Source organism: Megalobrama amblycephala, linkage group LG10 (genome assembly GCF_018812025.1).
Source record: "Megalobrama amblycephala isolate DHTTF-2021 linkage group LG10, ASM1881202v1, whole genome shotgun sequence".
In the NCBI taxonomy this organism is placed as follows: domain Eukaryota; kingdom Metazoa; phylum Chordata; class Actinopteri; order Cypriniformes; family Xenocyprididae; genus Megalobrama; species Megalobrama amblycephala.
Window position 1 is genome coordinate 429054 of NC_063053.1, and position 144179 is coordinate 573232.

Consider the following 144179-nt stretch of genomic DNA (forward strand, 5'->3'; position numbering starts at 1 on the left):
TTATATATATATTTGTTACTATATTCTGTTAAGAAATTTTACATTTGTTATGCACTTTTGTCATTTTTATTAGTTTTAGTTTTTAGTTTCAATTTTAGTATTTTAAATTAATTATTTCAATTAGTTTCATCTAAGTTTTTAAGCATGCATCTGATATTTATATTTTATTCCAACTTCATTTCAGTTACCAGAAATAATTTGTAGTAGTTTTAGTTAGCAATAACAACACTGACTCACATGATTAATATCGCAAATTTGTCTAGAAATTGTTCAGAATCTTAAACATTTCTCATTCACTTTATTATAGCTGTCTGAAATATTACAAAATCCCCAAAATGTATTCATTTCTAGGATTATTTTAAATCCCAGATGTGGTTTCAGAGATTTGAACCCTAGTGTTTGTCCTCCATTTGGTTCTTACTACAGATTTACTTCATTATAAAAGCCTTCATCACCACTGAATAGAGCAATGTGGATCATGCCATTTGAAAAGGGTTAAAGAGAAGACCAGATAAAGGCTCAAGAGTGTTCAAGTTTAAAAGACAAGTGTTCTGAATGGGTCTTTCCCCCTGCATTTCTTTCAGAGGGTTTTCTCTTGTCCCCGAACAGCCACAGATCTGTTCTCCAAACTGCTGGAGCCAGAGCAGGTCTGTGTGAAAGTTCACCTTTCTGGCCTCTCTTTCAGACGCTCGCTGTGGATTATTCCAGCTGTCATCGGGAAACTTTTGAAAAATTCCTGCTTCCTGTTTTGAGGAGGAGCACATATGGCCTTTCTGCAGCCGTGTGGTAAAAGAGTCCTCTGAAGTAGAAACGACTCCCGTCACACTTTGATAATGTTCACAGATGGCGTTCGGTTATTGTTGTTGTTCTTGGGGAACTGTGGAGATGGAAGCAGATGTCTAACGTTAGTGAGAGGACAGAACATGGTGGAGTAAATGAAAAATGAAAGAGGTGAAGGTATATGGCAACATGAATTAAACCTCATTACGTGATAATTATTCTGACCAGCGTCACATTTATTATTTTCGGTGAGTGCGATCTCGTAATGCAATAATGATCTCTTAAGCATTTGCCTGTTTAAATCCAAACAGCTGTTACCAAAATGCATTATGGTAAGTGCATATTTATAATCCTATGAAATATTTATGTACTGATGTTCACTGAGAAAATGATGCTTATACCATCTTCTTTTAGACATGAAGTGAAATGTTGATGAAGTTTGGTTGGAGTTACAATTCACCTGCCTAGTGTGGTCTGGACTCTCATAGGGTCGTGGTTATACCTTACTGCGCAGCAGGCCCCCCGATGGATGCTCAGGGGTACTGCATTCTGACGAGTTCTTGGCTTTGTCCTTGTTATTGTTCGGCTCGTTGTCTTTGATGATGTCGTACTGGCGGCAGAAGAGCGCGATCACACCTGAAAGAGACAAAAATGACATGCATGTATTCACCTTATTTTTAACGGATGAAGTTTGTAACCTGAATAGGACGTCCGGAGTCATCTGCTTCAGTTATTTTAGCCCTAAATACATGCTTGATATTGCAAACTGGTATTTGTTATTATATTATTTACAATGTTATTTATACATGCTGTTTACACTCTAACACTAATTTAATTAAAGTGTAAAGAGCAATAAAAAGTATTGGTAACACTTTCTATGAAGAGCATGCTTATAATGATAGCTACATTTAAACTTATTTATAAGTAAGTATTACTATTTTGTAAATATAAAGACTCATTAAGATTTATACTGCATTATAAGAACAAATGTATCTATACATTTATATTATTTTTATAACTACTTATAAGCCATGCATTTGCTTTTTCAGTGTGCATGCTCATAATCCATTATACACTGATTTATAAATGATCACAATATAGTTCCAGAGACACTTGTTTGCTGTATCAACTAGTTATCACGTCTTTAAAGTTTGCATTAGAGGTAATGAATGGTCATTTTGATTTGTTAAAATCTATATCTATGCATTGTATTGCTTATAGCAGTTTGGAATTACACTTTTAAAATATTGTTGCAGTGTTTTGCTAGTATGTAACATTAAAAAAGATACTTTTTTCAACTATTTGTATTAATGATTTCTTTTTTTTATTTCGTTACAGGAATTGTTGTTTATTAGTTACATTTACAAGTAAGCTTAAAATGTAAAATGAGCACATATTCGTGATTTCTTAACTTTTGATTTAGGAAAATTGCATCCTGTTTTTTCACTTTACTTAAAGCCAAAAATGATGCACTTATAGAGATTAGTAACTATTATTACTCACAATAAGTATTTATAAGAACACAACATGGCTATTAATAACAATATATTCACTAATTTGACAAATCTGAATAAAGTCATTTTAACTATAACATTATAGCAATGCAAGCTGCATCTTTATAAATACATTCATGGAACCATACAACGGGCTAATTAATGCTTATAAATCAGTGTATAATGAATTATGAACATGCATTGAAAAGGAAAATGCATGACTTATAATTAATTATAAAAATAATATAAATATAACTGTTCTTATAAAGTGGTCTTTATAAATATGTCTATAAAATAGTAATACTTGCTTATAAATAAGCATAAATGGAGCTATAATTCATTATAAGCATGGTCTGTTTTCTTTGTACTAAGTGTAAATAGGGTTACACTTTATTTTAATGTGTCCCTATTACAGTGTAATTATACATTTAAGTACTGAGTAATAATAATTAACTACATGTACTTACTATAGGGTTAGGGTAGGATTAGGGGTTGATTTATAGTCAGTTACATGTAATTATGCCTAATTTATAGTTAATAATACAGTAAATACATGTAACAAGGTGTAACAAGGACACATTAAAATAAAGTGTTACCGTAAATAGTTGTTAATTCAAATTGTAGCAGATGCTATTTACACCTCAGTATATTTGTCACGGCCACACAACCTGCACCTTCAGACACGGACACTTACGCCACGCCCACTCGTTCACAATCACCGGAATACTGAACACCTGCGCATCATCACCAGAGCCCCATATAAGCACACCAGTTCCACTCACTCATTGTCTGGTCTTGCACCGATCCCTACACGTTTCCTGATCTTCTCTTACCTGAACATTGTACCTGCTATTGTCTCCATCATCTTCATCCCCGGTCCTGAGTCCTCCGTCATCATCTGTGTCTCCGTCGTCATCTGCCAAGGAAAGTTATCATTGTGATTCCCATTGTCCGTTCTACGTGTCAAGATTCTCTACCTGTGTCATCACCTGTGTCTGAAACCTCTGTTAATAAACACTGTTGCACTTACCTCTTCTGTGTCCTCGTCTGTGTCTGACAATATTGTAGTACATTATAAAACAGTGTGCAATAATAATAATATATTCAGTGTATATAATTATATTTATTAAAAGTATAAATTGATGCTGCCTTATTGGGATGTTACCTCCCCTACATCTGCTCCTGTTAAACACTTTATTCCCACTATTACATACCGCAGGCACTTTATTTCCACTTTTCGAATATTTTCTTAATTTTTTATTTAAAATAAACGCCACTCAGAGCTGATATGCGATAGGAAAAGGGAGAAGAATGAGTTCAGTAAAAGGTGGATTCGAACGTGGGTCCGTTGCCCAAAAGCTAAAGCAACTCGCTTAATATTCCCTACGCCACAGATTTCAATCAGGTAATGGTGGGCGGAGTTCGTGTAAATAGCTTCTGCCATCAAGACTTGGTGTAAATAGACACTCTGTTTAATGATTATCATAATCATAAACACTGGTTTGTAGCGCAAATATTTTTCTGTTTACTGCGCTTTGTTATTCTTCTAGTTATTTACCTATAGGCACTAATGAAACAGAAGTCTTGCATATTCACAGAAATTACGTTTGTGTTGCAAAATAATGTGGATTCTCTGAATTCTGAGTCTGTGTCCATCACACACTACTCTAAATCCATCTGCACGAACTGCCCAATATCTGCCTCTGATTTTTGCCAATATCATTGACTGTAAACTGGGGAGAAAGTCATGCAGTGTATTCCAGCCTCTATGAAAGTGTATTGAAGCAGGGTTTGAGTGATGTAATGACGGTCCAGCGCTCACCTGCCCACATGATCAGAACCACCACAATGATGATGAGCTCTCCCGCCCTGAGCTGAGCGTTCGGACCGACTTCCTCCATGGTCACTTCGTCTGTCAACAATATAATGCTGTGTCAAACACCGATTATTAATAACATCTAATGCTTTAAGAAGAGCTGTGCTGTGCATTTATATGTATTTCAGACTGTAATGTGTGTTTGTGTGTGTTTGTGTCAGTACCTTTGCTCTTAGAGGCCTGTGTTTCTGCTTCTTTCGGGGTTTTGAAACGCAGCGGTTCACTGAGGGGACTCAGTCCGCTTATACTGATAGACTGAACATGCACGATGTAGTCCGTATCTGCCTCCAGATCCCACAATGCACAGCTCTGCGTGGTTGTGTTCACTTCTTGGATGAAGCGCAGCATGTGAACATCTTTTTTCTGTTATGGACAGATAACACTAGTATTTAACCAAATGCTTTCTCTTTTGTGAGATGCTTTCTACTAATGAGCATGCATATAAGCTGTGTCCCAATTCAGGGTCCGCGCACTTCGAAGTGCATGAAAGGGGTGGGGTTTTGGAGTGGAGGGTCGCCAGGTCTGCGCAACAAAACCATCCCAAAAGTAGTGTAATAACAGCACAAGTGTAAAAGTATCCCAATCCCAGACATGGCAACAATGAGCCGAGCGTCGTTACATGGCTCGCGACTGTGTGACAGACAGAGACAGTTGATGTTTATGTGTGCATTTTAAAGTTTTATGACTTTCTATTGGGTTTTGACATGCTTCACTGCCGGCGACGACGGGACACTGGACCAAAATATGTATGGTTAAAATAGATAATGTTAGTTTTATATCGTTAGCAAGTTAACCTTGTTTGTTTTTTTTATGTTAAATTATGTTACATTTATGTTAACTGTGAAAATATATACATTCATATTTATACATTTACTCTGTATTTAAGTCTGAATTTAAAGTACAGTACTTTAGGATTTTATAAGCACTTTCTCCATAGCTGTACTGCCTTCAACCAAAAGTATGGTCACCTGCGTTGCTGGATCCATCCACCATCAGCGTACTAGAAATCCATCTATTTGTTTCCTGCTAACAGGCTTTAAAGAGAAACCTCTAGTTAATGATCAGCTTTTCCCCTTTTGTTCACGGTTCCTCAGAGGTGGCAAGTTTTCCACACGCTGATTATTCTGTCACATGACCTCACAATTTCTGATGTATCAAATTAATTGCACCACCTCATATTTCTAAAGCACTCTAAAACTGATAGGAACAAGAAATTAAGTCATTTTAATCTCCGAATCTAACTCTTCTTTATCCTGTTATTTATGTTGGGCTACCTGAGGAGCCGTCCACAAGCTGGTCAGCAGGACACATTATTTGCCACAAGAGGAGGGAAAGCCCATGTCCAGGGCCTGGTTTACCTCCCATCTACACCATCTGTGCAATACTACAAGCTTCCCCAGAGCTTCCTTCATTCACTGTGCTATGTGCTGCTACAACTGCAGCTTCCTCCACTCCTGTCTCTACACTGAAGGTCATGGGGCGATGGTCTTCAGCTGCTATGAATGTTGCCTTCGGCCGTTGCTCAAGCCAGAAAAGCAATGAGTACTGCTCCCTGCTTGAAAATAAATATTATGGCTTCAGTAGCTGTTGGGCCCTTTTACATTTAAATACTGTAAATTTGTTATTTGAAATGCTGTGGGCTTTTATAAAATATGAAAGTCACTGATGGAAAACTGCTTTCGATTTTTAAATTCTCACGTGCGCTTTTGGGAAGAGCGTTCACGCATGGGACTAGTGCATAAATGAACTTGCTTCATAAAAATGCAATTGAAAAAAAAAAAAAAAAATGAGATCATTGGCTTTTGCTACATTCCTCATGCTAGCTTCACATAGATCGATTGGCTCTTAAATTCAGTAAGCTAAGCTTTTTGGTTCCTCTGCTGGCTTTTTGATTGGCAGAAAAAGCCAGGGAGGATAGCCTTGTATGGTCTGTTTGGGGGGAATTTGTGCTCTCCCTGATTATAAAATGGGAGGTAGTCCCTAGAAGCTGCTGCTGTTCCCTGTCTTAACTTATTATGGAGCTCATGTTAAGGACAGGGAATTTTAGAACAGAGCCATGCTTACTTGCATACTTATTTCTATCATTGCTCTAGCTACATTTATATTGGCTTCACGTATCTTGATTTGTTCTTTTATAAATATTGTTGCATTGGCTTCCTGAAATGCACATCTGAATCCTTGGCTGGCTCTTCGATTTAGCAGGAAGAGCCAGGGAGGATTGCCTGGTATGGTCTGTTTGGGGGGGATTTTCTGCTGCTCTCCCAGTTAAAAAATGGGATTTTGTCCCCAGAAGCTGCTGCTGTTCCTGGTCTTGGCTTTCATGGAGCTCATGAAAGGATGGGGAATTTAGAACAGAGCCATACCGCCAAATTGTAACTTTAGCAAAATATGCCAATAAAAAATTGACTAAATTTTGTCTCTTGTAATTTTTGACTTAAGTGGTCCTGACTGAACTTCTTTTATTTATATACACTCAGAGTAAAAACAAAATGTTGTGTTTTGTAAAATAAATAAAACTAACCTGAAGCATGATCTGTCGTCTCCCTCTGAACAAAGTCCAATCTGATAGTTCTCAGAAAATGAACTGTAACTTAGTGAATACTAATGACACAAAAATTAGACTTATGTCTAAAAAAATGTTGAAATGTCAGGTTTTGAATCGTGTAAGTCAAATCGAAAACAAATATTCTTTGTTTATGTAATCTGTATGAAAATAGAGCCAAGTCCGTTATTATCCGCTAATGCGGCCACGCCCACGGAGCCAGCGCTATTCAGACGCAAATTCTGAGGCAATACATGCATACATCGTCTCAATCGTGTATTTATTGTCTTGAAAAGTGTTTTGAATAGCCATAGTTAGCCATCTCTGGCCTCTGTTAGTTCAGTTCCTGGAGAGTCACATGACCTGTTCTTCTTTAGATAAATTTGTGGACTAAAGGTGTACAGAGTGCCCTCCGGCTGCAAGTATGAATTGAAAACACAGTATCCAGCGTTCACTGTTTTTTCTGTATGTTTGATATACACCATGATGAGCTGAGACATTATTACAGAGGGTTTTTTCACAGCCTACCTGACTGAAAGAGCTCATTATTATGCAGGTCATTACAGGTCATTATTATGTGATTCTTTTGTCTTCTCAGGTGTAAATCACCCATTATTCATGATGATTCATGCCTCCACGCATACTGTGTTTCTTGACAAAAAGTGTCTTACAAAAACTAAATCAATATATTGTTTTATATGAAGGAGTAGGCAGCATAATTTTTACATAATTCTGAAGCAAAAACTCTAGTCTACAACCTCCAATACCCAGAAGTCTTGTGAACACATATATAATATTGTTTTTTTGTCCTTATTTCAGTGACTTAAGTTTTTTGTTTTTTCAATAACCAAGCATAAACGTTATTCCTTCAAAAACACAAACATGTACATACATGTTCCTCACATATTATTGTAGCCTAGTTTGTGCTGAATACAGTGTAATGACACTTTTTCCATTAATATGTTTATGAACAACTGAAAAAAGCACAAATGTCAGGGCATGTCAAAACTTCTCCAGGGCCCCGAAAATCCTCAGACCCCAGAGGGTTAATTCAGGTCATAGCATAGGTTGCAGTTGACAGGAACACTGAATGTGGTGTACGAATGAATATTTTTTACATGTGGTCACTTATAATCGTTTTCAATTGAGGCTTCTCTGATATGAACTGATTGTGAGAAGCCTTTTTAATTTTAATTTTCAGTCTTTAATCAGTCCTTGGTGGGGGAAGATTGCAAAGTCACATTCTCCTTTTTTCTGTGTCTAGATTCCTAGTACTCCATTACATGCTTTTTTCAATGTTTGTCTATTATAATTTCTGCTATAGTTTATTTTCCAATCATCTGTTGTAAGGACAACAGATTTGATGTCATTGATGCCAAATGCCACTGGTTCTCACTTTGAATGTGAATGATATTTGATTTTCAGTAAATAGTGACGTAAAGTCAGTCAGTGTCTCAAAAGCTATCAAATTAGTTTAGAGAAATTGGAATAGAGCACAGAATCATTCAGATTACTTTAGGTAACTACATTTTAGATCTTATTCCATAGCAAAAAAACAAACCTGCAACGACATGAGAGTGATTAAATGATGAAACAAATTCATTTTTGGTGAACTATTACTTAGCATTATTATAAATGCACTGATGGAAATATTAAATTAAATGAACTAAGAGCTTAAGAAAGCAACAAACATGAAGCTGTAAAGATTTCCTAAAATGGAATTCATGGTGTTGAGGAGTGGCTTGATTAGTTTCTATGAACAGTTTCAGATTTTTAGTTTCTCATTCAGAGTCTTCCATTTGGACTCGTCCCTTCGGTGACTGGGTTCTGTGTAAGTTCACCTCTTTACTCTCTTCCTTTATTATATTTAGAGCACAGAGCTGCTTGCACTGAGGTAGTCTGAGTATAATCCATGAAAAGGCATTATGATGATACTATGATTTAGGCCCAGTTTCACAGACAGGGCTTAAATTAAGCCAGGATTAGTATTTAGTTCATTTAGGGCATTTTTATAAATGTGCCTTATATTTTTATATATGTGCCTTTTATAAATGTGCCTTATAAAAATAATATTATTGGTGTGCATCTTAATATATATTGTAAGATAGGTCAGTGCAAGCTGCTTTCAGTTAAAACAGCTCAAACATGCATTTTAGTCTTGGACTAGACTTAAGCCTTGTCTGTGAAACCAGGGGTTAGAGTATTTTAAAACCATGAGCTTGTAGAGATGCATGAAAAATAGGTTTTATTCAATTTGGCCTATTTTCATGACTGTCATGTCCACTAGCCAATGTTTTGGCTTGGTCCTAAATGCAATAGGAAAGTAGCATAGAGCTGGCACACACTATCCTTGCAAAAACTGGAAACACATTTGTTGCTTATTCCTATTGGCTTGGGATGAATATGAAACATTAGAAATGTTTTTGTTTGTATCCTGATGTGTATAAATGCGACTCTTGCCTGTTAAATAGCATTTGAAAATGTTTGGTTATTTAAAGAAAAGGTATCAAGACAAGGATTACAGACAGTATTTTGTCATAAAAATATTGGTGCTGGTTATGAAAGGCTATGCAGTATACTAAGTCTGCTTTTGTAAAATGTGATATTGAATTAAATAATTCTTATAATTCATAATTGCCAAAACAACTCTGAGGCTGTATCTCTCCAATGCTTTGGCACCAAACTTTGGATGTGTCATTATCACATTACTCTGACCACACCATATACAATTTGGTCACAGTGCCACCTATTGGTAGAAAAATAAACCATTAAATGATATTATTAGTAACTGTATCAACTGTAATCAATTAGACAACAATGGATGTGTTTTAGATAATCTTTGATATGTTTGTCTAAGAATTATGACATTGATATAAATCAATTAATAGATATGGAGTCTTGGCCTTCTAGGCTTCATTTGTTTTTACACTATTAATATATGTTGCTTTGCATCGTAATTTCTGCAAATGCTGCTGCATTGGTGTGCACTTGATAAAGTTTGATCTAACTTGTACTAGTGGTTTCGAGGTAGGTCTCTCAACATTGCGTCACTAGCTGCATAACTCCTTTCACGGAAAATACTGATTCCTGATTGAATTTTGCTATTGCAACTGCAATAGCCAATGGTGCTCGAGTGAAGGGTGGGGCCAAACGCTATGTAGCTCGGTGTCGAATGCTTTTGCCCTCAGAATCTTTCTCCTTCAATTCAAAGCCTACATCACCATGGCATAAAAATGCAGAAAAAGCGATCCCCTCCTGTAATCCGTTGAAGAAGAAAAGAAGTTGTTGCTGCAAGGAATGGGTGTCTGATTGCCATTTCTACAAAGATCTGCCAATCAAGACTCTCTGTGCGAGGCTTGCTGTTGTCCTCAACAGAGACCCTCCTGCAGTCGTCAAGCTGTGGCCGGGGAGGCTGCGATGTGTTCACTCTGGAGGCTCCCTCGATTAGATGATGCCGGCCCAGCGTCTGTGTCCTCATCATTCTCAGCAGTCCCCGATCTCCTATTCTTCTCCTGATGTAGAGGATGACACTGATCCAGGCACTTGGTCAGAAGCCCCATTGGACGAGGCGCACAGTCTCAGAAGCAGAAGTTGACAGTCCCTCTCAGGCATGATCCAGTTTGCCGTGAGTCATCCTACTGTTCCAAACATGGGGCACGTTTAGAACTATCTGTCAAAAATTCAGGGACAGGAAGCCCTGTTTCTCCACGAAGCAAGGTCTTCGTCCCTCTGGGCACTAAGTGAAGCCAAAGCCGAGATCCTGGCGGCCAGGGTCTGAAAAGGAGAGTGCTATACGTCGAGGACAAGGGGCCACCGTTAAAGAGAGTTCATCACTGATCGTCCAAACAATGTTTGTGTAGTGTGTTGTCTCTTGCAAAAGTTGTAAAGTTCGAGCCGCTTAATGTGAGTGAGTTAAGAGTACTCTCATTTAAGATGGCACTGCTGCTCACTTTAATGTGGGAAATGTTGTTGGTCTGCTTCGGAGGTACTAAGAAATACTGTCCGCTGTCAAAGCAGAGGCTTTTTCACTAGATAGTGGAAGTTATTCACCCTGTGCTTCCCAGGGAGCAGATTGCCCTATAGGTGTTCGTGCCCACTCCACTAGTGATTTGGCTGCGTCTAGGGCTTGGTCTAAGGGTATGTCTATTTAAGACATCTGTCTACCAGCGGGATGGTCTTCTTTGAACAAATATTTTCATTGCATAACCTGCAGATTTCTGCATTGGTATTTTCATGATGATCCAGCTGGTGGCTGCCTTCCTCGCTGAGTGTGTGACATTGTCATTCTTACCTGCGTTTCACTTATGTATTATGCGCGCTTTGTTCTGTGCTGTGTTCAGTAATCTGGTCGTCTGAGCTGATTGTGTGTTGAGTGCACCAATGTGTTATTGTTGTGTATTCTCATCTCATTGCATTGCACTGGTCTAATGCCATGGCTTTACTCTCGGTACTCTTCTGGCTGCTTATGATACATCTGCTACGGCATGTATTTATCTCTTTCCCGTTTCAACTCTTATTTTAGATTTGGGGATTGTCGGTTTTTTTTGTCGGTTTTATACATTCTCCAAAGTGTCAACTAGTGACGCAATGTTGAGAGACCTACCTCGAAAAGGAACATCTTGAACGTAACCATGGTTCCCGGAGAGTAGGGAACATTTGTGTAAATTTCCATGTATAACCTCCTTAGAGTCTTTTGCATGTACACTGGTTATGTTATCAATTAATTCATTTGATTCAATACGTGGTCTCTCAGCTTGTCGTTCACATAAACCGATAACATTTTTATAATACAAAAGAAGCGAGCTTGTTCAAAAATGAAAAGTCAGCAGCGGCTGGTGTGTATACAATAACGTAGTGAAAACGTGTGTATGGTTCAAACTACTTTATTTTTGTTGCCAGTAGTAGAGATGCACTGGTCTATCCACCATCAATCAGAACTGACCAGTTCCGTTTTTTGTACCAGACTTGCACACAAAATGCATTGCAATAAGTTCCCAAAATGTAATTTGTGTGGATGTGAACAGAGGCCAGAGATGGGACACGCTGAAGACGGTCCTCAGGGTTTCTTATATGTATGGAGGGGGGGCTTCATGGACAAAAGATGGGGAACCACTGGCTCACTCAAGTTAACTTAAAGTGTACCATTTGGGACAAGGCTGTTGTGTGGTAAGAACATAAGTATTAGTGGTTGTAGGTCCATTAACCATTAACACAGAAAAACACTTGATCTCAAATCTTGTCTTTACAAACAGAATGTTGAGTTAGTGAATGAGTTAGTTTCATTTAAAAAAAAAAAAGAAAGATAAGAGGGAAAGTGGGAAGATCTCAGTGACTTTCAAATTGACATTTGATATTAAACAGTGTTGTGATCTGCCTGCACTGACACCATTGTATGTGAACTGAACTGAGCTGGATGATGACATCACTGTTTACTCCAGTGCTGATATAGATAAATTAACTAAATTAATAACTATTGATTCTTACAACGGAATGAAATAATACTGAATTTACTTAAGATGGATACTGACACAATTTTCTTTAAGAGATGCTGTGCAGCCAAAATTATATACCAGTTATCACTGTAAAGCTGCTTTGACACAATCTGCATTGTAAAAAGCGCTATATAAATAAAGGTGACTTGACTTGACGACTTATATAATGACATCCCTAATAACCTAATTTATCTGTTCATTCTTTCTTAAAGCTAACATCATATTATACTTACATTTCTGTATGGTGATGCGAGTGGTACAGAAACTAAACCTCATTGATTGCTTTTTTCAGGGAACAAGGATCTCAAGCATGGAGAAGGAGTGGAGATTACTTGGATTCCTTATTCTGTCATTATGTTTTCTTGTCAGCAATGGCCAAAAACGTGGTAGGGGCAGGATTTACTAGATAATTATAGATGATTATATTCAGTTTTGTCTGATTGTTGCTCAAATGAAAAGTTTGTTTTCTTTCTCTCAGTCTGTACACAGGAGACTGTGGCTGACATTGTATTCCTGGTGGACGGCTCTGCCAGTATTGGGCTGGAAAACTTCCAACAAATCCGTGACTTCCTCTCTATTCTCGTACAGAACTTTGAAGTTGCTCGTGACAGGATCAGGATCGGTCTGGTTCAGTACAGTGACGCACCGCATACTGAGTTTTCACTCAACACTTATCAGAAAAAAGAGGAAATTCTCAACCACATCCAAAATTTGCATTATAAAACCGGCGGGACAAATACCGGCCTGGGTTTGGAGTTCATTCTGGAACAGCATTTTGTTGAAAAGGCCGGAAGTCGAGCACAACAGAATGTTCCTCAGATTGCCGTTGTTATCACAGATGGTGATTCTCAAGATGAGGTTGAGTCACATGCTCAGGAGCTGAGGGACAGGGGGATCAAAATATTCGCCATCGGGATCAAAGATGCAAACGAAGCGTTACTGAGACAGATCGCAAATGAGCCATATGATCAGCACGCCTACAGCGTATCAGACTTTGCAGCTCTGCAGGGAATCTCTCAGAGTGTAATTCAGGAGCTGTGTAACACTGTAGAGAAAAAACACAAAGAGGTCATCCTGATGTCAAAAGGTAACACATTACATTGAAAAACTTCCAATCAAAAACTCTTGAGTCACAGCTTTACTGGAAATCTCTGAGATAACAAACCCCTTCAGCTCTTTATTGATATTTATTCAAAGTATTTTTTTTAAACTTTGAATGCGAGCTTCACAAAGCCTTGATTGAGAGTTTAAAACAGTTTGAGGGTTAGCTTGTCCTGAGCCCTAAAGTTATATTGGGAGTTTTTAGTTTGAATGTCACTAGCCAAGTTTCCATCCAGTTTTTGCACTGTTTTGTTATCAACAAAGTAAATATGCATGAAATTTGCTGTCTCCAGGATGTTTCCATCCAGTTGGCCTTTTACCGATAAAATGGTGCACGTAATGACGTCATCCCTAAAAAAAAATGCATACATTCAGTTATATATTGAGCCATTTCCATACATAATTTTGCGTATATTGCAAATTTGTATTTTTTGCATCCCATTTGTAAAATGTACAGAGTATTGAGACAATTTAAATTTGCCAGTACTGCGTTTTTTCACATATAATGTTATTAAATAGGAAATATAAGAAGACGGCAGTGAAGTAGAACAGCTTGTCTGACAGGATTTAACTCCCTTTATTTGGCGATAAAGACACAGAGCAGCTCAATTGTCCGGAATGCAAACATTTTTTGGGTGCATGAAAAGACGAGTACAGTGAAATATTCAGTCTTTGCTTATTGCAACAGTCTTTAACGCCTTGACGTGGTTTGACGTTTGACGTGGCCGAGAATGCATTCAAAGCATCATCTAAAGCAAAAAAAAGTTATTTGTTCTGGTTTCATAGCTTAGAGCTTTTTTGAGTCAACTACTTTATTTTCCAAATTTATTTGAGATAAAATTCTACATTAATAAATTGCACTTATAAAATTATTTTTTAAATGTAATGTTTGTGATTTTCATTTGTCATGTAGCCTAGAACCGTTTCTGATCATTAAATCAAAACAGACTCAAGATTTTATGACATTACTTTTATTTATTCAGATGCAGAAGTTCTGTAGGCTATTTTATTTTACCTTTCTTTTTGTCAGCATTGAAAACTTCATCAGTCTTCTTTAATTTATCAGACACTAAAAACTATTGATCACTCATCTTACCCTCCATTTATAAAGTCCATCTGAGTCTGACCGGCAAATAGCACGTAGACATTTATGGCTCATGGCTGTTTTGCCATTTTTTTATGTGTATATCTTCTAAAAGATTGTCAGCTTTCATGTGTATTATAGTAAAAACCAAAGCCAGAGTGACTTTATCAGATGACTTCTCACATTATAATCATATATCTTTCCAGAATGCAAGACACCTGAACTGATTGATATAATCTTCCTTGTGGATGCCTCTGGTAATCCCAATAAAGTTGGTTTCCAGGAATTTATAAGCTTAATGGCATATGTGGTGAACAAATCTGTGGTTGGAGAAAGACGGGTACGATTTGGCGTCATCACCTACTCTGACAGCCCTCAATCTGAGTTTACCCTGAAACAGTTCAAAAGTCAGGCTGATGTTCTGAGGATTATCTCAAACCTCAAACCTTCAGGGGGAAGAAGAAACACGGCCCAGGCCCTTAACTATACACTCTCCTTCTTTGGCGAAACACATGGTGGACGACGGGCGAAGAATGTACCCCAAGTGCTGTTTCTGATTACAGATGGCAAGGTTAATGACCCGAGTGGACTGGAAACATGGCCTGAATCCCTGGCAAATTCAGAAGTCAACTTTTTTGCTCTTGGTACTGAAGATGCCGATGAGGTCCAGCTAAGGGAGATGGCGGGAGAGAAAGGAAGAGTGCACTATGCAAGCACCTACCAGGATCTGCGTGGACTACAAGAAACAATCACCCAAGAGCTCTGCAATCTTACCAAACCAAGTAAATTTTACTGCTATCATCTTCTATAAGTGCCTGAATAACTAGCTAAAATGGCAATGCTACAAATTTAAGTCCATTTATCAGTAGCTCAGCTGTTTTTAATATTCTGTAGATTTTTTAATAACAAGCTTCCCTGTTATATTGATGTTCATTTCTTTGTTTTCAACTCCAGTTACATGTAATTTGGATTTTGTTCTCTTTCTTATGTTGTATTAAGCCTAAATGTATTTGTATTTTATTTCTGCTTAATCACTTCATGCATCTGTACCATAACTTGTTTGTAAACATTTGTGACTGCAAAACAGATTTAAATTCGATCTAGTCTTCCCATGCTTAATGACAATATAATTCAGTTTAAAGCTCTGTCTTCGCTCCATATGCTTCTTGGTGTTAGTGTTTTATGGTTGCTTCATCTATGTGTCTCAGCCACAATTGCATGCTCACATGTGGATTGCTTATATATTCAAGTTGCGACTTGTTTACATTTCATACCATCTTCTGAGCTATCTGTAACTATCGGTACAAATGCAAGATCTGAAGTGACCAAGTGTTAATAGTGCCTAAATTATGAGTTAAAATGTTGCTTCACCTACACTGAGTTTTTGTCTCTATTAATGTTGTTTTTCTTTAATGTTTTTTGTTTCTCTTTCTAGTTTGTGAGAAGGAGGTATCAGACCTTGTTTTTTTAATTGATGGATCAGAGTCTATTGAGGAACGAAGTTGGAATATTCTCAAACAAACCATGATTAACATCGTGAAAGAACTGCATATTGCTGAAGACAAGTGGCGAGTGGGTGTCGCCCAGTTCAGTGATAAACTCTTGCATCAATTTTACCTGAACACATACACTAGTTTTGCAGAAGTGGAGCAAGCTATAAACAATATTGTGCAACAAAAGCAGGGCACAAATACTTGGGGCGCTCTGAAATTAATTAGATACTACTTCACAAAAGAGAATGGATCCAGAATAGATGAAGGAGTCGCTCAGAATCTCCTGCTGATCACAGATGGACAAGCTAATGATGAAAAAGACTTGAATGCATTAGCTTATCTCAGAAACAAGAGCATAACAATAACTGTTATTGGGGTTGGCAATGAAATACAAAAATCTGAGCTGCGTGAAATAGCTGGATTACCTGATTGGGTCCTCATTGAGACTTTCGAAACCCTTGAACTGAAGACAACCATAAGGAAAGTGTTACATTTCCTCTGTGGAGACCAAAGACGACCTCCTGAACATTGTAAGTAGTTAGTTTTTACAGTATAATTCATAATTATTAATATATTCTAAATACTCTACATATAAGCTCTGTTCCTAAACTTGATGAGCTGCTGCCTATTTCCAAATATAACTACTAAAATGCTGCCTTACACTGTGTCCTAACCAAACACGATGCGATAAGATTCTAGCAATAAGCAGAATCTTTTGTCCATACCAGACATGATGCAACAACAAGACGCGACAAAATCAATCAAAAACCACAGCCAATCAGAAGAGCGTCAGGGTGGGCTCTCTGCAGTCACAATGAAATTGATGAGTACATAATCAAATTCACAAATATTACACAATTTAAACATTATTCAAAGTACATCCTGAGTGACTGAAACAATCTGTCATAGAATACACTTGTTTGTTCTTAATGAATTGACAGTTTGAACGTCCTTCTGGCCATTTATTTATTTTCACGATCTGAGGTGAATTATCCATGGTTACTTTCAGTACGGCTACAAAGATGAGAACACAAAATGATAATCAAACTAGATAATTCTAACAATAAATAAAGCACATAAACAGTACTTATGATTATAATTGCTTTACTTTGTGTTGTTGTTCCAGCCGTGACATCGTAGAAAAATAGAAACCGTTTCTAAAATATAATTGTTGCGTGTCGTGGATGGTTAGGACAAAAACTCTGATTAACATGGAAAAGATACCTTTTATCACGTGTTGCGCCATTGCGTGTAGTTAGGACACTGTGTTATGAGGGATCTCAGTGGGTTTTGGAACAGAGCAAGTTGAGCAATAGTTAACAGAAAGATGGAAAGTAAATCACACACTCTTTAAAGGGGCTTGATCTTTTGAAAATGGAGTAAGTAACTTTCAGAACTCAAATGCCCAAGTCCAGTAAGACTTGTTCTAACCTCAGACAGTTGAATACATTGACCATGTGACCATGCACATCTACATGTCAACAATGCCATCTTAGCTTTGATTTCCACTAGGGATGTAGATGTTGACTGATTAACTGACCTTAATGATTTTTTTTAGGCTAATGCCATCAGTTGATTTACATGTTTTATTTACACATTTGTTTTATTTATTTTTATTTTTATTTTTAGAAAGACTACTAATTACTCTAATTACTGCGATATTAAAATTATATACATCCCTAATTTCCATGATTGTGGAATCCAGGAAATGCTTATTACTCTGTCCTTTAGAGACTTTACATTTAAGTACTGTAATATCCACAAGATGATTCTAAGACTTTTAGACTGTAGACAGTTGACTGTTTTGTGATTTTGGGAAACACTTACTTGTTAAAAAGTCCTCTAACATGGTAATATACTGCAGACTTACATATATAATACATACATTCATACATATATGCATAAGTATTAATGATAATGATGTACAAAAATTTGTCTGTTCCCTTTCTTGAATCTGTTTGAACAGATTGCGATTTTGACATTGCCTTTGGGTTTGACGTGTCCAGACAATCAACGCAACCTCTGTTGAGACCTCAGGTGGAACAGATAGTTACTGCAGCCATCCACAGTATCTCCATGATGGGTGATCTATGCTGTGTCAAAACGGACAACATTAAAACTAGATTTGGCTATAGGCTAGTGTCTGCACGAGATGGCAGAGTTCTGCATAATTTTAGCTTTGAGAAGTACAACGAGGATGTGGTCAGTGAAGTGATGTTACTGAGACCTACGGAGCCCCTGGCCTTCAACAAGTTTCTGTTAGATTCCTTCAAAGACATGTTTATCAACTCCAACGCCAAGGCAAAGGTGGGAATGTTTCTGAGATATACAATTGACCATCAAAAAGATTGTCAGCGATATGTTACATGCTTTATGTTAATGTGTGCTCAATTAAATGAGCACTTCTGCTGATGCTATTTGCTAATGATTATACATTTGTGATGTTTTACTGACATGCTGTACTCTCATTAAAAACAAAGTTGAACAATCATTTACACAACCAAAGAAACATTACATGCACTTGGTATTTGGTATGATATTTTTTCCAAAATGATGATTTAAATTGAAAAAGAATCTGTAACAGCCGGACTATTAGAAAAAAAAATTTTTTTAGAAATGCAATCATGATTGGGATATAAGATTCAGCATCTTTTTGTTTATTTAGATCCATAATGGGCACCTAGATTGCATTTAATTTTTATTGCTCTTTTTATTGCTACAATTAATTTTGCTGACATTTAATTGTATTTTTTTGTCTAGGTTTTAATACTCTTTACAGATGGTTTGGATGTTAGCATTCAGCGTTTAATGGCGAGTTCACAGAGACTTAAGCAAAGTGGTAAGTGGCTATGTCTTTGGCTATGTCCACATTATTGTGGGTATGTTTGAAAACAGTGCTTTTTTTCTAAGCAGTCTCTGTTCATGTTAGCTTTTTCAAGCATTTTCCAAAAGTTGTTTGCTCACTGAAACGTCTAAAAAAGCTTAAATCACCTTACTGGACATGCATTAAACAAAATAAAAGCTCACTGAGATGAGACCGAGTGACAAGACATAATAAAGTTCTCACACCATTCTTTTGGCACAATCATTTTATTAGCAAAGAGTCCCACAACTCACTAGTTCATCTAGGTCACATTTAAAATTGCCGTTGCATATACTCTAATGCGCAATTGTGGTGTTTTGCCACAGGAAATTTTCTGTCATATTTGCAGGAATATAATGTGATTTTACAAAGAAATATTTATCTTTTAATATTTAAAACTTCAAGCTTAGAGACTGTGACCTTGACATTGAAACAATTCAAAGCTATTTGTTTATTTCTGATGTGTAAACTAGGGGTTGATGCACTGCTGATTGTGTCTTTGGAGGGAATAATGGATGTTCACCAGCTGGAGTTTGGCAAAGGTTTCAGCTACATGCAGCCACTGACCATCAACATGCTTAATTTAGGCAATGCTCTTATGAAACAGATTGTAAGTATCAAAGCAATTCTTAATCCTCTGGAGTCTGAGGCTGATTTGGGGGCCTGGAGTAGTTTTGGCATGCCCTGAAATTTGTGCCTTTTTTCAGTTTTTTATAAACATATTAATGACAAAAGTCTCATTACACTGTATTCAGCACAAACTGGGCTACTATAATATGTGGGCAACAAGTATGTGCATGTTTGTATTTTTGAGAGTATTACGTATATGCGTTGTTTTTGAAAAAACAAAAAAAAAAGTCAATGAAATAAGGCCTCAAAATGCATACTAAATATTTTTTTCACAAGTCTTTTGGGAATTGTATATTTTAGTCGAGTTTTTGCTTCAAAATGATGTAGAAATTATCCTGCCTACTCAGACACAAAAAACAATGTATTGATTTTAAATTTCTAAGGCACTTTTTGTTTAAGGAGCCCGTATGCAAAGAGGCGTGAATCTTCATGAATAATGCTGTGATTCACTCCTGAGGAGATTAAGACCCTGCCCCTACTGAGCCGCATATTGAGCCATTAGGTCAGGAATGTGACTGAGTCAACTAAAAAAGAATGCAATGACAAAAGACATATCATTTTTTGTTTGAAGTTTATTTAAAATATAGTTATCTATATAAATGAGAGTCAAAGACACATTTTGAGTACACAGTTATACCTGGAAATAAATCCTGTTCAAAGATATAAGTAAACATCACATACCTGGCATTTGGTGTTTCTGCAATGGAGGCAAAAATAAGGAAAAAAAAAAGAAAAAAAAAACTTTCCTGCTTTCAGTCAGTGATCTCAGTTTCATATGCGCGCAGTCCAGTGTGGACCAATATCTGGTCACTGTGATTCTCAAATCTGTGAGATAAAAGAAAAAACCCCTCTGTGAGCATGCTGATAACAGGATCATATCAGCTATTGTATTAACATTAATATAATGTCCACTCTTAACAGAAAACATGATTTTTGTGATCTTATGATTGCACGTATTATTGCACATCATGTGAAGAAAATTTTGTATATGCCTATATTTTAAATTACAGTTCCAGTCAAAAGATTGGACACATTACTATTTTTAATGTTTTGAAAGAAGTCTCATGCTCACCAAGCCTGCATTTATTTGATCAAAAATAATGAAAAAAACAGCAATACTATGAAATATTATTACAATTTAAAATAATGGTTTTCTATTTTAATATACTTTAAAATATAATCTATTTCTGTGATGCAAAGCGTCTAAACATTCATATTACCTCTATGGCATTTTATATATTATATTTGTTGTATTATAGAGCCTAAATGTTAATGTGCAGTTTAATAAATTGCTAACACATTTTATTTCAGTATTTATTACGTATGTCAGTTGATTTCACTCATCTCAGTATAGCAGTATAGTTTGGCAATAGCCATGGCAATTTACTAATGTAAGTCGATCTGCCCCATTAATTCACACTGAGACACACAAAACTTGCAGGATTTATATTTAAACAGTCTTTTTGTGGCTTAATATTCACACACACTATATCGCAATTAGAATAAAGAACTAAAGAATAAAAAAATCTTACCATTCACTGTCATTGGCTTGAGTTGATCCTCGAAATGGCTCTTCCACTGAGGTAAATTCTTTTAGAATTATTCTTCACCGCATCTTAAAACGATGAAAAGTAGCATACATGAAACTGACCAAGCTTGATGCGTTTTTCCGAGCTGACATGGGCATTCACTCTGTTGAATGTATCGCCTCAGAATTTGCGTCTGAACAGGCGTGCGCTCAGTGGGTGTGGTCACATTAGCGGATAATGAGCTGACTCGCAAGCGTCTGACAACCTTCTCTTTCCAAACAGATTACGTAAACAGAGAATATTTGTTTTCGATTTGACTTGCAAGATTTAAAAATGAGACATATGTCTCATTGTTTTGTGATTGGTATTCACTAAGTTACAGTTCATTTTCTGAGGACTATCAGAATGGACTTCCTTCAGAGGGAGACGACAGATCACGCATCATGTTAGTTTTCTTTATTTTGCAAAAAGCACAACATTTTGTTTTTACTCTGAGTGTACACAAATAAAAGAAGACATTCTATAGTTTCAATTGATATATTACTTATGTCTCTATAACAAAAAATGCCAGAGTATTTTAAGTGGATTTTGCTGCTATGTGAAAAAAATCCAGCTAAACGCGCCTGCGTGTTTCCCGACTCAGAGGTTAAAGGGCACCTATTATGCAGAATTCACTTTTACATGGTGTTTGAACATTAATGTGTGTCGGCAGTGTGTGTACACAACCACCTAATGATAAAAATCCACCCAGTCTTTTTTAATCCCCATAAAACAAGAGCAGTGTCTCAAAACAAACCGTTTGAAAATTCTGGGCAAAGTGACGTCACTACTGATAGTGGATAAAAGAAAGATGACAACATGAGTTATAACCGCAATTAAAATAAACTATACCTGTTCTATCTCCATGCAGCATTCTCTGGCTCTGTAGGCATCATTGTCCCACTCCGGTTTAAACTGAACACCACTGCCAACAATTTCGGATAGTTTCAGTGCATGAGATTGTCCTGTTTGTTGCATGAGCTCTTGAAGCCCGCCCTTTTCTTGAAAGGGGACCAGGAGCAGCAGCTCATTTACAATTAAAGGGACACACACAAAAACGGTGTGTTTTTGCTCACACCCAAAAAGTGGGAAAAGTGGTTTGCCCTGGAACAAGTGTCCAGGCATGCTGTGGTCTCCACGGATGCCTCTGCCACCAGCTAGGGAGCCACGTACAACGGGCATACAGTTTCGGGTCTGTGGACGGGACCCCAACTGCAATGGCACATCAGCCGGCTCGAGTTGTTGTCAGTATGTCTTGCACTGGGCCATTTCATATTGCTGCTACTAGGCAAGCGCATACTGGTCCATACGGACAGCACTGTGACCGTTGCATACATCAACCATCAGGGTGGTCTACGCTCCCGTCGCATGTCACAACTCGCCCGCCATCTCCTCCTATGAAGTCAGAAGCATCTGAGGTCACTTTGTGCCATTCACATCCCAGGCGTGCTCAACCGTGCAGCTGACGACCTCTCACAGCAGTCTCCATCCCCAGGTGGTTCAGCTGATCAGGATATGCTTCAAGACTGCACAGTTGGACCAGTTTGCCGCCCCGGACAGTTGTTTTGCTCCCTGACGAGGGGACCCTCGGCATGGATGCGCTGGCACACAGCTGGCCCCAGGGGCCTACGCAAGTATGCGTTTCCCCCAGTGAGCCGGACGTTGTGGAAAGTCACGGAGGACGAGGAGCAGGTCTTGTTGGTTGTGCATTATTGTGTCGCCACTGTTGCTGCGCATTTGCATGCATTTGAAAGTAAGTCTTTGGGAAAGCAAGACCTGATAGTCAGGTTCCTGAGAGGGGCGAGGGGATTGAATCCTCCTTGTCTACACTCTTTACCTTCTTGGGACTTGTCCCTGGTGCTTACGGCACTTTGGAGACTGCCCTTTGAGCCCTTGCAGTCAGCTGAGTTAAAAACCCTGTCCCTTAAGACAGTTCTCTGGTCGCATTGGCTTCTATCAAGAGGGTAGGGGACCTGCACGCTTTTTTAGTCGAAATTGTGCCTATAATTCAGCCCAGGTGATTCTCATGTTATCTTGAGACCCTGGCCCGGATATGGGCACAAAGTTCCTACCACTCCCTTTTGGGATCAGGTGGTGAACCTGCAAGTACTGCCCTTAGAGGAGGCAGACCCAGCCCTGGCTCTGCTCTGTCCTGTTCATGCTTTGCACACTTAAGTGGACAGACACAGAGCTTCAGGACCCCAGATCAGCTCTTCGTCTGTTACGGAGGCCAGCAGAAGGGAAAGGCTGTCTCTAAGCAGAGGATGGCTCACTGGATAGTGGATACCATTGCACTGGCATCAGGGGTGTTGCTTCTTCCTGACTAGGGCATGTGGCGACTCGCTGACAGATATATGTAGAGCTGTGGACTGGGCGACATTTAACATGTTCGCTAAGTTCTATAGCCTTGGTGTAGAACCGGTAGCCTCCCGCATAGTAACCCCTAGTGGCCAGTAAACGCCAGAGCCCCCCTTCTAGTGTTGGCTTGCTGTGCCATTCCCCTCTCTTCGGACCGGATAAGTGTGCTCATTGCTCCAGTAAGTTCCCAATTTGGCGAACCCTGTAGAGTTCATCCATCACCCCTTGTGGCCTCAGACATTGTGGAGTGTCTGACGCTAGGCCTAGCACTCGTATGCACTGCTACATGTGTTATGCTTGGTGCCATATGTTGTGACCCCTATGGCAGTCCCATGTGTGTATTCTTCCACAGTAACTCCCCACGGTGAGCCAGTGTCCCTGCCAGCGTCCCTGCCAAGTGTTATCTTCCCCTTGTTGTCTGGAGCCACCCCAGGGACATTCCATATGTTGCACTGCCCTTGGTTGGCCAGTCCATATGTGTGTTCTCCACATGTCACCTCCCTTCGAGCAGGATGTGGATTCCACAGTGTTCCATAGAAGGGCATGCTTTTCCAGTGTTATCCAATAGTCTCACTGAGTGGGTCCCTCTTCCGCTCCGAGGTGTGGGGGGATTCTGAGGCTTACGAGGGGCACTAGAAGGGCAAGCAACTGTGGCATTTTATTAGGGATACCAATTCGTCGGTTCACCGAACGTGACCGACTGAAAGGGAACGTCTCAGTTACGTATGTAAATGAATTTGTGGTAAAATACCCTAAAATTTGACTGGATGCATGGCCTGTGACTTCAACAACAGTAAACGTTTTCACACATTGTGCACTTTTCTCTCCCCTCAGGAAACAGTAGCGCTGAGGAAATGCTGTGATGTGTTTTGTTCATGCACTGGTGTACCTGGACCACAAGGAAACTCTGGAAGACCGGGTCAAAAGGTCAGAGATCCTGGTTATGTGGATTTAATGGATTTTTCTCACTGTCGCATTATGTCATTATGCAAAGGATAAATGCATTGCTGCTTTAGATTTTGACGTAAATTAGTTATCCTTGAAAGCAGCATGATTTTAAACATCCTTTGCATAGGGAATATGCTTATAATGCCTTTAAGAATTCTACTTATGTAGGGAGCTCACTCGGTTTTGTGTGTCAGCATCTCTTTTTTTGTTTTTATTATTTAGGGCTCTACTGGTCAGAATGGTCATCCTGGATTTCCAGGAGATGATGGTAGTGTGGTAAGTGAAAGTGTAAAGGCCTATAAAGAATATAGTTAAACTATAAAGATATAGTTCTAAAAATCGTTCTAAATATAAAAGAATAGCAGTGTCCACACCACAGCTATAATGATAACAATTTAGAGAAACTATATCGTTGGGATCACTTTCAGATATTTTTTCAGCTGTTGAACGAAGTCAAGCCCCCTTTTCAAGGAATACTTCGTCCCCTTGAAATCATTGTTTTAAATCAGTGTTTCATTTCTGAATATGTGTTTTGAAGGAACCTATCTTTTAGGCTTAAAAGAACCCTAGATTCTATCCTTTTTCATGTAAAAAAAAGAGTTTTAGTATCTTCGGTCTTTTAGCCGCAGGAATATGAGATGGGTCTATTTTATGTTTTTAAAATAAGACCTTGTTCTCCTGTATAGTTTTCTGAGCATGTAGTTTATCAGGAGGCTGGCCCATTTTGTGCTGAGGCTCTGAGACAGGGCCAGAGGTCCAGTATGGCCGCTCAGGCACCTCCTCTTTTCAGAGCAGGTGCAGAGACGGCTGGACTCGAGGAGGAAGAAGCAGGTTTGATCACGTATAGCGTCTGTGATCTATTCCCTCTCATTGCGAGGGCAACATTGCATTTTCCCTCGCCCCTTCTTCCTACGCCTCCTGAGTTTGAGATCTTTCTACTTGCTCAGGCGCTTCTTTTACAGTTAGGCTGTCGGCTGGCCATTTGATAATATTTTTTCTAAAGGCCGCCATCTGGCTTGATAGTGAAAGTGCTTTTAGGCTTAAAAGAAATTTTGATTTCATCCTTCTTCATGCATTAAAATAAGGAGGGAAATCTTCATTCTACGAGCCACAGGAAGATAAGTTGGGTCTATATTTTTATGTTTATAAAAAGTATAGACCTTTTTTTTCCTGTTTTTTTTTCAAAACATGCAGGCCGCTTTATGGCCGCTATTTTGTAGCCTCCTATGTTAGAGTAGCTTCTCAGCTAATACTTTAGTTTGGTTTGAGTTAGCACTTGTTGCTTCAGTTATTTGTGTGCAGGATGGCTTTTCGGCCACCTGACACTGTTTGCTTGCAGTGCTTCAATTTCTCCTCATGTTTGAAGGTTTCAAAATGAAGCCCAAGCTTTGCTTGGCCCAGTAGGCCTTAGCTAGCGGCTAGGCTAGAGCTAGGTTTAGGTGTTTGTTTGTTACATCACCCTTATTACTACTATCCCTGTGAGGTTGTATAGTTCCTAGTTCTGGCCTCCTCCTGAGGGAGTTGCGGGCCGTATGCCCATTTCCCCTTCGATGTGAAAATGTAGGTGCTATGGCTGAGGTTAACAGATAAGGTTATAGGCTGTTATTAGCCTTCCTGGTGCTGTTTTTCCCAGGTGGTAGGCCCTTATCTTCGAGAAGATGAGTTATGCAGTGCTGCTAGGCCCCACTTTTTAGAACTTTTGTCATGCTTATTATGTCTTCACATGAGCCCCTTGAATTATATTCAAGTTTGAGATTACGATGCTAAATATTTTAGCTTTCGTTCTCTGGGGTTCATTACAGATCTTGGATCTGTTTTGTGAAACATTTATCCTGTTTGGATGGCATGTATTACAAAGCATTTGCGTTCGCTTTGGGGTTCTAAGCTTTAGCCCTACATGCATATGTAAGCTTACTCTAGTGCTGCCACAGGTTAACGCCTGTTTCTGTGATAGCAGGCTGTGATTAGCCTCTATCTATGAATGTGGTGTTTTATTGTACTCCCCGGTTAGGGTTTGTGTTTCACTGAGTGCATCACCTGTTGGATTGCACACTCAGGTTGAGTGTAGAGAGACTTATTTTGGTTTGAATATTATGATCTCTGTTAGCTCCCAGTCGATCATGACCACAGCAGCTGTTTTGCATTTGCTGTTAGATTGTTGGCTCTTTGTTGTAGCCTCTTTCTTATACAGCTTGTTTCTCGGGAGCTGTTGTTTTACGGTCACGAGTTGGCTCACGTATCTTAGCACTGCCTCAGGCTTATGCTCATGTTTGTTTGAGGTGGTAGGCCTTATGGGCCTCCCTTAGACCATGATAGCATGTTTATGTATACTATGTACATTGCCTGTTGGAATGTGTAGGCTTAGTTCAGGTTGTGTGGCTAGTTACCCACAGTTATCTTGTTGGGTCTAGAGCTGGTCCCCTTTGAGCTTGGGCCCTTTATATAACCACTGGCTGGAGCCACATGGTGCTGAAAGTAGTAGGCCCTACCAGGCCTCCTTTTCAGTTTTCTATGTTGGCCCAGCTGGGTCGGTGCTCACTTAGCCTAGCACTGCCTCAGGCTTATGCTCATGTTGTTTGAGGTAGCAGGCCTTGCAGGCCTTCCTTAAACCATGATAGCATATTATGTGTACTGGGTACATTGCCTGTTGGAATGTTTACACCTAAGGTCAGATTGTGTAAGCTATTTACCCTCAGTAAACTTTAGGGTTTAGTGCTGGCCCTTTTTTGAGCCCGGGTCTTGTATATGACCACTGGCTGGTGCCACATGGTGCTAAAGTAGTAGGCTTTGCCAGGCTTCCTTTGTAGCCTCCGTGTTGGCCCAGCTGGGTTGGTTATATCTAGACTCATGGGTCATGATTGCTAACTGACACCGCGTGTGTACGGGTTGTAGGCCTTCGCAGGCCTCCTAGGTGTCACGCTGGAATTTGGCTTTGTACTCCTCTCGCTTAGAGAGTAAAAGGTGCTTTTACTGAGTACATTTTCTGAGTGGCTTGCCTCTCAAGGTGAGTTTTTGTGTTAAAACCAACTGTTTGTCTGGTTTTACGCATTTGCTTCCTTGAGCTTGGTTTCCTTTAGCTCTAGTTGAGCTAAGTAGCTACCTTGTTTGTTACTCGGTTGTATTTTGCTCCTAGAACTTTAGTGGTCACACTGCCACGAGCTGATGTCATGTATCTGCTGAGGTTATAGGCCCATGGGGCTTTCTTTAGCACATGACTCCTCTTGATTAATGAGTAGAAAGGTGTTTTTACCGAGTACACTGCTCGTTGGAATGTGTTGGACGGGCTGTTTCGTGGGCACTCACAGCTACCTATTACTTGTTGGTCATGCTTTCAGCATGCTATGTTTCAGGTGCTTGACTTTACGGGCAACCCTGGAATATCGCCTCATGTGTTGAGTTTCTGTGTTATGCTTAGTTCATTATAAAAGAACTCTAGTTATGTTGTAGGCCCTTTTTCCGGCCTCCATGACTATGTGCCCACAGTACGGTCTGTCTGTTAGGTTGAGCTTCGTACTTCCCTCTGGGTTGACTGTGTAAGCATGCTTAGCTCCCTAAGCTGGTCATTGGTTGTAGACTTCAATGAAGTTTCTCACTGAAACCGGCTCTTAGGCTGGTTTGTGCTCCCTTTACCGGGGTTTTTCTAGCGCACAGCCTCCTCAGTGCTTTAATCAGACACTGAGTAGATCCTAGAATGAGTAGTTTATACTCCCCTCGATTCAAGGGTTTATAGCGCTCAGCTGAGTTCCACTCTCCAGGATGCCATCTCTTAGTGGCCGATAGCTGACGCCGCGTGTGACAGGCAGGCCTGCTGGGCCTCCTTTGGGAACATGCTGGCATGTACCTTTTGCGTTTCTTTGACATTCTTTACTGAAGACAGTAAAAGGGTTTTTTTATGTCGCTGGCTGACCAGGGCTCTGGCTGACTTATGACCTCCTTTTGTAGTTGGTTTGCTTAGCCTGGAGCTTGATAACACTGCCACGAGCTGATGCCACATGTCTGCTGAGGTTATAGGCCTATGGGGCCTTCTTTAGCGCGTGATGGCGTACGCTGTACTCCTCTTGCTTAACACTCTGAGGTCTGAGGTATCGCCGGAGATACCACCGCGTTTTTTTTTCTTACCAGTGTGAAAGAGACTCAAAACACTCCGTCAATGTTGCACATACAATTAAGAGTTATACACCATTTTAATCCGTGGAATATCTTCTTTTATTTGTGTACACTCAGAGTAAAAACAAAATGTTGTGCTTTTTGTAAAATAAAGAAAACTAACCTGAAGTGTGATCTCTTGTCTCCCTCTGAACGAAGTCCAATCTGATAGTTCTCAGAAAATGGACTCTAACTTTGTGAATACTAATCACAAAAAAATTAGACTTGTGTCTAAAAAACGTTGAAATGTCAGGTTTTAAATCGTGTAAGTCAAATCGAAAACAAATATTCTCTGTTTATGTAATCTGTATGAAAAGAGAGCCATGTCAGAAGTCCTTGATTCAGCTCATTATCCGTTAATGTGGCCACGCCGATGGAGCGAGCGCTATTCAGACGCAAATTCAGTCAATACATGCATACATCCTCTCAATCGTGTATTTATTGTCTTGAAAAGTGTTTTGAATAGCCATAGTTAGTGATCTCTGGCCTCTGTTAGTTCAGTTCCTGGATTGTCACATGACCTATTCTTCTTTAGATGAATTTGTGGACTAAAGGTGTACAGAGCGCCCTCCGGCTGCAAGAATGAATTGAAAACACAGTATCCAGTGCTCACAGTAATGACAATAAATATTGAATACATATTACTCCTCTGTATAGAAAATTGACAAACATTTGAGAATCCATCAATATTTCTCCAAATGTGCATGCTTTTAAGCTAAAAGCCTATATGAAATGCCATAGAGGTAACATAATTGTTCAGACACTTTGCATCACAGAAATACATTATATTTTAAAGAATATAATAGAATACCATTATTTTAAATTGTAATAATATTTCACAGTATTGCTATTTTTCTGTATTTTTGATATACACCATATGATGAGCTTGAGATATGATCAACAGAGGGTTTTTTTCACAGCCTACCTGACTGAAAGAGCTCATTATTATGCAAGTCATTTCAGGTCATTATTATGTGATTCTTTTGTCTTCTCAGGTGAGAATGACCCATTATTCATGATGATTCACGCCTCCACGCATACTGTGTTTCTTGACAAAAAGTGTATTACAAAATTTAAACCTCTCTATTGTTTTACATGAAGGAGTAGGCAGCATAATTTTTACATAATTTTGAAGCAAAAACTTTAGTTTACAATCTCCAATACCCAGAAGTCTTGTGAACACATATATAATATTATTTTTTTGGCCTTATTTCAGTGGCTTAAGTTTTTTGTTTTTTCAATAACCACGCATAAACGTTATTCCTTCAAAAATACAAACATGTACATACATGTTTCTCACATATTATTGTAGCCTAGTTTGTGCTGAATACAGTGTAATGACACTTTTCCCATTAATATGTTTATGAACAACTGAAAAAAGCACAAATGTCAGGGCATGTCAAAACTTCTCCAGGGCCCAAAAATCCTCAGACCTCTGAGGGTTAAAGAGTAGGAAGGTGCTTTTACCGAGTACACTGCTCATTGGATTGTGTTGGACGGGTTTCGTAGGCACTCACAGCTACCTAATTACTTGGTTGGTCATGCGCTCAGCATGCTTTGTTTTCAGTCAAATGGCCTTATGGGCCATCCTGAATACCACCATATGAATTGGGTTCTTGTTGTGATATTAGTTAATTTCTAAGAACTTTAGTTATGTTGTAGGCCCTTTCTGATCGGCCTCCATGACTATATGCCTACAGTATGGTCTGTCTGTTAGGCTGAGCTCTGTACTTCTCTTTGGGTTATCTCCGTAATTGTGCTTAGCTCCCTAAGCTGGTCATTGGTTGTAGACTTCTATGAAGTCTCCCATTCGGACTAGCCCTAGGCTGGTTTGTGCTCCCCTGTATCAGGGTTTTCTAGCGCACAGCCTACTCAGTGCTTGAATCAGACGCTGAGTAGATCCAAGGATGAGTGGATTATACTCCCCTCAATGCGAGGGTTTATAGCGCTCAGCTGAGTTCCTCTCTCCAGGATGCCCATCTCTGCGCGTGGGTTTGAGACGCTTACTGCTCTTTCGCAGTCGCTCTTATCTGCTCTCTTCTTTTAAGTATGCACTTTGGAGATTCTGTGTATCAGACAGGGCTGGCCCAGACTATGTTTAGCTTTCGCTAAATTAATATGGCCTCCTTGGTGGCGTTGGGGGTGACTTTGTTCCCCTCTAGTGACTGGCCGGGGTTCCGTTTGGTTTCCTGGCCACATTCCCTTTAAGGGACCACTTTCAACGCATTGCTGGTCCCAGTTGCATTGAGTAGCCTTGGAAGGCTTTCTTCGGAAGGCTTCTTTTAGGCTTAGCTTGGGCTGTTGGCCATAGGGAATGCTGTCACTGACAGCCTTGGGGAGAGTTGCTCCCGGCTTTTCTTTGGAACTGCCGGAAGTTTGTCCAGACATTTGGCATGCACTCTCCTCCAGCATGGCAGCGTGGGTATATCGTTCCCCATATGCGGTAAACGCAGAGTGGAGTTCCCTTTCAAAAGGGAACGTCTCAGGTTATGTATGTAACCATGGTTCCCTGAGAACAGGGAACGAGACTCTGCGTTACACTGCCATGCTTCGGGTTGCCTGCTGAACAGTCCCTCAAAGATGAGTAGGTGTTGACTGCTTCCTCAGGCGCTCCCTTTATACGTCACGGTTCGCACTGTAATGACGTCATAGGCTGTCGCTGGCCAAAAGGATTGGAGTGTTGTGATTCTTGGCATTTCGAACACCTGTCACGAGTTCTCTGGGAACCATGGTTACATACGTAACCGGAGACGTTCTCTCGCCAACGATTCTGAGAACCATCTATAAAATTATCTTTCATACAGTTTCATACAGGTAGGCCTATTTTCCTTACAAATGCTCTACAAATGCATCATTTATGTTGTTTGAAATGCTGTAGGCTTATATTTTATAAATACGAAACTCACTGACAGAAGGCTGCTTTCAATTTTACAACAAAGGCCCACGTGCTGTTTGTGAAGAGCACTTGTGCAAGTGGCTGTGTGCGATTCCGTGTAAGTGGTTAAATGTACTCAAAATGCTTTTATGACGCAAAATTAATGTAAACACAGTCAATTAGATGTCTTCAGGGAGTAAACAGACAGGACAAAAACGTCTTATATTTCAAAAGAGATCTGTGCATTAGTGTGAATGCAGCTTATTAGATCTTCCGCTGTCTATGATGACATCAGTAATAATCAAACAACCATAGGGCTGAGAAAGAGAAAAATCCATCACAGCTTTTGAATGGAAAATGTTCAGATACTCTTAAATACTGAAAGCTATTCTTTGTTTATTGCTTGTAATATTTCATTGTTCCTCCCTATTATTATTTATGAGGCTTCTTGCTTTTATGTTTTGAAGCTGTTTATAGCCTAGATTTAAAATTTTTAACATACAGTTGTATTTTTTAACTAGTAATTATTTAAAAAGTACTTATAATTACAGAGACTATGTATTAAATAAAAAAATAAGGTTACAAAACTAATTATAAAAAAAAGAAAAAAGAAAAGTGTATCAAGAATCATTTTGGAATCAGATTGTGACTCCCAGAATCAGAATCGGATCATATCGTGAGGTGCCTAAAGATTCCCACCCCTAGTCTTTATCAGTTTTAGGGATCAGAGTGTATTCTTTTTAATACACTTCTCTTTTAACAAACTATGTAGATGTTGTTTTAAGTTGTTGCATCATTAATACCTGAAAACTTATCATGAATACTCAAAAGAAAATTATCACATTTTTCTTGAGAAAACTGAACAGTATACAATTTTTTTGTAAAAGGAGTATACAAAGGTTGAGATCTGAGACCTGAATCTGTACATATAACATCATTAATATTTAAGTCAGAGAGAGAGATGTCTTTGTACGATGTCTATTCTCTAGAGCAAAAAAGTAATTAGTGTTTCTTTCACGCTTCTCAATCCATTTTGCTATAGAGTGTATAAAAGCTCCTTTTACAGTTTCTGTGTACGTATTTTCAATCTGCAATTGATGTGCTCAATTCTACCTCATCTTCTTTACTGGGATTTTCCTTCTCATTAACACACCTAATCTATGAATGAGTTCTGATTCTTGTTTTATTCTCTTTTAATTTGTTTAATTCCATTTACAGCAAGGTCTCTAACTTTAAATTTAAAGAACTCCAAACTAGATCCAAGGTCGCCTTCAGTATTACTAAACATAGAATTAGCCAGCTAAATTACACTATCATTAAAATTGGTGTCTTCCAAAAGTCAGTTGTTAAATTTCCAATAACTCTATTTAACTTTCCATATTGTGCAAGATCCAAAGAAATTAACATGTGGTCAGTAAACGGTCAAATTGACGATTAACAGCATGGACATCTTTCATAATGTTCTTAAAGGTGCCCTAGAATTAAAAATTGAATTTACCTTGGCATAGCTGAATAACAAGAGTTCCCTTTCGTGGGAACTATCGACGCTGCGTGAAACGCATTGGGAACCTTCTGTGTGATATCGTCATTGAAGCACTCCTGTATCCAACCAATCGTGTAACGAGACGTCAGAGGTGGGTGACGTCATGGACCAGGAAACTATAAAGCATGCCCGGATGCAGAGAACGCTAGCTTCTGTTATCTTCAGCAAGCGCTCTATGTTATCCCATGTGTCTTATTTATTGTTGTCTGTCCATATATATTTTTGGTCTCACTCTTCGTCTGAGGACAAGAGTTGCAGCAACAAGTGTGTGTGTGTCTAAGATCGCTGTTGTGCGTCTTATTGTTTGTCATTATCTCTCTCTTTGTCTGAGTCAAGTCAAGTCAAGTCAAATTTATTTATATAGCGCTTTTACAATTGGTAATTGTTTCAAAGCAGCTTTACATATTAGAAGCACAGAAAAAAGGGAAGTGGTTAAAAATAAGCTGTACAAACAAGCGTGGTAATATGTAACATATACAAGATGGTGCTACATTAAGCCAATGTCGGCTGACTCCCAGGGGTGGAAAAAACCCCCTAGGAGAAAACCCAGCGTGGGAAAAAAGTCCTAGGAGGGAAAAAACCCCTTGGAAGATATATATAATATATGTAAATGGATATGGAGATCAAAATCTGAATTATACATTTTTATTATAGAGATTAAAAATAGATTATATATATATATATATTTGTAAGCGGATACGGGGATTAAAAATCTATGCAGCCAGAACTGGATCTGTAGGCCCATTTTCTCCTGGGCTGCGTTGTAGTCAGGTCCAGACACAGGTTCTCCATCTGATCTGGATACGGCCTGGATCCAGCACCCGGCAAACCTCGGGATAAGCAGAGAGACAGATATTAGCGTAGATGCCATTCTTATTCTGATGTACAGGTATATCTAGTGTTATAGGAAATGTTCTCGGTTCCGGCCGACCTAATTATTGCAGCGTAACAATCCTTTAACGGATTTGAAAAATGTTAATGTATTGATAATGTGTTATGTGTATGCAAGAGCAAAGAGATGTGTTTTTAGTCTAGATTTAAACTGACAGAGTGTGTCTGCTTCCCGAACAATGCTAGGAAGATTGTTCCAGAGTTTAGGTGCTAAATAGGAAAAGGATCTGCCGCCTTCAGTTGATTTTGATATTCTGGGTATTATCAACTGGCCTGAATTCTGAGATCGCAATAAACGTGAAGGACTATAATGCATTAAGAGCTCACTTAGGTACTGGGGAGCTAAACCATTTAGAGCTTTATAAGTAAGTAGCAAGATTTTAAAATCTATACGATGTTTAATAGGGAGCCAATGTAATGTTGACAGAACTGGGCTAATATGGTCATACTTTCTGGTTCTAGTAAGAACTCTAGCTGCCGCATTTTGGACCAACTGTAGTCTGTTTAAAAGCCGAGCAGAACAACCACCCAGTAGAGCGTTACAGTAATCTAGTCTTGAGGTCATGAATGCATGAATCAACTGTTCCGCATTTGTCATTGAGAGCATATGTCGTAATTTAGATATATTTTTTAGATGGAAGAAGGCGGTTTTACAGATACTAGAAACATGACTTTCAAATGAAAGATTGGTATCGAAGAGCACACCCAAGTTCCTAACTGAGGACGAAGATTTAATGGAGCACCCGTCAAGTGTTAGAGAGTATTCAAGGTTTTTTCGTGAGGAAGTTTTTGGTCCAAAGATTAGGATATCAGTTTTTTCTGAATTTAATAATAAGAAATTTCTTGTCATCCAGTTTTTAATGTCAGCTATGCATTCTGTTAGTTTTGTGAATTTGTAGGTTTCGTCAGGGCGCGAAGAAATATAGAGCTGAGTATCGTCAGCGTAGCAGTGAAAACTAACACCATGCTTCCTAATTATCTCTCCTAAGGGCAGCATGTACAGAGTGAAAAGCAACGGTTCTAGTACTGAGCCTTGTGGTACTCCATACTGAACCTGTGATCGATACGACATCTCTTCATTAATTATTACAGACTGATAACGGTCAGATAAGTATGATTTGAACCATGCCAAAGCAATTCCACTAATGCCAATATAGTTTTCAAGTCTTTTTAAAAGAATGTTGTGATCGATAGTGTCAAAAGCAGCACTGAGATCTAATAACACTAATAGAGAAATACAGCCACGATCGGATGATAAGAGTAGATCGTTTGTAACTCTAACCAGAGCAGTCTCAGTACTATGGTATGGTCTAAATCCTGACTGGAAATCCTCACAGATTCCATTTCTTTCTAAAAAGGAGCACAGTTGTGATGAAACTGCCTTTTCTAGTATCTTTGACAGAAAAGGTAGATTCGAGATTGGCCTGTAATTTACTAAATCTCTCGGATCTAGTTGAGGTTTTTTAATAAGAGGTTTAATAATAGCCTGCTTAAAGGTTTTGGCACGTATCCTAGTGTTAACGATGAATTAATTATATCAAGAAGTGGACCTACGACCTCTGGAAGCATTTCTTTCAGTAGTTTAGTCGGCATTGGGTCTAACATACATGTCGTTGATTTTGATGATTTGATAAGTTTAGATAATTCTTCCTCTCCTATAGCGGCGAATGATTCTAGTTTTACCTCAGGGACACTACAGTGCACTGTCTGAAGCGAAACTGTAGACGGTTGCATGTTTTTAATTTTCTCTCTAATATTATCAATCTTGCAAGTAAAGAAGTTCATAAAGTCATTACTGCTGTGCTCTATGGAAACGTCAGCAGTTGAATCTCTGTTTCTAGTTAATTTAGCCACTGTGTCAAATAAATACCTAGGATTATGTTTGTTTTCTATTAAGAGATTTGAAAAATAAGTAGATCTAGCATTTCTTATAGCCGTTCTGTACTCAATCATTTTTTCTTTCCACGAAAGGCGAAAAACTTCTAGTTTTGTTTTCTTCCAACTACGTTCAGCTTTTCTAACAGCTCGTTTTAGAGCCCGAATGTGCTCATCATACCACGGCGTTGGATTAGTTTCCTTAATCTTCTTTAGACGTAAAGGAGCGACTGCATCTAATGTGCTGGAAAAGAGAGCGCCAATAGTTTCTGTTGCAGCATCGAGTTCTTCTAAGTTGTCAGGTATACTAAGGCGATGAAACTGCTCAGGGAGATTATTTATAAAGCAATCTTTAGTGGTAGACGTGATGGTTCTACAATATTTATGGCTGGGTGGTGGTTTTGTAGCCTTGGCTAATTGTATTATACACGAGACTAAATAATGATCTGATATATCATCGCTCTGCGGTAGAATTTCAACAGCATCAATATCAATTCCATGCGACAGTATTAGATCTAAGGTATGATTACGACAATGAGTGGGTCCTGACACGTGTTGTCTAACTCCAATAGAGTTTAAAATGTCTGCAAATGCCAATCCAAATGCGTCTTTATTATTATCTACATGGATATTAAAATCACCAACAACAAGGACTTTATCCGCAGCCAGTACTAACTCTGATAGAAAATCAGCAAATTCTTTGATAAAGTCAGTATGGTGCCCTGGTGGCCTGTATACAGTAGCCAGCACAAATGTCAACTTACATAATGTTATATACAGCACCATCACTTCAAAGGAATTATATTTGAAATTCTTTTGAATGATTCTGAATATATTACTATAAATTACAGCAACACCTCCCCCTTTGCCTTTCTGTCGAGGATTGTGTCGATAATCATAACCTTGAGGACTAGACTCATTTAAAGTAATGTAATCGTCTGGTTTTAGCCAGGTTTCTGTCAAACACAGCAAGTCTAGTTTATTGTCTGTGATAATTTCATTTACAATAAGTGCTTTTGAAGAAATAGATCTAATATTCAGTAACCCAAGCTTTATCATTTGTTTATCCGATTTATCTGTGATTTTCATTTTTTGAACATCAATTAAATTTTTACCCTTAAAAGGTTTTGGAAGTTTTTTGTATTTACTAGTTCGAGGTACAGACACAGTCTCTATGTGATAATATCTAGGTGAAAGAGTTTCTATGTGCTGTGAATTATCTGAGTTCTGTGACGTGAGGCGGCTAGCAGACGGTCGGTTTAGCCAGTTTGTCTGTGTCCTGATCTGGGCCCTGGTTTGTCATGGTTTAGCTCTAAGACTATTTGCCAAATTTCTAGATAGAAGAGCAGCACCATCCCGGGAGGGATGAATACCATCTCTTTTCAACAGATCAGGTCTGCCCCAAAAGCTTTTCCAATTGTCTATGAAACCTATATTATTCTGCGGACACCACTTAGACAGCCAGCCATTGAGTGATGATAACCTGCTAACTATCTCATCACTCCGACGAACAGGAAGAGGGCCAGAACAAATTACTTCTGCTGACATTGAATTTGCGAGTTCACACACCTCTTTAATGTTAATTTTAGTGATCTCCGACTGGCGAAGTCGAACATCATTTGTGCCGACGTGGATAATGATTTTAGAATATTTACGTTTAGCATTAGCCAGCACTTTTAAATTTGCTTTGATGTCAGGTGCTCTGGCCCCCGGCAAACATGTGACTATGGTGGCTGGTGTCTCTATTTTCACGTTCCGTGTAATAGAATCGCCAATAACTAGGGCACTTTCAACAGGATTCTCAGTGGGTGCGTCACTGAGTGGGGAGAACCTGTTTGATGTTCTAATCGGAACGGAAGAGTGGTGTTTGTTCTTGCCACTATGCCGCCTCACAGTCACCCAGTTAGCCTGCTGCGTGGCTTCTACAACCGGAACCGAATGTGCAGTGTTTACTAGGCTAGTCGCATCCAAAGCAGTATCTAAGGCTCTTTCATTCTCACTATCCTCAATTAAAGTTTGGATGCGTGTCTCTAATTCTGAGATTCTCTCTGTCAGCCTGACAATATCCCTGCATTTATCACATGTGTAAGTCTCACTGCTGACAGAAAGAGCTAAGCTGTACATGTTGCATTTAATACACATGATAATCGTCGGACATGACTGACCGTGTGTTTGACGAACGCCGTCCGAAAAACTGCAACGCACACGGGACTCGCTGGCTGGATGTCTCGGTCGCTTGCCGGTGCCTGGGGCAAGGGTGATGTGGGGGACGCTGTACCTCGCGGTGGATCGATGAATGCCGGGCAGCAACGTCTCCACAGCTTCCCGATCTGGCGAGGACAGATCAGAATAACATACATCGGATAAATCCGCCATTAAATCGACAAGGAAGGTTGGTTTAGAGGAAAAAAGAAAGTAGACGGTAGCTAGCAGGCTAGCGGGCTATGGCTAACACTAGGTGATTACGCTGGTAGATTACTAGTAATAAATCGTTCTGTTTAGTAATACTATGCAATAGGTAATCTAGTGAAAAATAAGAAAGTTATATTATGTGAATAGGAATAAAGAGAAGGATTTAAATAAACTCCACTCCACAGTGTGTGCACTGAGGACAAGAGTTTCAGTATAAACATACATACATACACACTCATAAGACAGAAATATAAAGAAAAAGAAATGGCGGACGAAAGCAGCAAGCGATTCAGGAAGTGTGTCCATCCCTGTACTCGCTTTATCCCTGACGGGGATACACACGATATGTGTGTTATTTGCCTGGGGGTTGAGCACGCGCAGGCAGCTCTCGAGGGAGCTGTCTGCGTGCATTGCGAAAGGCTCACCCTCAGAGTGCTGCGATCTCGCCGGGCACTCTTTGATAAAGCGGAGGGTGCCTCGGTTGGTGTTCCCCGCGGATCGGGTCCCGCTGCTGCCGAGGCAGAGCGAAGGCTCCATTCGTGGGGTTCACAAATGGATCTGGCAGCGGGGGTTGAGACGGGCCCCGCCCTATCTCTCCCTTTAGCTGCCAGACCCACTGTCTCTCCTGCCGTGGTGGAAGCACGGCCAGCGATTTCTTCCCCTCGGGGAGAGACATCGGCACTTCATCTGTCTTCATCTGAGGATGTTGATGTGATGAGTGTCGAAGCAGCGGATGAGGAACTGCCATCCTCTTCCTCTGCAGATGAGGAGCTCATGGAGGTAGTGGCCAGAGCTGTTGCCAAATTAAATATTAGCTGGCCAGAAGCAGAGCGGGGAGATGTAAAACCCAAAAGCAAACTCGATGAGCGCTTTCTCGCGGGCTATCTCTCACCCGAGTCGGCGTCGTCCCTAAAAGCACCGACGTTGCCCACCAAGCCCCTTAAGACTACATCTAACTTGGTGGGCAAAGCTTATGCGGCAGCAGGGCAGGCAGCAGCGTGTCTTCACACCATGGCGCTGCTGCAAGCTTATCAAGCTGAAGTGCTGGGGGAAATTGATACCAGCGGGGAGGCCACATTTGAGTGTATCCAGGAACTGCCCCGCCGGTCTAAAATCCCCGCTGAGACTGTTGAGCGGGAGCAGTCTCGGCCCGCAACGAGCTCCTCAGCGCACCACAGAGCGCAGCAAAAAATTAGTGTGGCCGCCCGTGCTCCCCCACGTAGATTCTGGGGACAGGGGCGAGCTGCACAGAAGCCTTCTCAGCCCAAGACAGACCTGCGGGCTGTTATTGTGGCGCGGAAGGCTTCTAAAAAGCGGTCCTGATATCTGTGGATCAGGACCCAGGAGGGCGGCCCCCGTCTGGAGGAAGCGTGGTGTTGAAACACCTGGCCCCCGCTTCCATCCAGTGCCCTCCGGGGACCACGCTATCTTCACCATCCAGTGTGCGTCGGGTCCCCACCAATCCTCTGAGGAGGGTTGGCCTGCACTTGATTCGGCTGACTTCTGCCAGGCACGCCGTTTCAGAGCGCCGAGCCAAGTGCTCAAAAAACACCAGAGGCCAGTCTCGAGAGACTGGTTCCCTTAGTAGATTTTCTGGAAGAATGGAAAACTCTACCGAATATATCAAATTGGGTGCTGCTCATGATAGAAAAGGGGTACAGAATTCAGTTCGGGTCTCGCCCGCCCAGATTCAATGGGGTTCTTCCCACAGTGGTGACCCCCGAGCAGTCTCTGGTTATGGAACAGGAAGTTATGACACTTTTGCAAAAAGGAGCTATAGAAAGGGTTCCTCCTCCCAGCAAGCTGTCAGGTTTTTACAGCCGCTACTTCATAGTTCCAAAGAAGGATGGGGGACTTTGTCCTATCATAGATTTACGGGTGTTAAATCGGTCTGTACAAAAACTGAAATTCAAGATGCTTACACTCAAACAGATCATTCCCCAAATCAGGTCCGAGGACTGGTTTGTGACGATAGACTTGAAAGATGCATACTTTCATGTGTCCATCCATCCTTCTCATTGGAAGTTCCTCAGGTTTGCTTTCGGGGGCGAAGCTTACCAGTACAAGGTTCTTCCGTTTGGCCTATCATTATCACCCCGCACATTCACGAAGTGCGTGGATGCAGCCCTGGCTCCTTTGAGACTCCAGGGCATTCACATACTGAATTACATTGACGATTGGTTGATTCTAGCTCGCTCAGAGCAACAAGCAGTTCAACATCGAGATGTTGTTCTGTCTCACATGAAAAGGCTTGGGCTGAGGCTCAATGCCAAGAAGAGTGTGCTGATACCGGCTCAGACCACCAATTATCTAGGTGTTATGTGGGAATCCACAACAATGCGGGCACGTCTGACTCCTGCCCGTGTGAGCTCTGTTCTGTCAGCCGTAAAAGGGGTGAAGTTAGGCCAGTCTCTCACTGTGAAACAGTTTCAGAAACTGTTGGGTCTAATGACAGCTGCGTCCAACATAATTCCTTTTGGCCTCCTGCATATGAGACCCCTACAGTGGTGGCTCAGGACCAGGGGGTTTTCCCCGAGGGGAAACCCTTTTCGAATGATCAAAGTCACACGGCGATGCCTTCGTGCTCTAGCCGTGTGGAAAGACCCCTGGTTCCTGTCCCAGGGTCCCGCGTTGGGAGCCTCTGGTCGTCGCGCAATGCTTACGACAGACGCTTCCCTCACGGGCTGGGGAGCGATCATGAGCAGTCGCTCAGCTCAGGGTCTTTGGGAGGACCATCAACTCTCCTGGCATATAAATCGGCTGGAGATGATGGCGGTGTTTTTAGCACTAAAACACTTTCTCCCAGACCTGAGAGACCATCATGTGCTGGTCCGCACAGACAATATGTCAGTGGTCTCTTATATAAACCATCAGGGGGGTCTACGGTCTCGCCAACTAAATTACTTGGCCCGTCGGATCCTCCTGTGGTCTCAGGGGAAGCTGCTTTCGTTGAAGGCAGCCTATATCCCCGGGAGTCAGAATGTGGGGGCAGACGCCCTGTCGAGGCAAGGGCCGAGGCCCGGGGAGTGGAGACTCCACCCAGAAGTGGTGGATCTCATTTGGAAAAACTTTGGTCAGGCACAAGTAGACCTGTTTGCTTCGGGAGAGTCAACCCAGTGTCCGCTCTGGTACTCCCTCACGCATCCAGCACCCCTGGGTCTGGATGCCATGGTACAGACGTGGCCGAGGCTACGTCTGTACGCATTTCCCCCGTTCGCTCTGCTCCCACGAGACCTGGAGAAAGTACGCCAGGAAGGGGTCAGCCTGATACTGGTGGCCCCATACTGGCCGACCCGGATATGGTTCTCGGACTTGGTGTCCATGATAGACGGCGCTCCGATGGAGCTCCCCTTGAGACGGGATCTTCTATCTCAGGCGGGCGGCGCGATAATACATCCCCGCCCAGAACTATGGAAATTATGGGCCTGGCCTCTGAGGGGGACAGGTTCATAGAGGCTGGTCTCTCATCTGAGGTTGTTGAGACCATACTTAGCTCCAGGGCTCCCTCCACGAGGAAGCTTTACTCTTATAAGTGGAATTTATTCTCTACCTGGTGTAGACAACATGAAACGGACCCTGTCCGTGCTCCTATTAGCTTTGTGCTATCTTTTCTCCAAGAAAAATTCTCGGAGGGCTTATCCTATTCAACCTTGAAGGTTTATGTTGCGGCTATATCAGCCTATCATGTTGGGGGGGATTCCTCGGTCGGTCGAGACCCCCTCGTGTCACGCTTCCTCCGTGGTACACTGAGGCTGAGGCCTCCAGTGCGCACAAGGACCCCGGTCTGGGACTTATCAGTGGTTCTACGTGGGTTAGCTGAGGCTCCCTTTGAACCACTGGAGGAGGTGTCTGTAAAGTTTCTGACTTTAAAGACGATATTTTTACTTGCTATTACTTCTCTAAAAAGAATTGGAGATCTTCAGGCCCTTTCAGTGGCCCCCTCATATCTGGAGTTCGCTCCTGGAATGGTGAGAGCATTTCTTCATGCTAGACCTGGCTATGTGCCGAAGGTCCCCACCAATGTCCCGGGTCCCATTGTGCTTCAAGCCTTTCATCCTCCTCCGTTTATATCTTCGGATCAGGAAAAACTAAATCTGCTTTGCTAAGTGAGGGCTTTGGACGCTTATGTCCACAGAGCTGCCCTGTGGCGTAAAACAGAGCAATTGTTCGTCTGTTATGGTTCTCCTAATAAAGGTGGACCGGCGTCCAAGCAGAGGATGAGCAAGTGGGTGGTTGAGGCCATCTCACTTGCATATAAAGCGGTCGGACAGTCCTCTCCCTTTAACGTCCACGCTCATTCCACAAGGGGTATGGCGGCATCGAAAGCTTTGATGTCTGGCGTCTCTATGAGTGACGTTTGTGATGCAGCTGGATGGTCAAACCAGCACACATTTATCAAATATTATAACCTTGATGTGGGCTCCACTCCGGGGTCCTCCGTACTGTCGAGCTAACATAGCAAGCATTTGAAGTACGGCACAGTTGGGATTGCGTTCCCAATGCGTTTCACGCAGCGTCGATAGTTCCCACGAAAGGGAACGTCTCGGGTTACGGATGTAAGAGTAAGGGAACGAGACGCTGCGTCTCTCGCCGTACCCCTGCATGCTTGCGAGTGCTTGCTTCAGATTTTCCACAGAAGCTAGCGTTCTCTGCATCCGGGCATGCTTTATAGTTTCCTGGTCCGTAACGTCACCCGCCTCTGACGTCTCGTTACACGATTGGTTGGATACAGGAGTGCTTCAATGACGATATCACGCAGAAGGTTCCCAATGCGTTTCACGCAGCGTCTCGTTCCCTTACTCAGGGAACCAGGGTTACATCCGTAACCCGAGACGTTCAGTACATGGAAATGACATACAGTGAGTCTCAAACACCATTGTTTCCTCCTCCTTATGTAAATTTGATTTGCGTAAAAGACCTCTGAAGAACAGGTAAATCTCAACATAACACTGACTGTGATGCAACAGTCGGGATCATTAATATGTACGCCCCAAATTTTTGCATGTGCCAGCTCATGTTCATTGCATTAGACAAGCCAGTATTAATGTCTGGAGCTGCACAGCCAAATCAACAGACTTATAGGACAATAGCGAAAATGGCAGATGGAGTGATAATAACTAACATGATCCATGATATCATGATATTTTTTAGTGAATTGTCTAAATGTTTTGTTAGCATGTTGCTAATGTACTGCTAATGTGGTTAAAGTTACCATTGTTTCTTACTGTGTTCACAGAGACCAGAGCAATGTCATTATTTTCGGTGCATATTTAATTACGCCCCAAAATAGGCAGTATATTAAAAAATCTATGGGGTATTTTGAGCTGAAACTTCACAGACACATTCTGGGGACACCTTAGACTTATATTACATCTTGTGAAATAGTGTTCTGGGGCACCTTTAACAATCGAACGCAGATCCTCATTCTTGGTTTCAGGAACCCCATGCACACAAACTGTACCGCTCAAGCGACTCAATCCGAGATTTGACAACTTTGTTTGAAGACTGAAGTTCCGTAATGTCTCTTGCAATTCTGCACATCTTCTCCGAGTGCTCATTAACGTTAGAAATAAACTTCTGCACTACCACAGACAGGTTGTCAATGGCTTTTGTTGAAAGTGCTTGAATGGCATTTCAAAATGTAGGGAATATCCTCACTTGTTTCAGACTTCTTTTTAGATTTTTTAGAAGGAGGACTTTTTGCAAGAGTCGCTGGAAAAGGCGTTGCTAAATATGATTGAGATCGTGTTTCGTATCACCTGATGCAGGAGGGTCAGCAAGCACAGCGAACCTGTTCAGGCAAGCGTCAGAGATAAGTTCAACTTCAGCGCCAATCTTGACATCCATAGCTTTTGAAAAACCAAATCTCTTTCTTCTCATTTAGCAGAAGTCGATGCAAATCAATACATAATTTTCACACAGAAGACTGTATAGTATATACAGTATGAAGAATTAAAATAAACTGATTGATCACATTACTACCACAACTGTCAGGGCTAAAAATTACACGTCCGTCCTCCACGATGCCATCTTGGCCCATCTTTCTATAGGAACTGGAGCTTCTAACAATAGCTGTAGTTACTCATCAGTCATTGGCTCTTTTATTAAGAAGGCAGGACTTACTCAGACGGATTGCATGTTGCACTTTCTCCCATTCATAGTAATACGAGTACACCGTATATATAAAGTCTTTGCTTCAACATTGAAATCATACAGTAGTTTTAGCGATTTTATGTTTCAAATGCAGTTTCGCCCTAAGGTGAATATATAGAACAGAATATACATGTTCTAGAGAGGCTGTTCACTGTATATGTCATGGATAAATAGTCTCTCTCCCGTCATGTTTCTGGCAGGGAGAGCGAGGACCACCAGGGCTGAATGGAACTCAGGGACACAAAGGTTGCCTTGGAAACAGAGGAATCAAGGTAATGTAATGGGATTATCATGTCAATTAATGTGAATTAGTACAGTATGTCATCAGTAAATCATCAAAATGAACACAAATAAGATTGCATACATACTGTAGAGACCATGAATCAAAATACTAACATTAAATTAAAATGGTTTAATATTTTGTTATTTAGTGCAAACACATTCATACATTTAGTGTGACTTAATGAAATTGTTTTTATGCTGGGAACACACCACAAGATAATCAGGCTGATTTTGGGCCGATTTCTCCCCTTCCGACAATCCTAGGTAATGTTCCGATTATCTTGATGGTTCTACAGATTATCTTATCAGATTTTCCTGTGGTGTGAGGTGTGTTAAGAGCGACTGAATCTGCCGCCCCGATCACGAATTGTACGTTCAACATGTTGAATATCAGAAATCCTGATGTGTGGGGAGAACCCAGAGGGGGTTTTCCATGAATTTTCTGTCAAAATCCTTCCAAACACTATCATTGAAATTTCTTCCTGTCTATCGTCTGCCATGTTTGTTCTGAAGTCTCAAGAGATTTTGCGAGACTTCCTGTGTTCACAGTCAGGACTCTGGTGTGTGGTGTGTTGTCTTTGTCACATCACGGCACACCACAAAATTGAAGCAAAACAGTTAAATCTAGGACTTTTTGTCCTCATGTTTGTGGTCTCTCACATTTTGTTAAGTTAAATGAGATTGTGTTTTACAGCTGTGATGAATAAAGGAAATGTTTTAAAATCTCATTTCTATAGGGCCAGCGAGGCTACAATGGAAATAAAGTGAGTAACAAGTTGTTTACTGCCTGTTAGGTCTATTATTGCTCCCACTTAAACAATTACTGTTTGGACAAAAATATAAGCAGAAAAAGATAAAAATAATTTTCTAAAGTGCTTTCTGAGTATCTTTGGCTTGTTTTTGAGTTAAAAAAAAAAATAAACAGCTTACAAGATATTTTCATGAGAAGCAAAAATTCAATGAGATATTAAGAGTTTTTATAGAATGTTTGCAGTGCAGTTAATGTTTGTTAAAGCAGTTTTTGGTATGCTTTTTTTCAAACTTCTGATGTTATGTTAAGGGTCATTAATAAGTACAGACGCTAAGATTTATTTTTTCAGTGGTTGTTGATTACTTCCCTAAACATGAATGTAAGTGTGTGTGACCCTTTGACCTCTGTCTGACAGGGAGAAGATGGGGAGAACGGGCTGGATGAAGTGGATGGAGAACAGGTTATTTCTCTCCTCTGCATTCACAGTATCTTAAATGAATATGATGAATGTTCCATTAATGAATTAATATTAATGTTAAATACAAATATTGGATGAATGTGTTGCATTCAAACTGTCAAATTGTATAAAAAAATTAAATTACAGAATTAAGTTAGCAAAACACTAGGTTCTAAACACTAGAGCAATAAAATGTGTATTATACAGAGAAATAATTTGTGAAGATTTCTAGATGGAAATCAGGCTTTTGTCCTGTGTAAATCTTTGCTGTTAGCCAATGGGAAAATTTGGCCATTGGAATTTTTAATGACCACAGAGAGTCAGGACCTCGGTTTCGATGCAAAGAGATCCACATCTGTTCGCCCCAAGATGGTCCAGTTCATGTGAACAGTCTGGGAGTGGAACCACCACTCCCCCGGGGATCGTCTTTTCAGGACAGCATATCTGCTCCTGTGTTCATGGAGCCCAGCACGTGCACTTTTCTCCAGAGGACCAGGGCTTTGATGGAGCCATTGGTCACCCTGATAATTTAGGTGACCCTCGTGCCACGCTCGTGATGGGATGCGGGTCTTTAACCAGTCTTGTAGTGGCTGCGTATGTATCAGGCCCAAAAGAACTACTGAGGAGGCTGCTATTAGGCCCAATAGCTTTTGAAATGTTTTGAGGGGAAGGATGTTCCCAATTCTGAATGATGCCGCTAACCTGTGAAACTTCAGAGAGTGCTCCTGCGAGATCCAAGCCCCCATTTGGGCCGAGTCAAGGACTGCCCCCAGGAACGAGATTCGTTGGCTGGGGGACAGTGAGCTTATGCTTAGATTGTGATGAGGGGCTATCTGGATGTGAAAGTATTCATCCTTCAGATCCACTGATAAAAAACAATCCCCTGATGGCACCCCGGCTGCAGGAACCATTTGTCGAGGTGACTGTGGGCAGGCTCTTCCGGGCATCAACTGGCTCCTTAGATACGGGCCGGCGTGAACTCACTTAGTCCCATCCGCTCAGCCCCGCAACTCCACAGTTTCTTCCTCTCAGGCTCCTGTGAGGGAGAGAATGGTGAAGCAGGAAGCACTGCATGAAAAGTGATGTATGCGGTCCCGTAAACCCGTACTTTTACAAAATTCTCATTGGGAGATTTTAAATTTTAGTATTTAGTTATGCCTTTAGTATTTAGTTATACCTTCTATAATTATAACATTCCCTCTTTCAATGTAAGTCTATCAGTATTTTTTGACTTTTATATCATTCACCAAGTGAAATTCATAGTTTGACTGCCTTTCCTCAGCAAACTGCATGATTTGATGAAGCCATAAGTATAAGAGAATATTAACAGTATAAATAAATGTGTTTGAGGAATATCAATAAAGTGCTTCCTTATAAACACTGCAATAAATTAAACCCAATATAAGTGACCGATGAAACTGTTAGCATCGCATTGTCATTGAATGAGTTATTGAGTCTCTATTTCTGTTGTGTGCAGGGCGATGCTGGTCTACCTGGGCTTCCAGGACCTAAAGGAGACCCGGGCAGTGCTGTAACTACACAATCATGCACTGTTTTGTTTGATCACAGATGTCTGCTTATTACTGTATATATAAGCAGGAATAAAATGTAAAAATAACTCACTAGCTCATGTTATTTTTGTCTTTCAGGGTGTGAAGGGTTTCAAAGGGAGTCCTGGAACTAAGGGACACAGCGGTCTAAGAGGAGATCCTGTAAGGTGTTCCTGTGTGTTTATGGTAGTTGTTTTTTAATGTCTAAACAACCTGACTTGATTTTTTCTGTATATTATTCTGTTTACATTACAGGGCACACCAGGAATAGACAACAATACTCCAGGTCCAAAAGGCGAGAGAGGAGATACTGGACTCCCGGTGAGGGTCCTTTTTTCTCTCCTTCTGGAAGATGTTAGCACGATTTGTTTGTGTGAGAGCGACAGATTGTTTCTGTTTCAGTAGTGATCTGCCTCAAGTCAGATGTTGTGTAATTACGTTCATCCTGTGTGATTATATAAACACACTACTGTAAAATCCTCCTTTATAGGCTCCTTTTATAGGCTGCCAAAGTTTTGTGATTATATGTGTTTAGTGTTGTTAATTTTAACACCACTAACACATTTCAGCAATCTGAAATGGACACACTTGTACTGATCCTCTGAAATGTCTTACATTCTTGGCTGATGTCACCAATAATCCTCACTTTGACTGTTTTCAATGAAAAATTTCAAATTAAGAACTTTAATAAAAGAGGAGAATCGGGTGATCATGTATCAGAAACATATCAGATTTAGAACCACATTTTTCAGCATGTTACAAGAATATCTGATGTCTAACTGATATCAGTAAAAGTGTGTTATGACTGTGTTTTCTTGTCAGGGTGACCAGGGGACTCTTGGACCCTCAGGCAGACCTGGAGATAAGGGTGATCCTGTGAGTATTACCTGTACTGGTATACTAGTACTGTGGTAACTTCTAATCTATACCTACAGCTTCTGTACTATTCAAGTGTCACTCATTCCTTGTGTGATTGCTAGATAATCATGCTAATACATTTGCACACAACATCACATAGCATTTACACATGTTACAGGTAGGTTTAGGTAGTAGATACTAAGGTTCAAAAGATCACCTTTCTAAAAATTGTATATTTTCATTCAACAAGGATGCATTAAATTGATGAAAAATGATAGTGAATACATTTGTTATATTACAAAAGATATTAAAGGATCCTGAGAAAAGATCCCATAATGAAGTTTCATGCACTTTTATTAAGCAGCACAACCATTTTCAGCTGTGATAATAATAGTAATAAAAAAAGGTTTCTTGCCAAATCAGCATATTAGAATGATTTCTGAAGGTTCATGTGTCCCTGAAGACTAGAGTAATGCTGAAAATGGAGCTTTGGCATTACTGGAAAAATGACATTTTAAAATACAGTATCTCACAGAAGTGAGTACACCCCTCACATTTTTGTAAATATTTTATTATATCTTTTCATGTGACAACACTGAAAAAATGACACTTTGCTACAATGTAAAGTAGTGAGTGTACAGATTGTACATCAGTTTATATTTGCTGTTCCTTCAAAATAACTCAACACACAGCCATTAATGTTTAAACCGCTGGCCACAAAAGTGAGTACACCCCTAAGTGAAAATAGTTTCAATATTTTGTGTGGCCACCATTATTTTCCAGCACTGCCTTAACCCTCTTGGTCATGGAGTTGACCAAAGCTTCACAGGTTGCCACTGCAGTCCTCTTCCATGACGACATCACGGAGCTGGTGGATGTTAGAGACCACCTTCCCTTTGAGGATGCCCCACAGATGCTCAATAGGGTTTAGGTACCCTCAGCTTCTTTAGCAAGGCAGTGGTCGTCTTGGAGGTGTGTTAGGGGTCGTTATCATGTTGGAATACTGCCCTGCGGCCCAGTCTCCAAAGGGATGGGATCATGCTCTGCTCATTCATGGTTCCCTCAATGAACTGTAGCTCCCCAGTGCCGGCAGCACTCATGCAGCCCCAGACCATGACACTCCCACCACCATGCTTGACTGTAGGCAAGACACACTTGTCTTTGTACTCCTCACCTGGTTGCCGCCACACATGCTTGACACCTTCTGAATCAAATAAGTTTATCTTGGTCTCATCAGACCACTGGACATGGTTCCAGTAATCCATGTCCTTAGTCCTCTTGTCTTCAGCAAACTGTTTGCGGGCTTTCTTGTGCATCATCTTTAGAAGAGGCTTCCTTCTGGGACGACAGCCATGCAGACCAATTTGAACCTGTCCTGTTAAACTGCTGTATGGTCTTGGCCCCGTGCTGCAGCTCAGTTTCAGGGTCTTGGCAATCTTCTTATAGTCTACGCCATCTTTATGTAGAGCAACAATTCTTTTTTTCAGATCCTCAGAGAGTCCTTTGCCATGAGGTGCCATGTTGAACTTCCAGTGACCAGTATGAGAGAGTGAGAGCGATAACACCAAATTTAACACACCTGCTCCCCATTCACACCTGAAACCTTGTAACACTAATGAGTCACATGACACCGGGGAGAGAAAATGACTAACTGGGACCAATTTGGACATTTTCACTTAGAGGTGTACTCACTTTTGTGGCCAGCAGTTTAGACATTAATGGCTGTGTGTTGAGCTATTTTGAGGGGACAGCAAATTTACACTGTTGTACAAGCTGTACACTCACTACTTTACATTGTCAAGTCACCTTTATTTATCTAGCACTTTTTACAATGCAGATTGTGTCAAAGCAGCTTTACAGTGATAACTGGTATATAATTTTGGCTGCACAGCAACTCTTAAGGAAAATGGTGTCAATGCAGGCAGATCAAAGCACTGTTGAATATCAAATGTCAAATGTCAAGTGTCCACAAATAAGCAAGCCAAAGGCGACAGCGGCATGGAACCCAAACTCTAACAGGTGACATCAGGTGGCAAACAGATGGCAAATAGGTGTTAAAATGGAGAAAAAAACCTTGGTAGAAACCAGGCTTAGTCGGGGGGCCAGTTCTCCTCTGGAAAACAGTGCTTTGTTACGATTCAGGTTGCTATCATAAGTCCGATAGGATTGCAACATTCAAAGTATTTATTCCAGTTCAATACAGTTGAGGATCGTATTCATCACGCCGGTATGGATATAAATTGTTAATGTGTTATGTGTATGCCAGGTTAAGGTCTAGATTTAAACTGACAGAGTGTGTCTGCATCCCGAACAATGCTAGGAAGATTGTTCCAGAGTTTAGGTGCCAAATAGGAGAAGGATCTACCGCCTGCGGTTGATTTTGATATTCTAGGTATTATCAGCTGGCCTGAATTCTGAGATCTCAATAGACATGAAGGACTATAATGCATTAAGAGCTCGCTTAGGTACTGGGGAGCTAAACCATTTAGTGCTTTGTAAGTAATTAGCAAGATTTTAAAATCTATACGATGTTTAACAGGAAGCCAATGCAGTGATGACAGAACTGGGCTAATATGGTCATACTTCCTAGTTCTAGTAAGAACTCTAGCTGCTGCATTTTGTACGAGCTGTAGTTTATTTATCAAGCGGAAGGAACAACCACCCAGTAGAGCGTTACAGTAGTCTAGCCTTGAGGTCATAAACGCATGAACTAACTGTTCTGCATTTTTCATTGAGAGCATATGTCGTAGTTTAGATATATTTTTAAGATGGAAGAATGCGGTTTTACAGATGCTAGTAACATGACTTTCAAATGAAAGATTGGTATCAAAGAGCACACCCAGGTTCCTAGCTGACAACGAAGACTTAACAGAGCAGCCATCAAGTGTTAGACAGTATTCTAGGTTATTACGTGAAGAAGTTTTTGGTCCAAAAATTAGAATCTCTGTTTTTTCTGAATTTAGTAGTAGGAAATTACTTGTTATCCAATTTTTTTATATCAGCTATGCATTCCGTTAATTTTGTGAATTGGTAAGTTTCGTCAGGGCACGAAGAAATAAAGAGCTGAGTATCATCAGCGTAACAATGAAAACTAACGCCATGCTTCCTAATGATATCTCCCAAGGGTAGCATGTACAGAGTGAAAAGCAATGGTCCTAGTAATGAGAGCAGTCTCAGTACTATGGTATGGTGTAAATCCTGACTGGAAATCCTCACAGATACTATTTCTATCTAAAAAGGAACATAGTTGTGATGATACTGCCTTTTCTAGTATTTTTGACAGAAAAGTGATTTTCTTAAATCGGCCTGTAATTGACTAATTCTCTAGGATCAAGTTGTGTTTTTTTAAGGTTTAATAATAGCCAGAAAGTTGAGGTTTAATAATAGCCAGCTTTCGGTTTTTGGTACGTATCCTAGTGATAAAGATGAATTAACAATATTAAGAAGAGGATCTATGACCTCTGGAAGCATCTCTTTCAATAGCTTAGTCAGTATAGGGTCTAACATACATGTTGATTTTGATGATTTAACAAGTTTAGACAATTCTTCCTCTCCTAAAGCAGTAAATGAATTGAATTTTTCCACGGGGACACTACAATGCACTGTCTGACGTGATACTTTAGTAGACGGTTGCATGGTTATAATTTTGTCTCTAAAATTGTCAATCTTGCAAGTAGAGAAGTTCATATAGTCATTACTGCTGTGCTCTTTGGAAACATCAGAAGTTGAAGCTTTATTTCTTGTTAATTTAGCCACTGTATCAAATAAATACCTAGGGTTGTGCTTATTTTCTTTTAAAAGTTTTGAAAAATAGGCAGATCTAGCAGTTTTTAAGGCCTTTCTGTACTAAATCTTTCTCTCTCTCTCCATGAAGTGCGAAAAACTTCTAGTTTTGTTTTCTTCCAGCTGAGCTCCATTTTTCTGGCTGCTACTTTTAGGGCCTTTATCAAGGACTTTATCTGCAGCTAGTACTAATTCTGATAGAAAATCAGCCTGTATGGTGTCCTGGTGGCCTGTATACAGTAGCCAGCACAAATGTCAACTTACATAATGATACGTAAAGTACCTTCACTTCGAAGGAATTATATTTGAAAGACTTCTGACTAATACTGTAAATATTACTATAAATTACAGCAACACCTCCCCCTTTGCCTCTCTGACGAGGATTGTGTCGATAATCGTAACCTTGAGGGCTAGACTCATTTAAAGTAATGTAATCGTCCAGTTTTAGCCAGGTTTCTGTCAAACACAGCACATCTAGATTATTGTCTGTGAGAATATCATTTACAATAAGTGATTTTGAAGAAAGGGATCAAATATTTAACAACCCAAGCTTTATAATTTGTTTACCATTATTATCTCCATTTTTTTATTTGTTGAACATCAATTAAATTTTTACCATTAAATGGGTTTGGAAGTTTTTTGTTTTTACTAATTCGGGTACAGACACAGTCTCTATGTGATTAATATCTAGGTGTGAGAGTTTCTATGTGTTGGGAATTATCTGACTTCTGTAATGTGAGGCATCTAGCAGACAGTCGGTTTAGCCAGTCTGTCTGCTGTTTCCTGACCTGGGCCCCAGTTTGTCATGTTTCAGCTCTAAGACTATGTGCCATATTACTAGAGAGAAGAGCAGCACCATCCCGGGACGGATGAATACCATCTCTTTTCAACAGGTCAGGTCTGCCCCAAAAACTTTTCCAATTGTCTATGAAACCTATATTATTCTGCGGACACCACTTAGACAGCCAGCCATTGAGTGATGATAATCTGCTAACTATCTCATCACTCCGACGAACAGGAAGAGCAAATTACTTTTCCTGACATTGTACTTTTGCGAGTTCACACACCTCTTTAATGTTAATTTTAGTGATCTCCGACTGGCGAAGTCGAACATCATTAGTGCCGAAATGAATAATAATTTTAGAATATTTATGATTAGCATTAGCCAGCACTTTTAAATTTGCTTTGATGTCAGGTGCTCTGGCTCCCGGCAAACATGTGACTATTGTGGCTGGTGTCTCTGTTTTCATGTTCTGTGTAATAGAATCGCCAATAACTAGGGCACTTTCAACAGGATTCTCAGTGTGTGCATTACCGAGTGGGGAGGACCTGTTTGATGTTCTTATTGCAATAGAAGAGTGGTGTTTTCCGCGGCTAGGCCGCCTCACCGTTACCCAAGTGCCCTGCTCTACAACCGGAACTGAACAATGTACAGAGTTGCATTCTTACTATCCTCAATTAAAGTTTGGATGCGTGTCTCTAATTCTGAGATTCTCCCTGTCAGCCTGACTATTTCCCTACATTTATGACATGTAAATCCCTCGTTGCTGACGGAGAGAGCTATACTGAACATGTGGCAAATAGAACACGATACAATATTGGGAGAGGATGACATGACTCACCATGTAGACTGATCCGACTTACCACAGCTGTTTGATGAATGCGTTGAAAAGAAAAACAAGCGCGCGAGAGACCGATGACAAGTTAACAAGCTAGCGAGATGCAAACGTGTTGTAATAGTGATTTAGATTAAAAGCTAGCGACATCAGATTAATGTGGTAGGCAATATTATATATAAGGTAATGATAATATTAGCAACAATGAATGAAAGTAAGAGATTCAAAACAAAGATATACAGAGTTTCCACTCTGAGCAGCGAGGCAGACATTGTAGCAAAGTGTCATTCCTTCAGTGTTGTTACATCAAAAGATATAATAAAATATTTACAAAAATGTGAGGGGTGTACTCAGGTCCGTGAGATACTGTATATCAAAATAGAAAACAATTATTTCACAATATTACCATTTTTCACCGCATTTTTGACCAAAGGAATGCAGTCTTGGTGAGCATAAGAGAAAATATCTTAAAGGTGCAATAGGTGATTCTCTACAGAAACAATTTTGTTATACTGGTTGAAAGTCTCCTCATATCCTGATAGCAATCACTATGTTAAACAGTCTAAATGTATTTTTATAAATATATATCATTTGTGGAAGATGTAGGACCATTAAATATTCATTCAGTTATTATATTCAGTCCAAATTAAATAATACAATGTCCTACCTGCCTGTCAGCATGTGTTTTTACATACCCTTACACACCCTGTTCGCACAGACATCACACGTCATCATCATGTTTCATGCTAAGCAGTTTATACAGACAGACCTCAGTCACGGAGCACTGAGCAATCTGCTGCAGTCAGGTACAAGCTCTCTAAGTTGTTTATGTTCGTTATTATTGTAATGTTATGTGCTTTGACACGAGGTAGTTTAAAGCTGTCTCTTGTGAGCAGCTGTGTGTGTGTGTGCCTTTATGTGTTTTGGAGGAAGCGTAGCCTTGGACAGCGATTTGCAGGGAGGTGGGGATCATATGCTTTCAATGCTAGCAGGCTAACATTAGCATTTCCCAGATCACCTACTGCACCTTTAATGATCAGAAACTTTTGAATGCTACCTGTGTTTTGTACCACGATGGTCATGATTTGTACATCTGACATGTGGCGTGAGATATTTGATATTTTCTGCCTCGATATCCTTCATCAGAAGTAAAAATGAATTGAATAAGTGTAAATAATGTGTAAATAAATGTAATTCTTCAGATAACTTCTCAGTGTATTTTGGCAGGGTGCTCCAGGAAGAAAAGGTTCACAAGGATCCCTGGTAATGTAGCATAAAGCACATTCTAATTTTTTTTTTATATATATATATTTTATTCTACTTGGTTATATTTTTATTCAATCTATTTCATTCTTTTTTCTTTCTTTTTCACTCTTTTTCTACTCTTTCATCTACTCTTAATTATAACAAATTCTGGTGTTTATTATACTGATTATTCCAAAAAAGTTGGGACACTGTACAAATTGTGAATAAAAACAGAATGCAATGATGTGGAAGTTTCAAATTTCAATATTTTATTCAGAATACAACATAGATGACATATCAAATGTTTTGAGAAAATGTATCATTTTAATGGAAAAATAAGTTGATTTTAAATTTCATGGCATCAACACATCTCAATAAAGTAGGGACAAGGAAATTGTGTTTGTATATATTATTGTATCTGGCATGGAATCATCGGACTTGAAAATTTAATCCAACTATTGATCCGCATCTCCCAGCGCTTCACTGCATGTATGCTGGACTCATCCATTGCTGGACTCAGCGGTGATTACCATTCATCTCCCTCCCATAATTGCATCTTTGACTTGCACAACTGTAGTAGTAACTACATCTAAATGCTCTATTTCAGCACAAGCCCCCATAGATACTAGATCTGCTGGAAATTTAATTTCATTCATTCTCCTCCACAAACTTCAACTGTAAAAGAAACCCTGGGCACACAAGATGAATCTACACTCCATCCGGGAACACAGCTGGGTCGTAACTACATCCATTACTGCACCCCCACCGTGAAGCTCCACATCGGGTGTTTGCATCAGGAGCCAATGTCATTTCTGGTGTTGGAAGGTTCCACTACTGATATTATCTTGGGATGCTTATGGATGACATAGCATGCACTGTGCGTGAACTGGAATACTGGGAAAATTACTCAGTGGAGTGAGTATAGTGCTGACTACTGTCTGTCCTCTGTCAAGAAACGATTCAAGGCTTCACCTGTCCAGCAAATCACAATTAACTCCACCACGATTGAGAGTCCTGAATTCACCATCAGATCTGAAATTCCCCATGAGTACTGGGCATTCCAAGATGTATTCAGTAAGCAGTTGGCTATGGAATTACCACCTCACCGGCCATGGGACTGTGCAATAGACCTGCTGTCTGGGACAACCTTACCCAAAGGGAAAATTTACCCCTTGTCTATCCCAGAGCAGAAGGCCATGGTGAAATGCATCAATGAGGCACTCAAGCAGAAGTTCATAAGACCATCATTCTTTTTTGTTGGCAAGAAGGACAGAAGCTTGAGGGGGTGTATTGATTACCACACTCTGAATGCCCAAACCATCTCCTACCCACTTCGTCTGGTCTCAGCCTCCCTGAAACAGTTGCGGGGAGCTTGCATCTTCACCAAACTGGACCTGCGGAGTGTATACAAACTCATTCAAATATATGATGGTGATGAGTGGAAAACCATCTTCATAACACCAGCAGCCCACTACGAATATCTATACCTATGGCCTATCCAACTCACCCTCCGTATTCCAGGCATTCATGAATGAGGTGTTCCGGGAGTTCCTCCATCGCTTTGTCATCATCTACTTTGACAATATCCTCATCTACTCCCGGAACCTGACACAGGTGAACACATGACGCAGGTCCTCCAGAAGCTGAGAAAAACACCACCTTTATCTCAAGCTGGAGAAATGTGAGTTCCACTGCGACACCATCCATTTTCTTGGGTATGTCATCACTGAGCACGCTATGCAAATGGACCAGAGGAAGGTAGATGCCATCTGGAACTGGCCACAACCCACCACAATCAAGGATCTTTAGCATTTCTCATTATCCCAGCAGCAGGGTGATCCATCAGTCCTCAATTCATGTGCCTTTTTCTCCAGAACAAAGTCAACAGGGGAGCAGAACTATGACATTGGTGACTGTGAGCTATTGGTAATTAAACCGAAAGAGTTGAGACATTGGCTGGAGGGAGCTACACATAATTTCGAGGTGATAACCATTCATCGCAATATCGAATACCTCCAGGAAGCAAAGAGGTTGAACCCATGTCAAGCACGTTGGGTGCTGTTCTTCACATGGTTCAATTTCGTTGTTACTTAACACCTAGGGAATAAGAACATCAAGGCACATGCCCTCTCACTTGCATCATCCTGAACCAGATCTTTCACCACCCGAGCAAATACTCCCTCCAGCCATCATTGTGAGTCCCATCCAGTGGTCACTGGACGATCAAACTGCCGAAACCACACTCTCTGAAACTCCGCTGGGAGGTCCTGAGGGACAGCTACGTAACATCAGCCTTATGCGCCTCTCCCTCATGAACACCCAGGCAGCCAGCGAACTCTCTCGCTCCTCTATAATAAGTACTGGTGGTCTGAAACCCAGGATGTCTCCCAATACATCAAAGCATGTTCAGTCTGTGCCATCTCACAAAATCCCCGTCATTTTCCTGCAGGCAAGCTGGTACCTCTGCCCATTCCTAATCGTCCATGGTTACATATTGGTATAGACTTTGCCACGGATTTAGCATCTTCAGAATCCTACACATGCATTCTGGTTATCGTAGACCAATTTTCAAAAGCCTGCAAACTCATCCCCTTAAGAGGTCTACCCACAGCACTCAAAAACGCTGAATCACTATTTCAACTAGTCTTTTGTCACTTCGGATTGACGGAAAACATTGTATCCGACCGTGGACCCCAATTGATCTCCCGAGTCTGCTGTTGGGTATCTCCGTCAGCCTCTCATCTGGATACCACCCTCAAACCAACAGCCAGACTGAACGTCAGATCCAGGAAATCAGAAGATACCTTCAGTCCTACTCCCACCAACACTAGCACAACTCAGGTTGTTTCCTTTCCTGGGCCAATTATGCACAGAACTCCCTTTGTCAAACCACCACCGGACTAACACTGTGTCAGTGCATGCTCGGCTACCAGCCTCCCGTTTCCTTGGACAGGGGAGCCATTGGACGTCCTTGCACTTAACTACTGGTTTCAGGAGAGCGAGAAGGTATGGGACTCAACTCACATCCATCTCCAGCGAGCAGTATGAAAACACAAGAGCCAGGTTGATGCACGATGATCTGCCACTCTAGCTTAACACCCTTGGCAAAAGATCTGGCTCTCAACCAGGGATTTCCATCTTCATCTGCCCTGTGGATACCATCCTGAACTCCCGATGACGGGGCTGTTGGCAGGATATCCGCGGGGCATTAAAAAGCATTAATAGTCATTAAATGGATTTTGCGAAAATTAAGGCCTTAAATGGCATTAAAAAGCATAAAATTCTATTCCTACAGGCAGTAAAGTTTTTTAGATAGTTTTGAAGAAAAATAATACTACCAGTTTATATTGAATATTGCCTTCATAATTAATAACTTTGATCTGCTGTTGTAAAATATGTAAATTGGTCTGATAGACACACGGAAACAGTTTAGTAATTGCCTCCGATCGGTGCAAAATTGTCATAACGCCGTTTTGGACAGCGGCGGGCTGTGACCTGCGGAAGGCTGCATCAGTGTTGCCAACTTAGCAACTTTTCAGACCCCTTTTGTGACTTTTTTCCAAGAAAGCACGTTATGACGAATATACTTGTTAACCTGATCTAGCTTCCGAGACCCACTGGTAAGGTTACTGCCACACGAGCGAGAGATCTTGCTTTTCTGCCTGTCACAGGTGCACATCCCTCTGCGTCTGCTATTCTCTGTCAGAGAACAATTAAAATAGATACTATTGCTTCTAACCTGAGTGATCATTTTACGTGTACATATAGCTGAAATCACAGCAACTGTCTTTATCTTATGTGTATTGTGATTTTGTCAGACAACGTCTCGATTATAAATCAGGATTTAGAGCTGGTCAATACAAAAAAAAAAAAAGAAGATTTTATTACATTTAGTTTAAGTGGCGATCGAAATAATAGGCTGTATAATGTACTGATGATAATAAGGTTGAACAATGTTGGAAACATGAGCGAAGCACAAACAAAAAGAAACTCAGTTAAACATACTGCTGTAAAAATTCAAAATGTGGAATTTTTATAACTTGATACTGTTAAGCCATATCACACGACCAAGAATTCTGTTTTCCTAACAGGCTACCATCACGATTAAAAACGTAACACTGATTTCATACAACAGTTCAGTTAACAAGTAGTTAATATTAAGTCACTTACATTTTAGAAGGAACATTCACTGTTTTTGTTCTATTTTAGCAGCAAAAATAGTTTCAAACAAAGATCACAGCAGAACCATAGCGTAGCAACACTCACCCTGCATCCCAATGTGCATACTATCCACCCTATTCGCCTATTCTATCAGCCTTGTTTTCGTTACTGAATGATTCAGCAATTTGTAGCATTTTGAGTCAAAGATTCAATGACTATTCATAAACAACTGCCTCATTTTTTAATGAATCAGCCATCGGAATGAATCGTTTAAATGAATGATTCACTTATTAAGACAGTTTCTTGACGCCACCTACTGGTGGTTTAGTTTAATTTTTAAAAGTATCGTTTCCCTCCAACATTTCTTACAATCCCATAATATTATTTATTGCAGTTGTATTTTTTTTTTATTGTGAATTTGTAAATGATTTAATTTGATTGGTAACAACCCTTAGTAGGGATGTCCCGATCATGTTTTTTTGCCCTCGAGTCCGAGTCCGAGTCATTTGATTTTGAGTATCTACCGATACCGAGTCCCGATCCGATATTGCTATAATACATAAAAAAGAATAAAGAAGAGCGAAAAAACAGATCCAGGATCCAGGAACAGTGCTTTTCAGGTTTTTCAGGTATCTAACAGTAGTTTTCACGTACAGAAAATGGATAAAGTAATCAAATATAAAATATCACTGCATATTATCTTTACTGTATAAAATAAATAAAGATTAATCATTATTGAAGTTACAAAAACTATTCAGTCAAGAGCAGTGAGTGATTTCTTTGTTATTTGTTGTTTGATTTAACATTAAAAACAGGCAGCAGGAATAGTTTTTTTCCCTATAAGACATGCACGATCCAGTACATATACTGTTACACATGTGCCTTTCTTTCTCGACTAATATACGTTCACTTAAGACATAACCGACTATGTTTGCTAGGATACTCGCTAAGACGGGCATGTTGACATAATTTTTGTATGAATTTGTCCGCTGAAGCGCAAGACTTGAAAGAGAACTCAGTATTTGCGCGCTGACTGAAATAAGCGTGTGCGCGCTTCGGATGAGCGCACACAAATCTTCTCACAGCGCGTGCGAGTTCTCTTTCGCGTTTTGTTCTTGAAGGTTTAAATCAGCAAGGCTTAAATGAGCTAGTTTAAACACAGATAGCAGCGTGTGCTGTTCAGGTCTCACCTGCGCTCGTGCTATCAATGGCGATGACGGCGTAAATGACTGGACATTAGAGCAGACGGCACTCGCAGTTAACAGTTTACAAAGAGTAACTGTTTTGTCCACGCTTTCTGATTATTGTTGTTGTAACGTTTTGCACATCCATCGACTGAAACATACATTATCTGAACTCTGTCTGTCTGTTTTCCACGTTGCTATTTTAAATAAACCATATTAACCAATAGATGCGTCGTCATTCGAGGTGGACCACGGTGCAAGTGTGTACCGAACCGTAAGTGGAGAACCGTACGCTTCGATTTTTTACAGAGAACCGTTGCACCCCAATACATATATATCCGAGTCCTGATCGGGAGGTAACGTCCGATTCCGATCGAGTCTGAAACCACGTGATCGGGCCCGATTTCCGATCGCGTGATCGGATCTGGACATCCCTAGCCCTTAGTGTCTTATTCCAATTAAATGTATTGATCAAATTTATGAATTTAAAAGATGAAAGATGAATCATACATTTTACATGAATTGTATTTTTTTTCGGGCAAGCAACTGTTTTACTCGTACAAGTGAATGACAAGGCTTAATGTCGAGCCCTGTATGAAGTCTTAATGGGCCACGTTTCAGTCATCATTTCATATAGTCTGACAACTAAAACAGAAAAATATATAGATGAAACAATTTTATTGGGAATTTGGCTGTATTAGCAATAAGGGTATGAGCAAAAAGGGTAGCAGCAGAGAAGCAAACAAATTGCCGCATGACGTCATCTGTCGAAATTTAGCGACATATATATGGCATTAAAAATTTAAAAATTGGCATTAAAAAGCATTAAATTAGATTTAATGAAACCTGCAGAAACCCTGTTCTCGAGTACATGGTTGAATGGGAAAGTTATGGCCCAGAAGATAGATTGTGGTCGTGATGACATCCTAGATCCCTCACTACTAGAGGACTTACACACCAGTCACCAGAATTGTCCTGGGCAGTGTTTCCCAAAAGCATCGTAAGCTTAAGTTGATCGTAGCTCCATTGAAACCAAATTTTGGGAAACGCTACCCTGCTCTTAGAGGTCGAGGCCGCCCCTGTTATCATTTGGTGCGGTCTTTGGGAGCCGCCCATGGAGGTGGGGGGTTGCTTTCCATATCAATGTCATCATTAACACCAGACCCTTCAGCTCCACCAACTCACTCAGCTTCACCAGAATTCTAATTCAACATGCCTGTCACATTCACAGTATATAAGCAATCACCATCACCATCTGGTCCGTTCAGTACCGTTCAACTTACCTGACTACTCACCTGAGTTACTTACCTGTGTGGACTCCTGTTATCTTCAACCTTCATCATCCGTCATATTCCGTAAAGCCTCAAGCACCTGCAAAGACAAAGAGACAATTACTGTTGAAGCTAAGTCTGCTTATATTATTGAATGAACACTCACCTGTTTCTCCTGCTTGCTGTCTGCATCCTGCAAATAAATACCTGTTACCGGTGTTGTCTCCTTCATTATGCTGACAGTACCTCGATTTGATGTTGTGTTATTATTATTACTAACAACTGTGTAATTATGTAATCTATTCCATTTTTAAGATGTATTCTGTTCTTCTCAGTTCTGTACTAATATATTCAGTTATGTTTTTAAATAAGTATTCTATTCTGTTCTAACATTATATTCTATTCTATTCTCTAATCTATTCTATTCTGTTTTTTCTAATATAATATGTTCTGTTCCTTTCTGCTGTGGTAATGTGTGTATCTGTATAGGGTGAATCTTTAAATAAAAAAGGAGAAGCTGGACAGCCAGGGCCTCCTGGTTACCCTGGACCAGTGGTGAGATCTGGGACTGTTCACCCTCATTTAAAAAGAAACAACAAATTTCAGGTGTTAGTGTTTGCAATTATGTGTTGTGTTATGCCTCTCTGATCTTTTTTTTTTCTTCTTTTTTTCCCCAGGGACCACCAGGTATAAATGGGTCTCAAGGAGAAGATGGTCCTTCAGGTGTACCTGGAATTCCGGTGTGTATTTGATTGTTTAAACTAGATGCATGTTCATGTATTACCCTTAGAGCATAAACATATTTGATATAAAACACAGAGAGAAGAATACAGTGAATACTGAGAGAACCATCTGTGTTTTCATAGGGTCCCTTTGGCCCTCCTGGAGCTAAAGGTTCAAAGGGAGGTCGAGGACCCAGAGGGCCACGGGTATGAAAGACTGATGCATAAATGTTTACTTCTTCCTTCTTTCTCTATTCCTGACTCTGGGAAAGTGTGTAATATAGCTGTTTGTGAATATAAAATGTCTGCAAAGTTTTAAAGATCAAAGTGCACGCACAATTAAGTTATTGTCTTCTAAAAGAAAGAATAGATTCTGAACTGCTAAAACGAGTCGCCTGTGATTCCATTCATCCAAAACAAAATTAAGAACCTTTAGAATAGCATAATAGGGGCACTTCAAACTTTTACTTTAAACACACATTGCCAGAAATGAAAGTAATCACTTCAGATCTGAATACCAAAAGCATTACAAAGTTTGACTGGATTTTATTTAGCTAAATTAATAGCTGGTTAGTGTACAGTATATTATGTAATACTGCCATGCCCATATGATGTTGTAGAGCAAATTTGTGCTCCTCTTTTCTCAAGTGTGCCTGCCTGTGTTTAGGGTCTACCGGGTGAAACAGGGATCAAGGGAGCGCTGGGGCCAGAAGGATTCGAAGGGCCTCCGGTCAGTTGGTGCATTTCTGCATTTTTTACTTGAAAAAATCATATGGAATAATTTGGTGTGACTTTCCAATTTAATGTATGACTCCATGTAAACAGGGACAAGATGGCAGAGATGGGTATGGACCTGCTGGGCCCAAAGGACACAAGGTACCTTTGATAAATTGTTAATTGACTGGAAAATCTCCTAAAATCGTTATTAATTTTTCTATTTTACTGTATTTTCCGGAGTATAAGTCATCTGAATCATGCTGCGACTTGCTGCGAGTACATCCCCAATCAATGTCAAGCATACATAACATAAACCAGCACACATTTGGACTCTCTCACTGTAGTGTCTCATTGGCTCTTTGTGAGCCCAAGTTTATTTGTGTAGCACATTTCCCACATGCCATTAGTTTCAGTTTTGCTTTAAATAAATTTGTTTAGGCTTGGCGTTGTCACAGTTCACTTCAGTGTTTGGACTCCATCTCCCATCATCCACCTTGTCTCACTGTGCACCCTGTCACCTGATTTCAATCACGCACACCTGCATTGGATCAGCACTCGTTACCAGCAGGATAAAAGACTCTCTCTTTCTGTCACACTCATTGTCTGGTCTCGTTAACAGCTACCCGTTAATGGCTTCCTGTTCCCGTTAGCATCTTACCTGTATGCTCTCCTAAAGGACCTCGGGGGGAAACCTTCCTGTTACTCTGTTTGTTACTCTCTGTTGGAATCTTACCTTCAGTTGCCATTCCTCCATCTGCAACAACAAAGGACAGTATTATCATTCAATTTATCTCTATTCAACTGAAGACTTTCTATCTACTCACCTGCTTAAGTGGTTGTGAAAATAAACACTCACTTTTATGCATCCAGTGTCTCTGCCCTTCTGTGACTGTAACAGAAGACCGGACCATAACCGAATCACGGCAGTGTAACAACACAGATTTATTCAGAGGCAAACATGGGAATCTTCCTTGTCCCTATTTCCCTGGCTGGCCAACCATCGTTCGCTTCAGCAGTGGACCGTCTTTGTGGGCTTCGCCAGGATGGTCGCCCGCTGGAGAGGTACGTGGAGGAATTCTCCGAGCTTTGTTGCTTGGTGGGCAATGCCGGATGCCTCTCTTAACGCCTGTTTTCTGATGGGCCTGGACGAGGACACGATTCGTTTTAGTGAACCTGCATGGGTTTTTTTCCCTAGTCGAAACTATTAATCTGGTTCTCTCCCTGAATGGTTCTGATTTTGAAATTGAAGAGGTTCGGAAAGAATTGTTTTCCTCATCCGGTCCCCTCAGAAATACAGGTGGCCCGGCCAGTTCCTCAACCGCCGGTTTCCTCCATCTACCCCTCCACCTACCCCTCTAGTGGGTCTTCCCCTGGGGTCCTGCCTATTCCAACCTCCAGACTGCCCAAGAAAAGAGCCACCGCGAAGCCCAGACAGCCGAAGGAAAAGGCCGCTGTATTGTCAAAGTCTCCAGTGTATTCTTCCGCCGAGCAGCCCAAGTCTCCAGTGAATTCTTCCGCCGTGCAGCTCAATTCTCCAGTGTGTAATGAAAATGACTGGCTGATAGACTTTTGGACAGAGCCCGCTCCAGAGAAAACATTTCGTCCCAGCCCGGAGTATCTGGGTATGACAGAGACCTCCCACAGCGATTCCAGTGATGATGCCCATGCCCACCATGGAGTCTAAACCTGAGCCAGTGCCCACCACGGACCACGAGCTTGAGCCCCCTCCATGCCCAGAGTTAATGCCAGCTACAGAGTCCACCCCGGAGCCAGAGCAGGTCATCGTACCCGTCTTGAGGCTGGGACCGTTCACCAAATCCAGCGAGGAGTCAGGTCCAGTGAAGCAGTTTTTAGATGAGCCAGGTGAGGAGTACTGGCTCCTAAATTTCTCCACAGAGCTCATTCCTCTACACCTTACAACACTCTTTGTCTTGGATGAAGTGAGCCCACCCAATTTTTTGCCCACCCCATTGTTTCCGTCATTTCCGCTGACTCCAACATATTCTCTGGATTTACCTGCCCCACTGGTGTATCATAGTTCCTCGACTCCACCCTCGCCGCTGATCCCGGCCAGCTCGTCGGCTCCATCTCAGGCTTTTTCTACACCAGTGTGGCTCTGTGATGCTGATCCCCTGGTTACACCTCAGGCCTCCAGGCCCAGTTCTCCACCTCAACCTGTTGGTCCTGCGGATCCGTCTTGGCGCTGCGCTTCCTCAGTGTCACCGTTGTCCGCCATCACTAAAGCTCCACCGGGCTCCCTCATTCCTCCAGTTTCACCTTGGTCTCTCATCTCTCTGGTTTCGTTACGGACATCCGGGTCTCTAGCTGCGCTTCACCCTCCTCCCCTTCAGCTTCACCGGGATCCTCCTTTCCTCCGGTTCCACCTAGGCCCTCGCTCTCTCCGGTGTCGCCCCGTTCTGTCAGACTTCCGCCTCAACATCGGTCTCTTGAACCGACGACATCACCTCGGTCCTCCAGGCCTGCGATGTCGTCCTGTGCTGTTGTCCTTGTGGCTTCACCTGGGTCTCTACATCATTCTGCTCCACTGTCGTCAGTCGTCACCCAGGCTCTGCCCAGTAGAGTGTTTAGGACTCCGCCGTAGCTCCTCCCTCTGTCAGTTCCGCCTTGGTGTTCCTCTCTGCCTTATTTTCCAGTTTCCTGGCTATCTTCAGCCTCTCCTCGCCCACCCCCCTCCCCGGTTGTTCCATCTACAGCACGAGGCCGTGCCTACCAGGAGGGGGAGGTAATGTCACAGTTCCCTTCAGTGTTTGGACTCCATCTCCCATCATCCACCTTCTCTCACTGTGCACCCTGTCACCTGATTTCAATCACGCACACCTGCATTGGATCAGCACTCGTTACCAGCAGGATAAAAGACTCTCTCTTTCTGTCTGGTCTCGTTAACAGCTACCCGTTAATGACTTCCCATTCCCGTTAGCATCTTACCTGTATGCTCTCCTCAAGGACCTCGTGGGGAAACCTTCCTGTTACTGTTTGTTACTCTCTGTTGGAATCTTACCTTCAGTTGCCATTCCTCCATCTGCAACAACAAAGGACAGTATTATCATTCCATTTATCTATATTCAGCTGAAGACTTTCTATCTACTCACCTGCTTAAGTGTTTGATCTGGTTGTGAAAATAAACCCTTACTTTTATGCATCCAGTGTCTTTGCCCTTCTGTGACTGTAACAGCCGTTTATAATGAATGTTGTTCAAAATGAATCAAAATGAATGTTTTTATGCTTTTTTCATTTTTTTTTTTTCTTAATACCTTTTAAATGTAACTGATTTGTTGTAGATTGAGGTAAACTAAAAGACATGTTCATAGTGTATATGATGTTTGTAAACATTTTATTTTATTTCTGAATGTAGTAATAAAATGTGACTTACACAGCAATGCGACTTATAGTCAGGTGTGACTTATTTTCATGGAGATTAAGGTAACTGGTTTTCTCTCTCAACTTCCTTTTTGTGCTTTTATGAATAGTCATTTAACAGAATAAATTTGCTTTTAGGGAAACAAAGGATACTTTGGCCTCCCTGGTTTGCAGGTGCGTTAAAGCTTGTCACTGGGAATTTTATGTACTTGTGTAAATGATGATAATATAATTTCAAATTACTATAACATAATTAATAATAGGGTGACGATGGTACCAAAGGATCCAGTGGAAGTAAAGGACACAAAGGTTATCGAGGAACACGGGTACAACTTCATTTTCTTTTTGCTCATTTATTAACCTTTTGAAAAGTTAATGTCCAACAAAGCAGTCATGTTATTTGAGCTTGTCTTTTTCAAAGTATGTACATAATAACATTATAGAGAAGGTTCTGTATGTATGCAATATGCTATAAAGTTTATGCAGTTATGCTGTGTTATGTATTGATGTGATCAGGGGAACAGTGGTCGTCCGGGTATGCCAGGTGCTCCAGGAGAAAATGGGATGGACGGACACCGGGTCAATCATTTGCAAACACTTTCTAATATATTCAATAAATATTGATTTAATTCACAAAATGATGTAAATCGGGTGTACTGATTTTTTACTTTAACTCAATTTTATTTTTAGGGTGAGAAAGGACTTCCTGGGATCAATCCGATGCCTGTAGGTTCCTATAACTATAAATGAACTTTAAACAGTATTCAAGTACTAGGTTCAAAAAATTTTATTGTTTTCTTTCTGACCTCCTTTTCTGCTTCTCAACATTAAGGAATGTGACCTGGTCAAATACATACGCAAGACTTGTGGTAAGTTCAGAACACCTAATATTCGACGAATACCAAGCAGAATGACTAGTGATTTTTAGACATTAAGATTATTTTATTGAAATATTTTATTTGTCTCTCCATGATCTCTTAGACTTGCCATTTAGCTTGTTAAACCTTGAAATTACCAATTTTATCTTTCATTTTGTGTCTCCACAGCTTGCTGCGCTGGTATGCTTTGCCTTATATTTTAACTACATTTCAATGCCTCATTTATCAATAACTTTTATAATCTTTTACTAACTGCAAACTTTTTACAAATAGTGAATTTATTCTTTATTTTTTTCCCAACAATGCTTTCAGGAAAGCATTTGCAGTGTCCAGTTTACCCCACAGACCTGGTGATAGCCTTGGACATGTCTATAGGTGTATCTTCTGATGTGTTCGAGCGGATACGTTCTGCTGCACTCTCCTTACTGGAAGACATTTCCATTGCTGAAACAAATTGTCAATGGGGAGCTCGGGTATCTGTGATCTCTTACAACAACGAGTCCAGGAACCTGATCCGTTTTGCGGACCACCATAAGAAGAAGACCCTTCTGGAAGCTCTAAGAGCAATCGCTAAAGAGAGAACCACAAAAAACAGGGACATAGGACAAGCCATGCTCTTCGTGGCACGGAACATCTTCAAACGAGTCAGAAAGGGCAGACTTATGAGGAAGGTGGCTGTGTTCATCACAAACGGGCCAACGAATGATGAATCAAGACTCGCCACAGCAATGCTGGAGTTCAAGGCAGCAGACATTGGCCTCGGAGTGATCGCTTTACGACCTGCTGATGATGTGAGCCGAGCAATGCAGGTAGATATGAAAACGTCTCGGTTACGTATGTAACCCTCGTTCCCTGAAGGAGGGAATGGAGACGTACATCAGTAGTGACCAACGAATTGGGATATCGCTAGAGAGCCCTATCAGCTTCGAGTGAACTAAAACAGGCCAATGGAATTGGCGTGCGATATTTGCATAATGCCCACCGCCTCCGACAGGTGTATATAAATAGGAAGCAGATGCAATCGCACTCTATTTTTTACTGAGGAGACAACCTAGTCCGCACTGCAGCGAGGGTATAGAACTGTGGCAACAGGACATTCCCTTTCAGTCGGTTACATTCGACGTACGTCAGTAGTGACCAACGAATTGGGATCCCAAATAAAGCGCCACAGTTACGAAAACCCTTCCAGTGCCCAGCGCAAGCTCTAGCCACCCAGCGCACCAATGGGACAGGGAAGGGGGTGAGCTTACGCCGAGAAAGTCTACTGCTGTTCCGAAATACCCACTAAGTAAACTAGACTACACTGGGGAAGCGAACCCATAGGGGACACTGCGGAGACCACTACCTACCCTGCGGGAGAGGAGTTTCCGTGGAGAGTACACATGGACTGGCCGTGAGCAGTACGCAAATGGAGTCCCTGGGATGGCTCCACCTGGGTAAGGGGAGGCTCATCTGACAGGTGACAGCAGAGCTGGCTCTGCTAAGGGAAAGACATGGGCTCACCATAGGGAGTTGAACATGGACAAATACACATGGGACCGCTCACGTAGAGGGGTCGCGACATATAGAACCCAGCCAACATCAACGTCGGTGACGGACGTTGGCCTTGCATCAGACACTCCGCAATGTCCGAGCCGAAGGGGGAGGCGGAGGAACTCGACAGGGTTCGCCAAGTGGGGAACTCAGCTGGAGTAAAGGATGCACGTATCCGGCCCTGGGGGCGGGAGTGGCATTGCAAGCCGACACTTAGAACAGGCACTTCGCGTCTACCGGCTGGTGGAAGCGAGTACACGGGAAGATACAGGTTCTACACAAAGACTATAGAATCTAGCAAATGTGTTAGGTGTCGCCCAGCCCGCAGATATCTGTCAGCGAGGCGCCGTGCGCCAGCGCCCAGGAAGAGGCCCACTGGTGGAGTGGGCTCTCAACCCGAGCGGGCAAGGCACACCCTGGGATTCATATGCCAGGGCGATGGCATCCACTATCCAGTGGGCCATCCTCTGCTTGGAGACAGCCTTTCCCTTCTGCTGGCCTTCAGGACCCTCCGAGCATGATCGGGGGTCCTCTCGGTGAGAGGAGCACCATTCAACGAACAGGTTCCACTTCAATGCATAGAGGTTCCTCGTAGAAGGAGCTCTAGCGGAAGTGATGTTGTCTACGACCGCTTGCGGGAGATCACCCGAGTGGGCCAATACGGAGCCACTAGCAAGACCTGCTCCTCGTCCTCCCTGACTTTGCAAAGGCTCACTGGGGGAAACGCATATTTGCGTAGGCCCCGGGGCCAGCTGTGTGCCAGGGCATCCGTGCCGAGCGTGCCGCCGATCAGGGAATAGAACCACTGGCAGTGGGCAGTCTCCAGAGAGGCAAACAGATCTATCTAAGCCTCGCCGAAGTGCTGCCAGATCAGCTGGACCGCCTGGGGATGGAGTCTCCACTCGCCCGCAAGCGGAGGCTGGCGTGAGAGCTCGTCGGCTGCACGGTTGAGCACACCTGGGACATGAATGGCACGAAGCAACCTCAGATGCTTCTGACTCCATAGTAAGAGATGGCGGGCAAGTTGCGACATGCAACGGGAGCGTAGACCACCCTGATGGTTGATGTACGCAACGGCCGCAGTGCTGTCTGAGCGGACTAGTACGTGCTTGTCTGACAACAGCTCCTTGAAGCGGCCCAGTGCAAGACGTACTGCTAGCAACTCGAGGCAATTGATATGCCAATGCAGATGAGGCCACATCCACAGACCCGACACTGCATGCCCGTTGTACGTGGCCCCCCACCCGGTGGCAGAGGCATCTGTGTGGACCACAGCATGCCTGAACACTTGTTCGAGGGGAACTCCAGCCCGCAGGAACGAAGGGTCCGACCACTGGGTGAGAGTGCGACGGCAGCTCGGTGTCCCGGGGACACGGAACGTACCGCACTGCCACGCCCATCTCGGGACCCGGCCGTGGAGCCATTGTTGAAGCGGCCTCATATGAAGCAATCTGAGCGGCGTGACTGCGGCTGCAGATGCCATATGCCCCAGGCGCATCTGAAATAGTTTCAGTGGGCTCGCTGTCCTGCGCTTGAGCGTACTCCGGCAGTTCAACACCGACTGGACGCGCTCCTCTGTGAGGCGCGCTGTCCGGGTGACCGAGTCCAGTTCCATACCAAGATAAGAGATCGTCTGCCCGGGGACGAGTTTGCTCTTGTCCCAGTTGACCCAAAGACCCAACCGGCTGAGGTGAGCTAACACCATGTCCCTGTGTTCGCACAACTGCTCTCGCGAGCTGGCCAGAATGAGCCAGTCGTCGAGGTAGTTGAGGATGCTACACCCTGTTCCTTCTTAAAGACGCTACACCTTCGTAAAGACGCGAGGCAACAGGGCCAGTCCGAAGGGCAGGACTTTGTACTGATATGCTTGACCCTCGAACGCAAACCATGGAAAGGGTCTGTGGTGAGGCAGACTCGAGACATGAAAGTACGCGTCCTTCAGGTCAATCGCTGCAAACCAATCCTGGGGACGGATGCATTCGAAAATGCACTTCTGTGTCAGCATCTTGAACGGCAGCCTGTGAAGGGACTGATTCAGGATACGCAGGTCAAGGATTGGCTGTAGCCCACCACCCTTCTTGGGTACAATGAAGTAGGGGCTGTAGAACCCTGACTTCATATCGGCTGGAGGGACCGGCTCGATTGCATCCTTCGCCAAGAGGACAGCAATCTCCACTCGGAGAACAGGTGCATTGTCCAGTGACACCTGAGTGTAGTGGACACCCCTGAAGACTGGGGGATGCTGTGCGAACTGAATCGCATTGCCGACTCTGATAGTACGAATGAGCTAGTGGGACGGGCTGGGGAGCGCTATCCAGGCTTCCAGACACCAAGCCAGCGGGACCAAAGGCACCACAGACGTACCGGGGTGGGGCAGTGAAGAAGAGTACTGAAACCCGACTCGGACGGCATAGCAGCCCGAAGTGGGGTCAGACTCCACGAGGTGGCAGTGTGCATGGGAAACGGCACATGGGAGGTGGCCTCGACCATCACACTGGAACCTGCTGGCGATGTGAGAGGGGGCTGCGAGTGGCAAGGCGGGGCCTCGCGCACTGACAGCCGCACCTTCTTGTGACCTGGAGGATTGGGAAACTGCTCTTTTGGTGTAGAAGTAGGTACCTCTGGACTCCGGAGAGCCAGCGGCGGGACAGACAGAAACACAAATTCCCCCCGGCCCTCCTCTGGGGGTGGGAGAGATGCTGGAATCCTCTCCCGAAGAGAAGAATCCTTCCCCTCCAGGTCGCCCGTCTCAGGACCGTGACTTCCTCGATCGCTTGCCACCGGGCTTGGCTTGAGCGGGCTGGGTGCCGTGTCCACGACCGGCTCTCTGCTGTTCGGCAGGTGTAGGCTGCTGCTTCGCCAACTTAGCAGGGGCAGAGGACGGTGCAGGCGGGCGCCCTCAGCGATGAGCGGGCTGAAGCTGAGCCGCCGGCGGGGTGGAGGCAGCAGCGGACCGCCGGGGCAAGATGTGCTTTATGGCCTCAGCCTGCTTTTGGGCGCCAGAGAACTGTTGGCCGAAGCTCTCCACTGCGTCGCTGAAAAGGCCGACCTGAGACACGGGGGAGTCCAGGAACTGATATTTATCAGTCTCCTTCATGTCAGCCAGGGTCAGCCAGAGGTGGCGCTGCTGGACTACGAGAGTAGACATCGCCTGACCAACAGAATGTGCCATCACTTTAGTTGCCCGGAGGGCGAGGTCAATGGCAGCGTGCAACTCCCCAAGCAACTATTGGTCAAGACCTCCCTGGGGCATCTCCATTAACGCTTTTGCCTGATAGACTTGCAAAAGGGCCATGGCGTGCAGGGTGGAGGCAGCTTGTCCACAGGCTCTGTAAGCTTGACTGGGGGAATCCGCTTGTATCCCCTAGCCTCTCCGCCGTCCAGGGTGGTGAAGGTGGACAAGGGACCAGGTCTCGCACGAATGCTATAGGGCGTCCACCAGGACTTGGTCACCTCATCGTGCACTTCCGGCAAGAAAGGCATCAGGGAGGGGTGCTGGGGACCGAGGTACCAATCATCGAGCCGGGAAGGACCGTGATATGGTGGAGGATTCCAGACGAGCCCGACCTTCTCGGCCGCCAGGGAAAGCACAGCCGTCAACTCAGGATCAGGCTCGGGCAACGCTACAGTCCCAGAGGGAGGCAGTCTTCATCTTCCAAGGACTCACGCTCACCTTCCGATGCTGTGATCGACATCTGATCCTCAGCAGGTGCGCCGAAGGAATCAGTTGGTCACTCCGTAGAGGGACCAGCGCGATCCAATGGCAGCACCACGGGCTGCAATGCTGGAGAGGAGATCCTCAGATCACACTGCCTACACGCTGACGAACCGCCATGCCGGCCGGAGCCAGAGAAAACGGCTGCACCAAGGAACGAGAGTCTAGATCTTAGCACTGTGATAGTCATGTTCCCACAATGAGTACATGAACTATCTACAAATGCAGCCTCAGTGTGCTGAACACCCAAGCATGTGATGCAATTGTGCCCATCAGCGGGGACCAGGGAACGACCGGTGCGGCAGTAATGCACAGACGAAATTACATCTTAATAAAGATGCAGGGTTTGTCTGTGAAGCTCTTTTAGAAGGGGAAGAATCAGCTCTCTCGTGCTGAAGTACACAGGGAGTGTCACAATGTGTTCGGGTACACCACTCCCCGAACACAACGGAGGAACCGGCCCAAATCGCAACAGACAACGTTGGCGGGACAAGTTGCTGTAACAACAGCAGTGGAGAGCTTTAAGCTCAGGCTCCTCGGGAAGCTCGCAACCTCGCTGCTGTGCTGTAACACCAACACAAGACGCTGAAATTTTCTTCAAAGGTTTGTAGTAGAACACTTTAGAAGTCTGAATAGTTGGAGAATATCAAATGGTTGTCTCCGAAGCAAAAGACAGAGTGCGACTGCATCTGCTTCCTATTTATATACACCTGTCGGAGGCGGTGCGCATTATGCAAATATTGCACACCAATTCCATTGGCCTGTTTTAGTTCACTCGAAGCTGATAGGGCTCTCTAGCGATATCCCAATTCGTCGGTCACTACTGACATACGTCGAACTTGACCGACTGAAAGGGAACCATCGGATTTGGACATGCCAATATATTTAGTGACTGTGAAGACAAACAATGAGCATCAATAAATTAGCTCAAATATCTAATAATCTAATAAATAATCTAATAAATGAACATATAAGATCCAGAATGTTACATTCTGAGGATGTTTGAAATCCATAGTAAAATGTGGACCTTTCTGCTATTTTCTGTTCCTCTTAGATTCCCATAGAATTTGAATACCCATCATTTACATAGTTCTATACATCCACATGCAAGTTTGTTTATTGGGTCACTGGGAAAGAAAAGCATGAACTATATCTGTGTACAGTAGTTATTAATTCACCTCAAATGTCTGTCTCAGGTTGACGACACGAAAAGCTACATTATTGTTGATGGCAGAGAAGTGAATCGCATTAAAAAGTGCCTCATTTGTTTTGGTAAGCTCCAGTGCAGACACATACACAACCGTTCAGTGTCACATGATCCTTCAGAAATCATTCTAATATGATTTTCTTTTTGGTTTTTTATTATTCTTTGATAAATAGAAAGTTCAAAACAGCAGCATTTGTTTAAAATAGGAATATTTTGTACAATTTTAAATGTCTTTACTGTCACTTTTGATCAATTGATTAAATGAATGAAAGTGACAGTGGCTCTGTTTGCGCTCCTTGTGTGAAGTCTCCTTCAAAATGTAAGAAGCATAATTATGCTACCTTCTAAATTATATAATTTTAATCAAATTAAGGCAGCAACAAGTATCCATTACAGAGAAGTCAGTTCCATAATGCGCTGCAGCAATGTTCAATCCATGATGGTGGATTGAAGATAGAGTAATGTTGATTTAAAAAAATTACTATTTTGTCCAATATTTCTGTGCATTATTTATTTTTTATGCTTACTAGAGTGTCGTGCCATTATCTTCCCAATGAGGAGCTGGTTTTGTGTGATGCTCAGAGTTGCTGCCTATGTAGAGTGTTCCAAATCAGTCATTTATGAAGTTCTGCTTCAGTTAGGCTGCAGTCTTACAAGGCATCTGCTTATATAGGCAGGTTTTGTAACATGGGTGTCTTTGATTACTGTGTTTATTCTCCTCCAGATTGCTGTAACCCAGACCCAGAGTGTGGTATAATTCTGCAGCCGCAACCTCTACAGATGGACTTGGACCTGTCTTTGCTGCTGGATGGGTCTAATAACCTGAACACTCAACAGTATTCAGATGCGAAGGAGCTTCTTCTGTCTCTGTTGGACCGGATCGGCGTGAGCAACGAGCCGAGCAGAGCGGACGGGAAAACCAGATTGGCCGTCTATCAGCAGAGCTCTGTTTACGGCTCCTCTTACATCAACGAGGAGTTCAGCTTCACCAAGTTTAAAGATCGCAGTATCATGAAGCAGCATATTACTAGTACAGTGAAGCAAATGGGCGGGACATCCCATCCTGAGTTTGCTTTGGAGTGGCTGATTACTAACATTATCCTTAAAGCAGAAAGACCACGAAGCAAACGAATGGTTGTGGCTGTTTTTGGTGAAAACTCTAAGCACAGCAAAGCTCAGCTGGATTATTTGTCTAGATTATGTAAGTGTCAGAATGTTGTTATGTTTGTCCTCATGGCGGGACACAGATTCGACTGGACCCGGATGCAGGAGCTCACCAACTCTCCTCTGGAGCAACACCTGGTATTCCTGGATGACAGAGAGTACGCCACACGCTTTGTTTACGCCTTCCTGCAGATGTTCCACAGTAAGGAATATTCATGGACATGTTAGCATAAGACCGGTGTGATAGAACTGCTTACTAACCTGAGCTGTGTTTCCGGAAAGCATTGTAAGCTTACGATGATTTTGGTTTGCTTAGTTGGGGACACTTGACATTTGACTTGACATTTATTCAACAGTGCTTTGATCTGCCTGCATTGACACTATTCTTTAAGAGCTGCTGTGCAGCCAAAATTATATACCAGTTATCACTGTAAAGCTGCTTTGACACAATCTACATTGTAAAAAGCGCTATATAAATAAGGGTGACTTGACTTGATTTTTGGGAAACACAGCCCTGGGGCCTGTACCATGAAGCCGGATTAGCTGGCTAGCCAGGTAAGTTTCAGATTAGTTTGCGCCAATCCTGGGTTTTAGGTACCATGAGAGTGACTTGGCTTTTATTGATGTTCATCACCATAGTAACTTACGCTCCATGGCTAACCTGCTCCGGGCAGGTTATGTTCTGGTTTAGAGATCTCAAACCGAAATTGGGCCAATCAAATGTGAGCAAAGTGACACTGACACATCCAACACAATAAAAGTCACTCTATAACCCTGAGTTTGTTCAACTACCATCATGGTACAGGCCCCTGGTCTGGTGTGTAAACTTGCGTACTCTTTTAACATTTTCTGTGGAAAAATATATGAAAATCTCTCTATATGATCTGCTTTCTTCTTTCTCTGGAATTGAACAGATGATAACATCCTCTTTCATCCATTGCAACACAATTTACATTTTAAAAAACATGCAGTAGTGTTTCATCACCCTTTGAGTAGTATTATTGTTTATTATAATATTGTTTTTATTAATATTTTGAATGTTTTTTTTAATATTTTCTGTTTTCAATTTTAGTTTTAGTAATTTTGTTGTTTTAATAATTTTATTTCAGTTTTAGTTGTAGTTATTTCAGTGCTACAAAAATTAGTTAAATGTTAGTAAATGTTAACTAAAAATTAGTTTTAGTTAACGTTTGCTTTATTTCAAGTAATGAAAATGTTTTTTATGATTTTAATTTTAGTTAAACAACTGCTGTTGTTTTGTAGGAGGAATCTTGCCCCAGTCACTGATAGATACCCGTGATTGTCGTGGTTTTGTGCCGAGGCCTGTTGGATTTGGACAACGAACCACAGAGAGGTAAATCTTTGAACATAAACTCAAAAGCAGCATCAGTGTTATGTAGGCTGAACTCAAAAGCAAAGGACAGCTGGATCCAAATGCAGTGAGTTTAATAATAAAATAAACATAATAAATCCACCACAGTGAACAGAATGAGTGCACCAATCCATGAAGGACAAGACTCGACAAGGAACACAAGAAACACTGGGGTTTAAATACACAAGGGGTAATTGGCCACACCTGGGAACAATCAAAGAACTAATCAACTAGAAAAAGGACTACAAAACATGGCACAGAACAGGAAATAACATAAAAGTCCACTCAAGACCAGAGGAACACAGGCTGGGATCGTGACAAGCAGAAGCATTTTCTTAGCATGTGTTTGTGTAAACGCTGTAGATGGCTGTAGCTCTGGGCTCAATAATCCAGAGGCTGGATTCAAAGCTTCGAGAGTGTCGAAAACAGCACCATCTTGTGTTTAGTAAAAAAATCAAAACAGCCAAAACCATATGAAAGAAGCTTTGTCAGACGAAGCGAGACAGCAGCCACCACACATTCTGTAGATAGTCACATCACTAGTTGTAGGTTTGAACCCTGCCTAGGGTGGTCTAAATATTTGATTTTTGAGTCTTTGCATTGTGTCAAAAGTGCAGGCCGTGCTTGCCTTGGGCCCGTCTGTTGCCACTTGCTTCTTTATTTACCTGAATAATCACAATAGCAAGGTGTGAAAGTATTTCTATGAATAAAACAAGAAAACATAAGAATTAACTCCAGAGATATTATTGTCGATGCAATAAACCTTTGCTACACTGGGCTGTTTTTTTTTTTTTTTTTTTTTTTTGCTTGTAAGTTGAAACACAAACAGATGTTGGAATGTTGGACATAATTAGATATAGAAGACACAGTCTGTGCTTTTTAATGAAATTAATCCTGAATGTGTTTCAGAGATATTCTGCCCACTATTCTGTCCACTGAAGGGCCCATCACAACAGAAGAACCTCTGGAGGAATATGATGTTTATGATGAGAAAAACGCAGAACCAACTGCTGAAGCTTATCAACTTCAGTTCACTGAACGTTTTACAGAAGATCACACCGAGCCTCCAAAGACTAAAGGTGCTGAATCCAGATCTTCCTGCCTCATATAGCTGCTCTACCTTTGAAGTTGTGTATATCTCTGGCACAGTAGTGTGCATGTATCCTCACGCACATTAAACATGCACAAGCTGTTTCTCTGACATAGTTCAGTATTCAGTGCCATAGGGAATCAGTGGAGTGTACTGTTTGTTTCCAGCAGCACGGTGTTTCCTTGAGAGAGATTCTGGCCGTGTGTGTGCATCGTATGTGTCCAGATGGTACTACAGCCAGAAGACTAAGAAATGCATGCACTTTTGGTACGGTGGTTGTGACGGAAATGAAAACCGATTCTTGACAGAGGAAGAGTGCTATAGGGAGTGTGGGTCCTCGGGTAAATTCACCACAACTTTTATTATTACATTTGAATGTGTAAATATACATGTGTATGTATATACTATATACTATATATGAATATATAAATATTTCATGTGTTAACTAATATATTAAGGCTTTAATGCATATTGAATTAATGCCTAAATTACATGTAGGGTTTTAAGCATTTATAATAATTTATTTCCAATATATAAATTATATGTTTTCTTTTATGTTTTATGTAACTCTTATACAGAGTTTTAAGATTCAAATTTCTTCCACATAATCTGAAAATCTTTCACAGGATGATCCCAGTATATTTAAGGGTAAAAGAGAACTTGGCAGATATGCCAGACTACCACTGTTTTTATATCATTATAATGGCTATAAACCAACCCAAACATTGTTTGCTTTATGAATTGTTCATGAGAGTCATCCTTGATTTACTAAATCAATTATTGAAATAAAGTAACAAAATTGGTGCTGAACTCAATATGCATGCAGCAGTGACGAAAGAATAACTCAAATATTCACGGCACAACTGTAGCACCCAGTTCAGTTAGACTGTGGGCTGTCTGTGAATAAGATGCACTAAAATACCACGTTAAAACTAAATTTTGTTTTCTTTTTGCCCAGACATTTGCCAGCTTGAGTATGACGCAGGAACTTGCTCAAACTTTACAGTGAAATGGCACTTCAACGCCAGCAGTGGTGAATGCGCCGCGTTCTGGTATGGAGGCTGTGAAGGGAACAGCAACCGGTTCAACACACAGAAGGACTGTGAGAATCACTGTCTCCGGGTCAAAAAAGTATCTCCTAACATATCTAAACTGTGATATCTAATGAATTTCCAATGAATGCCGAATACATTTATCTACATTTGGCAGCTTCTGTATTCATTACCATATTCTGATCATTAATTGTCAAATGGACAGTCAGTCTTGAAGTTTTAGCTAAATGTATTTGAACAGATTTAGTTAATAAAGGCCCAAAGATTTAACAGCTGATGTGAAGGACCTTAATTTGGAAAAGGAACAACTGTTTATTTGATTACAAGAGCAGAATTTGTTTAAAGGTGAAGTATGTAAGTTATACATAATTAGCTACACCAGAAATAATTGCAAACATAATGATTCAGCCAAACTCAGGCCATTGGCACAGACAATGTTGTTGGACAGCTTAAATGAAACCTTTAACTTAAACTTTTTTTAATCACATTTATATAACCTGTATTTCACAAAATTCCTTGAGTTGTACTGGCCATGCTTTTTTAAACCCATGACCTTGCTATTGCTTGTGATATTGTCTACTGTTTGGCTGTAGCTCAAAACCCAAGTACTGATATTGATATTTTTTATTTTTCCTCCTAAAAAGGGTTTCTGTAAAGCCATTGGATATAAAAATAAATTATTTACATTTTTTGGGGATGCTGGCCCATTTTACATCACTAAACATTGGGAATTGAGAAAAAACATTAATAGGTAAAACATTATTGGACATCCAAAACAGTAAGTGTTAGTATGCATGCCGGGAAACGTGTCAATTAAATATGTATCCCTCTTACTATTTTGTCCAATATTTCTGTGCATTATTTATTTGTATGCTTACTAGAGTGTCGTGCCATTATCTTCCCAATGAGGAGCTGTTTTTGTGTGATGCTCAGAGTTGCTGCCTATGTAGAGTGTTCCAAATCAGTCATTTATGAAGTTCTGCTTCAGTTAGGCTGCAGTCTTACAAGGCATCTGCTTATATAGGCAGGTTTTGTAACATGGGTGTCTTTGATTACTGTGTTGATTCTCCTCCAGATCGTTGTAACCCAGACCCAGAAGGAGGGAACTGAGATGTCACATTGGAACGTTTCGACGTAATGGGATCTCGCATGAGGGCCCTATCACCTTCGAGTATAAATTAAATGAGCCAATGCACATTGGTGTGCGAGATTTGCATTGCACGCTCCACCCCGCAGAGCAGGTTTAAAGACGGAAGCGGGAGCAAAATTCAGGTTTTCACTGAGGTGACCCAGTGCTCAGCGGTGGTACAGCAACTGTGGTGACGGGACGTGATGTCTCCGTTCCCTCCCTTAGGGAACAAGGGTTACATATGTAACCGAGATGTTTCCTTTCAGTTGGAATTGGGATCCCTAACAATGTGCCACTATAGCTTCCAGTGCTCCTAGTAAGCCGCCTTATCCCCCCACACCTACTGGGGTGGAAGATAGGACAGGGCTTAGGTGGATAGAATCTATTACTGTTATTCCGCTTGACCCATACAGTAACACTATTGGAAAACACTGGGAAAGTGTGCCTTTTCATGGGTAAATGGAGGCTGCAAAATCCACATCCTGCCCGCAGGGAGGTATCATGAAGATTACACATATGGACTGGGCATTAAGGGCAGTATAACATATGGAATGTCTCTGAGGTGGCTCCAGCCTAGTTAGGAGGGAGTCAACACTGGCAGGCAGTGTTGTAGTCGAGTCACCAACTGTCGAGTCCGAGTCGAGTCTCGAGTCCCAGTGTTCGAGTCCCGAGAGTGTGAGAGAGAGAGAGTGTGTGAGTGAGTGTGTGTGTGTGTGTGTGAGAGATAGAGAGAGAGAGAGAGAGAGAGAGAGAGAGAGAGAGAGAGCAAGCGCGAGCGAGCGAGCGTTTGTGAGTTAGTGACCGAGTGATTTAGCGTGAGTGCGTTTGTATGTGTTCAAGTGAATGTGTGTGTGTGACGGCAAGCGACTGGTCAGAAAGCAACGTGTAACGTTAGTCTGACATGTTTCTTGTCCACGACACCACAGGATTTTAGGAGTCAAAATTGCGTCATCCATCTGACACAGTGACCATTGCAACAGACCAAAAAAATTGTGTAATCTGACACAGTGACTACAGACAAAAAAAAATCATGTAATCTGATCTGACACAGTGACTAGTAAGTTATCAACAGATAAAAAAATTGTGTAATCTGAACCAGACATTAGACATCGTCGACGTCTGATGCCAAATTGTCAAACATCGCCCAACCCTAGCTTCTTCTGTTTAGTATCATATATGCATTAGTCAATAATAGTTTTTTTAAAAGCTAACGTTAGCCAATGGAAAGCATTTTACTTACTTTTCTGGGTGCATCCGTGACAGGTGTCTGTTAAAGTTTGAAGTTGTCCCAGTCTTTTCCTCAATTGTGCAATTACACACACAACATTTAGCACTGCTCTTTCCAGCATTAGATGCAAAATTCGTGTAGGCGAATTTCACGATCCGGGGCACATCTTTCTGCCTTTTCCAAATTTGAACATTTAGCCCGCGAATCATGCACGAGCGTAAAGTGAGTGACGTCAGTGAGTGTGTTGTCAAGAGAGCGAGCGGTACCAGTGTCTGTGAGGGAAAAAAATAGATCCTGGCCGGTCTTGGGCACGAAACCTTATATAATATTATATATAAACGTATATAATTTTTTTATAACATATTTAGTCAAAAACAACATGATGAATGCTCAAGTCCGATTTTATATATCCTCGAGTCCGAGTCCAAGTACGAGTCATCAGTCCGCGAGTCCAAGTCGAGTCACGAGTCCAGAGAATGGAGTCTCGAGTCGGACTCGAGTCCAAAGAATAGTGACTCGAGTCGGACTCGAGTCCGAGTCCAGGACTCGAGTACTCCATCACTGCTGGCAGGGACATCAGAGCAGACAAGGGAAAGACACAGCCTCACCGAGGGGGAACCGTATCATGGAAGAATACACATATGGGATCACTGCCTCCTCTGAGGTTCATCACCTGATCCCTGAAAGGCATGGTAGGAACCTTGGGCACATATCCAGGCACGATTCATTGACTGAAAATGCTTGCAGGTCCCCTGCCCTCTTGATGGAAGCCAGCGCAGTTAAGAGCACTGTCTTTATTGACAGAATTTTCAGCTCTGCAGTAAAAATGCTGTAAGCACCAGAGAAAGATCGCAAGAGGGTACAGGGTGATCAGGTCATGCTTTCCCAGAGATTTACAATCTACTGGATCATGGCAACATACACTTTTAGGATGGAGAGAGACAGCCTACACTCTAACCCTTCCTGGAGGAAGGAAAGCAAGCTCTAATTGGGCATCTCCAGGGGTCTTCCCGGTGAGAAGAACACCACTCAATGAACAGGTTCCACTTCAAGGTGTAAACATTCCTCATAGAGGGTGTTCTCGCCGAAGTGATGGTGTCTACCACTGCTTGGGGTAGATCACCTAGGACCTCCGCATCCCATCTAGAGGTTCCAGATATCTGGATATGGGTGCCAGAGGGTGCCCTGTCTCTGAGAAAGTAGGTCCTTCCTCAGAGGAATGCTCTAGGGAGGGGCTGTCGTGAGGAGCATCAGTTCTGGGAACCAGATCTGATTGGGCCAGTAAGACCTGCTCCTCGTCCTCCCTGACTTTGCAGTGTCCCTTGAGAGTTCACCTCCATAGTCCATATTGAGAAAAGAGATCCTCTGCATGGGGAGAGTTTGCTCTTTTCCCAGTTGACCCAAAGCCGCAGCTGGCTGAAGTGACTGAGCACCATGTTCCTGTGTTCACACAACTGCTCTCGTGACCGAGCCAGAATGAGCCAGTCATCAAGGTAGTTGAGAATGCAAACACTGTATTCTCTCATGGAAACAAGGAGAACTCCGTGACACAAGGTGACAGGGACAGCCCGAAGGGGAGGACATTGTACTGGTATTAGCTTCTCGGCAGGCAGCCGAGAACTACTGGCCAAATAAAGGTGCTGTCCACAATCAGTAATCTCCTCATGCACTTCCGGAAAGAATGGCAGCACTGAATGGATGGGGGCTGAGAACCAGCCTGGGCTGCCCCGAGATAACAGTCATCCAACACAGCAGAGGTCTTTACTCTAGCCCGATCCTCTCGACAGCCCGGGAAAGCAAAGTCGTCAGCTCTGGGTCAGGATTGGGCAATGCTGCGTTCCCCAAAGGGGGAAGCTGAGTCTTCATCCCCGGAGGACTCCAGATCACCCTCCGATGCCATGATTGACATCTGATCATCCAGAGGAGCACGAATGAGATGTCTGGCCCTCCATGAGAAGGACCAGTGCGTTCATCCGGAAGCTCCACATCTTGCGTTGTGCAAGAGGAATGGGGGGCCACAGAGATTGATGGGGCAGGTTATGCCCCACTGTGATCCTCAGGTCATCCTGGCTATTCACTGAAATAGGCCTCTTCTGAAGCCCAGAAGAATATCTAGATAGGTATAGGTAAATGGACTCCACCTCTTTTAAGGTATTGGAGACTGTAGCAATGTGATGGTCATCTTCCCGCAGTGGGTACATGACTCATCCACGAAAGCAACCTCAGCGTGCTTCCGCATCCAGAACCACATGGGTGGAATGGCATCTTTAGAAAGACGCAATGTCACACCCATGTTTTGCTCTTTTAGGGAAATTAGCTAAAATTAAGGTGCGTTCACGTGGCCTCGTAATTCCTGTAGTTACGAGATTCTAGCTTGTAAAAAGCGTTCATGTCCTCGTAGAGCTCGTAATTACAGCTTGTAAGCTGGGAGTTTTCTGAAAGCTCCCAGATATACCACGTGGCCGCGCTGTACCACCTGACAGCTGTAGATTCATTTAGGCATTGACAGTGCTGCCATGGAAACGCATAATTCCCAGTTCAAGGACCAAAAGGACGTGAACAGCTCCAAATATAACGTCACGTGTTGTCATTTCAAGATTCCGGTAAATACGAGGTGACGTGAACGCAGCTTTATCCCATTTACAGCTAATAGGTTTGTGCAACCAATGGCAGACAGTGGGAGTGCTCAGAAAACTTGTTTGAAAACCGTCATTAAGTTTGCCTTTCCATATTCAGCTTTATGAGGTGTGACAGTAACAGCGCAAAATACTTTTCAATTCCATTTATCAGATTTAATGACAATTAACTGGTTCAGGTTAGTGTGGTAAAAGCACACAGTAAAACTGAGAACATAGTACAGTGAATTCTGTCCGTTAAATCCCATAATGTTATCGACCACCATTGACAGTCCTGTCGGTTTAAGTGCAATCCTGGAGGCCGGTCAGAATCCCCAGTGGTATTATTGCTGATGTGAAGCATGTTCAGCCCTTGTTTAGAGAGGAGGATAGTCTCCTTCAGAGACGACGTTGAGAATGTCCTTTAGAGAAACATCATATTAGCACAAAACAGAAGTTCTCCGATTGACAGTCCACAGAAAATGTTCTACAGCATTCGTCACAGTAAAATTCTTTCTCACGCCATTTAAAATGACTGAAACCAGGACTGACATCATAATGAGAAAATGTAAAGTGGCCATTCACACAGAACGCGTATATTCCACTGCACAATTTTTCCATAGTTGTTCAATGCAAACGTGCTAGACGGATGTCTCGTGCATGACACTGCATTCTAAAACTTCTAAAACTTCTTTAGACTTTGCTGGGGTCTTTTATTACACTGATCGCCATCTTTCATTTTTAACAGCAGAAATGCGGTGTGGAACCGGCCCTTTAGAATGTTTAAATTACGTAGCCCTACTACAATACCTTTTATTAAAGAATAAACACTACATATAGCCTAAGGAAAATACACAACCAAATTAAAGTATGATATTTAGCAGTAAAGAGGTACTTTTTTGTCAATTCATCTTTTTCAGTACCGTGACAGTAGCTCAGCTGGTTTCAACAGTGTAGTTTTTCCAAAAACAAGTTATTTGTACAACAAGTAGCAAGGCAGTATAACAAATCCCCCATATTGGTTTTTATGTCACATTATATCACCCACTGAGGTGATAATCAAACACACTCTCCTAACATATTTAGTAAATTCATTTAGTGAATTATTTCAGATTAAAAAAACAACTCACTCGTTGAGTCCCTGCATCTGCATGGCATTTTAAGTGCTTCTATAATAGTGAAATATTTTGTTAAATGTTACTAAAATTTTAACTTGGCCATATAAATGAGTATATTCTAGTTTGTTGTTGTATTTAGTGTAAATTTATCTGTTCATGTTTAATTAAGTCACTCTAATTGAGAGCGTTTATTCATTTAAATCCCCTTATTTTGTACCAGAATCAATGCAGATCTGATTAAATTATTCACGTTAAGCTTAAAAAGCGCATATTTTTCAGAGTATAGCTTTGATGAATTTCACCTTTCTTAAATGACGAGTGGCTTAAAGAGTTTTAAGTATCTTCCCCAGCACTGCTGGTTTAGTAAATATATTCGTTTGTCAAGTATCTCTGCAGGTGTAAACAAGAACACAATCAATAGAAGTAAAAGTCGCTTCAGTATGCTGAAATGAGAGCTGTCAGTAAAATTATTCCACAATATTCTTTCATCTCTGTCAACTCTTTTGAACCAGTCCAAAATAAGCCACCTATTCTCTGTATGCACGCTTCTCTCCCAGGGAGGGAACAAGCGGTTTGAATAAACATGTTTAGGTGAAGAAGCGCTTGATGAAGCCTTGAAGGATCTTGATGTGAAACATCCATATTCAGGACTGTTTATTAGTCTCTGACCACTCACTGTCAAATCTGACCTTATACAGTGACGTCCAAAAAGTCTGAAACCACTAGCTTACGTTTTCTTCTTTATTTATCTGTTTATTTATTTAATTCCATGTTCTCCATCATGATTTGAGAATTTTGAGCAGTGTTTTTTTTAGTATTATATATATATTTGTTATGCACTTTTGTCATTTTTATTAGTTTTAGTTTTTAGTTTCAATTTTAGTATTTTAAATTAATTATTTCAATTAGTTTCATCTAAGTTTTTAAGCATGCATCTGATATTTATATTTTATTCCAACTTCATTTCAGTTACCAGAAATAATTTGTAGTAGTTTTAATCACTGACTCACATGATTAATATCACAAATTTGTCTAGAAATTGTTCAGAATCTTAAACATTTCTCATTCACTTCATTATAGCTGTCTGAAATATTACAAAATCCCCAAAATGTATTCATTTCTAGGATTATTTTAAATCCCAGATGTGGTTTCAGAGATTTGAACCCTAGTGTTTGTCCTCCATTTGGTTCTTACTACAGATTTACTTCATTATAAAAGCCTTCATCACCACTGAATAGAGCAATGTGGATCATGCCATTTGAAAAGGGTTAAAGAGAAGACCAGATAAAGGCTCAAGAGTGTTCAAGTTTAAAAGACAAGTGTTCTGAATGGGTCTTTCCCCCTGCATTTCTTTCAGAGGGTTTTCTCTTGTCCCCGAACAGCCACAGATCTGTTCTCCAAACTGCTGGAGCCAGAGCAGGTCTGTGTGAAAGTTCACCTTTCTGGCCTCTCTTTCGGACGCTCGCTGTGGATTATTCCAGCTGTCATCGGGAAACTTTTGAAAAATTCCTGCTTCCTGTTTTGAGGAGGAGCACATATGGCCTTTCTGCAGCCGTGTGGTAAAAGAGTCCTCTGAAGTAGAAACGACTCCCGTCACACTTTGATAATGTTCACAGATGGCGTTCGGTTATTGTTGTTGTTCTTGGGTAACTGTGGAGATGGAAGCAGATGTCTAACGTTAGTGAGAGGACAGAACATGGTGGAGTAAATGAAAAATGAAAGAGGTGAAGGTATATGGCAACATAAATTAAACCTCATTACGTGATAATTATTCTGACCAGCGTCACATTTATTATTTTCGGTGAGTGCGATCTCGTAATGCAATAATGATCTCTTAAGCATTTGCCTGTTTAAATCCAAACAGCTGTTACCAAAATGCATTATGGTAAGTGCATATTTATAATCCTATGAAATATTTATGTACTGATGTTCACTGAGAAAATGATGCTTATACCATCTTCTTTTAGACATGAACTGAAATGTTGATGGAGTTTGGTTGGAGTTACAATTCACCTGCCTAGTGTGGTCTGGACTCTCATAGGGTCGTGGTTATACCTTACTGCGCAGCAGGCCCCCCGATGGATGCTCAGGGGTACTGCATTCTGACGAGTTCTTGGCTTTGTCCTTGTTATTGTTCGGCTCGTTGTCTTTGATGATGTCGTACTGGCGGCAGAAGAGCGCGATCACACCTGAAAGAGACAAAAATGACATGCACGTATTCACCTTATTTTTAATGGAAGAAGTTTGTAACCTGAATAGGACGTCCGGAGTCATCTGCTTCAGTTATTTTAGCCCTAAATACATGCTTGATATTGCAAACTGGTATTTGTTATTATATTATTTACAATGTTATTTACACATGCTGTTTACACTCTAACACTAATTTAATTAAAGTGTAAAGAGCAATAAAAAGTATTGGTAACACTTTCTATGAAGAGCATGCTTATAATGATAGCTAAATTTATACTTATTTATAAGTAAGTATTACTATTTTGTAAATATAAAGACTCATTAAGATTTATACTGCATTATAAGAACAGTTATAGATACATTTATATTATTTTTATAACTACTTATAAGCCATGCATTTGCTTTTTCAGTGTGCATGCTCATAATCCATTATACACTGATTTATAAATGATCACAATATAGTTCCAGAGACACTTGTTTGCTGTATCAACTAGTTATCACGTCTTTAAAGTTTGCATTAGAGGTAATGAATGGTCATTTTGATTTGTTAAAATCTATATCTATGCATTGTATTGCTTATAGCAGTTTGGAATTACACTTTTAAAATATTGTTGCAGTGTTTTGCTAGTATGTAACATTAAAAAAGATACTTTTTTCAACTATTTGTATTAATGATTTCTTTTTTTTATTTCGTTACAGGAATTGTTGTTTATTAGTTACATTTACAAGTAAGCTTAAAATGTAAAATGAGCACATATTCGTGATTTCTTAACTTTTGATTTAGGAAAATTGCATCCTGTTTTTTCACTTTACTTAAAGCCAAAAATGATGCACTTATAGAGATTAGTAACTATTATTACTCACAATAAGTATTTATAAGAACACAACATGGCTATTAATAACAATATATTCACTAATTTGACAAATCTGAATAAAGTCATTTTAACTATAACATTATAGCAATGCAAGCTGCATCTTTATAAATACATTCATGGAACCATACAACGGGCTAATTAATGCTTATAAATCAGTGTATAATGAATTATGAACATGCATTGAAAAGGAAAATGCATGACTTATAATTAATTATAAAAATAATATAAATATAACTGTTCTTATAAAGTGGTCTTTATAAATATGTCTATAAAATAGTAATACTTGCTTATAAATAAGTATAAATGGAGCTATAATTCATTAAAAAAGGTCTGTTTTCTTTGTACTAAGTGTAAATAGTTGTTAATTCAAATTGTAGCAGATGCTATTTACACCTCAGTATATTGTAGTACATTATAAAACAGTGTGCAATAATAATAATATATTCAGTGTATATAATTATATTTATTAAAAGTATAAATTGATGCTGCCTTATTGGGACATCCCCTACATCTGCTCCTGTTAAACACTTTATTCCCACTATTACATACCGCAGGCACTTTATTTCCACTTTTCGAATATTTTCTTAATTTTTTATTTAAAATAAACGCCACTCAGAGCTGATATGCGATAGGAAAAGGGAGAAGAATGAGTTCAGTAAAAGGTGGATTCGAACTTGGGTCCGTTGCCCAAAAGCTAAAGCAACTCGCTTAATATTCCCTACGCCACAGATTTCAATCAGGTAATGGTGGGCGGAGTTCGTGTAAATAGCTTCTGCCATCAAGACTTGGTGTAAATAGACACTCTGTTTAATGTATTATAATCATAAACACTGGTTTGTAGCGCAAATATTTTTCTGTTTACTGCGCTTTGTTATTCTTCTAGTTATTTACCTATAGGCACTAATGAAACAGAAGTCTCGCATATTCACAGAAATTACGTTTGTGTTGCAAAATAATGTGGATTCTCTGAATTCTGAGTCTGTGTCCATCACACACTACTCTAAATCCATCTGCACGAACTGCCCAATATCTGCCTCTGATTTTTGCCAATATCATTGACTGTAAACTGGGGAGAAAGTCATGCAGTGTATTCCAGCCTCTATGAAAGTGTATTGAAGCAGGGTTTGAGTGATGTAATGACGGTCCAGCGCTCACCTGCCCACATGATCAGAACCACCACAATGATGATGAGCTCTCCCGCCCTGAGCTGAGCGTTCGGACCGACTTCCTCCATGGTCACTTCGTCTGTCAACAATATAATGCTGTGTCAAACACCGATTATTAATAACATCTAATGCTTTAAGAAGAGCTGTGCTGTGCATTTATATGTATTTCAGACTGTAATGTGTGTTTGTGTGTGTTTGTGTCAGTACCTTTGCTCTTAGAGGCCTGTGTTTCTGCTTCTTTCGGGGTTTTGAAACGCAGCGGTTCACTGAGGGGACTCAGTCCGCTTATACTGATAGACTGAACATGCACGATGTAGTCCGTATCTGCCTCCAGATCCCACAATGCACAGCTCTGCGTGGTTGTGTTCACTTCTTGGATGAAGCGCAGCATGTGAACATCTTTTTTCTGTTATGGACAAATAACACTAGTATTTAACCAAATGCTTTCTCTTTTGTGAGATGCTTTCTACTAATGAGCATGTTGTGATTACCTGTTGTGTGATGGCAAAGCCGATGACTGTCTCTCCGTCCGGCGTGTCCCATGTCAGCACAGCTGAGCTGCCCTTCAGATCTCTGATGGACACGTTCACCGGAGCAGCCAGACTGTCTAAGAAGAAGAGAAGGAATCTTTTTTGACCGGTCACGATAGCAGATGTGAGATCAAGATCTTTCTGACATGAACTTACAGTTACACACACCTTCTCCAAATCTGACATCAAAGTTTACTCTGTTTACTTTTTTATTAATGCACGCTCCTGGTCGTATTGTGCACGATTAAAGAGCTGTGAAGATGGAAGTCCCACAGAAATGATACATGAGGGTGAGTAAATGGAAGATTTTTTTTTAGTTTGACTCTTTTTGCTGAATAAATTGAGGAAGATCTCCATCTTTAAGCTTTAATCTTTAGATATTTTATAGCTCTTTCAGTTCTCATATGAGCCGCAGTTCTCTTTTGCTTCATGTTGACCTGTAATATAATGTGTTTTTGTGTGTTTGGTGTTCAAGTGTTCTCAGGTTTGTTGAATGAGAGCGCAGGCGCTGTTCTTCCTCTTCTCCACCTACACTGTTTACACTGTTTCACACACACTGGATTAAAACATATTTTTAGAAGTATAAGCAGACGTGGTTATGAAGCCGTTTGGAGGGATGACATGCGAGAATCTCACCCACCAGTTGAACTTATGGTGGCCCAGATACAATTTTTATGCAGATATGTCTAAAAATTGTAGGTTATTTTTTCTACCCAAGTCCTGGGTTGAGCCTTTTGGGTCATTTTTTTGGGGGGTGGGGGGTCATTTTTCCAGTGTTTGGGTTGTTTTTGTGTTACCCAGCTCCTGGGTCAGATGTAATAACCCAGGGGTTGAGTTATTTATCACAGGCTTTTAGCGCCCTCTTCAGGAGAGAGCAGTGCAGCTCCGTCAAACTGGTGCATGTCTTCGGTAAAACACAGGTTTGTGTATGTTTTATTCATCTAAAAAGGACAACAGAGACTGATCAATTACACTTGAATTACTTCTAAATTTTTATTTTTTACTTCTAATATCTGTTAAACGAGCTGTAGGCAATAAACGATATAAAATATGCTATACTATAAAATATGATCGAAAATAAAGGAGTTATCATGCAAACCAGTGGATGTGTGGAGTATTTAAAAACGTTTTTAAGTTAAAAAGATTTAAGTTAATAATCCGCAAACATTAATTCATATATGAAGTAAAAAAAAAAGAAAAAAAAAAAAGCTAGTATTATAGTAAAAATGAATCAACCCATTATGCTGGGTTAAATAAACAACCCAATTTGCTGAGTAAAATGAACCCAACATGTGTTCTGTCCTATATCGACCCAGCCCTTGGGTTATTTTTAACCCAGTGTTTTTTAGAGTGCATGTGATGAACATTACTGGTTGTAGTGTACTGCTACAGTGAGCAGACAATCTTAGTATGTGAAAATTGATTGCGTTCATGTTTTATGCATGGGATCTCTGAAACACCAAAATGAAGCTATGCATCATTGTTTTAATCTTTTTGCGAACTATCTGTGAACATCTGAAGATGTTGAGATTTTTATATTTTATTTTATGTTTATCGTCAACAGCTGCATGAAAACCTGTTCTAGTAGAGCGCAAAAATAACATCAAGACTTCGAGAAAGAGCATTTAAAGAAAGAGAAAGAATTCCCTAAACGATTGTGCCACTTTCTCTTGGACCGTGATTCTCTTCAAACTGATAAATGACCGTGGAAATGGCAGTTTATGCTAATGCTATAGCGGCCGTTGCTGAGAATGTGTGCGTGCATTTGTCTTCTGAAGTGTGCTCTGACATATTTGATGCATAAAATGAAGCTTGTGTAGACAGAAGCATCTGTTGAGTATGTTTCGGTTAGACATACAGTGGTAACACTTTACAATAAGATTTATTATTTAAACATGTATTAATGTATTAACTAACATGAACTAACTATGAGCAATACATTTGTTACTGTATTTACTAAGCTTCATTAATGTTAGTTAATGAAAATACAGTTGTTCATTGTTTGTTCATGTTAGTTTACTGTGCATTAACTACTAATAATCTATTAGTAAAGGTGGAAATTAACATGAACAAAGATTAATAAATGCTGTATAAGTGCAGTTCATTATTAGTTCATGTTAACTAATGAACCTTATTGTAAAGTGTGACCCATACAGTTTGATGCTTGCAGTAAATAGAGCTCTCTATACACTGTAGAAAGGCATTCTGGGAGCAATAACATTCACATGATGTTGAATTATAAATGAAGCGTCCCACAGAGATGTAGAAGAAGGGCTGAAACACATAAACATGTACACTTCATTTCATTCACTTTACCACTTTATTTGTTCAGACATTGATATATTGAGTCTCTCCATCAGTGTCGACTCCGGTTTGAACAATGTAAGGCTGAACACTTTCGTCATTTTGGCTGCGTGAGATTCTCCAGCTTTGTTGTTGTTGAGCTGTTAAAGCTCCGCCCTCTTCTGGAAAGGGGGCGGGAGCAGCAGCTCATTTGCATTTAAAGGGACACACACAAAAACGGCGTGTTTTTCCTCACACCCAAATAGAGGCAAATTTGACAAGCTATAATAAATGATCTGTGGGGGATTTTGAGCTGAAACTTCACAGACACATTCTGGAGACACCAGAGACTGATATTACATCTTGTGAAAGAGGCATTATAGGTCCGCTTTAATTCAATCTCCTCACAAAATCAATTGAGACTGAAAATAAAGAATGACCCAATCTAGAAAACAGATCATGATGATTGTACCAAAGAGGAAAAGTAGGAACAAAATGAAGGAAGGCTTTTGAGTGATGAGGATTTTGACTATGATTTTGAACTGTTAAATATGCAACTGTTTTACACGAAATTAATAAAGCAATTAACCACATTACAGTGGGTTTACCATAGGGCATGTTAGTTAGAGTTTAATTAATTAGCTGAAGACAAGTTATATTTCCCAAGCAATGTTGTGATATGATGGCAACTATCCATTTTATAAGAAAACCTCTTTCTACAGATAAAACTCTAGCTGTCAGTGATGTACTAGCGAGTGAGTATGTGTTTGTAAAGGACATTTTAACTTCATAAGGAAATAGGTTTGTGCTCGGTTGCTATGGAAACATGGAATACACCAGTAGGAATGTGTTTGGAAGGAAAGGAGGTGAAAGGTCCATGTTAATGCCAGATTGCAAAACAGAGCATATAAATATAATGCATTGGATATAAATAATGACTTGCTTTCACACAAAGCTATATGACTGAACTCTATATTGCACAGTGGTGATGTTGGCATCTTCTGGAGCTTGATAGCCGTGCATGAACTGTTCACTGTATGGAAAAGATTCACTACAAATTGTGTTCCACAGAAAAAACAACAACATACTGGCTTAGACGAGACATGAGGGCGAGTGAATCATGACATGATGTGCATTTTTGGGTGAACTATTCCTTTAAGCCATTATTATTTTTACTATGCTGACCTGATTTGTTCATCCACGTGCTTGGGACGTTATTTTTGCGTATTTCTCTCTCTTCATCTTCTCTGCCACAGTTTCATTTCAGTGTTTAATGCTTTTCCCTGAAGTAAACTCGCTCACATTTTCTCCTGAAAGCTCGACCTGTCACTGGAGCCTCTAAAAGCTTGAAGGAACTGATGGTTGAGCTGCCAGGAGCCTGTTTACATCCTGATTCATGGCTTCTCCCTCTTTACTAGGAGTGAATATGGTGCATTAAGATATAAAATTTATAGCCCATTAAGTTGATGTAGTTGTAGTTTGGATTTATTATTTTGCTGGTTCCGGCTGCATTAGTGAAGGCTTCTTTATGGTGCAGAATTAATGTGTCATGCTTAAATTAGGTGGTGACATTTATTCAGGACAGAATCACTAAAGTGTCACTCATTGTCTTTCTCTGATTGCACTCTGAAGAGATTTACATGCCAAACTATCAAAAATTAGCAAAAATATCAGTAGCATACATTTAATATTGAATATTGCACAATAATATTTGTAATAATTCTTTATATTTTCACAGGCTCTCCAAATCACATCATTACACATGCCACATGTGCCCACAACTGTCTAGCAATCCCTCATCGGGTGTCATAATGAAAGGGATGTGCAACAGTCCTGCTCCATTAGTATTAAAGGAATGAAATCTTGTAAACTTACCAGCCAAGACCCACGACGCTCCGAAGCAGCTCAGCAGGAGCAGCGGTGTGTTCGTGAAGACCCTCCTCATGCTTTCCGCGCAGAGGCTGGATGTGAATGTCCGCCGCTGGTCTTTCATTCACGTCGATGAATGTCTCTGTGGGTCTGAAGGTTTCAGCTCCACATCAGATCCACATCAGCCCGACAGACTCGCGCGCGACGCCTTACATCGTTCAGCGGATGTTGATTTGAGCAAATTCAAACGAACCCCTTTTTTGTCTTCGCGATTTTTTCACACGGCTGTCATGAAGCCCACCTGCAAGCCTGAAGAGGCTCAAAAACTGACTGAAGGAGCGTGTGGAGCCTGTAGCATCTCTCTCTCTCTCTCTCTCTCTCTCTCTCTCTCTCTCTCTCTCTCTCTCTCATACGCGCGCTAGCTTTCTGATTCTAAAACTAAAAAATGCTGGGTTAAAAAAAAAGGACAATCCCAGTGGTTGGGTTAAATGTTTGATCAACCTGCTGGACAGTTTTATTTAACTCAACTATTGTTTAAAAATGACTGTATGTCTGGCTTAAAATGAACCCAAAGTATGTTGGAAATTAAAAATCAGACACATAATTACTAGAGGCAACAATAATAATCAAAAGGTGAACATTTATTAATAAGAAATTTAATAAATGTTTATTGTATAATTATTATTCATTAAACTTATTAATTAATGTTAATTTCCAACATTTTTGAGTTCATTTTTAGCAAGAATACAGTAATTTTTTACAATTGTTGAGTTAAATAAAAACTACCCAGCAGGTTAGACAAACATTTAACCCAACCACTGGGTTAAAAGTAAAACAACCCATTCGCTGGGTTAAAAGTAGAGCAACCCATTCGCTGGGTTAAAACAACTCAATCACTGGGTTAAACAACTCATTCGCTGGGTTAAAACAACTCAATCACTGGGTTAAAACAACCCATTTGCTGGGTTAAAAGTAAAAACAACCCATTCACTGGGTTAAAACAACCCATTTGCTGGGTTAAAAGTAGAACAACCCATTCGCTGGGTTAAAAGTAAAAACAACCCATTTGCTGGGTTAAAAGTAGAACAACCCTTTCGCTGGGTTAAAAGTAAAAACAACCCATTCGCTGGGTTAAAACAACCCATTGGCTGGGTTAAAAGTAGAACAACCCATTCGCTGGGTTAAAAGTAAAAACAACCCATTTGCTGGGTTAAAACAACTCAATCACTGGGTTAAAACAACCCATTCGCTGGGTTAAAAGTAAAAACAACCCATTTGCTGGGTTAAAAGTACAACAACCCATTCGCTGGGTTAAAACAACTCAATCACTGGGTTAAAACAACCCATTCACTGGGTTAAAACAACCCATTTGCTGGGTTAAAAGTAAAAACAACACATTCGCTGAGTTAAAACAACTCATTCGCTGGGTTAAAACAACCCAATCGCTGGGTTAAAAGTAGAACAACCCATTCGCTGGGTTAAAAGTAAAAACAACCCATTCGCTGGGTTAAAACAACTCAATCACTGGGTTAAAACAACCCATTCGCTGGGTTAAAACAACTCAATCACTGGGTTAAAACAACCCATTCGCTGGGTTAAAAGTAAAAACAACCCATTCACTGGGTTAAAAGTAAAAACAACACATTCGCTGAGTTAAAACAACTCATTCGCTGGGTTAAAACAACCCATTCGCTGGGTTAAAAGTAGAACAACCCATTCGCTGGGTTAAAAGTAAAAACAACGAATTCGCTGGGTTAAAACAACTCAATCACTGGGTTAAAACAACCCATTCGCTGGGTTAAAAGTAGAACAACCCATTCGCTGGGTTAAAAGTAAAAACAACCCATTTGCTGGGTTAAAACAACTCAATCACTGGGTTAAAACAACCCATTCGCTGGGTTAAAAGTAAAAACAACCCATTTGCTGGGTTAAAAGTACAACAACCCATTCGCTGGGTTAAAACAACTCAATCACTGGGTTAAAACAACCCATTTGCTGGGTTAAAAGTAAAAACAACCCATTCACTGGGTTAAAACAACCCATTTGCTGGGTTAAAAGTAGAACAACCCATTCGCTGGGTTAAAAGTAAAAACAACCCATTTGCTGGGTTAAAAGTAGAACAACCCTTTCGCTGGGTTAAAAGTAAAAACAACCCATTCGCTGGGTTAAAACAACCCATTGGCTGGGTTAAAAGTAGAACAACCCATTCGCTGGGTTAAAAGTAAAAACAACCCATTTGCTGGGTTAAAACAACTCAATCACTGGGTTAAAACAACCCATTCGCTGGGTTAAAAGTAAAAACAACCCATTTGCTGGGTTAAAAGTACAACAACCCATTCGCTGGGTTAAAACAACTCAATCACTGGGTTAAAACAACCCATTCACTGGGTTAAAACAACCCATTTGCTGGGTTAAAAGTAAAAACAACACATTCGCTGAGTTAAAACAACTCATTCGCTGGGTTAAAACAACCCAATCGCTGGGTTAAAAGTAGAACAACCCATTCGCTGGGTTAAAAGTAAAAACAACCCATTCGCTGGGTTAAAACAACTCAATCACTGGGTTAAAACAACCCATTCGCTGGGTTAAAACAACTCAATCACTGGGTTAAAACAACCCATTCGCTGGGTTAAAAGTAAAAACAACCCATTCACTGGGTTAAAAGTAAAAACAACACATTCGCTGAGTTAAAACAACTCATTCGCTGGGTTAAAACAACCCATTCGCTGGGTTAAAAGTAGAACAACCCATTCGCTGGGTTAAAAGTAAAAACAACGAATTCGCTGGGTTAAAACAACTCAATCACTGGGTTAAAACAACCCATTCGCTGGGTTAAAAGTAAAAACAACCCATTCGCTGGGTTAAAAGTAGAACAACCCATTCGCTGGGTTAAAAGTAAAAACAACCCATTCGCTGGGTTAAAACAACCCATTCGCTGGGTTAAAAGTAGAACAACCCATTCGCTGGGTTAAAAGTAAAAACAACCCATTTGCTGGGTTAAAACAACTCAATCACTGGGTTAAAACAACCCATTCGCTGGGTTAAAAGTAGAACAACCCATTCACTGGGTTAAAAGTAAAAACAACACATTCGCTGGGTTAAAACAACTCATTCGCTGGGTTAAAACAACCCATTCGCTGGGTTAAAAGTAAAAACAACACATTCGCTGGGTTAAAACAACTCATTCGCTGGGTTAAAACAACCCATTCGCTGTGTTAAAAATAGAACAACCCATTCGCTGGGTTAAAAGTAGAACAACCCATTCGCTGGGTTAAAAGTAAAAACAACACATTCGCTGGGTTAAAACAACTCAATCACTGGGTTAAAACAACCCATTCGCTGGGTTAAAAGTAGAACAACCCATTCGCTTGGTTAAAAGTAAAAACAACCCATTCGCTGGGTTAAAACAACCCATTCGCTGAGTTAAAAGTAGAACAACCCATTCGCTGGGTTAAAAGTAAAAACAACCCATTCGCTGGGTTAAAACAACTCAATCACTGGGTTAAAACAACCCATTCGCTGGGTTAAAAGTAAAAACAACCCATTCGCTGGGTTAAAAGTAGAACAACCCATTCGCTGGGTTAAAACAACTCAATCACTGGGTTAAAACAACCCATTCGCTGGGTTAAAACAACTCAATCACTGGGTTAAAACAACCCATTCGCTGGGTTAAAAGTAAAAACAACCCATTCGCTGGGTTAAAACAACTCAATCACTGGGTTAAAACAACCCATTCGCTGGGTTAAAAGTAAAAACAACCCATTCGCTGGGTTAAAAGTAGAACAACCCATTCGCTGGGTTAAAAGTAGAACAACCCATTCGCTGGGTTAAAAGTAAAAACAACCCATTCGCTGGGTTAAAACAACCCATTGGCTGGGTTAAAAGTAGAACAACCCATTCGCTGGGTTAAAAGTAAAAACAACCCATTTGCTGGGTTAAAACAACTCAATCACTGGGTTAAAACAACCCATTCGCTGGGTTAAAAGTAAAAACAACCCATTCGCTGGGTTAAAAGTACAACAACCCATTCGCTGGGTTAAAACAACTCAATCACTGGGTTAAAACAACCCATTCGCTGGGTTAAAAGTAAAAACAACCCATTCGCTGGGTTAAAAGTACAACAACCCATTCGCTGGGTTAAAACAACTCAATCACTGGGTTAAAACAACCCATTTGCTGGGTTAAAAGTAAAAACAACACATTCGCTGAGTTAAAACAACTCATTCGCTGGGTTAAAACAACCCAATCGCTGGGTTAAAAGTAGAACAACCCATTCGCTGGGTTAAAAGTAAAAACAACCCATTCGCTGGGTTAAAACAACCCAATCACTCGTTCAGTTAATTTCTTTGACAAATAAAAAAGAAAGGTAAAATGTAAACCCTTTTGACCACATTTGCATGCACATTATTTTCAAATTAAGAATCATGTTATGCTTATGACATTTTAATTCATATTCATGCACAATTCATTCTATATTAATATTGAAATATTAGCTTATTCTGATTAGATATGAAAATATAACAATATTAAAAATAAAAATAAATTATGACATTAAATCTGTTCATTATTTTAAGAAATAGATGTTTTGTTTTGTTTTGTTTTGTTTTTATCCCAAGATCTAAATGGGATTCTGGTGTTCTTTCTATAATACATATAGAGTTATTTAGCCTTTCAGTGTGAAACTCCAGATAGTGTTTCGTTCATCATGATTCTGTCTCCTCTCTGAGTGTTTTTGTGTCTTTAAGCATTTCTGCAGAAGGAAAGGATCAACTGGGTTTTCTGATGCACTTCATCTTCAGTTCGATGTGTAGCATGTAAGCGTTCATTTGACCTTTAACAAACATCATACAGTTTATTTTACATTGCAGAATATTCTGTCCATGAAGCACTTAGACAGAATGAGACTTCCTGACCGACATGAAAAGCGACCGACTCTCATTTTTTACATCTAGGGTTGGATTATCTGAAAAAGCTGACAGCACAATAATAGACAGCCGTGGAAAACAATTAATTCAAATAATAGCGCAGCAGTCTTTGTGAATAATGCATATAGACTTTGTGATTTCAGTCCATCCAAACATAATAAGCACTGGTTATTTCACAGACAGTATTCAGTCGTGCTCATGAATGTCTCGCTCTTCTTCAGCATGAGGCCTGATAATGATTGACAAGTGGAGGATAATCTCATTACTGAAGTCCTTCACTCGTGTTCGCTCTGACGCTTCAGCACGAGTGCAGAAACATGCACAAACACACAAACACATGAGAGGTTTGGACGTCTTCTCTGTGGAAATGAGAGATTCTCCTGAAGCTTCTTACACAAGAGCAGCAGGAACTCAAGAAATTAAATCAGTCTGGATTTGCCACACAGCGACAGACTTTTCTTCAGTCCATTGCCAAATTATTATACTTCCTTATTGAACATTCTAAATATTTATACAATAAAGTGCCTATCCACCTCATTCCTGAGCAGCCTAAAGCGTTTCGAATTATGGGCTGCACTTCCGGTTTGGGGAACTTCCTTTTAAAATGACTGAAACGAATCGTTTCAAATCATAAGGTTGCCCTACAAATAAAGCTTATCCATCAGTTTAACTGAATGAGCTGTCAATGTTTCTTTCATGTTTTATTTTCAGACATCATGAGAATAATGTAACGCTTGGTATTTTAATGTGACGTTATAACAAGAATATCTATGGCAAAGCTCTTTTCTATCCACGTGATTATTTTCTTTCGTCCCTTTGCATACTGCTCTAATATTATGAAAAAGGACTATCTACTGCACATTTGTGGTCTGTTCTCCCGATGTAATTTACGATATATCCCATTATCCCATAATTCACTGGAATGCACGAAGAATCTCTTGTCTCTTTCCAGGTTTGTTTTCACAGGTAAATGCAAATTATTATCCATAAAAATTATGGAAATCACTTTGAAATAGTATCACGTGGCAAAGTTCATGAACATTTTTTATTAAGGAACATATATTACATAATACAGATTTATATCACTATAGTTATATTTAACCCGTCCGTTATTGCTGTGGAAAGAATCACGTTTTTTCATGGCCTGTTAAAAAGTACCTTGTTGACGCTTTTACACTTTAAATGTCCTTTTAATGTTCGTTATTTGAAGGGTGAGTAGAATGTCATCTCATTGTACCCAGTTTTTTTAAATAAAATGCATTATTGCGTTCATAGAGCAAGTCTTTCACTGACTGTTTACAGCTTAACGGAAGTTACACCCATAATTCGCGCAAAGAGTCATGGGGTGTTGTAATAAGGTGGATAGAAAATCATCATGCCCCTTTGAAACAGCTACTTTATTTGTCGTAGAGCCTGAAATCAAAACCCATTCCAAAAAAAACAATGTAAGGCTGAACACCGTTACTGACAATCCTCATTTTGGCTGCGTGAGATTCTCCAGCTTTGTTGCTGTTGAGCTGTTAAAGCTCCGCCCTCTTCTGGAAAGGGGGCGGGAGCAGCAGCTCATTTGCATTTAAAGGGACACACACAAAAACGACGTGTTTTTGCTCACACTAGTGCTGTAGTACTCGAGTCCGGACTTGGACTCGAGTCCGGACTCGAGACGTTTTTCTGTTGTCTCGGACTTGTCTCGGACTCGATGATATTTGCACTCGGACTTGTCTCGGACTTGGTCATTGGTCTCGCCACAAGTCCTAGTTGGTCTCGACCGAGTCCAGCTTTTCAGTCTCACTTCTTACCGATTCCGAGCCGATACTTTTTGTTACCAGCGGCACAGGCAGTAACGTCAGCTGCGCATTCTCGCTCTCTTCTCTCACGGTGAAGTGACATACACTCGCGCGCGCGCGCGCTCTCTCGCTCTCGCTCTCTGTCTCTCTCTCTCTCTCTCTCTCTCGTCTCATTTACTCCGGTTTCCACAGGTTTCGCGCTCACACCAAAGTGCGCGCACCACTGATCAGTGGAGCGAATAAGCCACGCTCAGTCTCAAACAGAGACAGAAGTAAAACAGAGTCACAATTACCAAAATCAGTTGCTTACTGCGCTTAAAATATCAAATACATACAAAATTATGACAAAATTATTTAGATTTTTAGATTTAGGCAATTATTCAGATAAACACAGTCAGTTTTGGATCGTTAAATAGCTAAGAGAACGCATGTTGTGTAACAGTATTGGGTCCATTCATAAACTCTTAAAGGGACAGCAGTCCAATATTCCTGCTGCTGTCTGTCATGTTATTTAAAGAACAAAAGACAAAGAAAATCACTTTCTGCTCTTGACTGAATACGTTTTTAACTTTAATGGAAAGAATAAGTCTGTATTTATTATTTACAATAAAAAATACAGAAATTAAGGTAACCAACGTGGATGTGTTATTTTACATTTGATTACTTTAATTTCTGTAGTATTTCTTATCTAAATGGAAACCTACTTAACCTGAAAAAACTTAGTTTCATAGCTCTCTATTCTATTGCATTTATTTGATGTTTGGAATTTTTTTTATTTGTTCTTATTTTATTACTGAGTTTTACTTTTTTATGAAAATAAAACTTTGCGTTGAAGAAAGGTAGATTTTTCTATGTATGTGCTTTCAATTATAGTTCTTAGAAAGAAAATCATAATTGGCAAAAATAGGTATCGACAGATCACACTATCCAAAAATTGGAAATCGGAATTGGCCAAGAAAATTGAAATCAGCGCATGTCTAGTTCAAACGAAAGCCACAGCAGAACACAGCATATCAATGTTTTGTGAACGAATCTGTGGCTGTGCAAAAACCATGAGAGTCAATGATTCAATTACCCTTTCAAAAATACATCCACTTGCGTCCTTACTGAATGAATGAATGAATGAATTGAATGACTCGATGACTCACTCATTCACCACCTACTGGCGGTTTGTCGCCATGTCGTCGAAACGCTGTTATTTTCATCCCGCAGTCCAATCACCTTCGTTTGGCCTTCCCAGGGACGCTGTACTTAGAGATCAATGGTTACAATTTATGTTTAACTCGGTTCCCGAAAATTATAATCCACATGTAAAACTATGTTTACAATAACACTAAGCGCATGCATCTCCACGTTATGGTAAGAGGCGTGACCTTTCCGGGCAAGATGCGCTAAACTGCTGTCGAATCACAACACAGGAACCGCTGGCACAATCAGAACTCGTTACGTATTTCTGAAGGAGGGACTTCATAGAACAAGGAAGTCATCAGCCCGTTTTTATGACAGTGGAAACAGTGGTATACAGATAAGTAAATTATGTGAAAAATACAGTTATTTTACACGCGAAACATGAACACATGTTATATTGCACACTATAAACACAATCAAAGCTTCAAAAAACCACGAAAAACAGGACCTTTAAAAGTATCACACGTTATAACATCATTGCTTATTTCTATTTTGGACATTTTTAATTTAAAACATTTATTTATTTTATAAAGGTATTTATAGAGGTAAAAAAAAGCACTGTAATGCACAATCAGTTTAAAGGAGAAAATATTGTCCCTTAATGGAAAAGGTGTGGACTGCAGCAGTCTAAGTGGAAGAGAAGGGGTATGCAGAAGAATGTTAAATGCCACAGGGTGTATGCGACTGTAAAATGTTTGGGAACCACAGTTGTAGAGAATTTAAAAACATGTAATAATGCAAAAAATAATAATGCAAAATTATTATTTTAGAATCTAAGATATGCTGTCTCTCACATCACATAAATTATCAATAGTTATGTATGAAGGTCTTGAAGAGGATTCTTTTTTTCTGTCTTTGTCTTGACTGTCTCATTTGGACTCGGACTTGACTTGGACTCGAACCTTTTGGACTTGGACTTGACTTGGACTTGAACCTCTTTGGACTCGGTCTTGACTTGGACTCGAACCTTTTGGACTTGGACTTGACTTGGACTCGACAAAGGTGGACTTGACTACAGCCCTAGCTCACACCCAAATAGGGGTAAATTTGACAAGCTATAATAAATGATCTGTGGGGGATTTTGAGCTGAAACTTCACAGACACATTCTGGGGATCTTATATTACATATTGTGAAATGCATTATAGGTCCCCTTTAAAACAATACACATTTTAATATTCAATAAATAGATTACAACTGCATCAATTTCAGGTCAAATTAATTTAATTTAACGAGATTTAACAAGTTTCCTTCCTTTCTGGTTTCTACAGGATTCAGAGTTTCAGAAACAGAGAAGGAGCATCTCTCACTCTCCATCATATCAGAGCTTTGAGTCGTTATATAACGAGCCACAGCGATTCTCATCAAACCTCACGGCCTGTCGCTGTCTCCGGGGTGTTTCTGGGCATCTGAACTCACGACTCGCGACATCAGGAAGAGTTGCGTCTCTTTCTCCTGCTTCAACAGAGGTGTGTGTCTGTGTGTGTGTGAGGCGCGACTCCTGACCTCTACGGGGTGACAGGAAGTTCTCAGAAATGCTGGCGTCACGCTTCCCTCATCTCGTTAATATGTATGATTTGGCATCACTGACTGACATATGGCGTGTTCTACATCACTGTCAAACTGCACTGAGATCAGAATGAGGCGTAACCGGTGTGGAGATCTCTATGAGTGACGCTTTACAGTAACGTTACATCAAACCAACAATGAAAAAACACTTATAAGGAATTTTTTAATCAACATTCGCTAATACATTATTAAAATCAAAAGTTGTATCTGTTAATATAATATAATGGATCTGAGCTAACATTAACTAATAATGAACAGTTAACTAACATTAAACAAATACAAAAGAAATATCATAATTAATAACAGTCAACCACTGGAACATAAAGTGCCACTGGCTGTGAATAATATTGCATTCATTTATTTTTTTATAGAGTAATTGCTCCCTATATCTCATTTGTATTCCTCGTGTGTTTATTATACAGTAGGTGAACCAGAATGAGATTCTAGAGAAAAAGCAATCCAATATCTTACTGATTTATGAGATGCAATGTTTTGTGTATTTGCTTATAAACGAGTGTGCATATGAATATGTTTGTGCCTCCGTATGTGTTTATGTGAACACTTATGATGTTTATGCATATTTTAGGCAAGGCAATTTTATTTGTATAGCACATTTCATACTCAATGGTAATTCAAAGTGCTTTACATAAAGAGGAATAATAAAAATAGAACATAAGGAATAGAAATAACAGTAAAAACAGAATTTTGCAATCTGGATGGATGAGCTAGGAAGTCTTAGGGAGTTTTTGTTGTTGTTGTTGTTGTTGTTGTTCGTCAGAGTGGATCTAAACGGATCTATCCATCAAAGCAGATCAGAATGGATGTTCCTCACACGACAGGACTGCTACCTGTTAAGGCACTTCAAACTGATAAACAAAGTTTCAATCTCCCCTTTTGCCAAGACACCTCAAACTGCGCCACACAGCCCTAATCCCCCTTCCGGAGATATCTTATCTATGCAACGCAGTTCAAATTTCCCCTTTGGAAATTTTCCCCTTTGGAAAGTGTCCTGACTGTAATCCAGAGATATCTTAACTATGCACCACAGCTCAAATTTCCTCATGGTTTGTCCCCTTATCCAAATTTACCAAATTTTAACCTAATCACTTTCTTCCTAATTCTCCCAGCTCTTTCAACCAGACAGCAATATTTAAAATGCATTAAAAGTCAGAATAACAAGATGATACATAAAATATATAAAATGCATTCAAAATGAAATAAAAACAGGAAAAGGAATTAAAAGAATAAAAAGATAATACGTATAAAATAAAATGCAAACAGTTCGGACATAGCACAGTGCTCAATCAGCAAATGCATAGATAAAAAGATGTGTTTTCTGGTTCTGCTCAGCGTTCTGTACGATCTGCAGCTGTCTTATGGTCTTTTTGGGAAGGCCAGTGAAGGCTAGTTTTATTTATTCCTTCATTTTGCATATTGCTGGTTATTTATGGAATAAGGAATTGAATGTGTGTTCAAATGTAAATGTGGGATAAATAGCGTGAATTCAGAGATGAACGAGTGTGAATTTGTGTCATTTCATTATGTAAGCGAGCACACTCGAGTCTTCAACACCGAACATCTGTGAAGATCAAACAGAGAATCCCACGATATTACATCTGACAGAAGAGAAATATATGATTCATTTCTACAGTTTTAAGTGAGGTAGATGATTCTAATGACTGTCATTAGAGTGCCATTTTATTGGATAAAATATATTATTTATAAATCAACCAATTTTAGATTTTTGTCACCAAGATTGTTGCAATGCATTAATATCTTCTCCATGAAGGATCATGCAGCGCTGCCTGACGTCATATTCATGTTCAGAGGAAGAATTTGCTGACTGAACGTACAAAATACTTCAGAATTGTTCAAGTCTCTCCTATCCTCATTTCTAGTGTTCAACATCTGCTCCAGTTCTGAACTGAATGTATGCACAGACAGAGCCATGAAAAGAGTTTAATGTGATCGCTGGAGCGTTCCAGAACGTTCTGTAAGAAGGTCACTGCCACTCAGCAGATCTCATGTGCCGCTTCATTATAACACACTGCGAATGAACCAAGAGAGGAACAGAATGAAACTGCGAGGAGAAGTTGCAGTGAAAACAAAGGATTGTTTCTGCATTAAATCAGCATGAAGCCACCGTACCTTTGCTCTGTTTCTCTCCACTGTACAGCTGATCTGCTGTATCGCGTCTTTGATGGTCTGCTACACTTTTATCAGTTCCTGCAGGTTTCTGAAGGGTCATGTGTCCTCATTCATCTTCTGTCAGATCTTCTGTAATTGCTCATCATTAGGCTGAATTTATGTCATGTTTTTCTTCTATGACTCTTGTTTCATTTTCTTAAGGTTCTTCATCCCTGGAGATATTTTGGTGGCAATTATGTTAAGCAACCACAAGCCATAAGCAATAAGACATAAATAAAAAAAATACAATATATGCATTAACTCAAAGAGAGAGAGAGAGAGAGTATTTTGTTTTTCTCTTGGGTTTTTCTTTCATGTCTGTTAAAAGTGATGTCATCTTTATGTAAATTCATTTTTGAGTGGATAATTTAAATCCAAAGTTTTGACAAAAATGTACCAAAATTTCTCTTTCAATAGAATGCATCAGTTAGATTCCAGAAGTACGCGCAATAATAAATCACATTCATTTTCGATTTTAAGTAATATATTTTTAGCTATATAATTTTTTAGCTACAGTTGCAAGAAAAAGTATGTGAACCACTTGCAGAATCTGTGAAAATGTGAATAATTTTAACAAAATAAGAGCGATCATGCAAAATGCATGTTATTTTTTGTTTAGTACTGTCCTGAGTAAGATATTTTACATAAAAGATGTTTACATCTTTTATCTAAAATAAAAAATGATCTCTCTTATTTTATTACAATTTTTCACATTTTCACAGATTCTGCAAGTGGTTCACATACTTTATATATATATATATATATATATATATATATATTGCAATAAACTGTTTTATTTTTATAGTCACTGGAAGAAAATTGTTTTGAATTTCTTTGAAATTTTAACAAGAAACTGAAAAAAGTAAATTTCACAAAAAAAATGGCAAGTAAAAAATTTAATCAAAAGTGAAATTTTGAAATAGAAAGATTAAAATAATATCTTCTTAAAACGTGCTCCAATATTCTTATTGGATTAATATATTTTGCTCCAAAACAAAGTTTGTTATGTGATTATCTCTGAGCTGGTCAGTGTTTATTGAGTTTATTTTGAATCCCTATGGAGAAGATGAATTAGAATCATGGCTATAGATAGAAGCGTTTGCTAAACGACTCCCTACGACTATCAGAGCAGTTATTCATCATCAGACAGTAATGCTTTTAGCTCCATTAATGTTTGTACACAACAGTTCATATCTCGATCTTCTCAACTCATGCTCATCTCATCCAGATGCTCTTCAGACCTGTGCTCCCGTTACCGTTCATCCCGGCTCTCCCGCTGTTATTAAAAAGAGATGAAAGAGATGCAAAGATCTTGTGAAGCTGGATGGGGAATGTTCAGCCCGCAGGGGTTCCCAAACGCTCTCAAATCCCACAGAAACAATTACATAAGCATCCGCTAAACTCGTGCAGCGGAACAAACATTCCCGCTAAAAGAGAATGACCTTATTAATCTTTCAGTATATTAATCATTTAATGTCACTATCTCAGGTGGATACGGTTGCCGTCTCTATATTTGGATGGTGAATCCAACACTTGTGAATTCTCACGATCCCAAACTTCCTTTCTTCATGTTTCCTCATCGCTCACCACTTTAATTCTACAAAAAGTACTAGAAAATCAGAATATGAGTTCTGTGAGACCCTTTATTTTTAATTTTATTCAAATCTTACACTATATACAGTATATACACATGCTCACCAAAGCTTTTGAATTTTAAAATATAATTTATTCCTGTGATCAAAGCTGAATTTTCAGCATCATTACTCCAGTCTTCAGTGTCACATGATCCTTCAGAAATCATTCTGATATGATGATCTGATGCTCAAGAAACATTTATGATTATTATCAATGTTGAAAACAGTTGTGCTGCTTCAGATTTCAGGAGGCGGGGCTAATTATCATATTTATAGATCTGCTTATACTAAATGAGGCAAGGGTGTAGAGTTACATTCAAGCTATTTTGAGGCATGTAGAATTTTTTTTGGTGATCAAAGATGAGTTTTAAGGGATAAAATTGTTGACTACAGGAGGACTTTAACATTATAAATGTATCTATGACACTTTTGATCAATTTACTGCATTATAAATGTATTCATTTCTTTTCAAAAATCTTACTGATCAGTTGCGCACTGTTAAAAAGTTTAGAATCAGTAAGATTTTTTAAAAACGACTTTTACTTTACTCTCTTTCTACATCCTGCTGCTCCACCGGCTGAGTGAGAGATGGTGAATTGCTATGAAGAGTTCAATAATGGATGCCATAGAGAAGTTTTGCATGTTTTATGATGAGAAGAGAAAAACCGCATATACTCATTTCAAACTCTTTTCTCTTCCAAAAGGCTTTTGTTCAGCAAACGCGTGTGAGCAGAAGTAAATGAGAATCTTTTCTTTTGGAAATATTTGAAATATATTTGAATTGGTCTTATTGAAGAGAGAAAATGAGATCGAGTTTATTATGTGAATATTTCCAGTGACAGTATTTTGTATTTGTAAAGAATATCTTTCTCTCTCTCAGTGTTGTAATCCCTCAGTAGATGAACGTACAGCCGATTCATTCAAGAGAACAGGATTACTCTGAAGAGGAGGAGGACTCGTCCCTCAATTCTGCTTTTCTTTTCTTTGCTTGGGTAAAAGAATTGTGGAATAGAAACAGCCAATATGGAAATAAAGGGATGGGGTTAGGAAGGTCCTGCAAAATCAGTTTGAAGAACTTTACAGTTGGCAGACGCTTTTATCCAAAGCATTGCATTCAAAGCTATCAGTTTATCAGTTCATGCATTCCCTGACCTTATCATTGCTGGAGTTTGAAGGATTCTGTTAAAGCATTAGTTCACTTCAGAATGAACATTTCCTGATAATTTACTCTCCTCCATGTCATCCAAGATGTTCATGTCTTTCTTTCTTCTGTGGAGAACGGGTTGAAGGTCCAAATGTCAGTTTCAGTGCAGCTTCAAAGAGCTCTACATGATCCCAGACGAGGAATAAGAGTCTTATCTAGAGAAACCATCTGACATTTTCTAAAAAAATAATAAAAATTATATACTTTTTAACCATAACTGCTCATCTTGCACTGCTCTGTTACACGCATGACGTAATCATGTTGGAAAGGTCACGCGTGACGTAGGCGGAAGTACCGCAGTAGGGCGGTATTTTCATTATATAGGTAATTTTCTTCTCCAACTTCAAAATCGTCCGACATCGTTGTTTTACCTTATTTTGTAAAGGGTGTTTGACTTAGTCTTTGGATGTTCGCTTTGTAAACTTCAGCCTACGTCACGTGACCTTTCCAACATGATTACGTCATGTGTGGAGCATCACAGAGCAGTGCAAGACGAGCATTTGTGGTTAAACGGTATATAAATTTTATTTTTTTAGAAAATGTCCGATTTTTTTCTCTAGATGAGACTCTTATTCCTCGTCTGGGATCATGTAGAGCTCTTTGAAGCTGCACTGAAACTGACATTTGGACCTTCAACCCGTTGAACCCCAGTGAAGTCCACTATATGGAGAAAAATCCTGGAATGTTTTCCTCAAAAACCTTCATGAAGAAAGAAAGACATGAACATCTTGGATGACATGGAGGAGAGTAAATTATCAGCACTAATAACATGTAATAAAACATTTATCTGATGGTGTAAATGTAAATCAGTCTCAGTGCATTATACACTAAAGAAAACAGCACAAATGTGCAGGAACACACAGACAAACTTTTTCTCCGAGTCTCTCCTTGTTTAGTTGCACATTTTGCTTAGTGTTCGTGTTTTTGACATTTTAGTTGTGTGAAGGAAGGAAATGTGCTGATTAATCTTGTGTAGAAAGGCTGCGTTTATTTACGGATGGCCTAAGAGCTTGTGTCTGTGATTCAGGAGACGTCTGAAGAATGAATGCTCAGAGACGGGATCAACTAATTAATGCAGGACTGAAGAAGCTGCTCTGGTGTGTTTGTACAAGAATCAGGTTTAGAAAATGGATTACGGCATTTCATTAGTGTTTAGGGTCAACACCAACAAAACCTGCTGATGTAGGTGTGTGTGTGTGTGTGTGTGTGTGTGTGTGTGTGTGTGTGTGTGTGTGTCAGTGCTGCTTTTTTACAGTTCTGGACAATGTCATCTCTATGAATTTAAATGGAAAATCATTTAAATTTAGATGAATCATTAAGATACACTCTTTCTTTCCTTGTTGTGATGTCATGGTTACCAAAAACATCCTCAGCTAGTGCAATTAACATTCATAGATTGAATTATCATAAACACACAGTTACAGCTTTACTTACAGAGCAGCATTAATAAAACATCTCCAGTCTGCTTCAAATCAGATTTAAATACAACAAATAATCTGTTTTTCTCCACAAGGTTTAGTTTTTATTTATTTTATTTATTTTTATTTTTCCCCAGATGCCTGTTTAACATTGTTCCTGAGAATATCCTGACAGTAATCAGATAATGTGGGTTCATTTAAAATATATTATACTTTTTTTATTAAAAATAAAAAATAATAAAAATTTAAATAATTATTATACAAGATTCTTTTTAAAAAATATATACATTAAATAATAATAATTGTTAAATTACATAAATTACATAATTATTAGATAAAATTGTTATAAAACTAGTAATTTTTATTACTAGTTGCAATTTACACTACCTAAACGTATTCATAATCTGATGTGTTTATTCTCTGCTCCTGAGGTTCTCCTGATCTGAGGTTCTGAGGTTCTGAGGTTCTGCGATTCTGAGGTTCTGGGGATCTGAGGTTCTGAGGTTCTGAGGTTCTGCGGTTCTGCGGATCTGAGGTTCTGAGGTTCTGAGGTTCTGCGGTTCTGAGGTTCTGCGGTTCTGAGGTTCTGAGGTTCTGTGGTTCTGAGGTTCTGAGGTTCTGAGGTTCTGCGGTTCTGTGGATCTGAGGTTCTGAGGTTCTGCGGTTCTGCGGTTCTGAGGTTCTGCGGTTCTGTGGATCTGAGGTTCTGAGGTTCTGCGGTTCTCTGGATCTGAGGTTCTGAGGTTCTGCAGTTCTGCGGTTCTGTGGATCTGAGGTTCTGCAGTTCTGAGGTCCTGTGGTTCTGCGGATCTGAGGTTCTGTGGTTCTGAGGTTCTGAGGTTCTGAGGTTCTGTGGATCTGAGGTTCTGAGGTTCTGCGGTTCTCCTGATCTGAGGTTCTGAGGTTCTGCAGTTCTGCGGTTCTGAGGTTCTGAGGTTCTGCAGTTCTGAGGTCCTGCGGTTCTGCGGATCTGAGGTTCTGTGGTTCTGAGGTTCTGAGGTTCTGCGGTTCTGAGGTTCTGCGGTTCTGCGGTTCTGAGGTTCTGCGGATCTGAGGTTCTGCGGTTCTGAGGTTCTGAGGTTCTGAGGTTCTGCGGTTCTGCGGATCTGAGGTTCTGAGGTTCTGTGGATCTGAGGTTCTGAGGTTCTGCGGTTCTCCTGATCTGAGGTTCTGAGGTTCTGCAGTTCTGCGGTTCTGAGGTTCTGAGGTTCTGCAGTTCTGAGGTCCTGCGGTTCTGCGGATCTGAGGTTCTGTGGTTCTGAGGTTCTGCGGTTCTGCGGTTCTGCGGTTCTGAGGTTCTGCGGTTCTGCGGTTCTGAGGTTCTGCGGATCTGAGGTTCTGAGGTTCTGAGGTTCTGCGGATCTGAGGTTCTGAGGTTCTGAGGTTCTGCGGTTCTGAGGTTCTGCGGTTCTGAGGTTCTGCGGATCTGAGGTTCTGCGGTTCTGCGGTTCTGAGGTTCTGAGGTTCTGCGGTTCTGCGGTTCTGCGGTTCTGAGGTTCTGCGGTTCTGCGGTTCTGCGGTTCTGAGGTTCTGCGGATCTGAGGTTCTGAGGTTCTGAGGTTCTGCGGATCTGAGGTTCTGAGGTTCTGAGGTTCTGAGGTTCTGCGGTTCTGCGGTTCTGAGGTTCTGCGGTTCTGCGGTTCTGAGGTTCTGCGGTTCTGAGGTTCTGCGGTTCTGCGGTTCTGAGGTTCTGCGGTTCTGCGGTTCTGCGGTTCTGAGGTTCTGAGGTTCTGCGGTTCTGAGGTTCTGAGGTTCTGCGGTTCTGAGGTTCTGATGTTCTGCGGTTCTGAGGTTCTGAGGTTCTGAGGTTCTGCGGTTCTGAGGTTCTGAGGTTCTGAGGTTCTGCGGTTCTGCGGTTCTGAGGTTCTGCGGATCTGAGGTTCTGTGGTTCTGCGGATCTGAGGTTCTGAGGTTCTGAGGTTCTGTGGTTCTGAGGTTCTGAGGTTCTGAGGTTCTGCGGTTCTGAGGTTCTGAGGTTCTGAGGTTCTGCGGATCTGAGGTTCTGAGGTTCTGAGGTTCTGAGGTTCTGCGGTTCTGCGGTTCTGAGGTTCTGCGGTTCTGCGGTTCTGAGGTTCTGCGGTTCTGAGGTTCTGCGGTTCTGCGGTTCTGAGGTTCTGCGGTTCTGCGGTTCTGCGGTTCTGAGGTTCTGAGGTTCTGCGGTTCTGAGGTTCTGAGGTTCTGCGGTTCTGAGGTTCTGATGTTCTGCGGTTCTGAGGTTCTGAGGTTCTGAGGTTCTGCGGTTCTGAGGTTCTGAGGTTCTGAGGTTCTGCGGTTCTGCGGTTCTGAGGTTCTGAGGTTCTGCGGATCTGAGGTTCTGTGGTTCTGCGGATCTGAGGTTCTGAGGTTCTGAGGTTCTGTGGTTCTGAGGTTCTGAGGTTCTGAGGTTCTGCGGTTCTGAGGTTCTGTGGTTCTGAGGTTCTGAGGTTCTGAGGTTCTGCGGTTCTGAGGTTCTGAGGTTCTGCGGTTCTGAGGTTCTGAGGTTCTGCGGTTCTGAGGTTCTGATGTTCTGCGGTTCTGAGGTTCTGAGGTTCTGCGGTTCTGAGGTTCTGAGGTTCTGCGGTTCTGAGGTTCTGCGGTTCTGAGGTTCTGCGGATCTGAGGTTCTGTGGTTCTGCGGATCTGAGGTTCTGTGGTTCTGAGGTTCTGAGGTTCTGAGGTTCTGCGGTTCTGCGGTTCTGAGGTTCTGAGGTTCTGCGGTTCTGCGGTTCTGAGGTTCTGAGGTTCTGCGGATCTGAGGTTCTGTGGTTCTGCGGATCTGAGGTTCTGAGGTTCTGAGGTTCTGCGGTTCTGAGGTTCTGAGGTTCTGCGGTTCTGAGGTTCTGAGGTTCTGCGGTTCTGAGGTTCTGATGTTCTGCGGTTCTGAGGTTCTGAGGTTCTGAGGTTCTGCGGTTCTGAGGTTCTGAGGTTCTGAGGTTCTGCGGTTCTGCGGTTCTGAGGTTCTGAGGTTCTGCGGATCTGAGGTTCTGTGGTTCTGCGGATCTGAGGTTCTGAGGTTCTGTGGTTCTGAGGTTCTGAGGTTCTGAGGTTCTGCGGTTCTGAGGTTCTGTGGTTCTGAGGTTCTGAGGTTCTGAGGTTCTGCGGTTCTGAGGTTCTGAGGTTCTGCGGTTCTGCGGTTCTGAGGTTCTGAGGTTCTGCGGTTCTGAGGTTCTGATGTTCTGCGGTTCTGAGGTTCTGAGGTTCTGCGGTTCTGAGGTTCTGAGGTTCTGCGGTTCTGAGGTTCTGCGGTTCTGAGGTTCTGCGGTTCTGAGGTTCTGAAGTTCTGAAGTTCTGAGATTCTGGTTCTGAGGTTCTGTCCTCACAGAGGCTTTCAGGAGAACAACAGGCTGCAGTGAACAATACAACACACAGATCAAAGCTGGAGGACCATTTCTCATTGTTGCTTTATTTGACACACTGATTAGCATTTTGTGCATCACAGGAGGGCTGTGTGAGAGACAGAGCGTGATACAGAGACAATGAAAGAGAAACACATGCATAAAGAGCAAAAGAAACAGACGCTTTCCTCACACACGGTACAATCTGATGTGAACATTTCAGCATTAGAGGCAAACATGTTTCAGAGTGAGAACTTTTATCTAACATTATTTATTACATCAAAATGAATTAGGATTTGTACATCTGGAACATAATCTGAGCGCTGAACGCTCCGGCTGTTTTTGCTCCGTCTCCATATTGATGTGTCTGAGGTGTCTGCAGGGGAAGATTTGAGCTCATTGATGAAGACTTTGGTGTTTAACTCTCTCTATATTATCTGCTGGTTAAACATGCTCACATAAAGACAAAAACAGGTAAAAGAGAAATCATTTTTAATGCATGATTCAAATAATGTTGCATCATTATCAGTACCATTTTCTTAACTGAAAGAAGAGTATAAGGATTATGAAGTTTTCTATGACATAAATATATAAATATAAATATAAACATACAGTTGCAAGAAAAAGTAAGTGATCCACTTGCAGAATCTGTGAAAATGTGAATAATTTTCACAAAATAAGAGAGATCATACAAAATGCATGTTTTTCATTTTAATAAATTCAGCTTTTTTTTTCTTGTCGACTATATATAAACATCTTTTATGTAAAATATCTTATTTAGGACAATACTAAATAAAAAATAACATGCATTTTGCATGATCTCTCTTACTTTGTTAAAATTATTTACATTTTCACAGATTCTGCAAGTGGTTCAAGTACTTTTTCTTGCAACTGTATATCTGATGATAGTCTGTAGTGGAGCGTGCGCTCATCTTCATGTCTCTAGGTGTGATGTTCTGCAGTGTGTTCTAGTTTCTGAATCATAATGAGTAACAATGTTTTCCTGAACATCCTTGCATCCCCAGAGAGCCCGGACCACCTGCGCTTCTGTACAATTACCGGCAGCCGTCTCCACGGAGACCCTGCAGGCCACCTGACTGTGATAAATCATACAGTACTTCTGTGGAGAGACTGCTTCATACTGCGGGAAGAGTATCGATCGCCTCGCTGCGCCTCAGATCCTTCACATATATATTTAATAATCAAAGCTGAATTCGAAACTAAACACAATTCAGTGCAAAAATATTTTATCGGGCATTAAGGGTTAAAGACCGGGGCAAGTTGTCTCAAGTTTTTTACAATTCCTTAATTGTTCTGTGTATGTTTAATTGATCTGAAAAATACATGTTAAATAAAGATATGTTGTGAAAGTAGTATTTAAAACAACTAATATAATCAATATTATTAAACAGTTGTGACAACTTGCCCCACAAAATAGTCGACCTGTGTTCAGTGTACTGTATCTTTTTTTCCTGTGGAATAATAGTGGAAATGTTGAGTAGACATCAAGGTATGTGTCTAAGGGGCTGTTTACACGACACCGTTTTTAACTAAAACCGAACACTTTTTCATGTGTTTAGGTTGTTTATTTACATGATAACAATGTTTTGGGGCCTGAAATCGGGTTTCAAAGTGAACGTTTTTGAAAACAATACCGTTATCAAGTCCATGTAAACAACAAGAATGTGAATTTGTGTAAACTGTGACGTCATGCGCAGTGTTTCTTTACAAAGTGGCATCGCCATCTACTGGCCTGGAGCAGAATACAGCGTTTTTAGTCGTTTTCGTGGATCCGTGTGATTGTTGTCAACTGTACGCAAAAAAAGCAAAGACAAAACCTTTCTATTTTAAACATACGAATCCACCCTAAGAAATATTTACTGGAGTAAAAATAACTCGCTCTGGTGGTCTCCTCTATTTCATGTTTACGCTGCTTTGCTGGGTTATTTGTTGTGTAAAATAGGTCAAAAAACTTTCTTGCTGTCCCTAGCTCTTATCTCTCACAACTTCTGCACTTCTAGGTCTTTTCTGATCTGTTGCTTGGTGACAATCAGACTTTGATCCTCTGGTTTGGTAAGGTTTCATCATTACTCATTCAATCATAAAAGTGAAATAATGAACTTCATCTGTCAGCAAACACAGTTTTGATCTGTCTTCATCCCGGTCTTGTTTGCCCTCACAGGCGCTTTTGACGGGTTTCCTCCTTCAAACAGGGCTGGAGTTTTATTTTTAAGACAGATTTCATGTTTTCACTCTGATCACCCTTCAGGAAGAAAAGAACGATTATAGAAATGTGCTGAAGGTCCACATGTTTGTGTTCTGGTGGAGCTTTGAAGATTTTCCTGACTATTATTCTCTATCTATTAGTGCTGTTTGCATCACTATAACTAGGGTCTAAAATTAACACTCGCCAAGTGCCAAAAGTGAGCAAAAATCGATGTCGGCGAGTATGTGAAACCGTGTCAATCGCCAGTTGGCCGGTAACATTTTTATGGACTCTAACAATACAATGTTCTGAGAACATGAATGTGAACAAACATGAACGACAGATGAGGCAGTACTGCAGAAAGCTATTTAAATATCCAAGGGCAAGAAGATGCCAAAGAGAATCTAATTCATTACTCGCACGCTGTGTGGGAAGTTTAAACATCAGAAGTGCGCACCCACTTGAGCGCTTGAAAACAAAACCCATAGATTAATTTGCCCTTATTTGGGTGTGAGCAAAACATGTGTGTGTCCCTTTAAATGCAAATGAGCTGCTGCTCCCGCCCCCTTTCCAGAAGAGGGCGGAGCTTTAACAGCTCAACAACAACAAAGCTGGAGAATCTCACGCAGCCAAAATGAGGATTGTCAGTAACGGTGTTCAGCCTTACATTGTTCACTGATGGAGAGACTCAGGAAGAAGTTACAACTTTTAGGCGTTTCTGAATGGTTAGTGGATAAATTTATGTAGTTGTCAGGGTCAACTTGCAAACTATCCAAGCTAACAAGACTCTAAATAGTGTTCAGCGCTCGTCTGTGCAGCCAACGACAGAACAGTTAACATGCTTTTCTCCAACTTTTGTCATGGCGTTAGAACTGGTACACTGTTGTCCCTTGTGAAAACAAAATGGCGGCACCGTGGGTGGAAACATGCAGATTAAGGGGCGGTGATATTACAATAAGATCGAAATCTGAGCGGCTCATTTTTTCACATGCTTGCAGAGAAAGGCTTACCAAAACAAAGTTACTGGATTGTCCTTTTTCACGTTTTCTGGGTTGGTAGATGCACCGGGGACCCAATTATAGCACTTAAACACAGAAAAAGTATGATTTTTATGATATGTCCCCTTTAAGACAGTGTGTGAATACTGAAATGAGCTCTGGTTTAAATAACATAGCACTTGAACGGACAAATTCACACAAAATTCGACGGGTACCCTAGTAAACACAGTCGGATATGGCTTAAGTGAAAGTAAACAGTCGAGAAAGTGTGTAACAGTGATCAGTATATTGGATCCGTGCATTAGTCTTAAAGTGACAGTAGCACAATATTTCTGTGTTTAATGTTAGTCAAACAAAAGGACAAAGAAAAAATCACTCACTGTTTTTGACTGAATAATTTTTGAAACTTTTATAAGGATTAATCTATGTTTAATTCATACTGTGAAGACTATGTAGTGCTATTTTACATTTGATTACTTTATTCGGTGTCTCTACCTAAAAACTACTCTTACTTGTCTTTAATAATGTTTTAAATTTATATTAGTTAGGTTAGTAGTTTTAGCTGTGGTGTCGAAATTAAAATAGAGAACTATCTAAAATTTTGGTGTCATAACTGGATGTTTTTGCAAAAATAGTTTAATTGCTGTTAATAAAAAATATATTTATGGCCGGTACGTTTTCTTAAATCACTGGCCATTCAAAAAGTTATTTTAGGCCTGTTTAGGTCATAGAGGGACCCAAGCAATATCTAGAGACCAGAATATGGACATCTTGCAACCATCAAAAACACCCTAGCAACTGCCTAGCAACCACATCTTGCACTGTCAGAATGCACTAGAAACTACCCTGAATGCTCTACCACACTTGACTTGAAACTTGAAATTCTGACCTCACTCTCTCTCTCTCTCTCTCTCTCTCTCTCGGGTTAGAAATGTTCAAGCAGGCGCATGAATAAGTGAAGACACTCAGATGTTACCCTTATGTTACATAATATCTGAATGTTGAACGCATGGATAATTGAAAATATATGCTTTTGAGTTCACATACAGTTAATAAATAATGCAAAAAAAAAAAAAAATTGCATTTGTTTTTGACAGTTTTCAATATACTGTGCATTACTGGCAATAAATGAACTGTACACTTTTATTGCCAAATAAACAACATTAATAATAAAATAAAGAAATTCTCTTTTTCTTTGTCATAAAGTATTGAGCATAGAAATAAATAAATAGGCAACAGAAGCATAAATAAGAAGCCTGAATGGATTAAGGTAATTTACATAACGCCACACACTCATCAAGCGAGATTAATGACAGGATGTGTAATATAATCGAACTGCAGTGAAAGCAGCGGCTCTTTCCACTTCATTATGTCTTTGTCATCTAAATACCAAAGTGCATCTTCAGCTTCAGAAGGTCCTCTGGATTCAGCTGTGAGTGTGAGGCGCTTATATAACGGCACATGCTTTAATAATGCAGTCTTCCTCTCCTGTCCTTCTGTCTTCCAGTTACTTCCTAGAATCCTTAAGTCTTAGTTTGTTTGCCCCTCACTTTTAAAATATATTCCTAATATACAGTAAGTTTTCATGTCCCATCATAATGTAGGCCTGTAGGGTCCTAAATATTAAACTCACAGTTTTAAAAGATGAAAATCATATTAGATTTCGTTGCACATATTTTTGCCCAGGTGTTACTTTTTGTCTCATCATCAAATAACAAAAACATGATTTCTCTAGGATATTATTTTAATTGTTTATCACCTTTTTCCTGTCTTTTTCTCATTCTTCCTGCAGGAAGTGACATCATATTGGAGGGAAAACAACAGTTTGGGCAGCTAACGTGTTATGGTCAGTGAATGGCTTTCCTGAGGTAAATATAACATGATTTGTGGTGTTACTTGTTTTGTTTGTTTTTTTCTGACTGTAGATCATGTTTGACAACGTTACAGAAATCGGTTTAAGATTTCTAGAGATGTCAAATTAAACTTGAAGTTGACACTTGAAATCATGCAAACACATGCAGTCATATTAAACTAACTCTCAATCCCTCAGTGAGCAATAGCTATTATTTCCACCCTGTTCAGTTGATTTGTGTAAATAAACAAATAATAGATAACCAAAATGAAATGTCTTTATGAAATATACATGCAAAGTATAGAAAGCAGGGGAGTTTGTCTCTATTTTCTTCAAAGTCAACCAGATAAAACGACAATCAGTTTTATAATAATTGATGTTTTGTGGTTGTGTTGAGTTCGTTTTCATAAACACATCGAAGCACTACATTAAACTACCACTAGAGGGCGAAATGTGCCGTTGTGAGAAATAAGATGATGTGCCTAACAGTGTCTTACAGTACTTTGGAAACTTTACTTCTTGGAAATCACTGTATCTTGTAGACAAATAAATAAGAGCAAATTATGTATAGGCTATAATTCATGCAGAATTCACATCTAGATTGTTATTTGCATATGGGTCATTCTGCAGAACTGGTGCAAACTGCTGTCCCACAACCAAAAACACTTTAAAAAGCATTTAAGTATTCAAATTTTAGATGTTTACTAAGATCCTTCTATTATCTACTGAATCCCACAATAATATTTAAAATATCAGTAAGATTAATATATATAAAATCATCGTTTATTGAATACTTTCATTTGGGAGGTGTCTGTCCTGAACCCTGACCCCTACATTCAACTTGTGAAAATGATGATGAAATAATTTTTGCATTTTTTCCCACTGTTTTTAAATATATATTTTTTAATTTAAAGTTTAAAAAAATCACGAAACTTTATGTAAAAAAAAAAAAAAAGTGTCTCTCATGTTCATGTCACTACAGAAAGAGTGTGTGTTTGAGTCATTGTCTGAGACTGATTTTAACACACTTCAGGCAATATTCCTGTGTTCCTCCTCTCACAGCCTCTCTTTCACAGCAGATCATCATCATTCTGAGTTAAATGAGTTCAGAAGCCTGAAAATCTGTGTGGAGCTTTAAGGAAACTTTTTTGGCTGTTTTTCCGTTAAATTAAGTTTTTATGTGTGTTCAACTGTTCAGATCTGTGCTAGATAACCATGTGCTGATCATCATCTTTGAGCGGCTCAAAAGTGTCTGAAATTGTCACTACCGAAACATGTGGTGAAGTTTCGGTGGTGACATCATAGTTTTGGTAGTGACAAAAGTGAACACATTATCATTTATTTGGGGGAAATAAACACAATTTTAGTACAGTTATGCAAATCATTAGTGTTTTAATGTTTTAGTATGTGAGTTAAATTGTGTCATGTGATGTGGTCACTACCAACACATTACTGTCACTACTGAAACTGTGCATCATGACCGAAACATGTCAGAAATAAAGTATATTGAATGATCAACTCAGATGTTTTTATAGTGTTTGATTCAATGTTTATTCAAACTAATGAATCCTTCACTTTGAAATCAGTTTGATAATCTTTATGACTTTACAAAGAAAGATTGGATTCAAAATACAACAAATCTCATAAATTACATTTGAAATATTGTTCAAATTGTATTTGTTATTGATTTACCTGTGAAAACATTTTTAAAAAATAGCAAAAAATATATTTACAAGGTAGATTGTAAATAAAATCTTAATAGGTCAATGTGACTCTTCTTATTAAATTATTAGGGGCCAAGCCCCGAAGGGGCTGTAGCCCCTATTGTAATTGTACGTTTTCCCTTTTATTATTATTATTCTTCCTCCCGAATGGGAGTCTATGGCAGCCCTATCAACGGAACATGAGAAAATGATGAAATTTGGCACAGTTGTAGAGATGCTCATGAATAGTGATTGGACCAAATTTGGAGTCTCTAGAACCAACTCTATAGCGCCACCACCAGTTCAAAATTTCAACATTCTAACGGTTTTAACATTTGAACTGTTTGTCATAGAAAAATTAAATTTAGTTCATCTGATTCGTCTCTTCATGCTGATGCTATTCAACTTCTTACATTAAGTCTCCACCCATTACAGTAGCGGCCATTTTGAAAAGTACAGTATTTGTTTTTTTCGCTTCTCCTCCTTCAAAATTTGTCCAATTTTGTCCAAACTTTGATCAGGTGATCTTTGGTCTGAGCCGCACAGAAATGACTGAACAGATTTTTTTTATTCATCTTTGTTCAAAAGTTATGATGTCACGAAGTTAACGAGGTTGACCCAAAATTGCTATAGAGGCTGTATCTCGGCCAAACTTTGAGCAATCGAAACTAAAATTGGTACACTTGATCAAGACCATGATCTGAGGTTCCATGCCAAATTTGGGAACAGCGCCACCTACAGGTCATGAGATCTGAAAAATGGCTATTTTGGCCAATAACTTTTGAACACTTTATTAGAAAATCAAGATCTTGGTGTCTATGGATTCCCTGTGCCATGCCGAATCCGAGGATATCGAATTCGTCAACATCGGATGAACCACGTGTCCGCCATTTTGAATTTTGTCATAAATTGCAATAACTTTTAAACAATTTGACATATCTTCACACAAATTGGTACGTATGACCTTTAGAAGGTCCTGAAGGTACCTGAGAAGTTTCAACACAGCGCCACCTACTGTTCCACAGATGTAATGATTATTGCAAAACCACTTATAACTTTTGAAAACACTTTCCAAAATGTGTATGCTTTATGTCATTTTATTCCCTGGCTTATGCCGATTCCGACGATGTGTCATTTGTCATTTTCCTTAAATGTACCTGTCTGCCATATTGAATTAAATCAAAAACAGTTTTTTCGCTACTCCTCCCACAAATTTTGGTCAATTTTGTCCAAAATCAGCTCAGATGATCTTTGGACCGAGCCGCACAGAAATGACTGAACGGATTTTTGATATTCGCTACCATTCCCAAGATATTCATCTCTGAATGTGACCTTGCTTGTGTTTGTTGTCTTATACTAGTTAGCTTAGCACAGTAATTGCTTAGCATGCTAAACTATTGCTATTCTTTCTAATGTGGTCTTCAGTCAACAGGTTAACCAAAACTTAGTTGGCATTAAATAACTTTGCATACTAATATGGTTAACATGCTATGAAGCTTTTTTTTTTGTGAACTCTTTCTCACACTGAAACCTCTGCTTAGCATACTGATGAACTTGCATGGCTGATTAGCTCAATGTGTTACGCCACGGATCCCGAATGCTCTGCATCGTGGGTTCGAAACTCAGTGTGACACATGCCCAGACCGCATGAGGTACTGTGGCAGGAAAAGATGCAGAACTTGTGTCTGTTCTAGGCATTCTGCCTAAAACTGGTCTAATCTGAAGCTATCACATGCAATTCCTTTATGTCCAAATTCGTAGTTATTCTTCTTCCCCCTGTATGGTAATCAATGAACCATAAGAAGGAAAATTATCAAATTTGGCATGCTTGTAGTGATAGTAATTAAAAGTAATTTGACCAACTTTGGAGTATCTAGGACTAAGTCTATAGCGCCACCACCAGTTCAAATATTCACTTTTGTAAAGGTTATAACTTTTGAACCCTTTGTTCCAGAAAAATGAATGTCAATACAACTGATTCCTCTCTTCATACTGATCACATTCAATATCTTACATTAAGTCTCCACCCAGTACAGTAGTGGCCATTTTGAAAAGTACAGTATTCCGTTTTTTCGCTACTCCTCCTTCAAAATTTGTCCAATTTTGTCCAAACTTTGATCAGGTGATCTTTGGTCTGAGCCGCACAGAAATGACTGAACAGATTTTTTTTATTCATCTTTGTTCAAAAGTTATGATGTCACGAAGTTAACGAGGTTGACCCAAAATTGCTATAGAGGCTGTATCTCGGCCAAACTTTGAGCAATCAAAACTAAAATTGGTACACTTGATCAAGACCATGATCTGAGGTTCCATGCCAAATTTGGGAACAGCGCCACCTACAGGTCATGAGATCTGAAAAATGGCTATTTTGGCCAATAACTTTTGAACACTTTATTAGAAAATCAAGATCTTGGTGTCTATGGATTCCCTGTGCCATGCCGAATCCGAGGATATCGAATTCGTCAACATCGGATGAACCACGTGTCCGCCATTTTGAATTTTGTCATAAATTGCAATAACTTTTAAACAATTTGACATATCTTCACACAAATTGGTATGTATGACCTTTAGAAGGTCCTGAAGGTACCTGAGAAGTTTCAACACAGCGCCACCTACTGTTCCACAGATGTAATGATTATTGCAAAACCACTTATAACTTTTGAAAACACTTTCCAAAATGTGTATGCTTTATGTCATTTTATTCCCTGGCTTATGCCGATTCCGACGATGTGTCATTTGTCATTTTCCTTAAATGTACCTGTCCGCCATATTGAAATAAATGGAAAACAGTTTTTTCGCTACTCCTCCTACAATTTTTGTCCAATTTTGTCCAAAATCAGCTCAGGTGATCTTTGGACCGAGCCGCACAGAAATGACTGAATGGATTTTTGATATTCGCTACCATTCCCAAGATATTCATCTCTGAATCTGACCTTGCTTGTGTTTGTTGTCTTATGCTAGTTAGCTTAGCATGCTAATTGCTTAGCATGCTAACCAGTTGTCATTCTCTTTAATGTGGCTCTTCAGTTATCAAGTTAACCATGAGCTTCATTAGCATTAAGTTAGCTTAGCATGCTAATATGGTTAGCATGCTAAGTAATGCTTTTTTTGTGAATTCTTTGTTAGACTAAAAGGTTTCTTCCACAGTCTGTTGAATGTGCATCCTCAAGTAGCTCAATGTGTAAAGCCAGTTATCTGAAGAGCCCTGTATCCGAAGTTAGTGGGTTCAAATCCCAGGTGGAGCGGTTTTATAAAATAGTGTGTTTTGATTCCTTTACTGCCTCTTGGATTAGAAATAAATGCTTTTTGTTTCATGCTGTGTTCATTTTCATCTAAGCTTATGTACATTCTGAGTTCATTCTTGCCCGTAATTCTGAACCAGCTGTTTCATGTTTGTTCATTTTCTGCTGTTTTTCCTCTTCCTGCTCTGTATTGCACTACAGCATGATGAGCTGCAGAATGATCTAAAGTGCAGCTTTATAAGAATTCTTCATTTTGAGTTCATTTTCACATGAACTAATAAACTTTGGCAGGTGTGGAAACATTCACTTGCACAGTGGTGCAATGAGATGAGAAATGGACCTTGGACCCGGAGGTCGTGGATTCAAATCTTGTGTGGGGTTCCTTTATACAATTGTGTGTAATGAGTCATTTTGATACCTTTTTTATCCAAATAAGGATTGTGCTAATCTTTATTCCTCTTCAATGAGATACAAGTATTTTAGTTCATTCCGTGTTCATTCTCTGAACTTCTATTGATTTTCATTAGGGGCCAAGCCCCAAAGGGGCTGTAGCCCCTATTGTAATTGTACGTTTTCCCTTTTATTATTAGGGGCCAAGCCCCAAAGGGGCTGTAGCCCCTATTGTAATTGTACGTTTTCCCTTTTATTATTATTATTCTTCCTCCCGAATGGGAGTCTATGGCAGCCCTATCAACGGAACATGAGAAAATGATGAAATTTGGCACACTTGTAGTGATGGTCATGTCTAGAAATCTGACCAATTTTGGAGTCTCAAGGACCAACTCTATAGCGCCACCACCAGTTCAAAAATTCAACATTCTAAAGGTTATAACTTTTGAACCATTTGCTCTAGAAAAATACAATTTAGTACATCTGATTTGTCTCTTCATGCTGATTCTATTCAAATTCTTACATTAAGTCTCCACCCATTACAGTAGCGGCCATTTTGAAAAGTACAGTAGTCCGTTTTTTCGATACTCCTCCTTCAAAATTTGTCCAATTTTGTCCAGACTTTGATCAGGTGATCTTTGGTCTGAGCCGCACAGAAATGACTGAGCAGATTTTTTTTTATTCATCTTTGTTCAAAAGTTATGATGTCACGAAGTTAATGAGGTTTACCCAAAATTGCTATAGAGGCTGTATCTCAGCCAAACTTTGAGCGATCAAAACAAAAATTCGTACACTTGATCAAGACCATGATCTGAGGTTCCTTGCCGAATTTGGGAACAGCGCCACCTACAGGTCATGAGATCTGTAAAATGGATATTTTGGCCAATAACTTTTGAACACTTTATTAGAAAATCAAGATCTTGGTGTCTATGGATTCCTTGGGCCATGCCGAATCCGGGGATATTGAATTTGTCAACATCGGATGAAAAGCATGTCCGCCATTTTGAATTTTGTCATAAATTTCAATATCTTTTAAACTATTTGACATATCTTCACAAAAATTAGTATGTATGACCTTTAGTAGGTCCCGAAGGTACCTGAGAAGTTTCAACACAGCGCCACCTACTGTTCCACAGATATAATGTTTTTTGCAAAAATGCTTATAACTTTTGAAAACACTTTCCAAAACGTGTATACTTTATGTCATTTTATTCCCTGGCTAATGCCAATTCCAACGATGTGTCATTTGTCATTTTCCTTAAATGTACCTGTCTGCCATATTGAAATAAATGAAAAACAGTTTTTTCGCTACTCCTCCCACAAATTTTGTCCTATTTTGTCCACAATCAGCTCAGAAGATCTTTGGACCGAGCCGCATAGAAATGACTGAACGGTTTTTTGATATTCGCTACCGTTCCCGAGATATTTGTCTCTGAATGTGACCTTCCTTGTGATTGTTATCTTATGCTAGTTAGCTTAGCATGCTAATTGCTTAGCATGCTAACCAGTTGTCATTCTTTTTAATGTGGCTCTTCAGCTATCAAGTTAACCATGAGCTTCATTAGCATTAAGTTAGCTTGGCATGCTAATATGGTTAGCATGCTAAGAAATGCTTTTTTTGTAAATTCTTTGTTACACTAAAAGTTCTCTTCCACAACATGTTGAACATGTGTCATAATGTAGCTCAATGTGTAAAGCCAGGTACCTGACGAGCCCTGTACCTAAAGATAGTGGGTTCGAATCTCGGGTGGAGTGGTTTTATGAAATTGTGTGTTTTGATTCCTTTATTGCCTCTAGATTAGAAATAAATGCTTTTTGTTTCATGCTGTGTTCATTTTCATCTAAGCTTCTGTACTTTCTGAGTTCATTCTCGCCCATAATTCTGAACCAGGTGTTTCATGTTTGTTCATTTTCTGCTGTTTTTCTTCTTCCTGCTCTGTATTGCGCTACAGCATGATGAGCTGCAGAATGATCTAAAGTAAAGTTATTAAATATAACATTCAGTGCAGTTTCATAAAAATTCTTCTTTTTGAGTCCATTTTCACATAAACTAGTGAACTTCGGCAGTTGTGTCAACAGTCACCTGCACAGTGGTGCAATGACATGCGCAATGGACACTGGACCTGGAGGTTGTGGGTTCGAATCCCGTGTTGGGTGGTCATTATGCAATTGTGTGTAATGAGTCATTTTGATTCCTTTTTTATCCAAATAAGCATTGTACTAATCTTTATTCCTCTTGAATTAGATACAAGTGTTTTTAGTTCATTCTGTGTTCATTCTCATCTGAACTTCTATTGATTTTCATTTCATTTCCACCTGTCCTTCTGAACCAGCTGTTTTGCATGTACATTCAATTTCTGCTGTTTTTGCTCTACCTGCTCCGTATTGCGCTACTGCCCCTTCTGGGGCTTGGCCCCGAATTGCTGCTTGCAGCTATATTTTATTATTGTGTTTCGGTAGTGACAAATTTGGGGAGAGGAAAAATATTCCAAAACTTTCTGAAAATACAATATGAGAATTAACTGCACAATTACTAGAAAAGTGTACCTTGGATATTATACAATTGGCATACAAACAAAATTTGTGGAAAAAGAATTTTTTTAAGATGCTTCCAACTGACTTTGAACCGATTCTGTAGAATGACCCGTGTACTTTCTCTTTATACTTCATCAACAGCGTCAGATGCTTAAAAATATAATGAATTCATTTACATGGTTCTTTAAATAATCCAGATAATCAGTTTACGTTCTTTGTGAGTCTCTTTTCTTTCAGTATAACTGCAATGCATCTCATTTTCAGTGTGATCTTTTTCCCATTTTTTGAGCGCTTATGTTTTGACATGTTTACATGCATCTTGTTAAATACAGATAAATACAGGAATATTTATTGTTGTATTATTTCAATCCCAACAATCTTGCTTATGCAAATTGTTTTGCTTTAGTTAAAATAGCCTTTACTTTGATATCTAATTCAGTGACATTAAGTGTCCAAATAATATTTGGAGCCAGTGTATTTCCACATCAGCGCACAGCTTCATTAATGCCATGTGTGTTTTCCCATCTCATTTGCATCCTGATCCGCCCCCATGTTGATAGGCTACCTGAGCCGACTCTTTTCCTGTTCTATTTGTTTTAATCTCTGCAAGACCTTCCCCGTTCTCGTCCTGACAACACGTTTATTTTCTTTAGGAACAAAAGTTCTCCTGCGGGGCCCCGAGCGAGCCGTTTCTGGGTTCACAGCGCGTGACCTTTGAGGAGATTCAGTGACGTCCTGAACTCTTCAGCATCAAAGAGATCTGCAGGGGGCGGAGCTGAGACACGACGCATCACAATGCCGCTCCACCTACACTCTCCTGCTCCGGTTCCTCACTTCCCTCAAGTATGCGAATATGAATGACCCCTGACCTCTCTGTCACATCATCGCTGGTACTTTAATCCTTTCAGCTGATGACTTTTTGTTTTTTGATTTTCTGATTAAATTGATCAAAAGTGACAGTAAAGACATTGATAATGTTACAAAAGACTCTATAGAAATTCATGACAGAATCCAGAATCACTTTCCACAGAAATCTGAACTGTTTTCAACATTGATAATAATCATAAATGTTTGTTGAGCATCAAATCATCATATTAGAATGATTTCTGAAGGATCATGTGACACTGAAGACTGGAGTAATGATGCTGAAAATTACAGGAATAAATTACACTTTACAATATATTCACATAGAAAACAGCTGATTTTTTATTTAAAGTGTCAGGTGGTGCAAATATCCAGACTAAGAAAACTGTTTAAATGATGTCTTGATAATAAATTCTAAATACTATGGCATCATTTTAGGTTTGAAACATTTCATATAACCACATTTTATAAACATCAGTAGTTTTAAAGCTGTGAAAGTGCAAAACAATTTAAATGTCAGGGTGGCACAACTGCAAACATGGCTCTGTTATGATGAATTGACAATAGCAGTAAACATGATGATGCATGAAAAGGTTTGTAGATCTCTCTCTAATACTGATAAAACTGCTCATTTCAAGTATGGGTTGGTTGGTTCACTTTCCATGTCAGCTGGTAAGGAGTGTATTATCTGGTTGTACCACCTGACATAAAAACAGTCAAAAAGTGATTTAAAGACTCTCAAATGTTATTTAACAACTGAAACTTGTTTAAAGGGTTAGTTCACCCAAAAATGAAAATAATGTCATTTATTCCTCATGTCGTTCCACACCCGTAAGACCTTCGTTCATCTTCAGAACACAAATTAAGATATTTTTGATGAAATCCGATGGCTCAGTGAGGCCTGCATTGTGAGCAAGATAATTAACACATTCAATGCCCAGAAAGCTACTAAAGACATTGTTAAATCAGTCATGTGACTGCAGTGGTTCAACCTCAATGTTATAAAGTGACGAGAATATTTTTTGTGCACCAAAAAACAAAATAACTTTTCAACAATATCTAGTGATGGCCGATTTTCCTAAACACTGCTTCATGAAGCTTTACGAATCGAATGAGCGGTTCGAAGCGCCAAAGTCACGTGATTTCAGCAGTTTAGCCGTTTGATAGGAGATCCGAATCACTGATTCGAAACAAAAGATTCGTAACACTCTGAAGCAGTGTTTTGAAATCGGCCATCACTAGATTGTTGAAAAGTCATTATTTTGATTTTTTGGCACAAAAATCTCAAAAATATGCATTACATCAGTTTTAATTTTTTTTTTTAAAAATATGTTATTTTGATATATATATACAGTACAGTCCAAAAGTTTGGAACCACTAAGATTTTTAATGTTTTTAAAAGAAGTTTCGTCTGCTCACCAAGGCTACATTTATTTAATTAAAAATACAGTAAAAAACAGTAATATTGTGAAATATTATTACAATTTAAAATAACTGTTTTCTATTTGAATATATTTGACAAAGTAATTTATTCCTGTGATGCAAAGCTGAATTTTCAGCATCATTACTCCAGTCTTCAGTGTCACATGATCCTTCAGAAATCATTCTAATATGATGATCTGCTGCTCAAGAAACATTTAATGTGTACAATTGTACAAAATATTTGTGTACAATATTTTTTTTCAGGATTATTTGATGAATAGAAAGTTCAAAAGAACAGTGTTTATCTGAAATCTAATCTTTTGTAACATTATAAATGTCTTTACTGCCACTTTTGATTGATTTAATGCATCCTTGCTGAATAAAAGTATTCATTTCTTTAATTTCTTTTCAAAAAAATAAAAATAAAAATTCTTACTGACCCCAAACTTTTGAACGGTAGTGTATAATGCTACAGAAGCTTTGTATTTCAGATAAATGCTGTTCTTTTGAACTTTCTATTCATCAAGGAATCCTGAAAAAAAAAAGTACACAACTGTTTTCAACATTGAAAATAATCATAAATGTTTATTGAGCAGCAGATCAGCATATTAGAATGATTTCTGAAGGATCATGTGACACTGAAGACTGGAGTAACGATGCTGAAAATTCAGCTTTGCATCACAGGAATAAATTACTTTGTCAAATATATTTAAATAGTACACAGTTATTTTAAATTGTAATAATATTTCACAATATTACTGTTTTTTACTGTATTTTTAATTAAATAAATGTAGCCTTGGTGAGCAGACGAAACTTCTTTTAAAAACATTAAAAATCTTAGTGGTTCCAAACTTTTGGACTGTACTGTGTATATATATATATATAAAACGTGAGTTACGTAATCAGATTACTTTTTTAAAGTGACTAGTAAAGTAACGCATTACTTTTAAATTTACAAGAAAATATCGGAGTTACTTTTTCAAATAAGTAACTCAAGTTACTTTGTTTTCCCATTCATTGGTTGAGTGTACATCAGTTATTGCGGTGCATTGTGGTTTCGGACAGCACTACAAATGGCTGTGCATTATTTAAGGGTATAGAGGCGATTTCATTTGCTCATGTACTTCTTCTCCTGCGTCCTGTTCTTCTGTATTCCAGAATGGCTTGTTTGTTTGAGCTGCGCCCTCTACTGTACAGGCGTGAATCTGCATTTCCTTCATCCTGAGGATTATTCATTTCACTTTTGGTGTGAAAGGGACTTCACATTTGCCAAAAATAGAACTTTTTTTGTCGTTATAAAAACAAACAAAGTAATGCAGAAATAACGTAATGCATTACTTTCCATAAAAAGTAACTAACTGAATTAGTTACTCTTTAGGGAGTAACGCAATATTGTAATGCATTACTTTTAAAAACTTTCCCCAACGAAATAAACAGTTAAACCTTTTTGTTTTTGCTCTTTTTGTGCCTATTACTGAGGGAATGTGAACATTTAATGTTGCTTTTATAGTCAATGATATGTGTGTCTTTCAAAAGCATTTACAAACCAGTCAAAGATGATTTAAAACATCATATGGCAGTTCTTCATTGAGACACACTCCACAGGTTAGTTAAACATTAAGAGTCCTGCAACTCACACATCATTGTCTAGTTAACATCTCACCCTGACATCACCTTAGCACTTCACTTAAACCCATAAACACCCACACACACACACACACACACACACACACTCACACACACACACACACACACACACACACACACACACACACTCCCCTCAGTGAGTCTCTGACAGTGATAAACGTGTCGTGAAAGGGACAACAAACAGACAGCAGCTTATTTCCACAGTGTGTGTGTGTGTGTGTGTGTGTGTGTGTGTGTGTGTTTGTGTGTGTGTGTGTGTGTGTGTGTGTGTGTGTGTGAGTGTGTGTGTGTGTGTGTGTGTGTGTGTGTGTGTGTGTGTGAGTGACACAGGAGGAGCATCCAATTAGAGGCTGGACACACGCGGGGCTGGGGACGCAGGTTTTGTTTTCTTGAAAAAGTGCCATAAAACAACTCTGCTTAATTGGTGCCCTATAAAATTAGCATTTGCAAGAGCGTTAGATTTCCTCTGGCTTTGTGCGAGTTGTTGACCTTATTCACTTTCAGTTATTTCTTTGGTTTTATTGCAAAACAGAGCGAAACTGAGAGGAAACTGGTATGAAGCATCAGTCACGCTTCATTCTGACGCTTTGATCACGTGTGACGGCTGGAGACATTCATGAGTTCATCATTAGCACTTTAAGCAGGTTTTATTTTAGGCTTCATTCAGCCTGTCGAGAGATTTCAGCTGAGCAGGAGAGGGCTGAGATCTTACAATGACGTTTAATGATAAGCTGTAATGACAGATGTCATATAACGCTCATTAGTGCATTAGTGTAAATGTAGAACAATCAAAGTATCACGACATTTATAGAGAGAAAAGGAAAGTTTTGCATACAAATAACTATATAGATAAGCCTTTAAGTTTGAAGATTATACAGGCCATTATTTTCATTCATATTCTTTTGAGATTATGGTGTATTGTTCAGGTGACTGTTAATAATGTTCATATTAATAAATCAGATGTCAACAGAAACACCATCTCTATCTTCAAATACATCCAGAAGAACTTTTATTCTCAGTGATATTTGTATACTTTGATTTTCATTGCTATTATAAAAAATTAAATTAAGGCAATACAACAAATACTATGTTAATATATAATTACAATTTAAATGATATATCAGTGGGGTTTTGTCATGAAAATAATGTCACAATGGAATAAATAGAATATAATATGCACAATTCATATATTTATATTATAACTAATTTTATACTATTTATTATGCTATATAGCAAAAAGCTAAAAAGTTAATATCCATATATGTGTGTGTGTATATATATATATATATATATATATATATATATATATATATATATATATATATATATATATATATATACAGTGGTGGTCAGAATTATTGGTAAATATGATCAAAGATGACTGTAAAAATAAATCTGCATTGTTTATTCTTTTGATCTTTAATTCATAAAATTAGCAAAAATCTAACCTTTCATTGAAGGAAAAGAATTGAAAGTGGAGGGAAACTCACATTATGAAATAAATGTTTTTCTCCGAAACACTTTGTCCACAATTATTGGCAGTAAAATATCTGAGTCCAGCCATGACTTCCTGTTCCACAGGAGTATAAACATGAGGAAACACAAAGGCCAAATTCCCGTAATCATTCATCACAATGAGTAAAACCAAAGAATATAGTTCTGATGTGCAGCAAAAGATTGTTGAGCTTCACAAAATAGTAAGTTGCTGTAAGAAAATAGCTAAAGCATTGAAAATCCCCATTTCCACTATCAGGGCAATAATTAAGAAGTTCCAATCAACTAAAGATGCTACAAATCTGCCTGGAAGAGGATGTGTGTCTAAATCATCCTAATGAGAGTTTGAGTGGACAAAGACTCTCCAAGGATCACAGCTGGAGAATTGCAGAGATTAGTTGAGTCTTGAGTCTCAGAAAGCTTAAAAAATGATCAAACAGCTCCTACATCCCCACAAGCTGTTCAGGAAGGTTTCAAGAAAAATCTTCTGCTCTCATCCAGAAACAATCTCCAGCATATTCAGTTGTCAGACACGACTGGAACTTCAAACGGGACCGGCTTCTATGGTCAGATGAAACTAAAAAAAGAGCTTTTTGGCAGCAAACCCACCAGATGGGTTTGGTGCACACATGGATAAAAAGTATCCCATGCCCACAGTTAAATATACTGCTGGATCTTTAATGCTGTGGGCCTATTTATCTGCTGGAGGTCCTGGACATCTTGTTCAGATACATGGCATCATGGATTCAAATATCTACAGATAAAAAATCAAAACCTGACCACTTCTGCTAAAAATCCAATAATGGGCCGTGGTTGGATCTTCCATCAGGACAATGATCCAAAACAAACATCAAAATAAAAAAAAATGTGTCACTGAGCACAAAATGAAGCTTCTGCCATCCCAGTCCCCTGACATGAACCCTAAAGAAAATGAGTGGAGTGAACTGAAGAGAAGAAGCACCATCATGGAGCTGGAATCTGAAGGATCTGGAGAGATTCTGCATGAAGGAATGATCTCTGATCTCTGGTCAGGTGTTCTCCAAACTCATCAGGCATTATAGGAGAAGACTCGGAGCTGTTATCTTGGGAAAAGGAGGTTACAAAAAGATTTGAATAAAAGGGTGCTAATAATTGTGGCCAACATGTATTGGAGAAAAACATTTATTTCATAATGTGAGTTTCCCCCCACTTTCAATTCCTTTCCTTCAATGAAAGGTTATATTTTTGCTAATTTTATGAATTAAAGATGAAAAGGATAAACAATGCAGATTTATTTTTACAGTCATCTTTGATCATATTTACCAAGGGTGCCAATAATTCTGACCACAACTGTATAACAAATTTTGTATTATATATTATGCTATATAGCAAAATGCAAACAAGTTATTATATATATATATATATATATATATATATAAAAAAATAAAATGTTTAAATATATATATATATATATATATATATATATATATATATATATATAATAAAAGTTATAAAAATACATAAAAAAAAATATATAACAAATTTTGTATTACATATAATATAGCAAAAAGCAAAACAGTTAATATATATGTTACTAATATATATATATATATATATATATATATATATATATATATATATATATATATATATATATAAAATATACAAATAAAATGTTTTAAAATATTTATAATTCTGTTGTAAAATGTATTTAAAATAATATTATTTAAAGCTAAATATATTGTCTAATTTTTATCATTTTGTTTTTGGGGTGAAATATGACCCAGACATGTTTTGACAGGTTTCACCACAGTACTGTCTTTTACACCATTTATTTACATCTGTTGTCGTCATTTGCCTTTTAACTGGTTACATTTGCTTGTGCTGCTTCACCATGACAACCCCCTCCCCACACACACACACACACACACACACAGGTCCCATCTGTGAGGGGTCTTGTGCCATGTGTCCATTCTGTGGTTGCCGTGGGCTACAGCGCCCATGTGTGCAGTGTGTGTGTGTGTGTGTGTGTGTGTGTGTGTGTGTGTGGACAGTGACAGGCCTGCTTTCAGTCACTCGTCGTTGACCCAGAGGTCGCGGCGCACAAAGAGGCGTGAGTTGGTGGCCACTGTACTGCAGTGTGATCTGAGGATGATTAACGACGGACAGAAGTGTGTGTGAGCTCTTCTGAGGAGATCAGATTCATTAGTGCCACATAATCGAGCGTATTGACTTATATGACTTTAATGAAGAGACGCTGAGCTCTGTTCACACAATGAACTTTTCCTTCGTAAATTCAGCCTGAAGAAAGTTCATGTTTGTGGTTCATAACTCACTCACCAGGGTTAATCAGGTGTGTGTGTGTGTGTGTGTGTGTGTGTGTGTGTGTGTGTGCTGTACACCTCATGTGTCGGAGCGCCGCCGTCTTGTGTGAACTTCTGTTTTCGCTCACAAATCTGGACACTTTTCTGTATTCGTTTCTCATGATCTTATTTTGACCTGAAGGCTTCAGCTTACATGCTTGAAATTAGAAATTGTAATTTATTAGAAATAAGAAATTTATAAAGTAAAATCGTAGATTATTTTAAATCGATTTTTAAATCGTAGATTATTTTATTTTTATAACATTGTTATATTTTTATATTATTACACTGAATTAAAAAAATAATTAATTTTTTCTGAGCCATGAAAAAGCAGTAAAATATTTATGCAGGAATTATGTTTTTCTAAAATATTATATTTTTTCCCCCCTATTTTTTTATTTTTATTTCTCACTTGAGTGTGTATGCCGTCTTTTTGGGATGTGATAATGTGGTGCGTCTTTCTCTCTCTCTCCTTCTGTCGAGTGTGTGTGTGTGTGTGTGTGTGTGTGTGTTGGAGGTTAACACAGTCTGCACTCATTGTAAGCATGACCATCTGTGTGTTTCCAGCACTTCTGTGTGTGTGTGTGTGTGTGTGTGTGTGTGTGTACTGATCTCTTCATTTGGATTCAAAGCCACTTCATGATGTTTAAACACACACACACACACACACACACACACACACACACACACGCACGCACACACAAATCAGCTGAGAAATTTTTTTTGTTACAGATGTTTTGTTAAGCCGCCTTGTGTGTGTGTGTGTGTGTGTGTGTCTGTGTGTGTGTGTGTGTGTGTGTGTGTGTGTGTGTGTGTGTGTGTGAACCATAGAAATGTGTGTTGTTTTCTGGGCAATTAATGATACTTTTTAATGCTTTTGGAAAAAAAAAAAAAAACAGTACTACTGTGAAATATTATTACAATGTGAATATATAGTAAATATGTAATTTATTCCTGTGATCAAAGCTGAATTTTCAGCATCATTACTCCAGTCTTCAGTGTCACATGATCCTTCAGAAATCATTCTAATATGTTGATTTGATGGAAACTGAGACACATTTTTTTCTTTTGGTGAATAGAAAATAAAAACAGCTTTTATTTAAAATTCAAATGATAAATGTCATATAACATTATAAAAGTCTACTGTCACATTTGATCAATTTAATGCATCCTTGCTGAATAAAAGCGTTACATTTTATCAAAAATAAAACCGTTACTGACTCCAAACTTTTGAACAGTATATTTGCCAATACAATGAGTTTTTTTTTATTTAAAGAAGACTGTAAAACCATAATACGACTGTAAAGTAGAAATAAAACAGACACAAACGAGTCAATAGTTGACATATAGTAAGAGAACACTAAAAAATGCTGGGTTAAAAACAACCCAAGTTGGGTTGAAAATGGATAATCCCAGCGGTTGGGTTAAATGTTTGATCAACCTGCTGGACAGTTTTATTTAACTCAACTATTGTTTAAAAATGACTGTATGTCTGGCTTAAAATGAACCCAAAATATGTTGGAAATTAAAAATCAGACACATAATTACTAGAGGCAACAATAATAATCAAAAGGTGAACATTTATTAATTATTAATTACAATTTAATAAATGTTTATTGTTTAATTATTATTCATTAAACTTATTAATAAATGTTTGTTTCCAACATATTTTGGGTTCATTTTAAAGAAGTAATACAGTTATTTTTAAACAACAGTTGAGTTAAATGAAACTAGATCAAACATTTAACCCAACTGCTGAATTTGTCCGTTTTTAACCCAACTTGGGTTGTTTTTAACCCAGCATTTTTCAGAGTGTATATTGATGTTTGAGGTCAGTGTTACTTGTGGCAAATCTGAGATCTCTTCTGAAACGTGAGTGAGATGTACAGTATGTCAGAATACAGAATTATTATATAACAATTAACCGACTTTGGCAGAAGTCGTTTCCTCTCTATTTCATCTCTTTATTCCGCAGAAGCAGATGAGGTTTGAAAGAGAATCTCATCTGCGATTGTTGAGTTTTCAGCAGTGATTCTTGTGTTTCTTCTGATCTCACTTTCTCTTCTTCACCCCCTCTCTTGTTTTCTGCCTCTGGCAATCATTCCCTCTCCTCCTCTCCTCTTCTTTTCTCTCTTTCTCTGTTCTAGTTGTCTGTAATTTATGATGTTGCAGCAGCAGAATGAAGTGAAGACGCCTGCTGGCACACTTTACCCCCTCTCTCTGTCTGTCAGGGAAAGTTATTGGGTTGTTAGTGACGCTCATAAACAGCTCGGGGCCGTTCACACTGTGCTGTCATGATGTAGTTTAGTTAATGTCATTGTTTCAACAGGGTGAAGTTAATAAATCACTAACTCACCCACACACACTCTCCCACACACACACACTCTCACACACTCTGTTTTGTAAAATTTTTATAAAAACTAGTTTGTATTATATCATACAGGATTCACATTATATATTGCTAAATGGTTATTCATATGCATGCAAAAATAAATGGGTAAATGAAAATATAATTTAAATATAAATACAATGTTATCATGTCAACCAAATAATAAATAAAAACATTTATTGTTAAATATTATTTATCAATTAAAAAACATTTATGCGACCTTGGACCACAAAACCAGTCATAAGCGTCAATTTTTTTAAATTGAGATGTGTGCATCATCTGAAAGTTGAATAAATAAGCTTTCCATTGTTGTGTGGTTTGTTAGGATAGGACAAGATTTGGCAGAGATACAACAATATAAATATTTGAAAATCTGGAATCTGAGGGTGCAAAAAAAAAAAAAAAAAAAAAAAAAAAAAAAAAAAAGCAATGCATATCCACTCACAAAAATATATTTTTTTTATATATTTGCGGTAGGAAATTTACAAAATATTTTTATAGATCATGATCTTTACTTAAAAAAATTGATAATTTTGACCCATATAATATATATGTATATATTAATGCTGTCAAATCAATTAATTGCATCTAAATATATGTATGTGTATAGATATATACATACACACACACACACATACACACACACACACACACACACACACACATTAGATGCAATTAATCACGATTAATCGGTTTAACAGCACTAATACATATATGAAGATTAAATCAGTGGCATTTTTGGAAATTCTGAAATTTGTGGAAAAATTAGCAAAAATGACCAATAAATTGAATTCAAATCTTAAAGTGTTTCTCACCCGATTTGTGACAGTAACTGTAACTGTATTGGTGATTAGATGAGATTAAGATCAGCTTAAGATCTCTAAAACGTGTGTGTGTGTGTGTGTGTGTGTGAGTGTGTGTGTGTGTGTGTGTGTGTGTGTGTGTGTGTGATCTCAGCTCTAATCCTCACTGATCTGCTGAGACACACACACACGGCTGTGATAATACTCTCATTTTCTGCTCACCTGAACACTGACAATTCACACACACACACACACACACACACACACACACACACACACACACACACACACACACACACGGGTCTTTAACAGCAGCTTAGGAAAGTCAAACACTTTAATTCCAAGTTAAAGACACACAGATTAAGCATAAAAGAGGCAGAGGAGTGAAGAGACACTCTTTCATCCATTCACACGCTCTTTCTCTCTCGTATCTTCTCGCTGTGTGGCCTGTGGATAGAGTAAACACATGAATGAGAATGAAGCTCTTACACACTCTCATGCATTCATGAGCACACACACACACACACACACACACACACACACACACACACACACACACACACACAGATGGACATCTGAACACATCGCCCACTGATGAATGTTTTGAGCAGAATGATAAAGACTCATATTCTCAGGAAAATCTTTAATTGGCAGCAAAAGTTGTCCATATGACTGCATTGTTGCATAGACCATATGACAAGATTACCAGATTTCAATTTTGGTTTGTATAATATGAAGTGAACTCACTTTTATGATATTTTCATGGTGTTTTATGCTCCATTTTTTGTGCTTGGGTGAGTAAATTATGACCGAATTGTTCAATTTTATGTTAAATGAAGTTGCTTTGGATAAAATTGTTAGTAAATTCTCAGAGAAAATGTCATTGTGTTTGACATGTAACTGCAGATTTCACCAGTACTCTATATCAAATAAACCATATTTCATTATTTTAACACTAAATCTACTGTAGTTTCTGTTTGTTTTAATATAAACTCCCATTCAAGCGTTTGGGGTCAGTAGGATAATTAAAACGTTTTGGAAAGAAGTCTCTTATTCTCACCAAGACTGTGTTTATTTGATTAAAAATACATTAAAATAGTGAAATATTATTCCAGTGTAAATCAGCTGTTTTCTATGTGAATATATAGTAAAGTGTAATTTATTCCTGTGAATTTTCAGCATCGTTACTCCAGTCTTCAGTGTCACATGATCCTTCAGAAATCATTCTAATATGATGATTTGATGCTCAAGAAACATTTATGATTATTATCAATGTTGAAAACAGTTCATAGTTTTGTGGAAACGGATACATTTTCTCATTCCAAACTTTTTGACCCCAAACTTGTGAACGATAGTGTATATCTAATATTTCAACCACATACATATGGTTTCCAGCATGAATGAATCCACACATTCCTGCTGTTGTGTTGTGATGGTCTGTCAGATGTGTGTGTTCTTCTGGCTCTGAGCCGACATCACGCCAAACCCCATATGTTCTTCACTTACACACGAGAGATGCTCCTGCTGTGACAACGGCCTCTCGTTTTCTGCCTTTCTTGGTTTTCTCTCCACCTTTACTCATTTCTTTCTTGCTGTCTTTTATGATGTTCCAGTTAAAGGGATAATTCAACCAAAAATGAACATTCTGTCATTGTTCATTCATTCTCGAGCCGTTCTCCTGCATGATGGGGTTTGTAGAACAAAAAGGAGAGATTTCTGCTCCATACAGTGACAGTTAACAGTGACCACATCTGACAAAAAACACCATAAATGAATCATAAACTAGTGTGCATATGAAATAAAGTTTTCTGAAGGAACGCTACCATTCGAAAGTTTGAAACAAGTCTCTTATTCTCATCAAGGCTGCATTTATTTGATTAAAAATACAGTAAAAATTGTAAAATTGTGAAAAATTATTACAATGTAAACCAGCTGTTTTCTATGTGAATATATAGTAAAGTGTAATTTATTTCTGTGATCAAAGCTGAATTTATGATTAAAAATACAGTAAAAATTGTGAAATATTATTCCAGTGTAAATCAGCTGTTTTCTATGTGAATATATAGTAAAGTGTAATTTATTCCTGTGATCAAAGCTGAATTTATGATTAAAAATACAGTAAAAATTGTGAAATATTATTCCAGTGTAAACCAGCTGTTTTCTATGTGAATATATAGTAAAGTGTAATTTATTCCTGTGATCAAAGCTGAATTTATGATTAAAAATACAGTAAAAATTGTGAAATATTATTCCAGTGTAAAACAGCTGTTTTCTATGTGAATATATAGTAAAGTGTAATTTATTTCTGTGATCAAAGCTGAATTTATTTGATTAAAAATACAGTAAAAATTGTGAAATATTATTCCAGTGTAAATCAGCTGTTTTCTATGTGAATATATAGTAATGTGTAATTTATTTCTGTGATCAAAGCTGAATTTATGATTAAAAATACAGTAAAAATTGTGAAATATTATTCCAATGTAAATCAGCTGTTTTCTATGTGAATATATAGTAAAGTGTAATTTATTTCTGTGATCAAAGCTGAATTTATGATTAAAAATACAGTAAAAATTGTGAAATATTATTCCAGTGTAAATCAGCTGTTTTCTATGTGAATATATAGTAAAGTGTAATTTATTTCTGTGATCAAAGCTGAATTTATGATTAAAAATACAGTAAAAATTGTGAAATATTATTCCAGTCTAAATCAGCTGTTTTCTATGTGAATATATAGTAAAGTGTAATTTATTCCTGTGAATTTTCAGCATCATTACTCCAGTCTTCAGTGTCACATGATCCTTCAGAAATCATTCTAATATGATGATTTGATGCTCAAGAAACATTCATGATTATTATCAATGCTGAAAACAGTTCATATTTTTGTGGAAACTGTGATATTTTTTTTTTCAGGATTCTTTGATGAATAGAAAGTAAAAAAAAAAAAAATCTTTTGTAACATTATAAATATCAATTTAATGCATCCTTGCTGAATAAAAGTATTATATTAATATTGGGTACAATATTGGTACATTTCATTGACATAAGTTGGTCTATATTTATAGTTGACATTTTTATTGCTGCTTTATTGTTGAAAATAAATGTCAACTCTAATTAAGTCTGTTGGTATATAGAGTTGTGCAGGTTATTTTAGAACAGTGTGTGTGTTCATCACATCAGGCTCCTGAGTTTTGTGTAGATACGGTGTGTGTGTGTGTGTGTGTGTGTGTGTGTGTGTGTGTGTGTGTGTAATGGAGATGTTAATGGCTGGTCTTAAAGCAGAGCAGTGTCACTGTAATCTCTCTCTCTCTCTCTCTCTCTCTCTGGTCTCCACAGGCTCTTTTCACACTCTAATGGAATTCTTTAGCGCTTCATGACTTTAAAATATCCTGTTTTACACACTTAAAACATGAACAGGTCACTCCCGATATCAACAACTTGCATAAAGATTTTTCTTTTTCAGATGTTCAAATTTTATTTTATTTATTTTGGTGTAATGTTATTACTGTAATGTGTCCGGACATTTTACTTTTCAATGATCTTTATTAATGATGAAAAAAGGCAATATTATATTATTAATTAAGCAGACACCTTTATTACAAATTAGAAATACAACTAGTGATTCATCTTAAATTATATTGAAAACATAAACATTTTATTCAAAGTCATAATATAACTCTTTCACCACCAGCATTTTTAAAGTTGCCAGCCAGCGCCAGACTTTTGATCATTTTCACTAAACTTTCATGGCCCCCAGAATATTTTGTTGAATGAATATCTGAACATGCAATATATCAATATATATATATATATATATATATATAAAAAAAAAATCTAGCTTCATGCATTCTTTTTTATCAACATTTGAATATGGGTAAGTTTCATAAAAAAGCAAAATTTTGAAAAATGATATGCATCAGCAATGCTTCTGTCGCTTGTTCCTGCTCCTTTGTCTGTGTTTTGATCTGGAGATGCTGTACTCTTTCAGAAGATGTATAATAGCGCCCCCTACCGTATAACAGTGAAAACATGGATTGCTGGAAAATTCCGTCAACGGTGAGGAAAGAGTTAAAGGCAATATTATGGAAGCTTGTTTCTGCCACGGAATAAAAAAAATTAAAAGATAATTGCAAGGCCGTAATCATGTCTTGGGCGACCCTTTTTTAGGGTAATGTTATTGGGTAATTTTTTTATTAAAAGAAATAAATAATTAAAACATTAAAAGGGATTTAAGGGAATAGCGAAAAGAAATAAGAATGGTAAAAGTTCCAGATCCATTGTAGTTAAAACTAACTTGCAAATAAAATATATTCACTCTTATTTGTCTGTCAAACATATGTTGTCACATTCAGTTATGAATTACATTTATCATATTAATAATAGCATGTTTTCAATTCAAAATGTTGAGTAGTTCGCATCACTGGATATTACTGTCGGTCGCTGAATATTTCAATCATAAAACAGTCGTCAAATATTAAATCTTTCACTGAATTCGCACTCGTCTTCTGTGAACGCTAAGCCCCGCCTTCTTTGATTTGATTGGCCAGCTCACTCATTCTGACAGTGATGAGCGCTGTTAGACCAGCCTATAAAATGTAACTTTCAAAACTTTTTTTGTTCTGAGAAAAAAATCAGAATTGCGAGATGAAAATTCGCAATTACCTTTTTTATTTTTATTCAGTAGTGTTAACAAGCTTCCATACAATATAACAAATATTCCTATGATAAATAAATACACAGCAACAGCTTCCATTTCTGTTAAAGTTACTTAATGTAGATCACAGTGTTTTTGCCCTTGCGGTTCAGTGTGTGTGTGTGTGCATGTGTGTGTGTTTTGTGGAGGCGGGGTGTGTTCAAAGCCATTGGGTGTGTGGGGGTGAAAGTGAGCCCCTCTGTCATTGGCTCTGGGCCTAATGTCACATTATGCGTCTCATTGTGTCTTTGTGATGCTGAGGAGTATAAATGCAGCCCTCTCAGTGTTCTCACACACACACACACACACATACACACTCCTGCAGACCGCCGAACTGAATCCAACAGCACCGGGACACGCCGCGATTCAGCAAGTGGATTGTTCTTAAGAAGTTCGAGGAAGTGATTTCAAGATGGATTCTGATGCAAGTTCCACATGCAGTCGGTCTTCTTCACCTGACCTGGCCGTGGACTCCAGCTTCTTCTCCAACAAGATGTTCCAAGCTTACGGAGAAACGGGGCAGCCCAGGTCTGAGAAAGTTTCCGGACGGCCGCAGAGCTCCGACTCCAGCGCCAAGAGCCACGCACGGGCGGATCGGCCCAAAGACGACCTGCAAGATCTACGACTCAAAGTGAACAGCCGCGAGCGCAAACGCATGCACGACCTCAACCAGGCTATGGACGGGCTCCGGGAGGTGATGCCCTACGCGCAGGGCCCGTCTGTACGCAAGCTCTCCAAAATCTCCACCCTGCTCCTCGCCAGAAACTACATCCTCATGCTGTCCAGCTCTCTGGAGGAGATGAAGAAGCTGGTAGGTGATGTGTACGGAGCAAGCGCTCAGAGTCACTCAGCTAGACGGGTTTTACCGCCGACTTCGGCGGCTCCGGCGCCCCAGCTGCAGCTGCTCTCGCTTGCCCCATCGCTGCACTCTCTGGTGGGCAGCACCTCGGCTTCGACCCCGACCGTGGCTCAAGCCCCTCACTCTCCACCCTCGGCCGGGTATCTGGGCTTCCCCGCTCCACACCTTCCCACCCTGCTGAAAGACCCTCTGCATCTCTCCAGCGGATACAGGCATTTCCCCGGCATGCCTTGCCCCTGCTCCCTCTGCCAGCCTCTCCCTGCTTCCACAGCCAGCCTGCACAGCCTCTCCATGGGGAAGTGATTCAGGCGAGGCTCAGGCTGGAGTAGGCCGAAGACTCAAAAAGAACTGAAAACATCTGGATGTGTTTCTAGTTGTGTTGTATACATTGTAAATGTCCTGTACAGAATTTGGTTTTTCTAACAAGCTGCTGCTATTTTTGTACTGAAGAGTGTTTTGTAATGAATGTTATAGCCGTCTGAATGCGTTTTTTAATACTCACTGTATGAACACTGTATAGGCTTGGATGTTCTTTGTAGCAAAATGGAGATTGAAAATGTATAGTTTTGTTTCTTAAATTAAACATCTATTATTATAATGAAAAATATCTCTCCTGATTCCTCCTGTCTTCATTTGGTCTATCAAATTACTATTATTTTTTAGAGAAGTTCACCTATAAGAGATGTTTTGATGTGCATTCAAGCTCAAACCAGATTAGATTAAGCAACATTTACAGATCTTATTGAATGAAACTCAACACAATCATAGCAAATTATTTTTTTTAAAAATAGAAGATTATAAAATATTGATTTCTATACTATTTTATAATATCTCCCAACATCTCAGATATATATATATATGTTGGATGATGCTATCTTGTATGTGTGTGTGTGTGTATATATATATATATATATATATATATATATATATATAAATTATATATGTATGTGTATAGGCCTATATATATATAAAGACTGATATATCTAATGCCAATATTTTTTCTCTACAGTAAAAAAACAACTTAGAGACTTTTTATCCCTAGTCATAATTTTATTTCATTTTTATTATTATTATTATTTGGTGAAGTTCATTGGAGATCAAATTTGTCCCAAAGTTAAACAATTTCAAAACATGCTAATAATGCCAGGCTGTAATTGCATATTATAATAAACTGACTTAATTAAATAACTAAAATAATGAAATAATTGACTTGCCTGACCAAATAAAATTAAACTAAATTATTAAATTATTAAATAATTCAAGAACAATTGCTAAATATAAATGAAAAGTATCATTCCTCCCATATTCATGTAAATAAAGCTAATATAAACAGACTAATGAGGTACTAAAATTCTGTAAAATAACAAATGGCAGCTGCTCATCTGTTCTGAGATCAGGTGTCAGTGTTTATGTGTGTCAGTGTGTTTTGTGATATATATGAATATAAAATTAGTCCATATGCTTTCATCCAGCACCATTACCGCAATATTGCCCGCACCATGTTTATGTTTTTAGCATATGCTAACAAACACGGGCATCATTTCAGACCGCTGCCTTCGGACTGAACCATCTGTACCGAGACTAGTTAATGTATGAAAAAGAACGACAGCCAGACCGCTCGGAGCCCGGGGCCTACTCTCAGCCATCAATCAGAGAGAGAGAGACGCAAGCTGTCGCCAGGTTGGCGCGTCAGCATTGTGCAGCACACGCAGGGGACGGCCAGCGCTTCTTTTCATGTTAGTGCAGGAAGATTTGTCACTGTCCAATAAAGCTGTGATCATATTCAGCCCGTCCTCACTGGGAGCCGTTTTCATGAGAGGCTCTGACAGCTGTGCACACCATCGTTTGTTAGCGGGACAGATCATAGACGTTTGACTCGTCAGACTTTCTGATATGACCAATAGCTGGAGATGAAGGTGTGAAATAATGAGCACAACGGCATCAGAAATGAATCAGGACACTTAAAGTGACAAAATGCCTTTGATATTAATAATGTGGGTAATAATTCCACTGCTTAATTTACAACTGATCCAATTGAAATAGTTGACACAGTTGATTTTTTTTATTCGGTTAAAGTTTGGGGTCAGTAAGACCCCAAGTATATGCAAATCAGCATACTAGAATGATTTCTGAAGGATCATGTGACCCTGAAGAGTGGAGTAGTCTATCTTTCTAAAATTCTAGCTTTTAAAACTACTGAACTAAAATGTAAAACTATTTTAAACTTAAAACCTTCAAACTTAAAGCAGTTAAAACTACTTAAATGTTTCTGGTTAGGCTTTCTCAAGCCAACATCAAGGTTTGTTTACAAACTATTCAATATAGTTTTATTTCACAATATTACTGTTTTAATAATATTACTGTATTTTAATCAAATTAATGCAGCCTAATGCAGGATCTGGGTAACA

General features: G+C 39.6%; 4 protein-coding genes and 1 long non-coding RNA gene across 6 annotated transcripts; 3 read left to right on the top strand and 2 right to left on the bottom strand.

The window, feature by feature from the left end:
- Positions 1-522: 522 nt before the first annotated feature.
- Positions 523-4604, bottom strand: LOC125276408 (fibronectin type III domain-containing protein 5-like). 2 transcript variants are annotated; one of them, XM_048203842.1, is made up of 4 exons: positions 4314-4604; positions 4096-4185; positions 1241-1416; positions 523-877 (listed from the first exon to the last, which is right to left on the bottom strand). In XM_048203842.1, exons 1-3 carry the CDS (start codon positions 4495-4497, stop codon positions 1277-1279), a joined length of 414 nt encoding a protein of 137 aa, XP_048059799.1. In that variant the 5' UTR covers positions 4498-4604; the 3' UTR covers positions 523-877; positions 1241-1276. The 2 variants fall into 2 exon arrangements, with proteins under 2 accessions (XP_048059799.1, XP_048059798.1); XM_048203841.1 differs by having other exon boundaries at positions 672-877; positions 1283-1416; positions 4314-4603.
- LOC125276410 lies at positions 870-3302 on the top strand. The gene is made up of 2 exons (XR_007186660.1): positions 870-1112; positions 1195-3302. It is a non-coding gene; the product is annotated as an uncharacterized LOC125276410 (long non-coding RNA).
- Positions 4605-8467: 3863 nt separating the features above from the next.
- LOC125276407 (collagen alpha-6(VI) chain-like) lies at positions 8468-79424 on the top strand. Its single transcript, XM_048203840.1, has 36 exons — positions 8468-8522; positions 12476-12569; positions 12662-13270; positions 14575-15150; positions 15804-16391; positions 17828-18168; positions 18622-18700; positions 19198-19334; positions 24115-24207; positions 24451-24504; positions 44324-44395; positions 45143-45169; positions 45572-45616; positions 47091-47144; positions 47263-47325; positions 47419-47484; positions 47986-48039; positions 54648-54683; positions 61771-61836; positions 61959-62021; positions 62148-62210; positions 62671-62733; positions 62829-62879; positions 66237-66272; positions 66362-66424; positions 66615-66677; positions 66789-66824; positions 66931-66967; positions 67145-67156; positions 67289-67785; positions 73421-73496; positions 74156-74797; positions 75859-75949; positions 76877-77046; positions 77225-77398; positions 78016-79424. Exons 2-36 carry the CDS (start codon positions 12494-12496, stop codon positions 78213-78215), a joined length of 5373 nt encoding a protein of 1790 aa, XP_048059797.1. The 5' UTR covers positions 8468-8522; positions 12476-12493; the 3' UTR covers positions 78216-79424.
- A 3819-nt stretch (positions 79425-83243) lies between these two features.
- fndc5a (fibronectin type III domain containing 5a) lies at positions 83244-93469 on the bottom strand. The gene is made up of 5 exons (XM_048203844.1): positions 93119-93469; positions 88922-89037; positions 88638-88836; positions 88420-88509; positions 83244-86388 (listed from the first exon to the last, which is right to left on the bottom strand). The coding sequence occupies exons 1-5, from the start codon at positions 93234-93236 to the stop codon at positions 86249-86251; spliced, it is 663 nt and encodes a 220-aa protein (XP_048059801.1). The 5' UTR covers positions 93237-93469; the 3' UTR covers positions 83244-86248.
- Positions 93470-141061: 47592 nt separating this feature from the next.
- On the top strand, positions 141062-142378 carry olig4 (oligodendrocyte transcription factor 4). The gene has a single exon (XM_048206096.1). The coding sequence runs from the start codon at positions 141325-141327 to the stop codon at positions 142072-142074; it is 750 nt and encodes a 249-aa protein (XP_048062053.1). The 5' UTR covers positions 141062-141324; the 3' UTR covers positions 142075-142378.
- Positions 142379-144179: the final 1801 nt, after the last annotated feature.

Coding starts and splice junctions, on each gene's coding strand:
- LOC125276408 (XM_048203841.1), bottom strand. CDS start 4,497: ATGCTGCGCTTCATCCAAGAAGTGAACACAACCACGCAGAGCTGTGCA. Junction 4,186..4,313: donor ACAGGCCTCTAAGAGCAAAG/GTACTGACACAA, acceptor TATTGTTGACAG/ACGAAGTGACCATGGAGGAA. Junction 878..1,282: donor GGGGCCTGCTGCGCAGTAAG/GTATAACCACGA, acceptor CCATCTCCACAG/TTCCCCAAGAACAACAACAA.
- LOC125276407 (XM_048203840.1), top strand. CDS start 12,494: ATGGAGAAGGAGTGGAGATTACTTGGATTCCTTATTCTGTCATTATGT. Junction 12,570..12,661: donor CAGCAATGGCCAAAAACGTG/GTAGGGGCAGGA, acceptor TCTTTCTCTCAG/TCTGTACACAGGAGACTGTG. Junction 66,425..66,614: donor AAGGTTATCGAGGAACACGG/GTACAACTTCAT, acceptor TGATGTGATCAG/GGGAACAGTGGTCGTCCGGG.
- fndc5a (XM_048203844.1), bottom strand. CDS start 93,236: ATGAAAGACCAGCGGCGGACATTCACATCCAGCCTCTGCGCGGAAAGC. Junction 88,837..88,921: donor GCTTTGCCATCACACAACAG/GTAATCACAACA, acceptor TGTCCATAACAG/AAAAAAGATGTTCACATGCT. Junction 88,510..88,637: donor ACAGGCCTCTAAGAGCAAAG/GTACTGACACAA, acceptor TATTGTTGACAG/ACGAAGTGACCATGGAGGAA.
- olig4 (XM_048206096.1), top strand. CDS start 141,325: ATGGATTCTGATGCAAGTTCCACATGCAGTCGGTCTTCTTCACCTGAC.